The sequence below is a fragment of the Paramormyrops kingsleyae genome, chromosome 7 (assembly GCF_048594095.1).
Source record: "Paramormyrops kingsleyae isolate MSU_618 chromosome 7, PKINGS_0.4, whole genome shotgun sequence".
NCBI classification, from domain to species: domain Eukaryota; kingdom Metazoa; phylum Chordata; class Actinopteri; order Osteoglossiformes; family Mormyridae; genus Paramormyrops; species Paramormyrops kingsleyae.
This window is the reverse complement of record NC_132803.1, coordinates 13624055-13768233: the sequence shown is the minus strand read 5'-3', so window position 1 is coordinate 13768233 and position 144179 is coordinate 13624055. Positions and strand designations below refer to the sequence as shown.

General features: G+C 42.8%; 5 protein-coding genes and 4 long non-coding RNA genes across 11 annotated transcripts; 5 read left to right on the top strand and 4 right to left on the bottom strand.

The window, feature by feature from the left end:
* The first annotated feature begins 7149 nt into the window (after positions 1-7149).
* LOC140592040 (NXPE family member 2-like) lies at positions 7150-9180 on the top strand. Its single transcript, XM_072713870.1, has 4 exons — positions 7150-7775; positions 7896-7957; positions 8241-8459; positions 8639-9180. Exons 1-4 carry the CDS (start codon positions 7150-7152, stop codon positions 9178-9180), a joined length of 1449 nt encoding a protein of 482 aa, XP_072569971.1.
* A 4952-nt stretch (positions 9181-14132) lies between these two features.
* LOC111849764 (NXPE family member 4-like) lies at positions 14133-34348 on the top strand. The gene is made up of 5 exons (XM_072714350.1): positions 14133-14340; positions 31665-32350; positions 32470-32531; positions 33249-33467; positions 33786-34348. The coding sequence occupies exons 1-5, from the start codon at positions 14152-14154 to the stop codon at positions 34346-34348; spliced, it is 1719 nt and encodes a 572-aa protein (XP_072570451.1). The 5' UTR covers positions 14133-14151.
* LOC140592102 (uncharacterized) lies at positions 31994-33387 on the bottom strand. The gene is made up of 3 exons (XR_011992364.1): positions 33253-33387; positions 32792-32869; positions 31994-32113 (listed from the first exon to the last, which is right to left on the bottom strand). It is a non-coding gene; the product is annotated as an uncharacterized lncRNA (long non-coding RNA).
* A 6931-nt stretch (positions 34349-41279) lies between the features above and the next one.
* Positions 41280-52742, top strand: LOC111849763 (NXPE family member 4-like). 2 transcript variants are annotated; one of them, XM_072714349.1, is made up of 7 exons: positions 41280-41343; positions 44209-44268; positions 44491-44589; positions 50622-51307; positions 51433-51494; positions 51664-51882; positions 52060-52742. In XM_072714349.1, the coding sequence occupies exons 2-7, from the start codon at positions 44254-44256 to the stop codon at positions 52629-52631; spliced, it is 1653 nt and encodes a 550-aa protein (XP_072570450.1). In that variant the 5' UTR covers positions 41280-41343; positions 44209-44253; the 3' UTR covers positions 52632-52742. The 2 variants fall into 2 exon arrangements, with proteins under 2 accessions (XP_072570450.1, XP_023678699.2); XM_023822931.2 differs by lacking the exon at positions 41280-41343 and adding an exon at positions 44046-44096.
* A 16756-nt stretch (positions 52743-69498) lies between these two features.
* On the top strand, positions 69499-72209 carry LOC140592100 (NXPE family member 4-like). The gene is made up of 4 exons (XM_072714348.1): positions 69499-70154; positions 70279-70340; positions 71080-71298; positions 71636-72209. Exons 1-4 carry the CDS (start codon positions 69529-69531, stop codon positions 72196-72198), a joined length of 1470 nt encoding a protein of 489 aa, XP_072570449.1. The 5' UTR covers positions 69499-69528; the 3' UTR covers positions 72199-72209.
* On the bottom strand, positions 70633-71926 carry LOC140592101 (uncharacterized). The gene is made up of 3 exons (XR_011992363.1): positions 71854-71926; positions 71084-71219; positions 70633-70706 (listed from the first exon to the last, which is right to left on the bottom strand). It is a non-coding gene; the product is annotated as an uncharacterized lncRNA (long non-coding RNA).
* A 21073-nt stretch (positions 72210-93282) lies between the features above and the next one.
* On the top strand, positions 93283-117693 carry LOC111842250 (NXPE family member 1-like). 2 transcript variants are annotated; one of them, XM_072714346.1, is made up of 7 exons: positions 93283-93391; positions 93873-93973; positions 94218-94316; positions 112852-113444; positions 113568-113629; positions 116586-116804; positions 117103-117693. In XM_072714346.1, the coding sequence occupies exons 2-7, from the start codon at positions 93959-93961 to the stop codon at positions 117687-117689; spliced, it is 1575 nt and encodes a 524-aa protein (XP_072570447.1). In that variant the 5' UTR covers positions 93283-93391; positions 93873-93958; the 3' UTR covers positions 117690-117693. The 2 variants fall into 2 exon arrangements, with proteins under 2 accessions (XP_072570447.1, XP_072570448.1); XM_072714347.1 differs by lacking the exons at positions 93873-93973; positions 94218-94316 and having other exon boundaries at positions 93300-93391.
* A 20435-nt stretch (positions 117694-138128) lies between these two features.
* Positions 138129-139835, bottom strand: LOC140592017 (uncharacterized). The gene is made up of 5 exons (XR_011992236.1): positions 139748-139835; positions 139500-139605; positions 139317-139422; positions 139146-139201; positions 138129-138552 (listed from the first exon to the last, which is right to left on the bottom strand). It is a non-coding gene; the product is annotated as an uncharacterized lncRNA (long non-coding RNA).
* Positions 139836-140024: 189 nt separating this feature from the next.
* On the bottom strand, positions 140025-141040 carry LOC140592018 (uncharacterized). The gene is made up of 4 exons (XR_011992237.1): positions 140839-141040; positions 140596-140723; positions 140384-140509; positions 140025-140264 (listed from the first exon to the last, which is right to left on the bottom strand). It is a non-coding gene; the product is annotated as an uncharacterized lncRNA (long non-coding RNA).
* Positions 141041-144179: the final 3139 nt, after the last annotated feature.

Sequence of the window (144179 nt, the reverse complement as noted above, 5' to 3'; positions counted from 1 at the left end):
GGGTTGTTGTGGTTTTTTCCTTCCCTGCCAAATCAGAAGTCAGAAGCCGCTCATGTAGATCCAAATCCAGTCTTTATTGCAACAATGAGGTTAAAACCAAGGCCAGACACTTGCAAGTGTGTCTAATACTGTTTTACACCAATTTTTATACATTTTCTTATCATTTAACAAAATCTTGTAACTTAAGCATCATCATTCCTTCAACCATTAACAATCATTGTTTTCTCCCTTGATCCACACCCCTAGGTGATAAGTTTGTCAATCATTTCTTTTACTGTTTGGTCCCTCAGCCGAACATAATTGTGGCGCGACCATCTCTACTTGGTTTTTTGAAAATGCTCAGCCGTGAACTTTTGGCGAACTCAGGTAAATGCCTTCCCTTCAGCAGCAAACCTTGGCAGCTTCAGCTTGTTGCACATTGTCTAACTAAAGGGCTGATAATATATTTGTTCTTCAACATAGTGATAAGATATAACAAATAATAAAGGTGAATATTCATACATTCAGGGCTAACATAAAGTAGCTAACAGAAACTTCGAGGCTAACATAAAGTGCAAATACATACTGATTGATTACATTGTACATTGTGATGATTACATCATGAGTACTTGGCATGCTTTTTAATAAGTAAATAAAATTTAGTGCCAAATAATAATCCATAGGGTCAAAACAGAGGTAGGGAAGATTAGACCCCAAACATAGAGCTTAACAGGAGCACACACACGGGTCACAACAACAAAGACCAGACTGGGGAGCTCAAGACAGGGAGGCACTATATACACGACTGATGAGGGAGTAGATGAGAGGCACCTGGGGTGATCCACACAAGGACTGTAATGAGAGGAAGGGTTAAACAAGTACAGGAACGAGCCACACAACAGAGAGAACAAGGGGAAAGGAATGTAGGGTGTGACAGCAGTTTTATATTAACCACCATGAATATTCACCCAAACTGTTACCATAATTCTGTTGAAAATAAAAATTAAGTAATGAGTCAGATTGTTACGCCCAGCTCGTCCGATCCTCTTGTGTGCCACGCCCACCTCGTTACCTCGTGTTAATTCCCGATTGTCATCACCTGTTTCCTGTTCCTCTTGGCTTGTCCTGTGTATTTACTCCGCGTCTGAGTTAGTCTTCCGAGATTAGTCATTGTATTGTTTAATGTTCGTCGCCTGTCTGCCCCGAATAAACCCCGTATTCCGGTATTCACGGTTCTCTCGCCTACTTCCTTTCTCGCCCGCCCGCCGAATGCAACACAGATATCTTTATTTTATATGCTCAAAATGTTGTGTTCCCCCCCCACCCCCCAAATATATTGATATATATATAAAAAATCAAATATGCTATGCTCCAAAAAGCAATCAAGGTCAAGCTCTGTACAGTCTTTTTACTTCATTACTTTCAAATGTATTTAAAAAATGGAAAAGTATAGTGTAATATGAGTGTTATGAAAATGATTTTATGAATGGCTGATTATTTTCAGAATAATACATAACGATGTGTTAATATAATCCCAAGTATTTGCTCAAAAACAGCCCACACATTTTGAGCATATTCCACTCACTATCTTAAATGAGCTATGCATGAGATCTAATAATATTTTTATGAATCGGCAGAGATCTCTTTATTTGTTTTTAAAAAATGTAAAAACATATTGTTTTGGAATTACAAAGCTACAGTATTAAGTTCCTTCTTGAGCTTCGACATAATGTTCAAATAAAGCAGGCCAAGAAAGAACAACACAGTCATTTCAGTTAAAATTATTTTAATTTTACCTGCAAATTGACAGACGACAACTATTGTCTTTGGTGTGCCATAGTAACACCATGAATACATTTCAGGCAATACAAAGCTGTTCCGTTGCATATTTCATTGAAAAACACATTTTTAAATGAACTGATTATGTTGGATGGATGTGTGTTTTTGCACATTGGTGTCATCCGGTCATTTCTCTGCTGGTAGTACTGACAACCTCCTTCCTTTCTTTGTCTTTTTCTATTCCCTCTTCTCTATTTCTCCTTTCTCTGTCTGTCTTCCTGCCATTCTGTCTGCAATGCATAATTTTACAACAGATTTTCGATTTGCGTTTTCAGTTCCAGTGTATGTATTTCATTTTAGTTCATTTTTTTGCGTCTGGAGTACCAATCCTGCCACCAACCCCCAAAATTCCCTATAAATTGGAGGACCTCTTTGCTGGGTTGGATGTATATTAATGTCATACTGTCAAGCTCAGCGAGTGAGGAGCAGGTGAGAGAGGCGAGAGCAGCCAGGTTGAACTGAAGAACGGGGTTTTATTAAAGACAATCGACAGGACAGGTACACTCACGCAGTATCGACAATGACAGATCTCACTAGACGGAACTTAGACGCGGACTAAATACACATGACAAGCTGGCATTTACAAGAAACAGGTGAGAACAATCAGGTATTAACACGAGGTAAGACGGGGGCGTGGCACACACGAGGATTGGACGGAGCAGGACGTGACACATACTGTACCCACGCTGGACGAAGCAATTGCAGGTTAAGGGTCTTTCCCAAGGGCCAAACAATGTAGGATCACCCCTGGTATTCACCGGATTCAAACCAGCAACCTTCCAAATGCTGGGACAGAGCCTAGCCTCAGAGCCACTCTCCACCCACCCACAATGAATGGAATTAAAAAAAAAAAAAAAAAAAAAAAAAAAACAGATATAGAATACATTTTAATTGAGTATTTTGAGTTAACTGAAAACAATCACTAAAATGATGTTGTCATTTTAGTGATTTAGTGTACTTTGCTCTTTACCCAGAGGGATATAGCTACACGTAATACCTCACCGAAACAGTATGAGTATATTTATTTAGAATAAATTGCTTACATAAGTACATTTTCGGAGCTTCGTTTTACAAACAAAGTGTTTCCTAGGCTGAAATGAAACCGGTAAGAGCCTCGTTTTTCTTTTTTGTTGAAAATATGCGATCTATAGTCTGCACAGCGCGATTTTTCTTAGTACAAGCAAACATTTCCAGTTCAAAGTTTTGGCGCTTCGTGTTTAACGTGCAAGTTATAATATAGCTTATGAATTTTCCATTTTGCAGAGAATCATATATGGCGATATTTTCACCTGTTTTGTGAAATCGACTTCAAGCTCGAAGACATTTACATTTATTTGTGTCTGTGTCCTGGTGATCTTATTTAAGGTAATTAAAGCTACATAACTAAATTTACTTTTGTCAAATTGTGTCAGATTTGAACTATATTATATAATTTGATATTCATTTTATAAAAGGGTATCATTATTCTTTTAAATGTATCATTTATTTTGTTTCATGTCTAGCTGTTTCTTCATTAATTGACATACGCACACACATTATAAACCATCTTGAATGTTAGCTAACTTCAATTTTGATCTTCTTCTTCTTCTTCTTCTTCTTCTTATTATTATTATTATTATTATTATTATTTCTAATTATGTTTATTTGATGTCTAAAATCTATTTTTATAATCCCAGAACACAGTAAAATTGGCATGCCACAATTGCAGTGGTATTAACAGAAAAGAAGACAGTGTAAGACAAAATTCAATTTAAGAGCAGAATTAAAGTGCAGAAAGGGAATTAACCATGCTAATTATCCGCAGTTGAATTTCAAGCATAAATCCTTAACTAGCACTAAAAAGTTGATCATTTCTGGGTCACGTCCAGGGATTCAATCAGAATCGTTGACAAGCCGATTTGGTGGGAGGAGGTTGTCATGTGTCCTGAATATCCCTCGCAGGACATTAGCTAGCATATATATTTATTTATGATCGCATAATCTTAAAGATGCCGTACGTTCATTTGTTGTGTTGCCACTTTAAAACAATACAAAATAACCCAAAACAGTGACGAAAACGTTATTTTTATTTGACATTGGCATTATAGATATCGAGTAGTTAAGAACATGTACTGTAAATCAAACTTAAATATGCATCAAAATGGCGTATCGTTACAAGACATATTCTTAACTTTTTCGTATGCGATGTTTTCGTGAAAGTTCATTAATATATCAGCATGAAGCTACGCAAAGCCGCCACTACTGGAAGTAGTGACTTATTTTTGAACAGCAAAATGCTCAGAGATTTAGTAAAGAAGCATTTGCGTCCACATACGTTGAGAAATAAGCATTTTTCTGGTTATTGCTTTAAAATAAGTGACTGGAAAGAGAGACACGACATGTTTCACTATATAGAGAGGCACATTAACTTTTTAAATTCAGAGTCCCCTTTCGCTTAATTTTAAAATGCTGTTTTCAGGAATAAAACCTATCTGGGGCAGGATAGTTTCAGTGTTTTCTTACAGTGGCATACCTGCTGTTTACTAGGCACTTTGTATTTACCAAAATGGATAAAACCTCGAAACTCCATTTGGAAACCTGGCTTTCTATTCAAATCAATGCGCGTAAGTGCTCAACATGCCATATTGTCAGCTGTTTTTCAGGAATAAGACCTATCTGGGCCAAGCTAATTTCAGTGTTTCCTTAAAGTGCCATACCTGCTCTGCACTATGAATGACTTAGTAAATAACTTCAGCCTTCTTTCCTATTTGCATAAAATAGATCAGATTTTTTTTTTTATTGAAACTTACCCTGATATGTAAATAAATTATAATGTAATATGAAAAAGAAAAAAAAGTTATTATTGTAAGTTTTGGGGGGCTGATGTCTGTCATAATAGGAACCCAGACACCAGTTCCAGTAGTAAGAAGAGAAGTACAGAGGAGGGTAAAAATCCCTGAATGTTGTTCTTGCCTCGCCCCAAATATCAAGGATACATTAAGAAACACCCATCAGTTGCATCTTCACCAAACAAAACAATCTCATGGTTCATTGCGTTCCCAGTTTGTTTTTGGGAGGATAGCTAGCAAGTCTGCTCATATCAAGAACACAAGAACAATTTTTGCGTTCTTGCGTTCCTGAGGCCAATGCACTCTTCTAGTCTGCAAACTGAATGCTCTCTGGACTCACCCCCGGAGTGGATACCCCAAGAGGCAGTGAAGAGCTGGCGCCCGCTGGCTGAGGTGCAGGGAACTGTCGAGCATGAAGCTGCCTATCCACCTACTGGCACCATGCAGCTAGCTGCTGATCTGTCTGCTAGCTCCATAAAACTTCCTGCACTGGCTCCCCAAAGCCCGTGGCTACTCCACCCACCATCAACCTGAGGCTGCAAAGGGAGAACCGCAGCTGAACCCACACCTGGCTTTGTATCGCTGGACCCAGTTAAGTCAGTGCCTGACCCAGGTGAGATTGTTGTGGCTTCGCCCACATTTCTAGCTCCCAGCCCAGGAGAGGTCAACGCCACGCCTCCAATGCCAGGCCTAGGTGTGGTTACTGCCACACCCATGTGCTAGGTCCCAGCACCAGAACCAGGCCCAGGTGAAGTCACTGTCACATCCCCTGTGCCCGGCCTAGGAAAGACTGCTGCCATGCTTCCAAGCCTAGGTGAGGCCACCGCCACACCCGTCCCCAGAGAGGACTGCTACACCCATGCTACAGGGTCCCGGCCCATAGAGTGCTGCTTCACCCTGCACGCCTCCAAGTGACCCAGCTTCACCCGACGCTCCTCCAGGTGTCCTGGGCGTGCCCTGCTCCCCTCCAGGTGTCCTGACTGTGCCATACTAGTTTCTCGTTGTTGTCTCATTGGATCCGGCCCTGTCCCCTGATGTCCATCCGGCACCCACTTCACAGTCCTGTGATGTCCAGCTGGCACCAGCCTAGTCTTCTCCTGAAGTTCTATCAGTGCCTGTCTTGTCGTCTGTTGTCATTGCCCAGGCACCCACCTCGTCTTCTCCTGAGGTACCATCGGTGGATGTCTCATCTTCTCCTGAGGTCCTTTTGGTGCCCACTTTGTTGTCTCGTGTTGTTGCCCAGGCACCTGCCTCATCACCTCCAGAGGTCCAATCAGTGCCCACCTCATCGTCTCCTGTCACTTCCCAAGCATCCGCTACATTCCTGGCAGGCCATCGTCGGTCCTGCACCCAACTTCCTGACTGCCTCCGACCTGATGCCAACTTCCTGGCCACCACCGGCCCGATGTTCAACTTCCCTGCTACCGCCAACCCAGAAAGGAATAGACCTGTAGGGCACCATGCTTGAGGACTTGGAGTGGGATCCTCTGGATCTTGCCCTGAGTCCCACTCCCTGGGCCGCTACTTTTGTCTGAGGCTTGGGATGCCCCAGTCCTAGGTCCCGTGGTCTAAGTGTGGGTCTAAGCGAGGGGCTGGCCAAGTCTGTCTCCTGGAGGGGGAGATGGGGGCACACCATCTGTGGCTGCTGTTCCTCCATAGGTCTGCCTGTCGTGTTACCTCAGCAGCTGTCCCAGGGCCAATACTCAACCTTCCAGGATCTGGAAGACCCTCCTGTCAAGCCCCGTTCCTGTCTGTCAGGCCCCGATTTGCATTCTGTTGCCCGGACTCACCTTTAGTGTCCCTGGCCTGTGTCCCCTGTGGTTCTCTCCAGTGCCTGTCCCTATCCCTGTGGTTCCTCCATCTGTCTGTCTTGTGCTGATGGGTGTTGTGCTTGTTGTCTCCCTGGCTGTCGTTAGTCTGTTTGGTGCCCCTAATAGTGCCATGGTGTTGTTTCTTCCATGTGTTCTGTCATGCCCTGTCAGCTCTGGTGTCCCATCTATCGCCGTGTCGTTCAGTCCCTTTGGTCCCCTCCTCTGTAGGTCCTTCTTTGGGGGGAGGGGGGTGTACTGCCATGCCCTGCCCATCAGACCCTCCTGTTTCCTCCCTAGCATGGCCCAAATGAGCCCCATCCATTAATTGTTTATCTTGCCTGTGTCTTCTTCCCTGTTTTTGATCCCCTGCAAACCAGTTGCTTTCTTTTCTATTCCTGTTTCGTTTGCTTAATATGCCTCCCCTTAAGTCTTCTCTCATGCATTGAGTGACAGGTGCCTTCAAGTATAATGTTTACTTGATGTTTTACACAAGATAATTTAAATGAAGCAAATTAGACATGTTGTCATTATCACTAATATAGGAGAACAAATATTATATGGAAATGACATTTTTATTCACATTATTCATTGCTGCTGATCAATTTCAATTGCTTTGGTTGCAGAATTATTTGAATTTAAGCAGAAATAAACACTGGTTCCCACTAAACCTCACCAAAATTCCACATGGGGAGATGACTGTAGATGATGTGATGCTCTCCCTCAAGTGGGATCTCCCTCCAACATCTGTCTGGAAGTCTGTCCAGAACACCTCCAGTTCTGCTCAGAGCACAGCCAGTCTGGAGCATCCCCAAGCCCAGTACTGTATGGGAGACACCTTAGACGTGCGTGTGGACATGCGGGACCACAGTGGGAGGCCCAAGACTCATGGAGGAGACTTCATATTGGCCCGGATTCACTCCCCCAAACTACAGGCCTCCACCACAGGAGCCGTCACTGACCTCCGTAACGGCTCCTACCGTGTCCGCTTCACCCTGCTCTGGCCTGGGGAGGTGCAAGTCTCTGTGCTCCTCATGCACTCCTCTGAGGCGGTGCAGGCCCTGTGGAGGTCCAGGCAGCTCAACTACAAGAAGATCACACACAAAGGAACCTTTGTCAAAGGGAGCAAAACTGAGACGTCTGAGTGCGGCTTCCAGCTGAACACGAGTAAATCCTTGTGCGAGTACAAAGACAAGAGGGACGGAGAATCCTACGCCTGTTACACACCCCCAACCCTGCCCTGTCACTCGATTGACACCATGTCTTCATTCAACACTCCAGGATCTGCACTCACCAAGGAGGAAGCTTCTCTACTGACTGGGTAAAACAGACTCTGTGTTGACGTCAACAGAGCTACTGTTCTTGTGGCTTCCAGAGTAATTTGCTCCAAGGCTGACCATAATTCAGCTATTATTTATGGCTATTATGCATTTTTTTAAAGGATAAATATTGGGGTGAAGATGAAGAACAACTTTGGCAATGTGGATGTCAACAATTGTTCTGGTAAAACCTATTTGTTTAGTTCTCCTATCCTCCTATTTACCACATAAATCTTTTTCAAATTGTTGATATGCTGTTTACTAAATATATAAAGAAATTTGTAAAAGATTATTAATATCAGTCATGCTTAACAAACATGAAGACTGTTTTGTTAATATGTTAATGTTAAAGATACTTGGCTGAAATAAAATCTAAAATAGAAATTTGTTTTTAAAATCTATATTTGCAGCTTGGACCTATACTGTATCCAATGTCATCACCAATCATCACCTCTCTCTTTCTCTAGGTTCCCCCACAAAAGTAAGTAGGTATTGCATCCAGAGAATCAGTCCCAGCATACCGAGTGGTTACTATTGGAGAAACCAGTGGTCTTCCTTGTGCTGTAAAACTGGCAGCTTCTTCACTTCGGAGTCCATCAACAGCTGTCTGAAGGGAAAGACACTCTACTTTATGGGAGACTCTACTATGCGTCAGTGGATAGAGTTTATGAACAGCTTTCAAAAGGGTCAGTCCTCACAACCATTAAATAGAATACCTTAACCCTTTGTTGATTTTTATTAATAAATATCACGTCTTCTTTCTTCCCTGCTTATGTACACATTGCAAGTCTGCTAGGATAGGACAGTAATTGATGTTTTTCATCATAGTTGCTCTTAGAAATGTTTGTTAACCTTCAATTTGCAGATAAAAGCAAAGACTACCGTGGCTTTTCCCTCTTGAAGATTGTTAACATTATGAGCAACTACACCGTCTACTGGAAGAATCACGGTCATCCCAGGATTACAGTTAGTAAACTTAAACTCAGTGAAGCTTCTTACATTTCCCGGGATTTGGATGCTATCGGAGCAGAGGGAGAGGACACAGTGGTGGTGATCGGAGTGGGGCAGCACTTCCGGGCCTACCCCCTGGAGCTCTTTGTCCGCAGGTTGCTGAGCCTGCGGGGGGCCATCCAGAGGCTGCAGGCCCGCAGTCCCGGGACCCGCATCTTCATCAAGCTGGAGAACACCAGGGAGCTCTCCTCAGAACCAGAACGCTTCAGCGACTGGCACGGACACCTGCAGAACCTGGCTCAGAGGAAGGTGTTCGGGGACCTGGAGGTGGGGTTTGTGGATGCCTGGGAGATGACAGTGGCTGCCAACACCTTTGTCATCCACCCCAACCCAACCATCATTGCCAGTGAGGTGGCACTATTTCTGTCCTGTCTCTGTCATACTCCAAAGGCATGACCAATATCAGACCAGTGTCGTAGAATAACTTCTGCTAATCTTCTTTGGAGGCAAATTTTGAGTCTTAATCTGAATGACAAAAAAGTTGTTTTGTGGATTTTTAATGGAACAAAATGAGGAATTTGGTCAAAAACCATTCACAGAATCTGCTGACATCTATTCAGGGATTTTCATGCAAGTTGCAAGTGTTCATTAATTCTATGACACACTTCATGTTTTATATACTACAGTAAGGTGGACTGGCAAAGGAAATGAGTGAACAGGGGAAAATTCAAGCAAACTCCAATCGGTGGAATAAGAAAAATGCAAGTTGGATGCATTTGATGGTGTAAGAGAACAGAAAATGTTAACCAGGAACCGAAACCGCATGGTGCACGCTTTGTACTAAATGGACATAACAATGAACTCAGACTTGTAAACGCTTGGACCAAATTAATTTACGATACAAGTAGAAGTCCTTCACAGGTAGCAGGATGGGATCAAGAGAGAGAATAGAACAGAATCGTGAAGCTCACAGCAAAGGTCAGATCAGCTTCAGCCTGTTAGCAACACTTTCAATTCAATAAAATTTTTATTGCAATTAACATAATGAGCCGGTACGTGTATAAATGAAAAGAGAGTTGTACCTTCACCAGAATATACAGGACATATGAGGACAGGAGGGAGGGAATATGGATACATTGGACATACGTTACCTACATTACACATAAATTATAGATACATACATATATTAGACATACATTACCAACATTATACATAAGTATATAAATTCAATGTACAGACTAGATACAGATAAGCATATTAACATATAAATATACATATCAGCATGTGTCCATAGACGAGGTAGTGACTAACTGAGGTACTGACATGGAGCTGAGTAGTGTATGGTAAACACAGTAGACATAAGGTGCAGATAAAATTGTGCAAATAGTGATGGTTCAGTTTGGGGTTGGGTGTATAAGTGTGGTGAATGAGAAGAGTTTTTTTGCTCTATGCTGACAAACACACAGAGCTAATTTACATGGCAGGGCACCAAATATTATGTTTTGTTTATCAATGTATGAAACCAGGCCACCGCTGTTACACCCTGTGTTTTCTGTGTGTTATATGTCTCTCTGTTTTTTTTTCACTCCTGCTCCATTCAGTCACGCTCATCCGCTACGGCCTATTCCTGATTCCAGCCTGTGTTTCCATCTGGGCTCCCGTTTAGGTTTCCAGTTCCACCATCCGCCACCTGCAAGTCAACAGCTCTGCCCATTACTCGTGATTTGTATACTGCTTTGGTTTTGGTTATTCTGATATTTGACTTTCTGGTTGTAATTTGTTTTTCACTCTTTTGTGTGTTTTGGCCTGGGTCACTTCCAAGGTCTGTCACCAGTGTGATGTAAACGTTATATGTCCATTTCTTATTGTGTCTGTTCATTATATCCTTCAATGATAACACTGCTCCAAAACCACATTCCGTTGTCTGTGTTTGTCTTCCCTTAATCACATTCTGTACAGTCCAACCCGACTGGGTTGTAACAGAATTTGTGGGCTTGTCCACTATCTGTTTATCCTTGTATTGTGGTAGGGTTATTGTGTTTCTGTTGCAGGAATGGTGGTAGGAGTAAGGGCCAGTTTGATTTAATTTCATTCACCCTCATTCCCATTTTGGAGAAAGTTGATAGATGTCGTAGATTCTGGGGATTTCTTTAACATCTCTCTTCCGTGGTTTGCCCCAAATAAGGAAGCAAAACAAGTTATGTATTCAGAATTAGTGGCAAACAGAATTCTACCTGAGTGTGACAACTCCCCCAGCTGTTGCACCAAGGTTGGCCCGGATGCCAGATGTGGTGGAGGTCAGTGCGGCGTTTGAGCCAGAACCACACATGGATCTCAGGGTTAGAATATGATGTGAATACAGCTTCCTTCCTCAACTGCGGCCAATATGAGCCAGTGTGACATGTAAGGCAGTGCTGTAAGCTTCCATTGACTGGAAACTAAACCTGGGACTGAATTTATATGCCTACAATGAACAAATGAATGAGAACTGTGAGCGAGAGACACCCTCTGTTGACTTCAGTGTGTGGGTGAATAAGAGACTCAGGCTACTTCTTGGTCAACACTGAAGGAGAGACCTGCACCTCGGTCATGACTGAAATACACCATCTACTGGTGTAGTATATACCCTATATTTGCTGTGACTTCTCATGTGCTGCAGTTAGATTTAGGAGATGTAACATTTTCAAAATGTTAAATTATTTTAACCAAGATTTGTTAGTGTTTGTACTCATTAGCTAACTACGTGATGAGTTTTTTGTGTTTTTAACCAACAGGAGTAGGTAAGGTACAGTGCTGCCAAGACTTGAACTATAGTTCAATAACAAATATATTTTTTCTTACATGACTTATTGGTGGTATTTAGCTACTATTTAGCTTAAAAATAGCCATTTTTTTCCCACATACTGGAACACAACTGTCCTACGTATGGAGCAGTCAGAGAGCAGGGAAACAGGCAAAGGTAGTCGTGGAGTCGGGCAAATGAGGGATTTATTAGGGGTTGACACGATCAAGAACACACAGCGATGTCAATGACCGGACTGGGGACACATACTGTGTCATGGACTTAAATACACAGGATTAATTAGATACAACAAGAAGCAGCTGATAACACTGGGATTCCACACGAGGTAGATGAGGGGGCGTGGCACACAAGAGGATCGGCACAATCAAAGTCTTGAAAACGCGATCGGGGCATGACAGGTCCCACCCCCCCCAAAGGCATGCACTCCAGGCGCACCTACAGGGAGAAAAATGGACCAGACTGGGTACAGTATGAAACACAGGGCATGACTGGAAGACACCTGGGAAAACGAAAGCAACAACATCGACGATGCAATGGAAACAGCACAGACACACAGAACAGGCACAAAGACAGCAACCACGACATGAACTGACACACCACAGGAAATGCAGACACACACAGGGGCACCAAAGAGGAAAACACTGGACCTGGGGAAGCCCAAGGAAAAGACACAGGGGGAACACAACCAGGGGACAGACCAACCAAAGGAAGACAGGGACCAGGCAAAAACAAGGGGGAACCAAACAAACAGGGAGGAAACATGGGGAAACCACCCACAGGGGGAATCACACCAGGGTGCAAGGAGGCAAAGGGCGGGGGGAATCAGGGAGCTGGAGGGAACCCCAGTGAGCTGAAGGTGGGAGCAGCCAGGGCCACAGGCGACCGCAAAGCCGGAGGGACCCTCGGCCACCGTGAGGTAAGAGGCAGAGGGGACACCAAAGGGGGCAAGGAGGAAGGTGGAGGGACTGCTGGAGGAGGGAGGTGAAGGGGACACCAGAGGAGGCAAGGAGGGAGCAGAAGCTGTGGCAGGTGACAGCGAAGCCACAGCCGGCGAAGGCGTAGGTGACTGATGAGTCACCACAGGGGAAACCATAGGTGACCGTCGAGCAGGAGCCAGGGGGACTAGAGGTGACCACCGAGCAGGAGCTGGGGGAACCACAGGCAACTGCCAGGCCGAAGCAAGGGGGACTGATGGCGAATCAGGGGGCGGGGTGGCGGGACCCGACCCCAGCGCAGGTGTCCTCTCCCTCTGTGGGACACCAAAGACGGGGTCCTGTCCGGGATCTGTCGTGACGGGGTGGTGGTCGGGGTGACCCACTGGAGGGTGTCCCTGGGGAAGGTCTTAGGGTAAGCCCCAATGGATCACACTCCAGCTCCTCCTCCTCCGACAACTCAAGGGGAGCTGGAGCGGGACTTGGGGCTACGGGAACAGGAGCTGGGGAATCAGGAACTGGAGCCGGGGAATCAGGAACTAGAGCTGGGTCTCCGAGTGCGGGGAGATGCGCCTCTGATGCAGGTGCACACTTAGGTGAAGCAGCAGTGGCTTCAGGCACACACTCAGGTGAAGTGCCAGCAAGGAAATGAGCCTCGGGAGGCAGCGAAGCGCTGGGAACCGAAACTTGGCTCTGATGAGGCTGAGCAATGCCATTGGACCATCCGATCAGCAACCTCAACTCAACCCTCACTATGTGAGAAAGAGCCCATAGGCAGACCCTCTCTGGCTCGCTGATCATAAACCCATCCTGCCCTATCCCCCTCCCTTCCTGCTCCCCTGCCCCTGTTCCAGGTCCCAAATGGTCACACAAAAAGTCTAAATGGGAAAACATTGTCTGATGTTAATCCAACCAATGTACATATGTGATACCCACTAATGTGTGGTCACATACTGTATATGTGAATATGTGTGTAAGTGTAGTGTTTTTCTTTTTTGTAAAGACCCATTTTCCCTTAAGGTGAATAATTTGGTGTTTTGGGCCAAGACAATACATTTTTTCGACCGTAGGTGGCAGTGTGAGACTGTGGTTTACATCAGAAACATTGGTCTGTAACGTGCGCTTCCCTGTTTCCCTCATAATGGCGGAGAACTCAGCAAAAGACAGTCACGTCTCCCTATCTCATCAATTCTTTCCTGTATTACAGGATTAGTAAAACTGCTTATGAGTCCTGCAGCCCAGTACCTGTAACACATACTCATGCTTGGTCTCATTTGAGTGGTCTCAGTGCGATGGATATAATGGTCTAAGTATTAAACCAATATAAGTTTAACAATATAAGTTGCATAAGTTATACAACAATGAGCAATATCAATTATATATGTAAAATGTAAAGCATGCAGGTTTGATGTTTTTAATGTCATGTCTAGGTCTACTGTTTCATAAACTTAATTTATTCACTTGAGAAGTGAGTATTGGCTCTTGTATTTAGTGTCCATTTTTAATGTACTTTGCTGGTGTTCAGTTACATAGTTATTTCCTGTATAGCCCTAATCCCTATTGTTGGCTTCATTGATAATCATTCACACCTGTTTCTCATCTGCTCTTATAATTAGTTTGTATATAGGTGCCAACCTTTACCCTGTATATTTGGTCGTAGTAGGTGTAAGTGCTTGCTTTCCCCATTAGTGTATGTTTTCCTTTGCCTTACCTAGCCCATTGTTTACAATAGCCCTTCTCCTTCGTGTTTCTCAGCCCTCTGACACAGTGGTTTTTATTTGGCATATTCTATTTGTAGTAATGTTTCCGTCTTGTTGGAATGCCACTCCCTGGATCATATTTCATTCTCCCGGCCCCTTCGTGACACTCAAAATGAAATTGGTAAGAAATTTAGTTTTTCTTTTTTGCACAATATATGTGATTTGTAGGCTACATAGCGTGACTCTTTTCAGTACAAGCGAGTACCTTAACGTTTTTGCTTCTTTTTATACTGAACCAGCAAGTTAAAATATGAATCATATTTGGCGATACTTTTACCAAGCAGTCTAATTTTGTGACTTCAAGATTGAAGACGTTTGTAGTTATTTGTGTCTGTGTCCTGATGATCTTATTAAAGGTAATTACAGTTATTCAACTAAATTTACTACTGTCAATGGAAATTGCCACATTATAGCCATATAATAAAACAAAATTGACTACATTTACATTATAAATTATGATTTTCAGTTTCCTGTTTCACAACTGAAACTTTCTTGTCTGATTTCTAAAATCCATTTTTATAATCCCATGTGTTCAGAAGAACACTGTGAAATTATGGCACAATTGTAGAGGAGGGGACAGGACAAATGGTGCATTACAGGACAAAAAAAGTGTATTAACAGACAAGAAGCCAGTGTGAGATTGAGTGGAATACTAACAATGTTACTGACCCACAATAGAAGATCAATCATAAATCTAACAGCTGGCACTGTAAGTTTGATCATTTCTAAGTCACATCTAGGGTTGCATCAGGATCAGAGAAGAGGAAGGTACAGAGCTTGTGTGTGTATGTGTGTGGGGGAGTGATGATCCTGAATAACCACTCTCTCTACATTACTTTACTAGTTATATGTATTTATGATCACAATACTAAAGATGCAGTGCATTCATTGGCCAGCTTGTTGGCACTACAGTGCGAGCAATACAACATAAACAAAAGCAATGCAATTTTATTTTTATTTGATATGGGTATTATACCTATCACGTAATAAAACTGTACTTGATTACTTTAATACAACATGTAAATGAAATGAAAGAATGCATTAAAATGGATTACAAGGATCCCTTGTAATTTCCCCGTGAAAATTCATTGAAATTGGAGCTGGGTTCCACCATATGGGTGGGCGAAATTACTCTCTTCTCTTTTTTTGGGACACAGTTTGGTTGATTCAGTTCACCTAAAAGATTTGTTCTGATTCGTTCACCTGTATGCGAGGCTGAATTTGGTTACTTATTTGCCAGCTGCTTATTTGCATTCTTATGCAAATGGTTTTATACCCCTGACTGATAAGACTGCAAGACTGTGTTGGCTCTTTTATGACAAATTTGGATATTCAATATAATGGATCATTTGACATGATCATCCAAGTGTGTTTGCAACCAGAGCAAGGCAGAAAGAGCCTCTGCATCACTAATGAGAAGTGGACTTTCATCCCTCACTCAGGCGTTCCACAATTCTATATTCTGGGGGAAATCAAGAAAACTCAGATACGGTTGGAACAAACAGGTACACTATATTAACAGCAGCGAGATAATTTGACCATAGTTCCACCTTCAACAGGAAGCGTGAAAACGGTCTGTTTGCTTGATCGAAATCCTAGTATCAACTTTTTGTTTACGTGGTCTCAAGACGTTGCATTTCAAATTTTGTGTGAATCGGATGAACGGTCTAGGGCAAGTTCGAAAATAGATTTTTTTTCACGTTATGCAAATTAGCAGAAAATCTAGGTAGGCCGAGCTTCATAGTGCCATTTGCATTTTTACGATCATCTCATGGTTCCTGAGATATAGGCCAAAATGTAAAACATTGTGCTATAGCGCCACCCTCAGGCCGATGGGTATGGTTTTGATTGCCTGAGAAATGGGGGGGAATTTTGCACCACTCCATTATTTTGTTTTTTCATCTTTTTGAACACTGAATCTAATGATACCCATATTTAACTATTCAAAATGTGCACTGGTCAATCTGAGGTTACTTTATTTCATTTTTTCCAAGGTTTTTAAGTGGCAGATGGTTGTATTTTTCTAAATCCTCTTACCAAAACCTCAAGGGGCTCTTTATCAAATGGTTCTTTTGTGTTCTCCTCAATAAAGTGTGTATATTAAAGAAATGGTTGCATGTTCAAAAAATATATACTTGTGGTTAAAAAAACACTATATATAGATGTGCAAGTTTACTTCTCTTTAAGTAACAAGACAAAGTAACAGGCCTGAGTTTTATCATAAAATTAGGAAATTCATGAAAAATAGTGACATCATCAAAGCTAATATTATGATAACTGAGTACATTCAAATGTCTATCTATCAAGAAATTATTTGGATAACAGGACTGAGCGTTGAGTTTGACCACCTCAGGCATGCTTACAATATCATCAAAATACAGGAAAGAAAGTGAGAGAAGTTACTTTTGGTTTTCCTGTGGTCTTCAGGTGACTGATGATGCAATTTCCAGTTGAGTATGCTACTTGTGGAATATGCCATTTTTTTTAGGGGGAGAAATGCATTAGGGTAACAGGACTGAAAACCAGGGGCCCAGCTAAAATGTGTATTTTAACTAACATATTATTCATTTACTTGAGGACGGAAAATATATTTAAAGCATAAAATACCTCTTACACTCCTGTTTAAGACTCTAATAAAGAGTGTGTTCTATCCCAGCAAGCAAGCCTCCCCATCCTTCGCTATGCTGGTGATGCCTCAGTCGGCCTGACACTGCAGTATGTTAAATTTGCTATTAGGACATTGTGCATGTCATGCCCCGATCGTTCGCTCCTCTCATGTGCCACGCCCCCTCGTTAACCTCATGTGGATTTCCCGTGTTTATCAGCTGTTTCTGGTTACTGTCATTAGTGCAATGTATTTAGTCCGCGTTTCAGTTTGTTTCCCCAGTCCGGTCATTGTAATGTAACCCCGTGTTTTACCTGTCCTTATCTTTGCTGTTCCAATTAAAACCCCGAGTTCACCGCGACTTCCGGCTTCCTGAGCTTCTGTTCTCTGTGCGCCGTGAGGCGTAACAGTGGAGGACACTTTGCTTGATAATAACATCTATTCATTTGTATTTATACATATTATGTCCTGGGGACAAAAATGGCACAAATTCAGTGGAATACCCCAATTTGAATCAACAACTACTATTACTCTACTACACATACTAGTAAATTATTTGCTATGTAGAAATATAACTTCTACCAAAAACAGTGATTGAATCAACCCCAAGTTGAAGTTAGTTAACATGCAAGATGGTTTAGAAAGTGAGCGTGTGTGTGTGTGTGTATGCGTGCGTGTGAATGCGTGTGTGTGTGTGTCTGTCAGTTCAGCAGCTTAATGAGAAACTTAATGTTTATTAAAAATTGAGGAACAGCCATATGCTTCAATATTATATTTGAGTAAATTACCTCCAAAAAAACACATTTAGCCTTTTTCCCTTATTCCACAACATTGGATGAAATAGCTTCAAGACAATGGAATTTTACGCAGCGCTGACCACTCCTGAACATTACAGTATGAATTTTGCTGTGTGCTCATCCAGTGAAGTTGACATTAAAATAAAACGGCTAATTGCCTTTGCTTGGAGTCCCCACCGCAACAGAGGGTTAGAAGTCTGCCAAAAGGTTGAGACTGTCAAAGTATACATTTTTTTCAAATTGTTGATATGCTGTTTACTAAATATATAAATATATAAAGAAATTTGTAAAAGATTATTAATATCAGTCATGTTTAACAAACATGAAGACTGTTTGTTAATATGTTACTGTTAAAGATACTTGGCTGAAATAAAATCTAAAATAGAAATAGAAACCAGTGGTCTTCCTTGTGCTGTAAAACTGGCAGCTTCTTCACTTCGGAGTCCATCAACAGCTGTCTGAAGGGAAAGACACTCTACTTTATGGGAGACTCTACTATGCGCCAGTGGATAGAGTTTACGAACAGCTTTCAAAAGGGTCAGTCCTCACAACCATTAAACTTGTAGATATAGAATATTTTTTCCCCTTTGTTGATTTTTATTAATAAATATCACATCTTCATTCTTCCCTGAAGTACTTGGTACATCAGTACATATACAGTTGTGAATAAAGCTGAAAATCCTTATAATAGTTTTTATTTCCATACAAGCAAATGCATTGAGAACACTACAAATTCTATTCCAAATCAAAACAAGAAGAGAAATTCATCACATTTGTGTTATTCCTTTACAGAAAGTGAAGGAAAGGGAATATTAGGCTGTTCAAAAAAATAGCAGTATCCACATTCTTCTTTACAAACTCAAAGATTCACTGTATGAGCTGAAAAATGTTAAAGATTTTGCTTTCCTTTGAATCATTGAACTAATATTTAGTTGTATAACCACTGTTTCTGAGAAATGCTGCACATCTGTGTTGTATGGAGTTGAACAACTTCTGGCACCTGTGAACAGGTATTCCAGCCCAGGATGATTGGACTACATTCCACAGTTCTTCTGCACTTCTTGGTTTTGCCTCAAACAGCATTTTTGATGTTACCCCACAAGCATTCTATCGGATTAAGGTCCGGGAATTGGGCTGGCCATTCCATAACGTTAATCTTGTTGGTCTGGAACCAAGATGTTGCTTGTTTACTGGTGTGTTTGGGGTCATTGTTTTGTTGAAACGCCCATTTCAAGGGCATATCCTCTTCGCGACAAGGCAACATGACCTCTTCAAGTATTCTGAGGTATTCAAACTGATCCATGATCCCTGGTATGTGATAAATAGGCCCTCCACCGTAGTATGAGAAACATCCCCATAACATGATGCTTGCACCACCATGCTTCACTGTCTTCACAGTGTACTGTGGCTTGAATTCAGTGTTTGGGGGTCATTTGACATACTGTCTGTGGCCACTAGACACAAAAAGAACAATCTTGCTTTCATCAGTCCACAAAATGTTGCGCCGTTTCTCTTTAGGCCAGTCAATGTGTTCATTGGCAAACTGTAACCTCTTCAGCACATGTCTTTTTTTTCAGCAGTGGGACTTTGCGGGGGCTTCTTGCCAGTAGCTTGGCTTCACATAGGCGTCTTCTGATTGTAACAGTACTCACAGGTAACTTTAGACCTTGTTTGATCTTCCTGGAGCTGATCATTGCCTGAATCTTTGCCATCTTGGCTATTCTTCGATCCATTCAAATGGTAGTTTTTCGTTTTCTTCCACATCTTTTAGGTTTTGGTTGCCATTTTAAAGCATTTGCGATCATTTTAGCTGAGCAGCCTATCATTTTCTGCACTTCTTTATATGTTTTCCCCTCTCCAATCAACTTTTTAATCAAGGTACACTATTCTTCTGAACAATGTCTGGAACGACCCATTTTACTCAGAGAAATGCACTATAACCAGCATGTACAACATTTGCTGCCTTCCTTACTTAAATAAGGCCCACAATTGGCACTTGGTTTTTCACAGAACGAATGACCTCACTAATTGAACTTCACACTGCTATTATTTTGAACATGCCCCTTTCAATTAATGATTCGATTACACAGAATCAGCAGCATGCATGTTATAAGTGTTGGGTCTGTTGGTTTTCCATTACTCTACTACACATACTAGTAAATTATTTGCTATGTAGAAATATAACTTCTACCAAAAACGGTGATCGATTAGGTTAGTGATGTCGGACTGCTATTATTTTGAACACAACTGTAGTTCTTATAGTTTGTGTACACAAGTCTGCTAGGATATAAAGCTGATTAACATGGTGGATGGAGTGGTGGCCCTAAGGCTAGGGATCTGTGCTAGTAACTGGAAGGTTGCTGGTTCAAATTCCCTAAATGCCCAGAGTGATTCTACTCTGTTGGGTCCTTGAACAAGACCTGCAATTGCTTTGTCCTGGGTATGGCATTAATCTGTACATCTAGCTAGAAGGAGGTCTTCCAACTTAGTAGGAAAAACTTGGAGGTTGGTGGCAGGATTGGCACTCCAGCCACCAAATAAAACTCGGACTAGTGTGGTGCTGAGGTTTCACCTGCCACAAGGCTGCACTAAGGTTCTCTGGTTTGTCGTGTGGTGAGTGTGGCAACGCACCATAATCAGTGCATGCTCTTTACCTTTTTTAACATATGATTCTAGTGTATGGAAACGTTCCCGTCTGAATGTTTTGTGAAAGACACCCCACAGCTCGATGGCCTGCCTGTCCAAATTTGAAGCAATGGGTACAGCGGTCATTCCCCTGGGACACGCAGGACCTGCATCTGCCTTTGGTTGCAGCCGTAGCTGTTTTTGGTCTGGATGGGGTTTCAGGTGGCTGTTTTTGTACCACTCTTTCCACAGGTGTCATAATTCGTTCAAGGCTTTTGGATAAAGCAGAAACCTGGGCCGGAACGTCATGGATGACATCCTGATTTGCCTTCAATTCCGTTTGAATTGCATTGCTCTGTCCCTCACTAGCGTCACCTGGTGCTGCACTAACACTGGCTACTTTGGACTTAGCTGTACCCCCTAACCATTTGTCTCTCTCTGTCTATGTTAACAGATTTTGTAAAGAGCTCTAAAATGGCATTATCTGTAAGTTGTGGTTTTGAGAGTATGGTGCGAATGTCAGTGCATACAACTGAAGACTTTTCATTAAACCCCTGGAACAGTGAGTGGAGAAATACTCCCTGAACAAGCTTGCCATCGTATTGGAACTCTGACTCCATCTGCTGGGTAACAAGCAGGACTCTAGTCTAGTATTTCTCAGTTCTTGGAAAAGTTCTGCACTGCTTTGGTCCTTTAAGTGTGCTCGTGGAAAGTGTTTAAGTTCAGTTACACTCAGTGAATCTTTAGTGAGTAGCATTGTTTTGAATGTACCTGGCTTAATGATATAACAGCCCTAATCACCTCTGACTCAGTGAACCTTTGTGCAATACCCTTAGCTACGTGTTTACAAATGTGATTAAAACTGAGCTCTGAATCTGAGTCAGATAGCTGACCACCATGAATTTTAAACTCTCCGCGAAGTAGGAATGTAGCTACATCAGGGAACTTTACATAACCTGGTACCTTATCCGTGCCCACAGCAGCTGGTGCTGATGTAGGAGTCCTTGCTTGCATCACTGGTGCTGTGGTTACCGGAGGGATATTGTCCAGGTCCTCACCAATGGCTGCTTTCACTGCGCTGTTCTCACTCGCATTCTCTCAGAGGCAGGTTGCTGTAGTTAATCGATAAGGTCACATAGAGATAACAGGTGAGACAGTCCTTGGTCCTCCATGTTCTTCAGTGCATCACTCTCTACGAAGTCGATCACGAAGTCCAAAAGCTCCCCCCTCTGATACATCAACACCTGGCAAATCACCACCCTGAATGATGCTATAAAGTCACTAAAACTTTGATTTTGGAATGACACGAATCCTTATCTCATGCCAGTTACTACTTTATGTTAACAGTACATGGCCAGTACGTTTAAAATTACTGTGTGTGTGATCAATTTCTTTTACTTACTTAATTTAGGCTTATTTATTACTCTTTTAATTAATTAGTTTGTTTGTTTGTTTGTTTGTTTGTTTATTTATTTATTTATTTATTTATTTATTTATTTACTTAAGATAGGAGCCATATTTTCTTTATGTGGGTGCAAGGCAATTTAGTTGTATGTTTTTGTACAATGACAATTAAAGGAGTTTTATCCAGCTGAGGTTGTAGTGAATAAACAGAATATGATTTATTCAATATAATGCGTCGTGTGAGTCTTTCAGAGCGGAAACGAGGTATTGTGATATTTGAATGTGTATGTGGTAGAGCAGCCGACTACACAAGTATCATTTTAACGTCTTTCAGGTGGTTTTATTAATACAATGTATGTGAACAGCCTAGACAATAAATTTTAGGGCTGAATTCATGTGTTTTAACATATCGACGTCGTCGAAGAGCCAAGCGCTGTCTGACCTATTTGCACATGTCCCACCATGACGCACTGTCGTACTACAGCGGGTGGTTAATGTTTATTGTTGTATGTAGTGTGTGTTTGTAGGTGTGTATGTGTGCGTGCACCCACCGTGTGTATGAAGAGTAAACGGGGCGACGTGCACAGTGAGCAGTGCCGGTGTGTCGGTTGTAGTAGTGCGGGTGTAATAAACGCCATCTGATGATTAAACCCCGAACTATCCCTGCTGTTTAATTATTGCGAGCATGACTCAGTGACCATCCATCCATCCATCCATTTACTTCCACTTATCCGAGGTCAGGTTGCGGGGGCAGCAGTCTCAGCAGGGAAACCCAGACTTCCCTCTCCCCAGCCACTTCATCCAGCTCCTCTGGGGGGATCCCGAGGCGTTCCCAGGCCAGCCAAGAGACATAGTCCCTCCAACGTGTCCTGGGTCTTCCCCGGGGCCTCCTCCCAGTGGGACATGCCCAGAACACCTCACCAGGGAGGTGTCCAGGAGGCATCCTAAGCAGATACCTGAGCCACCTCACCTGGCTCTTCTCGATGCGGAGGAGCAGCGGCTCTACTCTGAGTCCCTCCCGAATGACCGAACTCCTCACCCTATCTCTAAGGGAGAATCCAGCCACCCTGCGGAGAAAAGTCATTTCGGCCGCTTGTACTCGCGATCTTGTTCTTTTGGTCACTACTCATAGTTCATGACCATAGGTGAGGGTAGGAACGTAGATCGACTGGTAAATTGAGAGCTTTGCCTTTTGTGTCAGCTCCTTCTTCACCATGATAGTCCAATGCTGCGCCCGCATCACTGCTGACGCCACACCGATCCGCCTGTCGATCTCCCGTTCCATCCTTCCATCACTCGTGAACAAGTGTCGATGCTGCACTGCTTTCCCGCCCTGAGCCGCCGGATAGTGGACCAGAATCTCCTCAAAGCCGGTCGGAAGTAATTTTCCATGGCCTCACCAAACTTCTCCCACATCGGAGTTTTTGCCTCGGCAACCGTCGAGGCTGCGTTCTGCTTGGCCCGCCAGTACCTGTCAGCTGCCTCTGGAGTCCCACAGGCCAAAAAGGCCCAATAGGACTCCTTCAGTTTGACGGCATCCCTCACCACCAGTGTCCACCAGCGGGTTCGGGGATTGCTGCCGCGACAGACACCGACCACCTTACAGCCACAGCTCCGGTCAGCCGCCTCCACAATGGAGGCATGGAACATAGCCCATTCGGACTAAATGTCCCCCGCCTCCCCTGGGACATGGGAGAAGCTCTGCCAGAGGTAGGAGTTGAAGCTCCTCCTGACAGGGGATTCTGCCAGACATTCCCAGCAGACCCTCACTATATGCTTGGGCCTGCCAGGCCTGGCTGTCTTCCTCCCCAACCAGCGGAGCCAACCCACCACCAGGTAGTGATCAGTTGACAGCTCCGCCCCTCTCCTCACCCGAGTGTCCAAGACATGCGGCCGCAAGTCCGATGACACGACTAAAAATTCGATCATCGAACTGTGGCCTAGGGTGTCCTGATGCCAAGTGCACATATGGACACCGTTACGCTTGAACATGGTGTTCATTATGGACAATCCGTGACAAGCACAGAAGTCCAATAACAAAACACTGCTTGGGTTCAGATTGGGGGGGCTGTTCCTCCTAATCACGCCACTCCAGGTCTCACTGTCTTTGCCCACATGAGCATTGAAGTCCCCCAGCAGAACAAGAGAGTCCCCAGGAGGAGTGCTCTCCAACACCCCTTCCAAGGACTCCAAAAAGGGTGGGTATTCTGAACTGCTGCTTGGCGCATAAGCGCAAACAACGGTCAGGACCCATTCCCCCACCCGAAGGCGAAGGGAGGCTACCCTCTCATCCACTGCGTTACAGGCAATGTACAGGCACCCAGCCTGGGGCAATAAGTATGCCCACCCCTGCTGGGCGCCTCTCCCCACGAGCAACTCCAGAGTGGAAGAAGGTCCAACCCCCCTCAAGGAGGCTGGTTCCAGAGCCCAAGCCATGCGTCGAGGTGAGCCCGACTATATCTAGTCGAAACTTCACAACCTCGCGCACCAGCTCAGGCTCCTTCCCCACCAGAGAGGTGACATTCCATGTCCCTAGAGCTAGCTTCTGCAGCTGAGGATCGGACCGCCAAGGTCCCCGTCTTCGGCCACTGCCCAACTCACACTGCACCCGACCTCTATGGCCCCTCCTACAGGTGGTGAGCCCATTGGAGGGGGGACCCACGTGCCTCCTTCAGGCTGTGCCCGACCAGGCCGCATGGGTGCAGGCCTGGCCACCAGGCGCTCGCCATCGAACCCCACCCCCAGGCCTGGCTCCAGGGGGCCTGGTGACCCGCGTCCGGGCAAGGGAAATTGTGGATCCATTGTTTTTCTCAACATAAGGGTCTTTGAAGTATAATTATCATATTGAACCAGTGTGTGTTTTGGCTAACTTAGGCATTAACAGGTGATGTTGCGGCCATGGAAGAGCTGCCCATCAGTGTATAGCTTATCCACTGGGGAAGGTGGCAATGGAGCAGAGGTCCGGACAGTGCTGACATCCAGACTTTTCTATTGGGGAGGGAAATCACAAAGTCAACCCAGTCAGTCTCCTTGGGCAGCTGAGGATTGTTATGATGGATGAACAGGTCGCTCTGCATTAAGGAATTCTAGCAGTCTTTTAGTCCAGGACCAGGACCAGAAAAATTTGAGAGGGTCCAGGCAGAGATGCAACACTGGGGTAGTAGCTTGGGTGGAGTACAAATTGTCCAGGTGCCCCTTCAGGCATGCCAGTGTGCTACAAAGCTGGATCCCATTATGAGGAATTCTGTCACACAGAAAACTCAGGGACCAGGGATTCAGATGCAGAGCAAACAATTACTGGGGATGAGAGACAGAAATCGTAGTCAGACTGGGGTTAATAAACCAATGGATCAGTTCTGGGGGTGCAGGGAAAAGCAGGCACATGTGTAGATGCAGGAATGCGGAGATACCCCCTCATTCTGAGAGAGGGGTTGAGAAACCAGGTAAACTGGTAGGAAAAAGCACACATGTATTCAACTACTTCAGAGAAATTGGAGTTAAAGACCACTGCTTAACTGCACATGAGTCAATTCCTCTCACTGAGTGAACCAGTTAGGTTGGTTATATAGAGCTATGTAGTCACTGAACAGGTGCAGGATTAACAATTGATGGTATTCTACGAGAGACCGTCAAAGGGGGTGTATCTTGTAGGTATAGTTTCGGTAGAGCGGACCCAAGCATGAAAACTGCTGTAAATTAATGAAATAATTTGTTACCTTCATAAAACTACGACAGCTAGTCTTGATTGTTTCAGCCCAAACATATTTTCCGACTAGCATCCTACAGCCGCTTACTAAGCATGAATCGATCACTGGTAAGTTCAGTTTCCCATTTGAGTTTGTAATGTTTGAAATGAAGGACGTTTGATGAGCGTAAGTTTTACTGACAGACCAGGGAAACTATTTTTTATAAATATACATCAATATATCTGTGAATATGTGGATATTTTCTGGTCATAAATGGGGGAGTTAATACACAACACAGCAAAACGTTTTAGTAATAGTATGCATTGAGAAAACAACTAAGAGATATAATTAACTGTCGTTTTACAGATCGCTACGTCTAATACCCGAAATCTGATACGGAGTGAAAGTCTGAAGTTTTTTATATTTGTCTGCATCGCTACAGTTGTTCTGATACTGACTAAGGTAATGACTAATTTGTTTAAGTCTTAGTTTCAAATGGAAAATTATTAGGCTATTATTATTATTATTATTATTATTATTGCTGTGCTTTCCAGGTAAGTGCAAGCTGACATCTTTTCTTCCCTAAATCTCGTTTTTTTCCCACTACTTTCATTACTACTGAAAACAGCATCATTATACTATTTCTATTTTCTAATTTCTACAACTTTTTGGTGTGTATCGAAAAGATGGTGTGCGCTATGCGGTTCATCACTGTAATTTCCAGTGATATTTTGGATTGTTCATTAGTAGCCTACTAACAAAATCATCGAAGAAATTTCGGTAACTAAAATTTAAATTCTCTTAAAAAGATTGTGGCAAAAGATGGTTAATGGGTCTAGCTGTAGTAAAGGAGAGGAGAGCTCTTGTATTAAAAAAATGAAAGTTCAGTCATGATTGACTGCCGCTGATAACTAGCAACGGTTAAAGACAAGATAGGCCTACTATTTATAACGTAAATGCATGGAGACGCACATTAAACCAGATTTGATACTGTTTGAATAGACAGCTTTGTATTTCCCGGACAGCCCTGTCATTTGATCCAGCCATTTAATCCATATTTATCCCTGTTTTAATACGAGAGGGGGATATAAGGCTCTTGAAGGAACAAACAGGCATGCTTCGGTCCGTTCAGGAATATTTTATTAAAAGTGAGACAAAATCATGAAATATAATAAGCAATAGTAAGTAGTTCCTTTAATGATTACAAAATTATGTAATATCATAAGGCAAAAAAATGCCACAAGTAGTCCAAACCGATACAAAATTAGGAGATATCATAAGCATTGGTAAGTAGTCCTTCTAATGATTAAAATGCAAATTCAGCTGCAAAGCTATTCACACTCGGAGTGCCATCATCACCCGCCTTCACACACGGACTGGGGAGCCCCTTTCAGTCCTGGCAGGAGACCAACACGTGAGTCCCAGGATACGCGCTCTATCCCACGGTCGAGCTCCGGTCAGCACTGATAGATACGCGTGCGGGCAGGAGGCGAGCTGGCCATGGTAAAGTGGTATGGCGAGTGGCTCACCCCTCCCCTCAGGCAATGCGCTCTTCGTTCTCAAATTTCTGTCCAGGTGAGGCTGTTTGCGCTTGTGGTTACGAAGCATTTTGGGCAACGCTTTATTTTTTCCCCTGACAGAGACAAGATAGGCGTCCCTTTCCCCACCCAGATAGCACACATAAGCTATGTGGAAATGACATTGATTCCATATCGGAGAAATAGGTGGAAACAACGTTGATTTTCAATGCTTCACTTTTTACCAAAATTGAATCAAGGCTTTGCCACCATCAATTTTTCAATAGGCCTATTGTAAATCAATTCAGACTAAAAATCAATTGAGTTTCAACACTGATAATTTACCACTGACCATAATTCAACGCATTTAACTATAATTCAACGTTTAAACAATAGCATGGTGCTATCTGGGAAGAAAAAGACAAGATAGGCGTCATAGCTCTTTCTGTGAGAAACAAATTATTCGCGAGAAACAAGTTATATAAGTGTCCAGTGAAAAATATGTTTGTACAGTTAGCCCGTGGCACAATAATATTATGGGTGAATCATGGACGATGTATTTGAATCTCGGGATGATTAGTCCATACACGATCAGAATCAATCAATACCTCAATCGCCTCATATGTATGTCTGCTAGGTGAAGTTGAACAATTACAACATCTCAGAATATTACAGTAACAGGAGGACAGTGAACAACTCTTATTTATTCTATGCGACGAAATATCGTCCGCGAGTTCGTCCTAATACAGTCCCACACTTACTAACTTCAGAAATGCTGTTATTCACTAAGCTTTTAGCCGCGTTTATGTTTTATGTAGCAGTCGAAACCTTTCGTGACGCTGTGTAATATAGGCAGTTCATAGCTCATATGGCGTTCGCCATAATATTGTCAGCTCGGATACTGCTGTTTATTGCAGTTTATTCCGTAGCTTTATCTATATCCTTCTGAGACCCAAGGAAAAAGTGTCCTTCAATTTTAGTTTTTTTGTCTTTGGAGGAAATAAGACATCTTACAATTTAGGTTTTTTCAAATTTATTTTTATTTCTAATTTCACAGCATGTTCTCTTTAGTGTACGAGAGGAATACATATGTTTCCTTACATCAGTGAAAAGATAGATGCAAAAACAAAATGTCCACTAGAGTGCGGGTTGGTGTTTTTTTTTGCAGAAGCGGTTGAGGCTGGCTGCAGCGAGTGCTGCCATAGGATTTAGAATACGTCAAAAAGAAAACTTGCTAAACTTGATTTTACAGCTTATGTGGTGTAAGAAGATTTTTTAAAATTAACCAAAGGAAAAGGAAGATGGAAGAAATGTTTTAAACCATGATAAATTGGTTTTTCCCTGCGCTACATTGACACTTCCGAAGATTTGGAACGGATATTCCTGCATGTGCTTCGCCGAACGGGGACCCACCGAACAGAGTTCATAGCAGGATGGCAAGCTAGACCCATGGAGCAACTGTGAAGGATGAGTAGAGGGAACTTTGAATTTCTCACAACGTGTGCAGTTAGGATATGATGGACTGAATTGAACTGTATATTAACCTTTGGACATTGTTATGCCTGAATTGAACGGTATAATACACGTGCACTGTTTTCACGTATTATTTAGTGTGTTAGTATGTATGGGCGTGGCCTATATTTCACGCGGTGAAAAATAGCAGAAAATACTACTTCGGAATTGCATATTGTGTTTTGATTAAAAGATCCAGCTGCTTCAGTAATAATTTATATTTTATAAAGGAACTACTGACTGCTTGTTTTTGTTTTATAATTACATGCATTGTTCAGTCATTAATTGCAAAGGACAATTACTGCAAATTCTGGCAAAGGCTTAAGGTCATAACTGGATATTTCACTAATGAAGAAAAGTAGAAGCACTTTATTTTAAAAGGAAGAACTAATTTGATATAAATAAACATGTTGATTATTAATTATTAAAAGTGTTTTCTTATTAAATATCGTGATAAGTATCGTATCATGGGACCTTTTATCGCAATATTATCGTACCGTGAGTTTTTGGTATCATTACATCTCTACTAATAACAGTAAATTATTTTAATTCTATTTACACTGTTTTAACGTAATAGGCCTAATTTTAGAATCAAGGATCCAGTATTACTTTCCATTTGGCATTTGAAGGCTCATATCAATCCCATTACCAGTTTGGTGGGAATGGTAACAAAATTGAATATAACATTCACAGTTCAGTGATTCAAATATTTGCTATGGACAAGCATAGTGAATGGAATTACAGTATCAAAATGCTAATCATCCTTTCCTCAACGAGTGCACAGTTATTGTGGCTAATCACCGCGGTAGGCACTCCATACAAAATCCACATAATCCAAAGAGGGAAAAAGTTGCAGTTTAAGTGAGTCCACTCTTAACGCGATAAAGGAGTCCACTTGCATCAAAATTATCAAAACTTATTCAGTCCAACCTCAGTTTTGCAGAGGAAAAGTTTGCGCCCTCTGAGATGCGGGAGAATCCTGTCGATACAGCGACAGTCCAGAGTGGTTTTCTTCAGTGAGGGTGGCTCGTCATCTTTTGTCTCGACACTCGAATTTTCCTCTTTTATTGGGCTCGCTTTTTTTCCACAAAACTCTGTCATCTGTTTTTTCAACTGGACGAGCTACATCTACACTGATTGGCTGACACAACTATAACCACTTAAAGTAAAAGGGTGCTCATTTTAAATGGAAAGAGTAACAGAATGGTTTACTAATAAAACTAAAATAATCATTTTAAATCTTGTAAATCATCAATTTATCTGATTTTATCACTGATTTTACAATTAACATTATGAAACCTAAAATAATTAAATCTGCTCAAAAATGTTTCTTTTTTATTATTAATTATTCAGCTACCTATTTATTAATAGCTATTTTCACCTGGGTTACACCTGCCTATAATGTGTCTGCAAAGTTTGAAAAAGATTCATTAAACAGTTTTTGAGTTATGGGATCAAGTATAAAAGATGGTGGTTTGGTTTCAGTAAGTGGCAGTCTTTCAATTTTGGGGCAATCTGTCTTCAAATTTAAGCATTTGTAGATGCTGACCCAAAAAAATTGTTTGAAAATGATCTGTCCTGCAGCGGAGACCAGTGTTGTCACTGTTCACAGGAGTGTCCTCATCCTCAGCTGTTGCAAGGACACAAGATTGGGGCTGGAGTTAGTATGGTGCCCTGTGCAGGACCACAGCCTTCCATTGCTTAGGCAGCTGCAGGTGATAGACGATGTTGGAGAGGTGGTTCAGGATCTCCCCCAGGCCCCTCCAGTGACTGTCCAAGCTTAGGTGACCAGCCCTTCTTGTAGATGAATCCCCAACACCAAAGTCCTGCCCATGCCTTTGTGCATTGTACTGTAGGTACGCTTCACTTGGGCAGTCACTGTGCCTTGGTGCTATCAGGTCAGCTCATGTACCCCGGTCAGACGGTCCCAGAGGCAGCACAGGTATTCCATACCTGGCTCCTTCAGTACCTCAAACTCTGGTGACCCAAAAACCAAGAGTGTTAGCGTGCACTGCTCCATCCCAAACATAAGACCAGCCAGCATGCACTGGATGCTCTTTGGCATTGCTGCCTGGTATGCCCACAATATCTGGGGCAGGTGTGGTCCCAGTCATACTGGGTGACCAGGAATAGTGAGCTGCACAGTGAGTGTGAGACTACTCAACTCTACCAGCCCATCATTTTGGGGGTGAAAGGCATGGTGCTGGTCTTCACAATGCTCAGCCACTTACTGACCTTGCCAAACATCTATGCCTTGAAGTTCCATCCCTGGACACTCTGTAGCTTTTCTGGCACACTGAAGGAGCAGAACTCCTCCTCAATGAGCGTCTCAACTGTGGTCACTGTGCTGTGGTCAAAAACCACATTATCCTTGGGCCACTTCCATTGGCACCCCCACCTGGCTGCACCGATGTTCAGGACTGGCGGCTTTGACCTGGCTGGGTGTTGCATGCATGATAGGAGTGCATGAATGGTTCTGTGTCCTGCAGTGCAGTTTCCTCAAAGGCAAAATGATCGGTTCCTGGGGTCCCCGTCTGGTTTGCTGTTGCTTCTTGAAATTCTGGCTGATCGAAATCGTTGGATTAGGTCATTGGTTTATTAAATTATTTATTAACCAATTACGTGGTTAAATTACACGATTAACACATACTAGTGGGGCAGTGCAAAGTGTACTAGTAGCAGAATAACTAGCCCATCTGACTGGACACTTGCTGTCACAGCATAATTAATCTAAAATTTTGCATTCAGATCTAGAGAGACATTAGTATGATGCCGTTATGTGTTAAGTCCGCAAATTACAGGTGCAGCACAGTGGGCTTTCTGCAATGGTCATGTGTTCAATGACATGGAAAAAAAGCTTGTCTGATGCTTAGCTTTCCAGCTGAGCTCAATCTGCAATATATAGTGCAGTGAAACTCATTTTTCTGTCACACCTTTGGAAAGAAGAGCATTGCCATTGCTTATTACCCTTGTCAAACTGCGAATAAACTGTTTATTATTAATAAAAGAATAACTGACGAGTACAATATTCATATACTGTCTATACACTCAGGGACGTTGCTAAAGATTTTGGGCCCCATGAGAGCAGATCATATTCAGCCCCCCAGTCCAGACCAATCCAGTTATTTCCAAATATTTTAGGGCCCCCGTCCTTAGAATCATCCTAAACCTCCCCCCCACACACCCACCTTTACAGCACTGTATACACTTATCTTGTACTGTGATACATAAATTGGTAATGAAAGGCTGGAACATGAAACAGAGAGACAATTGATTTTCTATTATTTTTCCAAATGTAGAGACACTTATCAAGCAGCATCCACCGACTGCCAAGCATCGCAAGTGTTCCACATCCGGAGATGACTGTAGATGATGTGATGCTCTCCCTCCAGGGGGATCTCCCTCCAACATCTGTCTGGGAGTCTGTCCAGAACACCTCCAGTCCTGCTCAGAGCACAGCCAGTCTGGAGCATCCCCAAGCCCAGTACTGTATGGGAGACACCTTAGACGTGCGTGTGGACATGCGGGACCACAGTGGGAGGCCCAAGACTCATGGAGGAGACTTCATATTGGCCCGGATTCACTCCCCCAAACTACAGGCCTCCGCCGCAGGAGCCGTCACTGACCTCCGCAACGGCTCCTACCGTGTCCGCTTCATCCTGCTCTGGCCTGGGGAGGTGCAAGTCTCTGTGCTCCTCATGCACTCCTCTGAGGCGGTGCAGGCCCTGTGGAGGTCCAGGCAGCTCAACTACAACAAGATCACACACAAAGGAACCTTTGTCAATGGGAGCAAAACTGAGACGTCTGAGTGCGGCTTCCAGCTGAACACGAGTAAATCCCTGTGCGAGTACAAAGACGAGAGGGACGGAGAATCCTACGCCTGTTACATACCCCCAACCCTGCCATGTCACTCGATTGACACCATGTCTTCATTCAACACTCCAGGATCTCCACTCACCAAGGAGGAAGCTTCTCTACTGACCCGGTAAAACAGACTCTGTGTTGACGTCAGCTGAGCGTTCTTGTTGCTTCCAGACTAATTTGTTCCAAGGCTGACCATACTTCAGCCTTCAGTTCATGGCTATTGTACTTTTTTTTTTTAAGGAACCACATTGGGGTGAAGATAAAGAACAAATTTGGTGACGTGGATGTCAGAACCTGTTCTGGTAAATCCCAGTTTCAGTTAACTGTAGTTTTCTTTCTACGCTGTTTTCTACATTAATCGTTTGTTTTTTCTTTTGGGTGCATTTTGTCACGCCCTGTTCGTCCAGTCCTCCTGCCACACCCCCTCATTAACCTCGTGTGAAATCCCGATTGTTATCAGCTGTCTCTTATTTACATTAAGTCTTGTGTATTTCAGTCCGTCTTCGAGTATGTTTCCCCAGTTCTGTCATTGAAGTCTATTGAAGTTTTTACTGTGTTGTACCTCGTAAACCCCTTGTTCCCGACTCTCCGTCTCCCTGCTCCTGCTTCCCCGCATGCGATCGTGACGTTGTAGTGATTACTGAACATATAAAGGAAATTTTATAGAATTATTAAAATATTTTTTTTCTTAAAGAAAATTGTTTTCCTCAAAGGGTAATTTGATAGTATGAATACTTATATTTGGCTGAAATCTGCTAGACTCAGAGATTAAAAGGACAGTTCACCTCAAAACTGAAAAAAAAATATGTTTTAGCAGGGATTTAGTGCTATGTATTCATCTAACTTGTTCTGCTGTGAGTTGCCTAGTTTTAGGGTGAACTTCCCCTTTAAGAAATGGTGTCGCTAGTTGGTTTGTACATTCTAACAAAGTCATAGTTTCAAGAGTTGAAAATTTAAATTGACATCCTGAAATTATATGCAGTGTTATCTGTATTCTCTCTCTCTCTCTCTGTCTATAGTTACCCCCAGCAGCACAGGTAGGGATTGTGCTCAGAGAATCAGTCCCAACATCCCAAGTGGTTATTACTGGAGAAACCAGTGGTCTTCCTTGTGCTGTGAAACTGGAAGCTTCTTCACTTTGGAGTCCATCAACAGCTGTCTGAAGGGAAAGACACTCTACTTTATGGGAGACTCTACTATGCGTCAGTGGATACAATTTATGAACAGCTTTCAAAACGGTCAGTCCTCACAACCATTAAATATTGCAATGATTTTTCCTTTTATTAATACATTCCACACCTTCACTGATGTACATGGTACATTAGTACATGTTTTTATCTCTGCTTCTTAATGCTCTATAGTCCTTATGCCTGTTATAGCCTGTGTACACATTGCAAGTCTGCTAGGCAGATTAACACATGATTCTAGTGCATGGAAACTTTACTGTCAGTTAAGGAAAACAACTAAATGTTTGACGTGCATACTGGTAAATCATAGTAATTGATGTTTTTCATCATAGTTGCTCTTAGAAATGTTTGTTAACCTTCAATTAGCAGATAAAAGCAAAGACTACCGTGGCTTTTCCCTCTTGAAGATTCTTAACATTAAGAGCAACTACACCGTCTACTGGAGAAATCACGGTCATCCCAGGATTACAGCTAGCGAAATTAAAGTCATCGAGGCTCCCTATATTTCCCGGGATTTGGATGCTATCGGAGCAGAGGGAGAGGACACAGTGGTGGTGATTGGAGTGGGGCAGCACTTCCGGGCCTACCCCCTGGAGCTCTTTGTCCGCAGGTTGCTGAGCCTGTGGGGGGCCATCCAGAGGCTGCAGGCCCGCAGTCCCGGGACCCGCATCTTCATCAAGCTGGATAACACCAGGGAGCTCTCCTCAGAACCAGAACGCTTCAGCGACTGGCACGGACACCTGCAGAACCTGGCTCAGAGGAAGGTGTTCGGCGACCTGGAGGTGGGGTTTGTGGATGCCTGGGAGATGACAGTGGCTGCCAACACCTTTGTCATCCACCCCAACCCAACCATCATTGCCAGTGAGGTGGCACTATTTCTGTCCCAACTCTGTCATACTCAACATGGTACCAGTGCCAGGCCGAAGTCATAGAACAACTTCCGCTAATCTTGTTTGGAGGCTAATTTTGGGGTTTAATCTGAATGAGAGAAAAGTTTTTAAGGACTGTCAGCTCAACGAGGACTTTGGTTAAAAACCATTCACAGAATTTATTCAAGGATTTTCATGCAAGTGTTCATTAACTCTATGACACGTTTTATATACTACAATAAGGTGGACTGGCAAAGGTAAATAAGAGTGTGTGTGTGTGTGTATTTTATTTTTTTTCTTAGCTTTGTTATCGATTGGGTAGGTGGTTCTAATGGGCGGCTAGAGCTATCTGATGATGGGACCAAATCATTGCATGCTTGTGTATTTAAGTATTTAGTGTTGCCTACGTGCGTGTGCCTTTTTGGAGTGTGCATGTGTGTGGTTTGAAGTGGATTATTGCACCGACGTCGCACCATCGAGTGTGTGCACGAGTAGTGTGACTATGGGGGTACACCATCAGCTAGTCTGTCTCCCCTTTTTAAAGGTAGCCATACCTAGTCGTAACTGATTCCTTTGATTTTCCTGTGGCGTTATTTTTTTTGTTTGTTTTGGTGGTCTGTGTAATTTTAGTATATTTAAGATTATTCTGGTTGTTTACAAAATTGTAATAGATATGTATTTAGTTAATTTGAGTTTAGATCTCTTGTTATTAATTTTCCTCTGATTTGTGTAATAAAATTCGTCCAAGAGAATCCATGTCCGCTGTATAGTGTATTGGACTTCTGTGGGTGATCAACTGGAAGTAGTCATATTGTACTTATCCCGGGGGGTTGGGGGCGGTTATTCTAACTGTCCTATTGGGTGGCGTAGTCGGGCTATTTGTTGCTTTGCCACACTTTAAAAAAATAAAATACAATTCTGGCCTCATGAATGTGCATGTGGTCACACTCTGGAGCCCTGTCTGGTTTCATAACCATTTAAATCCTATGCAAGCAGCAAGGCTGTGCTTTTTCACATGTCTTATCCATTTTGGTTTTGTGTTTTTTTAAATTAATGAATGGTGGAATCTGTTTTTGTGCACTTGTATTAGGTGAGACCCATCTCTTCACCTCAAAATAGAAACGCTTTTTTTTGTTGTTTTTGTGTTGTGTGTGTGTGTGTGTGTTTTTTTTTTTTTAGCCTTTGAATCCTAGGTAACCTTTTCTTTTGGAGGTTAAATTTTAATGTTCTTGTCTTCTCTCTCTCTCCCACCCCACCCCTCCTTGATGCACCAAGGATCCAGTGGACTACTGCCAGTTTGGAAGAGGATAACACTTCCTGGGGCACAATGCACTGTCACCTTTCTCGGTTTCACTGTATGTTTGGTCAAGAGGGCTTGCAACATTATTTATTTATTTATTTTAGTGCAAGCTACACCTCTGCAACATTGTCCCGGATTTGTATTACATTTTGGTGGTCCAACTGACAGGGAGGTGAGAAGCAAACCTTAAACTTGTACTTTGAACAATGTTGCAGGAGGCATTTGCAGTGGACCCACCAGTTTAAAAATAGGTCTATACCAGGGGTCACCAACCTTTTTGAAACAGAGCTACTTCACGGGTACTGAGCCATATGAAGGGCTACCAGTTTGATACACTCTTCTTCAAACATGTATAATAAACATGTTTTAAATGCTCTTGTTTAGTTACTGACATTTTCAAATCTATATAAATGCAAATGTGATTGAAGAATAGCAACAGGATAAAATTGAATTTTAGACGCTGTTCACTGGTGAGTTGTGCTATTTTTAGAACATGTCCGTGGGCAACTCATGTGGTCCTTGTCTATGGTACTAAAAACAATGCAGAGATTCAGTTTTGTAGAATTAGGCCTACTGTATAATACTAAACTGAAAAACTACATTTAGTACTGTATAGATCAGGGGTCACCAACATGGTGCCATAGACATACTTATATTGCACTGTTATTCTTTATCGTTTTATCAGTTTTGTCTTCTTTTTATTTTTTTTACCCCTGTAGTGTCCAGCAGTTTAGCAGCAGGATGTTAGTCTGGGTGCTTTATTGTGCCAACACTTTTATTTTGCCAAGTGGAGCTTCGGATTAAGCTCCTCTTGTTACTTGAGATTTACTCTTTATTAACCGTTTTAGATTATTGCGCTATTAAGCCGGAGTAGACAGGAAAAGTTTACTGAAATAGGAGAGATAAAGCGAGGAAGAGAGGAGGGACAGAAAGAGGAGAGGGGAAAAGAGAGAAAGAGAAGAGAGAAAGAAGAAAAAAAAAGGGGGAGGGGGTCAGATAGGGAGAGAAAAACAGGGAAAGAAAAATAACTTAAGAAAAAGTAGAGCAAAAGGAAAGAATAACAAATGGACAGCTTCTGCATCTTAGTGCTGGACATTGTATCATCACACCAGCTGCTGTATCTGAAAAACAAGATCCAGGTGCATAAAAAGTATACAAAGAAACCAATGGTACCATTATGACAGGGAATACGCTTGTGCCAGTATCTGCTTCTGGAATGAAATACATTAATACCAAAGAAAAAAATACATAAGCAGACCAACAGGAACACAGTCTGGTTATCGCCGCACCAGTATCTGCATCTGAGAAGGAAGGATGGAAGCCACACACACACACACACACACAAACAGACAAGAAGGAGAGAGAGGGATAACATAGGGCAAGAAAGCCCTGGGCTATCTTGTATGTGCGTGTGTGTGCGCGTTCTATGTGTGTGCATGTGCATATGTACGTGTGTGTGCGCATGTGTGTATGTTTGTGTGCTGTGAGTGTATGTATGAGTGTGCAGGTTAACATGGAATGATTCCCAATGGGTGTGCAAGGCCACAACAATGCCAGCGATCATGGACCCAGCCGCCACACAGGGGCCAGGCACCCGGGCCCCCCGCCACCGGAGGGCTGCGCGTCCACCCAAGGAGGCAGAGGGGGGAGGCACCGGGCACCCCACACCGGCGAGCACGAGCCAGGGGCCCCACGGTGATAGCGCCACAGGGCAGCGGGCATCAGGCAAGGCACGCCCGGACACGCGGTGCCAACACCCAGGGGGGCGCCGACACCCCCCGCCACAGCACCCCCTGCCCCAATCCGAGGAGGTGTCTGGGGCCTCATCTGCGCTGGCATCGCCGACGAGCCATTCATACCCAGATACCCACATTCACCAAACACTCACACCCCACCACACCCGCACCACCCCATCACCGAGGTGCTCCACCGTCCCAGGCCATACATTCAGACATACAGAACATGCAGACTCACCAGATACACACACAGACACGCACGCACACACTCACCAGATACACACACAGACACGCACGCACACACTCACCAGATACACACACAGACACGCACGCACACACTCACCAGATACACACACAGACACGCACGCACACACTCACCAGATACACACACAGACACGCACGCCCACACGCACACACTCACCAGATACACACACAGACACGCACGCACACACTCACCAGATACACACACAGACACGCACGCCCACACGCACACACTCACCAGATACACACACAGACACGCACGCACACACTCACCAGATACACACACAGACACGCACGCACACACTCACCAGATACACACACAGACACGCACGCACACACTCACCAGATACACACACAGACACGCACGCACACACTCACCAGATACACACACAGACACGCACGCCCACACGCACACACTGACCAGATACACACACAGACACGCACGCACACACTCACCAGATACACACACAGACACGCACGCACACACTCACCAGATACACACACAGACACGCACGCCCACACGCACACACTCACCAGATACACACACAGACACGCACGCACACACTCACCAGATACACACACAGACACGCACGCACACACTCACCAGATACACACACAGACACGCACGCACACACTCACCAGATACACACACAGACACGCACGCACACACTCACCAGATACACACACAGACACGCACGCCCACACTCACCAGATACACACACAGACACGCACGCACACACTCACCAGATACACACACAGACACGCACGCACACACTCACCAGATACACACACAGACACGCACGCACACACTCACCAGATACACACACAGACACGCACGCACACACTCACCAGATACACACACAGACACGCACGCCCACACGCACACACTCATCTCGAGGCCCGGCAGCAGATGCCCTGGAATTGTCCAGTGGGCGGCTCCAGAGGATGTTCCCCCACCCCCCAGGTCGCAGGCTAGTGGCCCCCCGCCGTCGATGCCGCCGCCCCGCACCCAGGCCTGCCAACCAACACCCGCCGCTCCTGCCATGTTTTTATAAAGCAAATATTTTTGCACTTCATTTGAAATAAAAATCTCACTTTTACGGTCTTTGTTTGGCCGCCACTGCTTTCGGTCATTGTACCTTTTTTTCGTTTTTACGACGTAGCACAACATGAGTGCCAACAGTGTTTTGTTGCTCGGTTTTTCTCTTTCACAAGACATTCATACCTTTCTACCTTTAAATCCCTCCTTAACATACCTTTTTAAACTCGCTTATTCTCTGTAATTTCTTAATTCAATCTTGTATTAATACTGGCTTTATTGTAACTAATATTTTATTGCTATTTATTAATAACACTATTTTTAAATGATTTTTATGTTGTGATTGTATGGTGTCCTTTAGTGTCTTGAAAGGCAGGTATAAATAAAACGTATTATACAACTTAAATTTATAAATTGATCTGTATACTTCATTTAATTGTGGGGTTTTCAATGTTTTTTTTTTGGATTCTGTTACATGAGTTTCTTGTAAGAGGCATATGTCTGCTTGTAATTTGATTTCTAATTTTTTTTTCCTTCTGAAATAAATCGCACAAATTTTACAGGTTACGAATTTAACTGTAATCATTGATATATTGCATTACTGGTTGAGGTGATAATAATGACTACCTTCACCATAATCATCCCCATTTTACGTGTTTCCCCCTACAGACATTAAGCTAACAAACAAACAGACAAATTCAGAGATGGATATTAAAACGTTAATGCAGCTCATTGTCATGATCGGACGGTAGGCGAGCCGTGGAAGTAGGCGAGAGCAGCCAGGAAGTCAGGTAACGGGGACGGACAGGCACGGACATCTAACGTGACACTACAATGACGGATCTGGGGAAACTAACTGAGACACGGACTAAATACAAAAGACTAGCCAGACATAACAGGACACAGGTGATCACAATCAGGGCTGAACACGAGGTAACGAGGTGGGCGTGACACACATTAGGATCGGACGGAGCGGGGCGTGACACTCATCTTCTCTTCTCCCAAAATTGTTTCAGAATCAGAAGTTTTCTTTTCTCTACTATTTTTTTTTTGGAACCAATTGTTCAGTCTGTAATTAGTCCTTTTCAGTTCCGTTCCTTTACTTTTAATAATTCCTTTTTGTTTGTAAGGTTAAAATTTTGCAATAATTGTGTTCAGTCTTTCCATGTTGGTGTCAAATTTTGGTTGATGCAACAAAATTTTGGCAACTGAAAAACATTTACTGAAAAGCCAAAAATCTAATTTTCGGTTTCAACCAAAACACTTTTTGAAACACTTTTTGAGGTCACAAAAACACGACTGGATTGATTTGAACATTTTTGTAACAGGCTGGGCCACAGCCTGCGTAGTAGGGGTTTAGGCTACCCAACCCTCCGGATGGAGAAGATACAGCAGGATCTGGGTCCCTGTACCCTCACCAACCACCCCCTGAGTCTGCTACATGCACTACGTGAGCAGATCGGCTAAGGCTCCAGGATTTTCCTATCAGCGTCACAGTGCAAACCTGGAGTGTGGTACTGTTGGGAATGGCGTGATGTTTAAGTACCCGCCCTGTACCCCCCTCCACCGAGGTACTCAGCAGTAGCAGGTGAGGCGCCCCTACTCCGGAGAGAGCCTAACTGATAGAAGCAGGATAGCCACTGTACACCAGGATAAGGTAAATTGAACACACAGGCAGTTAATTCCCTGTGGGATATTAATCAAGTTATTAAATGTAAGGAACCAAAACTCACATACAAAAGAGGACTGCAATTACCAAACTGAGTTTCACCAACAACCTGACTCCCCTCTATTAATGAAACCCCAGCCCCTGTCACCCTACTGAGCGCTCAGTGTCTAACGGTAGAGGCCTCAATTAAGAACCCCCATTTACCTCCCTCCTCCTTACTCTGACGGGTTACTTTTCACCCTTCATACAACACAACACATTCGTAGTAATTTTCAGGACACATTCATATAACACATTCACAATAACAACCTCATAACAGAAATTAACCATATTCATTTAGCGCTTTATAACACTGTCACATTATAATAATCAGTCCAATAACATCAACACTCCCCTGCGAAAGTCTGCTCAGTATGTCTACTTCCACAATGTCCGCCAGAGAAATCGGGCATCCGGGCGTACAGTTAGAACATGGCGGGTCTGCCAGGTTGTAGCGTACGCAGCAAATGGGGTGTGCAGCAGCGATCTCTTAAAACTCCGCTTACTGTCTGTCCGGTTAGCGGATGTCTTCTACTTGTTGGCCAAGTTGCTGATCACTCTGACTTGCATTCGCCAAAATAAATTATTATTAAATATCACCTGCGCCGTCCTTGGTGCGTGAAGTTGAAGAGTCGTCTCCATATAGCAGGGAGACTACTGCGATCCCTCCAACCTCCGATTCCCTCTGTGCGGCACCGGGAGTAGCTCTCCGACGATGCCCGTCTGTCGTTCTGGTCGCTGACAGCAATTTTCCTCTCCGGAGCACCAACGTGGCTCGAACCTGCCTTCGAACTAACTCGGTCCTGTGCACCGGTTAAGTAGACTAAGAGATACTCCTTACTCACTCTACACCACCCGTTCCCCCTCGAACACCCCAAAAAAAACTACTTCCTCTCTCTCTCTTCTTCCCGCCTCCCGCGCTGCCCCGCTATACGCAGCAGCATTACGTCGTGACGCACCGTCACATTTTCAAATGAATTCCAAAGTGGACTCTGTGGACTACTGCTGCAAAAGGTCAGATAGTTGTGGTTTATGGTATAATGGCACTGTTGTTCAGGTGCTGGGTCTGATAAATATGAAATTAAGTTCTTTGTCCTTTAGGTGTCATCCATTGCACATGCCATTTCCCATATTTTGTTCTGGGTAAGAAATTCAAAACTCAGGTCAATTTCCGATGTGAATTTAGGCATCAGTTAATTTCTTCTGGAAATAAAAAATACCAACACAATTCTGTTGGTATTTTTGCAATAGTGCAAATACTTGTCAAAGTGTCATGTCAAAATAAAAACTGCATTGCCAACCTGCCGAGCACCATTGAACATGACAAAAAATGCCATACCACTACACAGGTGGTAAATCTACCAATAAGTCATACCTGTTGCTGTCTTTGTACCTATATATTTAAATTTATACTTGTGTTATAATTGGTAAAATTGTGCAGACACAGGAAAGCAGAGAAACCCTCTCATTCTGAGAGAGGGGTTGGGAAACACGGTAAACTGGAAGGGACAAGCACACATGTATTCAGCCACTTTGGAGAAAAGGGGGCTAAAGCAACAGTGGCCAATCTTATCCGCAAAGGGCCGGTGTGTATGCGGGTTTTCGCTGCAACTCCCTAATTTGATTACTAATTAGAAAATGTTCTCACCGACATTTTCAACATCTCTCTGAGCAGCGCTGTTGTTCCCACGTGCTTCAAGGCCACTACCATCGTCCCCGTGCCCAAGAAGTCTACTGTGTCCTGTCTCAATGACTACCGTCCCGTTGCACTTACACCCATCATCATGAAGTGCTTCGAGCGGCTCGTCATGAGACACATCAAGAGCCTGCTGCCCCCCTCACTGGACCCACTGCAATTTGCGTACCGTCCTAACCGCTCAACGGACGACGCCATCTCCACTACACTCCATCTTGCCCTTACACACTTGGACAAGAAGGACACTTACGTTCGAATGCTGTACATAGATTTCAGCTCAGCATTCAACACTATCATCCCCCAACAACTGATCGGGAAGCTGAGCCTGTTGGGCCTGAACACCTCCCTCGGCAACTGGATCCTGGACTTTCTGTCCGGAAGGCCTCAGTCAGTACGGATCGGGAACTGCACCTCCAGCACCACCACACTGAGCACTGGGGCCCCACAAGGCTGTGTGCTCAGTCCCTTGCTGTTCACACTACTGACTCATGACTGTGTAGCAACACACAGTTCGAATCACATCATTAAGTTCGCTGATGACACGACCGTGGTGGGTCTCATTAGCAAGAACGACGAGTCAGCGTACAGGGAGGAAGTGCAGAGGCTAACGGACTGGTGTAAAGACAACAACCTGTCTCTGAATGTTGACAAGACAAAGGAGATGGTTGTTGACTTTAGGAGGTCACGAGGCGACCATTCTCCGCTGAGCATCAACGGCTCCTCTGTGGAGATCGTCGAGAGCACCAAATTCCTGGGTGTCCACCTGGAGAAGGACCTCAGCTGGTCTCTCAACACCAGCTCCCTACACAAGAAAGCCCAACAGCGTCTCTTCTTTCTGAGAAGACTGAGGAGGGCCCAGCTTCCACCACCAATCCTGACCACCTTCTATAGAGGAACTATCGAGAGCATCCTGAGTGGCAGCATCACTGTCTGGTTTGGGAATTGTGCCATATCGGACCGCAAGACCCTACAGCGGATAGTGAGGACAGCAGAGAAGATCATCGGGGTCTCTCTCCCCTCTATTGGAGACATCTACACCACACGCTGCATCCGCAAAGCCACCAGCATTGTGGCTGATCGGACACACCCCTCTCACACACACTTCACACTCCTGCCATCTGGAAAAAGGTACCGAAGCATTCGGGCACACACATCCAGACTGTGTAACAGTTTTTTTCCACAAGCCATCCGTCTTCTCAACAAAAACAGACTGGACTGATAATTGCGCGCACATACACACACACACACACACACACACACACAAACATTATCACTCAGCTCACCTCATCTACCTCAAAACATTGGGACTGGACTGACTAATCAACACAAGTGCAAACACACTGACCTACACTACCAAACTATCGTACACACCAACCTGTAAATGCTCTTTAGCACAATATTCAATACTGGATTACTTTTTGCACTAATTCCTAAATTCTTGCTGCTATGTTAAGGAACGTCTACTGTTTCTCCACTACCTCAACTCATCACCTCAACACCATATTATTATGTTATGTTATGTCTTGTTTATCGCACTTTTGTTGTTGCTCTTGTTTGCACATTCGCACGTGCACTTTATTCTATGTTGTAAAATTATGTTGCCAATCTGTCTTGTCTCTGCTAGCCAGCTAACTAGGCCTCTTAGTTAGCTAGTTTTAGTTTTTCTGTTAATTTATGTTGTAAATCTATGTTGCATGTAGCACCTTGGTCCTGGAGGAACGTTGTTTCGTTTCACTGTGTACTACCTGTATATGGTTGAAGTGACAATAAAGCCTACTTGACTTGACTTGACTTGACTTGACTGATTGGATGAAAAGTCCTCACACCTGGGTTTGAACAGCTGACCTACTGTACAGCTTATCCCAAAAACCTGCATACACACCGGCCCTTTGCAGATAAGATTGCGCACCCCTGGGCTAAAGAGTAGCCTACTACTTAACAATTGCACTTCCTTGTACTGAGTAAACCAGTTAGATCGGTTATATAGAGCTGCGCAGTCACGGAACTGGTGCAGGATTAACGTCAGTTTTATTATGGGGAGAGATACCGTAAAAGGTGGTGTGTCTTGCAGGTACCAATTCGTCAGAGCGGACCCAAGCCTGAAAGCTACTATAAATTACTAAATAAAATCATTTATATTCATAAATTAATAAAACTATCCTATCTGATCTTGATTGTTTCAGCCCAATCATATATTCCAACTAGCATCCAACGGCCGCTTACTAGGCATGAATCGATCACTGGTAAGTTCAATTTCCCATTTGAATTTGTAATGTTTGAAATGAAGGACATTTGCTGTAAGTTTGACTGACATATGTACAAATGAACATACATTTTCTGTGAGTATGTGGATATTTTCTGGTCATAAATGGGGGCAGATAATAGACAATTGCAACATTGCAAAACGTTTTAGTAATACTATGCCTTGAGGAAACTAAGAGACACAATTAACTTTCATTTTACAGATCGCTACATATAATACCCGAAATCTGACACAGTGTGAAAATGCGAAGAAGTTTTTTATATTTGTCTGCATCGCTACAGTTGGTCTGATACTGACTAAGGTAATGACAGTTTTATTATAAGAGGACTGATTTAGTTTGAAATGGAAAATTATTAGGCTATTATTATTATTATTATTATTATTATTATTATTATTATTATTGCTGTGCTTTCCAGGGGGGTATTCCAGAAAGCTTGGTTAACTTACCATTTGGTAAATCTTAACCTCTGGGTTGATATACCCCAAACCCGCATACCATGAGTATGTCGGTTCCAAAACACCTGAGAAGAGTAAGTTCAATCAACCTCCTATCGGTTACCCAGAGTTAATGCGCGTGCACCGTGCATACATAAAGACGTTTTCAATAGATCGCCGATTTCACGAGTCAGAATGGAAAATCAAAGTGAAAAAAAGAGAGCGGCATACTTCACAGAGGCGGAGTTGGAAGTTTTAATGCACGCATATGAGGAATTCAAGCCAATAATAATGAAAAAAAGCAATACGGCTGCATCGGCTAAAGAAAGAGTTGGCTTAGCAAAAAATAACGGACAGAGTAAATGCGTGTGTATTAAATTGCAAATTTGACATCGCCTCCCCTTTTATTATAATGCAAAATAATTAAACACATAACCCTTCCGCATCCTTTTTACTGTTAAATCACTATGAAAGCATTTACTTTTCCTGCCATTCATTTCTTTAGGTTAAAATAACAATGTGTATCGACTAGGAATATATGGTTTCTTATTTAATAAGGTGTAATCCTTCTGGAGACAGAAGAACTTTGAGCCAAGTCAAAATGAAACACAAAAACATTCTGCAAAAAGGTAATTGATTACACGATCACTGAACTATTTATTAAACACGATTTAGTATATTCTTTCTGTCATGTAGCTAATAGAAAAAAGGCTGAAGCCCGTCTAACTGGCGGGGGCCCACCACCACCTCCCCTCACCCCATCTGAGGGCAACCAGTGGTAACCAGCATTGTACTGTCCTGTAATGATTACCTATAGTTAGTGGAAAAAAGTAATGAGTTTGATGATTTTAACAAGGCAAAAAATTAAGGATACAAAATCAAGTTACCTGCACATTGATACTATGAATAGATTTTCTCCACTATCTTGCTGTACTTGTATAGTGACAATAAAGACATCTATCTATCTATCTATCTATCTATCTATCTATCAATCTATCTATCTATCAATCAATCAATCAATCAATCAATCAACATAGTCTCCCTCATTTATTGAAGGAGCTTTAATAGGAATGTAGGTGCCATCAATGCACCCAATTATGAATGAATGAATGCCTTTTATTGTCACTATACATGTATTACATGTATTCCAAATTACATTTGGAAACCCTGAAATAGAAAGTCATATATGGAAGTATCAAGTGTGTGTGTGTGCAAGATGAATACATGTAGGCTATAGATATAAATAGTATGACTATATATTAAATATGCATCATAGATTTTACTACAAAGGACAAACCTACCACTCTGTGGAATTCCTCTTTAATAACATGCAGAGCTTTATGGACAGGGAACTGTACAAACGTGTGTAAGAAGCGTTAAGTACCAGACATACTGTGCGAACGGCTCTACACACAGTTGCCTTTCCTATATGCTCTGCGTTGCCCATATTGTACAAAAAATGCCCTGACGCAAAACACCGAAGTGCTATGCACAGAATGTTTTCTGTGCTAAGCGCAGACCCGCGGTTTGGGTTTGTGACATTTGCAATATGTGATTTCAAGAGATGTTAAGTAAATGGACGATTCTTTTGAAAACTGATAACGCTTTTTCAAATAATCATTAGGAAATGAAAATATATGAATACGCGGTCTTATAACTCTCTCCCGGCGAAAAAAACCTCGTATAATTTATGCCTCCACGTCCACAGGATCGTCATCAAAAGGGCACGCCATGCTCAGTAACCTTCTGCAACAAACTTACCCTGGAACATAACCTGCTACTGAGCAGGTTATCTTCAGAGAGTAAGCTGCTATGGTTACGTACATACCCAGAAAGTTAATCTCCGTTTTTGGAACCGAAAGTTGAGGTTATCCACTAACTTACCGTTAAACTTACCCAGGTATGTCACATAACCTGCTTTCTGGAATACCCCCCAGGAACACGCCGTTTAATGGCAGCACAAAGCACGCAACGTCACAACATCAATGACCGGACTGGGGAAACAAACGGAAACGCGGACTAAATACTATGAACTAATGACAACAATCATAAACAGCTGTAAAACACTGGGATTCCACATGAGGTTAACGAGGCGGCGTGGCACATGAGAGGAGCGGACGATCGGGGCATGACAGAACCCCCCCCCCCCCCAAAGGCACGCACACCGGGCGCGCCCCAGGGGAGGCGACGGACGCGACGAGACTGGGGACATGGGACCTGGAGAGACAAAAACAAGAGCAAAACACATCAACGAAGCACAGGAAACAGGACAGACACACAAAACAGACACAGGGACAGCAACTCAGACAACCACCGACAAACCACGGGAAAAGCAAACAGACACAGGGGCAACAACGGAGACCCAGGGGAAACACCAACGGGAGGAACGAAGGGGCCAGGAGTGAACGAAGGAGAAACAGGAGGACAAGGAGCAGACACAGGGGGCACAAAGGCAAAGGGCGGGGGGAAACAGGGAGCTGGAGGGAACCCCAGCAGGCGAGGGGCGGAAGCCGCAGGGGCCACAGGTGCCCGCGAGGAGGGAGCAGGAGGGAAGGCCGAAGGCGAGGAGGAGGAAGGCGAAGGGAGCAACGGAGGAGTCGAGGAGGAAGACGAAGGGGACACAGGCGGAGAGAAGGGGGGAGCAGCAGCCGCGGCAGGCGAAGACGCAGCCGCCGCCGGCCAAGGCGTAGGCGACCGACGAGTCGGAGGCAAGGGAACCCGCAGTCGACCGACGAGGCGTTGGAGGCGGGACCACAGCCGGCCGACGAGGCGCCGGAGGCGGGACCGGAGGCGACCACCGAACCGAAGCCAGGGGAGCTGCAGGCGACCGCTGAGCCGCAGCCAGGGGGACCACAAGCGAGCCAGGGGGTAGGGTGGGCGGGACCCGGCCCCGGCGCAGGTGTCCCCTCCCCTTCCGGGAGACCGAGAGGCGGGGACCCGGCCGGGGTCTGTCACACTGGGGTGACGGTGGCAGAGTCACAGGGGAAGTCACGGGGGCAGTCACAGGGGAAGCCACGGGGGCAGTCACAGGGGAAGCCACGGGGAAAACCAAGGCAATCCCCAAGGGGTCCCACTCAAGCTCCCCCTCTGACTCCACTATGGAGGGAGGAGCATCAGAACAGCAGTCAGGGACCTCCTCGGGGACAGGAGCATTGGGAGTCGTGGGGGGCTGAGCTGAGAGCTCAGGGGCCGTGGGGAGCTCAGGAGTCAGGGCCTCAGGCGAGGTAGCCGGGCAGAGCGGCGGCATCAGGCGGGGCCGCGGGCAGAGCGGCGGCATCAGGCGGGGCCGCGGGCAGAGCGGCGGCATCAGGCGGGGCCGCGGGCAGAGCGGCGGCATCAGGCGGAGCCTCAGCAGGCGTGCGGCCAGCTGCAGGCACGGGAGGCACTGGGGGCGCAGCTGCAGCAGCAGGGGACCGAGCTGGTAGCTCAGGCATTGGAGTCACAGGGAGCACGGGAGTCACTGGGAGCACGAGAGTCACTGGGGGCACCGCAGGAGCAGGAGATGACACGGGTGCCTCTGGGGGCGCCGCAGGAGCCTCTGGAGGAGCCAGCTCTGAACGCAATCGGAGCAGCTCTCTCAGGGTCTCCTCTGCCTGAATCAGCTGCTGGAGGGGGGACTCAGGGGTCATTGCTGCGAACTCCCTCCGCAGCTGCTCCAGGAGCGCAATTGCCTCCAGGGAGCCCCTTAGGGCGGGTTCACCCACCACCCGCCAGTATAGACCCTGGAGGGTAAGAAACCTCTTCGCGGTCTCCAGGCGGGGCCGTGGCTCAGGAAACTCGGGGGGCGCTGCAGCCTCTGGAACCACGGGGGGCGCTGCCCGCTTCCGAAAACGCGGAACCCGCGGGAGAGCGTCCTTAATGGACCTGGCCCCTTTAAGGGCCAGGCGCGTCCCGAAGAAGGGGCAGGCTGCTGGCTCAGGCAGAGAAGCGGCGGGCAGACGGGCCTCAGGCGTCCGCCTAGGCAAAGCGGCGGTGACATCACCCGCGAACACCACTGGGTCGAGAATCGGGCGAGGAGTCTCCCTACGCGCAGCAGGGCAAGCGGCGGAAAGGTAGACGGCCCCCAGACAGACCTCCTGCGTGTCCTCCTGTCTCCTGCCTCTCCGTTTTTTCCTCCATGTTGGGGGAAGCGGAGGCGGCGGCGCATCGTGCTGGAAGCCGTCTGGTAGTCCGCCGTCATAGGCAACCCGTCGAATCATGGACTCGGCGGCTCCCTCCCGAAGCCTCCGCACGTTGTCGCGCACCTCCCCCGCAAGGTGTGCGTCTCCGGGCAGAGACATCTCTTCTAAGACGTCCCTGCTCCGGCTGGCTATAGCCCGAAGCAGGGGATCCTTCCGGACTTCGGGCTGAGCAAGTCAATATAAAACCTCGTCGGTGAGGTCGAGGAATTCTGCCTCACCGATCTAGGGTGTCTTGTGGAGTCCGGTCATTCTGTTATGGAACGTACACGCCCGGAGCGCAGACAAACAAGGCAGGAATTCAGGGATCAGGAACACGCCGTTTAATGGCAGCACAAAGCACGCAACGTTACAACATCAATGACCGGACTGGGGAAACAAACGGAAACGCGGACTAAATACAATGAACTAATGACAACAATCAGAAACAGCTGTAAAACACTGGGATTCCACATGAGGTTAACGAGGGGGCGTGGCACATGAGAGGAGCGGACGATCGGGGCATGACAGAGGTGCCCCTGAGGAGAGGTTTGGGAACTGAAGCGGTGTTCATCTAGCCATCCAACTAGATATCAGTAACTGTTTAGAAAACAGAAGAAATTATTACTAGTTTTTATTGTGTTTCTCTTAATTTGCACATGTTCTAATGTTAAATTGTGTTTTTTGTTCTAAGCCAAAGTACACTTGCTACCCAGATAAACAGCTTTAAACATTTCTTTGGATTGCCTAAGACTTTTGTACAGTACTGTATGTAGCAGTCCATACCTTACGTTCCTGGGATCCCTGTCTGGTTTGCAGTTGCTTCTTGAAATTGTCTCATCAAAATTGTTGGATTAGGTCATTGGTTTCACCTGTTAAATTACACGATTAACACATACTAGTGGTGCAGTGCAAGGCATGCTAGTAGCAGAATAACTATAGCCTACCTGACTGGCCACTTGCCGTCACAGTATAATTTAAAATAAAATTTTGTATTGATATCTAGAGAAACATTAGTATGATGGTGTTATCTTTAAGTCCGCAAATTACAAGTGCAGCACAGTGGGCTTACTGCAATGGTCATGTGTTCAATGACATGGAAAAAAAGCTTGTCTGATGCTTAGCTTTCCAGCTGAGCTCAATCTGTAATATATAGTGCAGTGAAACTTATTTTTCAGTCACACCTTTGGAAAGAAGAGCATTACCATTGCTTATTACCCTTGTCAAACAGCGAATAATTAGTTTATTCTTAATAAAAGAATAACTGACGAGTACAATATTCATATACTGTCTATACACTCAGGGACGTTGCTAAAGATTTTGGGCCCCATGAGAGCAGATCATATTCGGCCCCCCAGTCCAGACCAATCCAGTTATTTCCAAATATTTTAGGGCCCCCGTCCTTAGAATCATCCTAAACCAGGGGTCTCCAACTCCGGTCCTGGAGAGCTACTATCCAGTAGGTTTTCTGTCCCACTTGGCTTCTGATGAGCCACAACTGTTCCTGGTATTTACCAGAGAACAGGTGTGGCTCATCAGAAGCCGGGTAGGATAGAAAACCTACTGGACAGTAGCTCTCCAGGACCGGAGTTGGAGACCCCTGTCCTAAACCTCTCCCCCACACACCCACCTTTACAGCACTGTATACACTTATCTTGTACTGTGATACATAAATTGGTAATGAAAGGCTGGAACATGAAACGGAGAGACAATTGATTTTCTATTATTTTTCCAAATGTAGAGACACTTAAGAAGCAGCATCCACCGACTGCCAAGCATCGCAAGTGTTCCACATCCGGAGATGACTGTAGATGATGTGATGCTCTCCCTCCAGGGGGATCTCCCTCCAACATCTGTCTGGGAGTCTGTCCAGAACACCTCCAGTCCTGCTCAGAGCACAGCCAGTCTGGAGCATCTCCAAGCCCAGTACTGTATGGGAGACACCTTAGACGTGCGTGTGGACATGCGGGACCACAGTGGGAGGCCCAAGACTCATGGAGGAGACTTCATATTGGCCCGGATTCACTCCCCCAAACTACAGGCCTCCGCCACAGGAGCCGTCACTGACCTCCGTAACGGCTCCTACCGTGTCCGCTTCACCCTGCTCTGGCCTGGGGAGGTGCAAGTCTCTGTGCTCCTCATGCACTCGTCTGAGGCGGTGCAGGCCCTGTGGAGGTCCAGGCAGCTCAACTACAACAAGATCACACACAAAGGAAACTTTGTCAATGGGAGCAAAACTGAGACAACTGAGTGCGGCTTCCAGCTGAACGCGAGTAAATCCCAGTGCGAGTACAAAGACGAGAGGGACGGAGAATCCTACGCCTGTTACACACCCCCAACCCTGCCCTGTCACTCGATTGACACCATGTCTTCATTCAACACGCCAGGATCTGCACTCACCAAGGAGGAAGCTTCTCTACTGACTGGGTAAAACAGACTCTGTGTAGATGTCAACAGAGCTGCTGTTCTTGTGGTTTCCAGAGTAGTTTGCTCCAAGGCTGAATGTATTTTTTCCTTCAATTCATGGCTATTATACATTTTTTTTCTTTAAGGAATAACATTGGAGTGAAGATAAAGAACAAATTTGGCAACGTGGATGTCAGAAAGTGTTCTGGTAAATCTCAGCTTTAGTTAACTGCAGTTTTCTTGTTTTAAGAAATTTGGTGTTGGTAGTTGGTTTGAACAAACTCAAAGTCAAATAAGTTTCAAAAGAAATTTAAAATCTAAAATCCCATCTTGGAAGTGTATCCAGTGATATCTTCATTGTTTCTCTCTGTCTCTAGTTATCCCCTACAACAAATGGAGGGATTGTGTTGAGAGAATCAATCCCAGCATCTCGAGTGGTTATTTCTGGAGAAACCAGTGGTCTTCCTTGTGCTGTAAAACCGGCAGCTTCTTCACTTTGGAGTCCATCAAAAGCTGTTTGAAGGGAAAGAAAATATTCTTTATGGGAGACTCTACAGTTCGGCAGTGGATTGAGTATTTGATTAATATACAAAAAGGTAACAAGTTACAACTGTCATCATCATCATTGATTCTCTTATAAATGTTGCTGCTGTCTCTGAATATTATTATCTGTGACAATTACATTGCCCCTTGTAAATATCTATCAGAGACTCATGTTCAGTTTTTTTGTCATGATGCTGTTGCAAATGTGTTTTTTCCCCTTTAATTTATAGAGTTTCACTCAGTTTTAAACTCAGTTAAAGGCATTTCCTCCATTAAGTTTGTGAACCCTAAGGGAGAGTACAGCATCCAGTGGAAAGTACACAACTATCCTTGGATAACTGCCCATAAAAGCAAACTCAGTGAATCTTCCTATATTTCCCGGGATTTGGATACTATCGGAGCAGAGGGAGAGGACACAGTGGTGGTGATCGGAGTGGGGCAGCACTTCCGGGCCTACCCCCTGGAGCTCTTTGTCCGCAGGTTGCTGAGCCTGCGGAGGGCCATCCAGAGGCTGCAGGCCCGCAGTCCCGGGACCCGCATCTTCATCAAGCTGGAGAACACCAGGGAGCTCTCCTCAGAACCAGAACGCTTCAGCGACTGGCACGGACACCTGCAGAACCTGGCTCAGAGGAAGGTGTTCGGGGACCTGGAGGTGGGGTTTGTGGATGCCTGGGAGATGACAGTGGCTGCCAACACCTTTGTCACCCACCCCAACCCAACATTCATTGCCAGTGAGGTGGCAGAGTTTCTGTCCCGTCTCTGTCATACTCCACAGGATACCAGTGCCAGACCAGTATCATAGAACAACTTCTGTTTAAGCTATATAACACAAATTTTGTTCCTGGATAGTATTTGTTATTTCATAATTGCTTATGTTCTAAATGTGAAGAAAATGGCCATTATTCCCTTTACTTTTGTGATTGGATAATGAAATTTAGAAATGAACCTATTTTCTATGTAAAAATGGGCAAATATGCACATTTTCAATTCTGTAAGATCTGAATAAAACAACATTTGAATCAAGATTCAAGATTTATTATTTGTCACATACATAGTTATACCCTGAACAACCCTTAGACTGTGCAAATCAAAAATAGAATTAATAAGTCAACAAGTTAAAAAATAATCTAAGAATGAAATATATACATGATACAGAGAAATATAGAATTTGTTCTAATATAGATAAATTCTTATGGTTTTAACTGTACGTGTGCATATGATGTAGGAACTTTGTATTTAAAGTGCAATGTGTCTTGTTGCAGGTGAGAAGTATAAGCAAAGATGGATATGCAATTTACACATTGTTAAAATAGCCGGGTGGTGACAAGTAGGAAGAGTTTACATGAGTTGTGTATATTAAGGGTGTAGTGGTGGCATGTCCTGATTAAGGCGTCTTATGGCGTGAGGATAGAAGCTCCTCCTGAATCTCTGTGTTGTACCATAATACTCCTAAAGCGCCTGCCTGATTTCAGCAGCTCAAACAGACAGTTACTGGGATGAGATGAGTCTCTGTTGGCCCTGATTGCTCTGCTCCAACATCTCCTGGTATAAATGTCCTGTAGATGGTAGAGAGGATCTGGTACAGCGCTCTGCTGCCAGAATCACTCTCTACCGTCCCTTAATAATCCTGTGTAATCCTGTACACAGCTGTTTCTGTACCAGGATGTGATGTTCTGGGTCAGGACATTTTCCACAGCACCGGAGTAAACAAGTCCTAAGAATCGCTGGAGAAACCCAACACTTCCTCAGCTGTCTCAGGTGGTAAAGATGCTGCCTCGCCTTGCTGGACTGGGCTTGGATGTGTTCTGTCCATGTCTGATCCTCAGTGATGCGTACTCCTAGATATTTGAAGCTGCTCACTCTCTCCACTGCAGTCCCATTGATGTAGAGGGGGAGTAGGAGCGCTCCTTACTCCTCCTGAAGTCCACCACCAGCTCCTTGGTCTTGCTGACGTTAAGTTGGAGGCAGTTCTCCTGGCACCACACTGTCAGGTTATCCACCTCCTCCTTGTAGGCTGTGTCATTGGAGATGAGACCCAGCACCACTGTGTCGTCAGCGAACTTGATGATGTAGTTGGAGCTGTGTGTGGCCACACAGACTGTAATGTAGAGTATGTAGAGCAGAGGGCTGAGCACGCATCCTTGAGGAGCCCCTGTGTTGAGACACAGCCACCTACTCTCATCACCTGTGGTCTGCCTGTGAGGAAGTTGAAGACCCAGGCACACAGGCGGCTGTTCAGTCCTAGCTTCCTCAGCTTGGTGTACAGTAGTGTTGTAGTCAATACCGCCTAAACCGAGACCAAGACATTGCCGAGACCGGAGGGTATCAAGACCAAGACACTGCTGAGACTTGAGGGTACCAAGACCAAGACCAAGTCCAAGACCAAGACCAAGACACACTAAGGCGAGACCAAGACCAAGATTGGTCGAGACCAAGACCAAGACCAAGACCGAAAACAGACTAGGGCTAGAATCGACATCACATTACCCAGATCAACTGTAGAGAAAAAAGGCATTGCTGTAAAGTGTCATTACTCGTTAAATCAAATTCATGTTATCTTTTCAATTATATTGTCCGTATGTCCATATGTCTCTCATTTAAAATCTCCCAGATTTGTCACAGTTACGAGACCTGATGGAAAATAATATTCTCAGCAATACTCTCCTATAACCATTTTATCAGACCTCGTCAAGGGAAAGAGATGGGATGTACCAGAAAGATGTTCATATTAAGTCTCTTATACCAGGGACAGAGGCCTCGGGTAAGCTATGAATACAGCTATGTAATGATCCTTTGCTTTGAATTGAAGAGAATGAGCCTCCAGATTGACTTGCACCTCCAAGACCGTGCTTTCTAATCAATGTAAAATACCTAATTTATTTGAATTATAACTATGCTATAGACTTCGCGGACATTTTCGGACATTTTTTTGCCGATGTATGATACGATGTGTATGATGTTTGTGGACTGTGAAGCACTGGCAGTGTCCGTGGAGAAAATGTATAAAATGTAACGTTTTTGAAATGGATGCATCTGACTGGTTGCATTTGAATTGAGGCGCGTAATAAATAATGATACTGTTCTGTGAGGATGTGCAGTTTTCTCTTTTTTTCCCCATCCCATCGAGACCGCTATGTCCGAGACCAAGACAAGACCGAGACCAAATAGAGTCGAGACCAAGACAAGACCGAGACCAAATAGAGTCGAGACCAAGACAAGACCGAGACCACAAAATTGGTCTCGAGACCGGTCTCGAGAACTACAACACTAGTGTACAGTCTGTGGGAGATTATTGTTTTAAATGCAGAACTGTAGTCGATGAAAAGCAGTCTCACATAGTTCCCTTGCTTCTTGTCCATGCGGCTGAGGGTGGTATGCAGAACGTGGGAGATGGCATCTTCTGTATATCTGTTGGAGCGGTAGGCGAACTGGAGTGGGTCTGGAGAGCTCGGGATGGAGGATATCATGAAGTGATACATCCTAGATGGCAATGCCTGGTTTAGTATCTTGGACCAGGGAAAAGCCTACCATCTGGGCTTCGTCACAGAGGGTTCCCACCACCTCACTGCCTTCATTACTCCATGGGGTCTCTACGAATGGGTATGTATACCATTTGGACTCACAAATGCCCCTGCAACATTTTATACGAGTATGGAGGAAATGCTAGGCACCCTCAGAGATCAATGCTGCACCCCATCACTAGATGATGTGCTTTGTTATGCAAAAACATTTGATAAGCATTTTGAGAATCTTCGTAAAGTTCTTCAGGCTCTTCAGCAACATGGAGTAAAGCTGAGACCTGGAAAATGTGAACTTTTCAGATAGGAATTCAGGTACGTAGGTTGCATTGTTTCAGCTGATGGAATTAAAATAGACCTACAGGATCTTGAAGCTGTACGAACAGCAACAAGTAAGACACCACAGACAGTTGATGATGTAAGGAAACTGACTGGATTCCTATGCTATTACCTCTCATACATCCAGGATTTTTCTCGGATAGCAAAACCAACTAATGGACTGCTTCAAGCCAAGCTGGGGAAAGCCCAATCTAACACACACGGGAGAAGAACCAAGCACCCACAACTACCTTCCCGAGAACTTGTCAACTGGACTGTTGAACATCAGAGAGCCCTAGCTTGTTACCCTGCTAAAACATCCATCTGTATTAGCATACCCTGATTTTAACCCTCTGGGGTCTAAGGGTAGGAACACACTTTCACTGACTGGGGCATGATCACACATTTCTTTAAATATCATAAACTTAATTCATGGCAAATAAATTATTTCTTATGTATATTTGTTAGGCATGACTGATTTTATTACTAAATCCCAGCTATAAACTTGTACTGATATTTTCCATTGTACATTGCTCTTTGCCCAGAGGAACATCACAACCTCGAATGCCTCACCAAAACAAGATTAGTTTCATTATTTAGATAGATAGACTTTATTGTCTTGAGAAGTTTGGATATCCGGGAGGGCCTCAGAGTAGAACCGCTGCTTCTTCACGTCGAAAGGAGCCAGTTGAGGTGGTTTGGACATCTGGTGCGGATGCCTCCTGGGCGGCTACCCGGAGAGGTTTTCCGTGCATGTCCTACAGGGAGGAGGCCCCGGGGCAGGCCCAGGTCTCGCTGGAGGGATTATATCTCTCGGCTGGCCTGGGAACGCCTCGGCATCCCCCCCGAGGAGCTGGTAGAGGTAGCTGGGGAGAGGGAGGTCTGGGTGCCTCTCCTGAAGCTGCTACCCCTGCGACCCGAACCCCGGACAAGCTGCAGATGATGGATGGATGGGTGGATGGATGGACTTTATTGTCATTGTACCGAAGTCCAACGAATTTTTTTTCTATGCCAAGCCTGAATTTAAAAGTAATATATACACGTACACACATATACACACATACATACCTACACACGTAATAAATACATGTATAAAAACCAACATCTAAAACAATAATGAGAATAAAAGCGTCTCCTAAATATTATTGCACGAATTGTCCCATTATTGCATATTTACTTTAGCTGAATGTAACACAGTGGGGGGGGGGGGGGGGCAGTGTTTAAATTTATTCAGCTCAGTTATGGCCCTTGGAAAAAACCTGTCCTTAAATCTAGAGGTGCAGACTTTGAGAGCTCTATAGCGCCTCACAGAAGATAAGATAAGAGAGTAAACAGATGATGACAGGGGTGGGTTGTATCTTCCGCGATGTTAATAGCTCTACGGAGGTGTTGGGTTCTGAAAATGTCCTCTAGAGAGGGCAGGGTGAGTCTGATGATCCTTTCCGAGGTTCTTATAACCCGCTGGAGACTTTTCCGATCTGATTCTGTGCAGTTTGGATACCATGATGTCAGGCAGTATGTTAAAACACTCTTGATGGAGTAGAAAGAAAAGGCTCTGAGCAGCTCTGCAGACAGATTGTTTTTTTTCAGTGTCTGTAAGAAATACAGCCACTGCTGAGCCTTTTTTTACCAGAGCAGATGTGTTGATTGACCATGTGAGGTCCTTGCTGATGTAAATCCCCAAGAGCTTGAAGCTGGTGACCTTCTGCACTTCCTCACCCTTGACCATGTGAGGTCCTTGCTGATGTAAATCCCCAAGAGCTTGAAGCTGGTGACCTTCTGCACTTCCTCACCCTTGACCATGTGAGGTCCTTGCTGATGTAAATCCCCAAGAGCTTGAAGCTGGTGACCTTCTGCACTTCCTCACCCTTGACCATGTGAGGTCCTTGCTGATGTAAATCCCCAAGAGCTTGAAGCTGGTGACCTTCTGCACTTCCTCACCCTTGACCATGTGAGGTCCTTGCTGATGTAAATCCCCAAGAGCTTGAAGCTGGTGACCTTCTGCACTTCCTCACCCTTGACCATGTGAGGTCCTTGCTGATGTAAATCCCCAAGAGCTTGAAGCTGGTGACCTTCTGCACTTCCTCACCCTTGACCATGTGAGGTCCTTGCTGATGTAAATCCCCAAGAGCTTGAAGCTGGTGACCTTCTGCACTTCCTCACCCTTGACCATGTGACGTCCTTGCTGATATAAATCCCCAGGAGCTTGAAGCTGGTGACCATCTCCACTTCCTCACCCCTGACAATTAAGGGAGTGTGATCCACACATTGTTTCCTAAAATCGACAATGATTTCTTTGGTCTTTATGGTATTTAATGTGAGGTTCTCGTCCTCACACCACTCCATCAGTCTATCTATTTCCTCTCTATATTGTGTTTCGTTATTGTCTGAAATCAGTCCAACTACTGTTGTATCATCTGCAAATTTAATTATTGTATTTGTGTGGGGTACAGGAGTACAGTCAGCTGTGTAAATTGAATACAGCATGGGGCTCAGAATGCAACCTTGTGACGCCCCAATGCTGAGAGTCAGACTAGGAGAAAGATGTGTGCCGAGTCTGAATGTCTGTGGATGTGTAGAAAGAAAGTCTTTAATCCACATATACAAAGTAATACTGAAACCCAGGCCATGCATTTTGTTAACCAGCCTACTAGGGACAATATGATTGAATACCAAGCTGTAATCAATAAAAAGTATTCTCACATACGTCCGCTGCTGGTCCAGGTGTGCAAGAGCTGTGTGCAGAGCAGTAGCAATAGCATCTTCAGTGGATCAATGAGCTCTACAGGCATACTGATGTTGATCAGAGTTAATGTGGAGGTTGGATTTGATGTGTTGTAAAACCAGTTTCTCAAAGCATTTTGTAATAATGGGGGTGAGTGCTCCCGGTCTGTACTCATTTAAGCAAGTGACATTATTATTTTTATGGACTGGTATGATTATGACGGTTTTACCTTTGCCCTGTTGTCTTTCAGTCATAGTAGGTGTAAGTGCTGTATTCGGTTCTGCTTGTGAAGTACTTGCTTTCCCCATTAATGTTTCTCTTCGCCTTACCTGACCCACTGTTTACCTTCGTGTTTCTCAGCCCTCTGACACAGTATGTTTTTTTTTATGGTCTATTCTACTTGTAATAAAGTTTCCGCCTTGTTGGAATGCCACTCCCTGATCTCCCGGCCCCTTCGTCACACTCAAAATGAAATTGGTAAGAAGTTAGCTTTTCTTTTTTGCAAAATATATGTGATTTGTAGGCTACATAGTGTGACTTTTTTCAGTACAAGCGAGTACCTTAAACGTAACATTATTGACACTTCTGTGAATTTTCTGATTTGCAGAGAATCATATTTGGCGATACTTTTACCAAGCAGTCTAATTTTGTGACTTCAAGATTGAAGATGTATATATGTATTTGTGTCTGTGTCCTGATGATCTTATTAAAGGTAATTACAGCTACTCAACTAAATTTACTTCTGTCAATGGAAATTGTGTCACATTATAGCTAGATAATTTATTATTCAATTTCTTTGTTGTTTTATGTAGCTAACGCAAAACCAAATTGAGTACATTTACATTATAAATTACAATTTTCAGTTGTCTGTTTCTTGACACACACATGCACACGCTCATTATTTACTGTTTTGTATGTTAGCTAATTTTGATAATTTCTTGTGTTTAATTGATTTCTAAAATGAATTTTTATAATCCCATGTGTTCAGAAGCACACTGTGAAATTATGCCATAATTGTAGAGGAGGGGACAGGACAATCGGCGCAATAGAGGACAAAAAGCAGTGCATTAAAAGACAAGAATCCAGTGTAAGACAGAGTGCAATGTAAGAGCAGAAGTAAAATATTAACAATATTATTGACCCACAATTGAAGATCAGTCATGAATCGAACATCGTCATTGGGCACTATAAGTTTAATAATTTCTAGGTCGCATCCAGGGGTTACATCAGGATCAGAGAAGAGGAAGATACAGAGCTTGTGTTTGTGTGGGGGTGATGATCCTGAATAACCCACTCTGTACATTACTTTATTAGTTATCATATATTAATAGTGGGTTGCTGAGCCATGCTTGCAATATTTATCCAGCAGAGTCAGTTCGGGTTCAGTCACCAGATGGTGTTTATTACACTCGTACCACCCAGACAACACACACTGGCACTGTCCACCGTGCTCATCGCCCCACTTACTCCTAATACACACGGTGGGTGCACGCACACACACATACACACACAGCACAATTATACAATTTATAATTTGGTGTTTCTACACCTTACAGTCTCTGCTCCCCATGTTGTTTTACTCCAGAAGAATAATAATAGGTTGATTCTACTGAGTCGGTGCCATTTGCATGTTATATATCCTCATAATTAAATTTCAATTTTTCATCTTTTTGAACATTGAATCTTATAATACCTATATTTATTCAAAATGTGCACTGGTCAATCTGAGGTTACTTTATTTCAATTTTTTCAAGGTTTGTAAGTGGAAGATGGTTGTATTTTTCTCAGTCATCTTACCAAAACCTCAAGGAACTCTTTAAATATCACTTGAAAATCATATCAAATAGTTCTTTTGTGTTCCCTTCAATAAAGTGTGTATCTTAAAGAAATGGTTACATGTTCAAAAAATATACATTTGTGGTTAAAAAAATACAGTACTATATGTGTGTGTAAGTTTACTTCTCTTTATTTGAGTAACAAGACAAAGTAACAGAACTGAGTTTTATCATAAAATTAAGAAACTTATGAACCATAGTGACATCATCAAACCTAATAGTACAATAACTTAGTACATTCAAATAAGTTACCAAAAGTGTGTTTTTAGATAGATAGATAGATAGATAGATAGACAGACAGATAGATAGATAGATAGATAGATAGATAGATAGATAGATAGATAGATAGATAGATAGATAGATAGAGATAGATGCTTACTATATCATCAAAATACAGGAAAGAAAGTGAGACTTACTTTTGGTTTTCCTGTGGTCTTCAGGTGGCTGTGATGATGCAATTTCCAGTTGAGTATGCTACTTGTGGAATGTGCCAAATTTTTTAAGGGGACTGAGGACTGAAACTGTAACATGACTGAAAACCAGGGGCTCAGCTAAAATGTGTATTTTAACTAACATATTATTCATTTACTTAAGGAAGGAAAATATAAAGCCTAAAATGCCTGTTACATTCCTGTTCAAGACTCTAATAAAGAGCGTATTCTGTCCCAGAAAGGAAGTTTCCCCGTCCTTCGATGCCTCAGTCGGCCAGACGCTGTACTATGTTAAATTTGCAATGAGGACATTGTGGAAGACACTTTGCTTGATAATAACATGTGTTATATAGCTTCTTTTCATGCATATTTACAGATATGTGCTGGGGACAAAAATGGCACCAATTTGGTGGAATAGCCCAGTAATAGTAATAAAAGAAAATTTTTGCAAATACAATATGGTTCCAGCACTGCGTGTTTGGACCCGTGATCCAAAAAAATATCAAAGTTGAAATTAGTTAACATGCAAGATGGTTTAGAAATTGTGTGTGTGTGTGTGTGTGTGTGTGTTGAGCAGCTTAATGGGAAACTTGATTAAAAATTAAGGACCAGTCATATGCTTCAATGCTATATTTTAGTAAATTACCTCCCATCATCCTTCGAAAAAGAAAAACACATTTAGCCTTTTTCCCCAATTCCACAACATTGGATGAAATAGCTTTACAGTTTCTCAATTGCTTAAACATTTCTTGAAACTATGCCTCGTATTCTCAATACAGTAAACACAATTCCATAATGTCTCACCCAATTTCCCCAAACATCGTATTTTCAGGTCAGAATGAATCTCTTCACTCAAACCCATTCACTGTTGCTGAAAAACCAAACTTTGCCCACAGATATCACACACAAGGCCTCAAAAACACACACACTACAACATAGTCTTACACATTGGTGCAATAAATTAAAAACTGGCAAGTTATGTTGCTTGTGGTCCTTCCCCTCAAAAACCTTTTCACATGATGAAGACAAGACGCAACCAATGTATATACAGTGGCACATTTTTATTCATGTACTATACAGTACAACACACACCAAAAACATTATTCCACCTCAGCATCCTGTCTTTGGTCTGGGTCAGGCCAGAGAATCTCATCCAGATCACAGGCTATATCAGCCCTAGCCAGGTAGCAGGGATAAAATCCTCTTGCATGCCTGATCCACCCCTGGCATGCATCTGATATGTCTAGGCAGGCTTCTTCCATGGCCTGGAGGAGGTGAACACGGACATAAGGTTCTGTCGTACACTTTCCACCGCCATGTGTAAAATAACTCCTCTATCGGGTTTAGAAAGGGAGAGTATGCAGGCAGAAAGATGTTAGAAAACCTTGGGTTATCGGTAAACCAGTCATGAATCAGAGCAGCGCGATGGAAGCTGACGTTATCCCAAACAACAACGTAGTGAGGCTGCTCTGGCTATGCTGGTTCCCTGTAGTCCAGCTGGAACATATGTTGTCTTAGACCATCAAGAAAAGCAAGGAGAAGCATAGTGTTATAGGGTCCTAGAATGGCATGGTGGTGGAGTCCCCCTCACATAGTGACATTCCCTCCACGCTGACCAGGGACATTTACAATAGCCCGATGGCCAATTATGTTCCTCCCCCTTCTCCTCCTATTGGTCAGATTAAAACCTGCCTCATCCACAAAGATAATTTCATGGGGAACAGGCCGTCCTTCAATCTCAAAGATTCTCTGCAAAACACATAACACAGTAGAGTAAATCGCTACCCTGAACCACAGTTCAAAACTGCACAAATGGCAGCATAAACTGCCATGCTGTGATGGAACAAGATACTTCATACAGTATCAAAACTCATACCTGAACATATTCTACTCATTGGTTTTTCACTCTGTCAGAGTTTCGTTCAAAAGGGACGCAGTATGCCTGTTTCATCCGGAATTGGTTCTTTTGGAGGATGTGGTCAATTGTGGAGAGGCTGATGGCATTTATCCCTCGAAAGTGATGATGATCCTCAATCACTCTCCTTTAAATCTCTCGCAGGCGGATTACATTATTGGCAATCACCATGTTTACAAGCTCCCTCTCTTGCTCCTCCGACAAAAGCCTTAACCTGCCTCCACCAAGTGGTCGTCTCTGTGTCCTACAAAAATAGAAGCACTCATTACTGTAAATGTCACACATCCTTTTTACAGGAAAAAAATGGAAACACTGAAACTCAAGAAACTTGAGTTCAGTAACTCAAAAGTTACTGTACAGAGCAGTCTTACTGCAAGTACACCTACCTGTTTTCCTCCCTGAAGGTTCTGATGATGGAGGCAACAGTGAAGCAACTCAAATTTGGCTGCACTCGCTGCCCAGCCTCCCTCATGGTCATACCATGGACAAGGTGAACTAAAGTGGCTCGAATTTCATCCGAGACCGCTTGTCTCCTTGCCCTTGCTCTTCCCCTTCTTTGTCACCGCCGTCCTCCTCCTCCTCCTCTCTGGTGTCCTAGACCACCTCCTCCTCCTCGACCTCTTCCTTTGCATCTCTTTGGATCCATTGTTTCAAACGTGAATGAGCTGACTTTGGCCCTTTTATCTATTCATCAAAGTTTCTGACTGGTGTGTGATAAATTTTGACTCCTAGTGTTTCCACTTGGTTAATTGTGTGCTAACTGAGCTCAAGCTGTGCTGACTTAAGTTAACATTATTGAATGCTAGTGCTTTCTAAATGACCACATGGTGTAAGCACTGAAAAATGTAGGGATTTGTGTGTAGAGTTTTGCAGTAACAGTTCACCAAATCTGACTCATGTGTTAAAGCAGGGGAATAGTGTTTATAGTTCAGGGAAATGGGTGTGCTTTTTGAAAAATAGCATTATGGTTTTGAAAATCCTTATCTGAAGGTGTGGTACCTTCTGATTGGAAGCATGCCAACATAACGCCCGTTTTCAAAAAAGCGGATAGAAGTAATTTGTCAAAATCAGTCTAACTTGTAAATCAGTCTAACTTGAATAACTGGTAAAGTTATGGAGGCTATAATCAAAGAGAAAGTGGTAGATTACCTGGACTCAAATAACATGTTGAGGGATAGCCAGCATGGATTTAGGAGAGGTGGATCCTGTTTAACAAATCTGTTGGAGTTTTTTGAGGAAGCTACTCAGGAAGTTGATGATAAGAAGGCCTATGATGTCATCTACTTAGATTTCCAAAAGGCTTTTGATGTTGTCCCCCACAAGAGGCTCTTACTTAAATTCAAAGTGACAGGTATTTTAGGAACTGTAGCAACCTGGATTGATGACTGGTTAACATATAGGAAGCAGCGAGTAGTTATAAGAGGCACAATGTCACAGTGGACCTGCATTCATAGTGGGGTACCGCAGGGTTCAATTTTAGGACCACTATTGTTCCTAATTTACATAAATGATATAGACACCAATATATACAGTAAACTGGTGAAATTTGCAGATGACACGAAGGTGGGTGGTGTAGCAGATACTGAACTAGCGGCTCAGCAGCTACAGCAGGATCTTGATTTAATTAGTGACTGGGCCGATACCTGGCAGATGAAATTTAACATAGACAAATGTAAGGTACTCCATGTAGGGAGCAGAAATATAAAGTACAGGTATTTTATGGGACCTACTGAATTAAAGGTAGCTGATTATGAGAAAGACCTTGGTGTGTATGTTGATGCTTCCATGTCTCATTCTCGCCAGTGCGGGGAAGCAATAAAAAAGGCCAATAGGATGTTGGGGTATATCTCCAGGTGTGTGGAGTTTAAGTCAAGGGAGGTAATGCTAAGATTATACAATTCCTTGGTGAGACCTCACCTAGAATATTGTGTGCAGGTTTGGTCACCATATCTTAAAAAGGACATTGCGGCCTTAGAAAAGGTGCAGCGTAGGGCCACAAGAATGATTCCTGGTCTTAGAGGAATGTCATACGAGGAAAGGTTAGTTGAGCTAAATCTGTTCAGCCTCAAGCAAAGGAGACTGAGGGGGGACATGATCCAGGTCTGTAAGATTCTAACAGGTTTGGATGCTGTTCAACCGAATAGTTACTTCAGCATTAGTTCAAATACAAGAACTCGTGGCCATAGGTGGAAATTAGCGGCAGAACATTTCAAACTGGATTTAAGGAAGCACTTCTTTACACAGCATGTAGTCAGAGTATGGAATAGTCTTCCTGATAATGTAGTGCAAGCTGAATCCTTGGGTTCCTTTAAATCAGAGCTAGATAAGATTTTAACAACTCTGAGCAATTAGTTAAGTTCTCCCCAAGCGAGCTCGATGGGCCGAATGGCCTCCTCTCGTTTGTATAGTTCTTATGTTCTTATAACAGGGCCCATAAAAGAGGTCAACAAAAACAAACAAAACTTAAAATTACAAAGCAAAGTATTAACTGAAACAAACTGATCTTCCTGTAAGGAGATACGAGGGAATATATAGTGGTTTGGCCAAACCAATTAACACACAAAAGGGGTAAACCAAATGAACACTACATATAACTAAACAAAGCAAAACACAGCTAAACCCCACCTCCCCCCTCTTGCCATGGCAGCACATGGGTCACTCCTGCTCCAGGGGTTGTCCTTTTAAGAAACAACAAACAAACAAATATATTTTTGTATAGCGCAATATCACATTACATCGTCTCAAAGCGCTTCACAGCATCCCCACCCAAAGCCCCCAGTGAGTAAGCCATAGGCGACAGTGGCAAGGAAAAACTCCCTTGAAGGAAGAAACCTTGGGAGGGACCAGACTCAAAGGGGGAGCCCATCCTCCAGGGGCCGGCAGGGAGAGTCAAATACAGTAAATTTTGAGACACAAACGGGGAGCAGGGGGGAGATGACAAGCCGGTGCCAACGCTCCCTCCAATCGCCAGGCAACCAGAAGGCAGGCAGCGGGTCATACAAGGAAGATGACACAGGCAGAACGGCGAGCTGGATGCACGGACGTCATTGGTAGTGGCGACGTCACATGTTGCAGGGTGTGCTGGACATCTTGATAGATTGAGGGCTCCAGGCATCACCCCCCAGGTGGAGTAGGGGAAATAAAATATGCAATTAGTCAAAGTAGGGGAGACTATAGGCAGTGCTAAAAGTTAGATGAGTGCAATATGAAGTGCAATGTGCAAGCTCAGGCAGATAAGGCTGTGGCAGCATAAGTAGGAGGGAGAGGCAGGTGGGAATGCAGGCATGGGGAGTCCCTGAAACGTCAGCACTCCAATCCCACAAGCGATTGTGAAGCTAGAGTGACAGCACTGTCAATTCAGTTTATCCAAAGGCAATGGCACCGAACCCCACCCAGCTCTACACCTCACACTATAGGTCTAACTGGGAGTGAGGAGTTAGCTAGAGCTAGAGCTAGATTAGTCCCTATAAGCTAAACTAAGCAGGTGTGTTTTTAGTCTAGACTTGAATATTGAGAGTGAGCCTGAAACCCGCACATCCGGTGGAAGACCATTCCACAGCTGAGGAGCTCTATAGGAGAAAGCTCTGCAGCCTGCCGTAGCTCTTTCTACCCTAGGTACTAACAGATATCCCGAGCCTTGAGAACAAAGCAAGCGCGGGGGATTGTATGAGGTCAGCAGATCACAAAGGTATTCTGGTGCAAGGCCATTCAGTGCTTTATCGGTTAATAGTAGTATTTTATAGTCAATCCGAGACTTAACTGGTAACCAATGAAGGGAGGATAAGACTGGTGTAATGTGATAAAATTTTTTAGTGTTTGTGAGAACTCTGGCTGCTGCATTCTGTAACAGCTGAAGTTTATGTAAGGATCCAGATGGGCAATAAGAAAGGAGGGCATTACAGTAGTCCAGTCTGGAAGTTACAAAGGCATGTTTTAATTTTTCTGCATCACGAAGTGAGAGCATCTTACGAAGCTTGGCTATGTTCCGTAGATGATAAAATGCTGTTCTATAATACTTCTTATGTGAGCATCAAAACATAGATCTGAATCAACTAGAAGAGCAAGATTTTTAATCACCGTGTTAGGTTGTGTAGGAAGGCCACTAATGCTGAGGTGGTGAAACTAATTTCTTGCAGCCTTGGGACCAATTACCAGTACTTCTGTTTTTTCTGTGTTTAACATTAGGAAATTTTTTGCCATCCAGCACCGGATATCTAACAGTCTTCTAAACGAGATAGGAGTGATGTATCATCAGGGTTAAAAGATATATATAACTGTGTATCATCTGCATTACAATGAAACCCAACACCATGATTTCTAATAATGTTACCAAGAGGTAGCATGTATAGGGTAAACAGTAGTGGGCCCAGTACTGATCCCTGTGGGACACCGTATGTGACTTTGGTGGCCTTGGATGATTCGTTGTTCACATGGGCATACTGATAGCGATCAGTTAAATATGAGCGGAACCAAGAGAGTGCTGTCCCCGTAATGCCAACTACACCTTCTAACTGGTCCAAGAGGATATTATGGTCCACAGTATCGAATACTGCAGTTAAATCTAGTAATACCAACAGCGATATATAGCCACGGTCAAGAGTTTTGAGTGTTTAATAGGAATTAAAGATTCAAAAGTCTCATTATTGATAGGCACAAGACTAGCAGGAGGCTGGCAGCCGTAGGTAGCTAAGGACGTGCACTGGATGGTCTGTCTAATCTTAGTTATTTTAGCATTAAAAAATGTAATAAAGTCATCACTCTTAAGAGCTTGTGGGACTTGCAAGTTTAATTGAGAATTCTGTGTTAACCTAGCCACGGATCCAAATAAGAATTTTGGATTGGTTTTGTTCCCATCTATTAATCTGGAGAGATACACAGACCTAGCAGTCACTAGTGCTTGTCTGTATTTAGACAGGCTCTCTTTCCATGCAGATTTGAAAACTTCTAGTTTAGTTGAGCGCCATTTGCGCTCTAGCTTGCGTGATGCTTGTTTGAGTTCACATGTATGATCAGAGTACCAGGGGGCAGGTTTCTTCTCTCTATGCTTTATCTTCTTAAGTGGAGCTACAAGATCTAGTGTGCTACGAAGGGATTTTTCCATGTTTGCAGTTGCCTGTTCAAGTTCATTTATACACGATGCTTCAGATGTAAGGCTGAAGGACTGTGGAAGTTGTTTCATAAATGTTGTTGTAGTTAGTGAGGCAATGGAATGTCTGATTCTGTACTTTGGAGCTGTGGTCGACGGGAGGCTATATTGGATTTCAGACGTTAACAAGTAATGATCTGAGAGCAGAGGACTCTGAGGCATAATAGATACATGTTCCACCAGGATGCCATGACTAATAATCAAATCAAGGGTATGGTTACAGGCATGAGTAGGCCCGACTACATTCTGACATACACCTAGAGAGTCAAGAATAGCTGCAAACGCTATTTTCAAAGGATCACTATCTTTCTCCATATGAATGTTAAAATCACCCACAATAACAGCTTTGTCAGTACTGACCACCAGGTTTGTTAAAAAATCAGCAAACTCCTTAAGAAAATTACTGTATGGCCCAGGTGGTCTATACACAATAACAATGATGATTTGGGGTGAAGAGCTAGAAAGAGATGAGCCAGCAAGACTAAGAACAAGAGTGTGCTTCAAATGTGCTGAAACTCAAACCACATTTCTCAGACACTCCTAGGCTGGACTGAAAAATTGCAGCAACACCACCACCTTTGCGATTTGGTCGAGGGTTATGCTTATAACTGTATTCAGCTGGAGTAGATTCATTTAGTGCCATGAATTCATTCGGTTTAAGTCAGGTCTCTGTGAGGCATATAGGGCACCAGGACTAAAATCAGTAATTATTTCATTTATTAATAGTGCCTTAGGAGCCAGTAATCCTACATTCAGAAGTCCAAGTTTAAGTTTAAGCCTTGCATCACAGCTGTTTTCTAGTAACGGATTCATTGTAATATTTATTAAGTTATTATGGCACACACTACGGTGGAATAGGCTTCCATGATTAAAAACGCGGGGAACAGACACAGTCTCAATAAAATGAACCCTAGGTGACGACTCTAAGCGACTAGCAGGTGGTCGGTTATGCCGATTTGCCTTTTAAGAGTCCTCCACCCTCAGCCACACCTTTATTCTGACTAGGAAATATCATCCCCCACAACCAAAGTAACTGCAAAATCAAAGGATTAATTAGGCAAACACTGCACACAACCATACAATATCAAAATATGTACACTACACCTAACACAAGAGGCAAAGGACATCAACCAAGAACTATGAATTGTTATTGTAAATAAAGCAGTTTGATTAGAAAAAGCATACAAGTAATGAACTAAAAATGTGAGAATTTTTAAGGTCTTACTGTGTGGCTGTAGCTTTCACAGATGTGACGCCACTTTCTCTCTACGTAGGTCTAACCACTCCTGAATATTACAGTGTGACTTATGCTGTGTGCTCATCCAGTAAAGTTGATATTAAAATAAAACTGCTAATCGACTTTGCTTGGAGTCTGATAAACCACAGCAGCAGAGGGTTAGAAGTCTACAAAAAGGTCAAGACTGTCAAAGTATTACAAATTGTGCAATGCTACAAATATAGGTATACATTTTGTGTAGAGTTTTTTAACTTGTCAGGTGAGTAAGAATAGCGGAGAGGCACTGAAAATATGCAACTGGCTATTTGAGTGTTGTTGATTACAGGTGCCTTAACATAAAGTTTATTCATTATTTTACACAAGCAAATTTAAATAAAATAAAAGAAATTAGACATGCCATCATTAACACTAGGATGGAAGAACAATTAATTTTTTTAAGATGGAAGAAATTAAATTTTTATCATGATTAACTGCTAGTAATTGATTTCAATGGCTCTTCTTACAGAATTATATGAATTTAAGGCAAATAGTAGACTGGTTCCCACTAAGCCTCACCAACATTCCACATGGGGAGATGACTGTAGAGGATGTGATGCTCTCCCTCCAGTGGGATCTCCCTCCAACGTCTGTCTGGAAGTCTGTCCAGAACACCTCCAGTCCTGCTCAGAGCACAGCCAGTCTGGAGCATCTCCAAGTCCAGTACTGTATGGGAGACACCTTAGACGTGCGTGTGGACATGCGGGACCACAGTGGGAGGCCCAAGACTCATGGAGGAGACTTCATATTGGCCCGGATTCACTCCCCCAAACTACAGGCCTCCGCCGCAGGAGCCGTCACTGACCTCCGCAACGGCTCCTACCGTGTCCGCTTCACCCTGCTCTGGCCTGGGGAGGTGCAAGTCTCTGTGCTCCTCATGCACTCCTCTGAGGCGGTGCAGGCCCTGTGGAGGTCCAGGCAGCTCAACTACAACAAGATCACACACAAAGGAAACTTTGTCAATGGGAGCAAAACTGAGACATCTGAGTGCGGCTTCCAGCTGAACGCGAGTAAATCCCTGTGCGAGTACAAAGACGAGAGGGATGGAGAATCCTACGCCTGTTACACACCCCCAACCCTGCCATGTCACTCGATTGACACCATGTCTTCATTCAACACTCCAGGATCTGCACTCACCAAGGAGGAAGCTTCTCTACTGACCCGGTAAAACAGACTCTGTTTTCATGTCAGCCGAGCGTTCTTGTTGCTTCCAGAGTAACTTGTTCCAAGGCTGACCATACTTCAGTCTTCAGTTCATGGCTATTATACTTTTTTTTTTTTTTTAAAGGAACCACATTGGGGTGAAGATAAAGAACAAATTTGGTGACGTGGATGTCAGAAACTGTTCTGGTAAATCCCAGTTTCAGTTAACTGTAGTTTTCTGTCTATGCTGTTTTCTACATTAATCGTTTGTTTTTTCTTTTGGGTGCATTTTGTCACGCCCTGTTCGTCCGATCCTCCTGTGTGCCACACCCCCTCATTAACCTCTTGTGAAATCCCAATTGTTATCAGCTGTCTTTTGTTATTTACATTAAGTCTTGTGTATATCAGTCCGTGTTCGAGTATGTTTCCCCAGTCCTGTCATTGAAGTCTATTGAAGTTTTTACTGTGTTGTACCTCGTCCTGCTGTTTTGTTGAATAAACCCCTTGTTCCCGACTCTCCGTCTCCCTGCTCCTGCTTCCCCGCATGCGATCGTGACGTTGATGTAGTGATTACTGAACATGAAGGAATTTGTATATGATTCTTAAAATAATTTTTTTCCTAAAGAAAATTGTTTTCCTCAAAGGGTAATTTGATAGTATGAATACTTATATTTGGCTGAAATCTGCTAGCCTCAGAGATTAAAGGACAGTTCACCTCAAAACTGATAAAATATATGTTTTAGCAGGGATTTAGTGCTATGTATTCATCTACCTTGTTCTGATATGAGTTGCCTAGTTTTAGGGTGAACTTCCCCTTTAAGAAATGGTGTCGCTAGTTGGTTTGTACATTCTAACAAAGTCTTAGTTTCAAGAGTTGAAAATTTAAATTGACATCCTGAAATTATATGCAGTGTTATCTGTATTCTCTCTCTCTCTCTGTCTATAGTTACCCCCAGCAGCACAGGTAGGGATTGTGCTCAGAGAATCAGTCCCAACATCCCGAGTGGTTATTACTGGAGAAACCAGTGGTCTTCCTTGTGCTGTCAAACTGGCAGCTTCTTCACTTCGGAGTCCATCAACAGCTGTCTGAAGGGAAAGACACTCTACCTTATTGGAGACTCTACTATGCGTCAGTGGATACAATTCATGAACAGCTTTCAAAATGGTCAGTCCTCACAATCATTAAATATTGCAATGATTTTTTCCCACTTTTTTACTTTTATTAATAAATTCCACATCTTCCTTCTTCACTGATGTACATGGTACATTAGTACATGTTTTTATCCCTGCTTGTTAATGCTCTATAGTCCTTATGCCTGTTATAGCCTGTGTACACATTGCAAGTCTGCTAGGCAGATTAACACATGATTCTAGTGCATGGAAACTTTACTGTCAATTAAGGAAAACAACTAAATGTTTGACATGCATACTGGTAAATTATAGTAATTGATGTTTTTCATCATAGTTGCTCTTAGAAATGTTTGTTAACCTTCAATTTGCAGATAAAAGCAAAGACTACCGTGGCTTTTCCCTCTTGAAGATTGTTAACATTATGAGCAACTACACTGTCTACTGGAGAAATCACGGTCATCCCAGGATTACAGCTAGTAAAATTAAACTCAGTGAATCTTCCTACATTTCCCGTAATTTGGATGCTATCAAAGCAGAGGGAGAGGACACAGTGGCGGTGATCGGATTGGGCCAGCACTTCCGGGCCTACCCCCTGGAGCTCTTTGTCCGCAGGTTGCTGAGCCTGCGGGGGGCCATCCAGAGGCTGCAGGCCCGCAGTCCCGGGACCCGCATCTTCATCAAGATGGAGAACACCAGGGAGCTCTCCTCAGAACCAGAACGCTTCAGCGACTGGCACGGACACCTGCAGAACCTGGCTCAGAGGAAGGTGTTCGGGGACCTGGAGGTGGGGTTTGTGGATGCCTGGGAGATGACAGTGGCTGCCAACACCTTTGTCATCCACCCCAACCCAACCATCATTGCCAGTGAGGTGGCGGAGTTTCTGTCCCGTCTCTGTCATATTGCCCAGGGTACCAGTGTCAGACCAGTATCATAGAACAACTTCTGTTTACGCTATATAACACAAATTTTGTTCCTGGATAGTATTTGTTATTTCATAATTGCTTACAGTATGTTCTAAATGTGAAGAAAATGGTCATTATTCCCTTTACTTTTGTGATTGGATAATGAAATTTAGAAATGAACCTATTTTCTATGCACATTTTCAATTCTGTAAGATCTGAATAAAACAACATTTGAATCAAGATTCAAGATTTATTATTTGTCACATACATAGTTATACCCTGAACAACCCTTAGACTGTGCAAATCAAAAATAGAATTAATAAGTCAACAAGTTAAAAAAAAATCTAAGAATGAAATATATACATGATACAGAGAAATGTAGAATTTGTTCTAATATAGAAAAATTCTTAAGGTTTAAACTGTACATGCGCATATGATGTAAAAACTATGTATTTAAAGTGCAGTGTACCTTGTTGCAGGTGACATAAGTATAAATATAAGCAAAGATGGATATGCAATTTACACATTGTTAAAATAGCCGGGTGGTGACAAGTAGGAAGAGTTTACATGAGTTGTGCATATTAAGGGTGTAGTGGTGGCATGTCCTGATTAAGGCGTCTTATGGCGTGAGGATAGAAGCTCCTCCTGAATCTCTGTGTTGTACCATAATACTCCTAATGCGCCTGCCTGATTTCAGCAGCTCAAACAGACAGTTACTGGGATGAGATGAGTCTCTGTTGGCCCTGATTGCTCTGCTCCAACATCTCCTGGTATAAATGTCCTGTAGATGGTAGAGAGGATCTGGTACAGCGCTCTGCTGCCAGAATCACTCTCTACCGTCCCTTAATGTCCTGTACACAGCTGTTTCTGTACCAGGATGTGATGTTCTGGGTCAGGACATTTTCCACAGCGCTGGAGTAAAAAGTCCTAAGAATCGCTGGAGAAACCCAGCACTTCCTCAGCTGTCTCAGGTGGTAAAGATGCTGCCTCGCCTTGCTGGACTGGGCTTGGATGTGTTCTGTCCATGTCTGATCCTCAGTGATGCGTACTCCTAGATATTTTAAGTTGCTCACTCTCTCCACTGCAGTCCCATTGATGTAGAGGGGGAGTAGGAGTGCTCCTTACTCCTCCTGAAGTCCACCACCAGCTCCTTGGTCTTGCTGACGTTAAGTTGGAGGCAGTTCTCCTGGCACCACACTGTCAGGTTATCCACCTCCTCCTTGTAGGCTGTCTCATCGTCATTGGAGATGAGACCCAGCACCACTGTGTCGTCAGCGAACTTGATGATGTAGTTGGAGCTGTGTGTGGCCACACAGTCTCTAGTGTAGAGTGTGTAGAGCAGAGGGCTGAGCACGCATCCTTGAGGAGCCCCTGTGTTGAGACTCAGCCACCTACTCTCACCACCTGTGGTCTGCCTGTGAGGAAGTTGAAGACCCAGGCACACAGGCAGCTGTTCAGTCCTAGCTCCCTCAGCTTGGTGTACAGTCTGTGGGAGATTATTGTTTTAAATGCAGAACTGTAGTCGATGAAAAGCAGTCTCACATAGTTCCCTTGCTTCTTGGCCACGTGGCTGAGGGTGGTATACAGAACGTGGAAGATGGCATCCTCTGTATATCTGTTGGGGCGCTAGGCGAACTGGAGTGGTCTGGAGAGCTCGGGATGGAGGATATCATAAAGTCTTTAATGAATCTCTCAAAAACCTTCATGACCACCAAATGTGAGTAGTTTTTCAAGATTTGTGACTGAAATGTAATTGTTACGACCCCTTGCGCCTCCTGCAGTCAATGTAGTGGCCATGTAGTGGCTGCATGTTGCAGTGGGGGTGTTAATTGCCCACACCTGGCGCCGTTGTGTGTGAATATTTTCTGGACAGCTTCCGCTCCTCTCTCATTATTTTCTGACACTCATGCACCCCTGCATTTTATTCCTGCATTTCACATTTTAACCAGGCGTAGATAAACACTTACCTAAAGGTTTTCTCCCTTGTGTTTTGATTTAATAAATTGAGTTTTCCTAAATTATTATCTTGTTGTTTGTCTCCCTTTTTTATGTTGCGGACTTACACGAGTCGGCCATGACATAAAAAAAATTGGGGGCTCGTCCGTGATGCTTGGTGGTGCAGGTGTTCAGGTGGGTAAGAACTTGCTGTGTGTCGCGTTGCGAATAGGGTACACTCCTGTAGGTAGAGCGCTCCAGTTTAGTCGGTTCTGACTTTTCCATGAGTGCTTTTTCTTTTTTTTCCTCTGTTGTGTTTGTGGCTAACTGCTGAAGGCACGCTTCACATTGGATCTTGTTTAAAAAAGGGCTTGTTTGCCTCTTGAAGTAGTAATATTACTATAATAATGTTATGTAATATAGTAATATTACTTGTAATATTATAGGGTATGGTATGATTTACATAGCTATTTTATATACTGGACATTGTTAAATGTTTCTTGTTATCATCAATAATGTTTATTTGAGATCCTGTTTATATGAGAGTATTTTAAATATGAGTGCACCTGTGTGGGGATCTATTGAGAGATGTCAGATGGATATACAGTGGTACCTCAGAACTCGAACTTAATCCGTTCAGAACTCCGGATCGAATCCTAAAAAGTTTGAGTTCTGATCAAATTTTCCCCATAAGAAATCATGGAAAACCAATTAATTGGTTCCCAACCCCAAAAAATGACACCTAAATATGTTTTTTTTTTTTTAGCATTTAAACACAAAATGAACCGGATAAAACAAGAGCACATACTGTACTAAACACATCTAAGCACATTTATCAAAACAGTAATATGTAAAGTAAGAAAATAAATGTATCCAAACAATGTGTCTTGCCCCGACCGTCCGCTCCTTCCGTGTGCCACGCCCCCTCATTAACCCCATGTGGAATCCCCGTGTGATCAGCTGTTTCTGGTTCTTGTCATTAGTCCTCTGTATTTAGTCCGCATTTCAGTTTGTTTCCACAGTCCAGTCATTGTATTGTCCATCTGCGTTTTGCCTGCCTTACCTGTAATTAAATTTTACACTTCCATACATGTTTTACAGTTAAGATAATTGCATTACATGAAGCCTACATTCCAAAAACACGATTAGGCTGGATTTCTTTACAAAATAATAAAGTTGGATGAAGTGTTCATCCTCAAAGCAGGCAAAAATAATTACACCTCTCCACCACCTCTTGGTGGCGCTGTGATGTTCACGTTTCTGATTTGCATATACAAAACGTATACACATTTTTTTCACGCTCAGATTCTCAATAGAGTCTGGCTGCAGATCCACTGAGAGGCACATCCACTGACAGGCAGGAAATTACATCACAGATCCACTGAGAGGCACAGCCATAGATATCTTCTATGATACATACAATGACAGGCAGGAAGTCCACTGTTGGTCTGGAAATGACGTCACAGATCCACTCTGAAGCACACATTACTGTGCGTACATTGGAGAAGATGGCGCTGGTCTGAGGTAGTCGCTCGTGCGTGTTCTGTCAGAAAGTCTGGGAGTTTTTGATACTCCGACAGAACTTTGAGGACTCAAATTGTGGAAATGATAATTTAAAAGTGTAAAGAACACAATTAACTATGGTGGAAGCTGTGTATGAAGACAATAACTGGAGAAATATTTAAAATGTACTTTTGTTAACAGTTATTGTTAATGCTACAGACGGCTGTGCTATTTGTTATTAAAATCGAACGCTAAGTCTGAGGAGAATGGAGTTGAGCCTTCCTGACTGTTCTGCTGAAATTTGTATGGAGAATTCGGATAAAGAAAATTCTGTGGTGGAGAGCCTGAATATGGAGGGAAAGGGCTCACCTCTCTCCGAAGCCGGCGACAAAGAAGAAGAAACGTGAACATAGCAACGGAGAGAACGGAGGGTTTTCTGACGTATTGGTGGCAATTCAGAAACTATCCAAAAAACAAGATGAGGCCTTTGGAAAGATTTTAAACATTGAAAAAACTACTTCTGCTACTTCCGATCGGCTGGAACAACTCTCCCTTACGGTGGAACAACTTCTTAGAGAGGTTGAGAAACATAAAGAATTTTTAAAGAATGCTAAATTAGAGATGGAAATTCTGAAAAAAGAAAATCTGTCCTTGAAGACTGAAATTGCGGAGTGTAGGTGTTATAGCCAGAGGTGGACTTTGAAATTACATGGGCTAAAGGAAGACGTGAATGAAGGTCTAAGAAAGGCTGTGACTAATGTTCTTGGTCAGATAGCGCCTGGCCTACAAGAATATCTAGAGGAAGGGGTGGACATAGTGCATCTCCTTGGCCCAAAGAGGGAGGATGGCTCTCATAGATCTGTAATAATTTTGTTTGCACTACGTAGAATTCGTGACAGCCTGTGGAAATATGCTAAAGGCTGTAAGTTTCTGCGAGACAACAGACTGCGGATCTCTGAGACTCTATCTCCGGAAGACAGATTGGCAAAGGAGAAGCTCTGGCCACTTGTGAAGAAAGCTAGAGAGGAAGGGAAGGCGGCATCTTTCATTGGCCCAGTTGCTTGGATCGACGGGAATAAATTAGATCACACCTCTTTCTTTTGATTCGTCGTTGGATAATTGGATAATAATGGATGTTTTGCCACGGTATTAGTCATACTTAGGCACAAGATTACAAAGCCCTGTTCTCTAAGGTAAAGGTTATACTTAATATAACAGTATTCCAGTGTATTTCGGGTGAATAATGGTATAGTTTCATGTCGCTCATACGTTGTAGTTTCATTGCTACATTCTTGGTTGATAACTTTTAAATTTTGAAACCTTAATTAATCATTATATGTTATCTGTTTTATTGACAGATAATCCAAAATGCACTTGGAATCTAGAGAGGTTTCATTTTCATGCTTTTCTGTAACAAGCAAGGCTAATGGATATTTACTTACACATTCCTTTAAAAGAGTCTAATACATTTTATAGCGTATATTATAATAATTCTTTTTTTGTGATTAGTTACTCTTGCTGAATTGGTTTTAGTTGGGGATCATTACTCCTTATCAAAAAAAAAAAAACACTTTTCACACTCTATATTATTCGTTTCTTTACCAGAGAGTATTCTGTGTTGATTGTTGTCTAGTTTGTTTAATTTAATGGATCTGCGCTCATGCTCCTTCTCGCTTTTGTCACTGAATGTTAGGGGTATACGGGATATGGTAAAGAGGAAAGCTGTTTTTCTTTTCTGTAAGAGTAGCAGTGCTGACTTAATTTTACTTCAGGAAACACACTCTTGCGAGATGGATGAAAAATTTTGGAAAGGGCAGTGGGGAAATAGTACTTATCTTAGTCATGGCGATAATCGTGTAGCGGGTGTTTCTGTATTCCTTCATAAATTTAAAGGGGATGTGCTGGAAGTGACAACATCAGATGATGGCAGATGGCTGATCCTTGCTCTTAGGTATGATCAGGGGCGTAGCACCAAATTCTGGGCCCTATGCACAAACAGTGCCCATGCCCCCCCTCCCAAAAAAAATAAATAAATAAAATAAACAGCCTAATCACACAAGACTTCACTGGAATTTGGTTTTATTTGTAGAATGATTAAAAGCTATAACAGGAAATGTCACCAAAGGTAGCCTAACATCATAGGCCTGCATGAAAACTGAACACTTTTGAAACGGTTTCACCACTGCGTTGGTCATCAAATTACCATGCGAATGCGATTTCAATACGCGGAAGTGCGGCTGTTTAGAATGTGAATAGCGATCTTCACGCGAAGGCGGTGTTCCGGGCAATTCGGTTTCCCTATGTTTCCCCTGTCTATCAGGGAATAACGTTTCTCCTAATATTTAGTCAAATATGTATGTTTGATGTCTGAAAATCACTCAGGTAGATTATTACATGTGAATACAGTAGATCGTCACGCATAATATAGTCTTATATAAGCAATACTATACCGTTTTCATCAAGAAATATCTCTATCCAGCGAATTAAATACTTTCATTTATTATCTGTAAAAACAAAAAACATCGAAAAGGCATGTGATGTTTTAAAATATATGGCTTGTTTACCTCAAGAGCTTCTTAAAAAGACATGAAAACAACAGTGAAACCGTGTACAAATCAGCGCGGGACAGGGGAAACATAGGGAAACTGAATTGTCCGGAACAGCTGTACTACACGCCCCCCATGCAGGTAAAACAAAGAAAGGTGATATGGTTTACTTTTTACCGATATAACCTAATTTTAAAAACTTGAAATACCTCCGACAATGGACGTTTTGAAAAGAAGACAGATTACAGATTTAGCCAGCGTTTTTTCCATGATTCTACACGAACATTTCAGCGAGATATAAACTGAAATAGACGAGAAAGATACGCGGCATCTAAGCAAGTGTTTAATGAAGTGTTTAATAATCACAGTTCATTTAATGTAGGCTATTTGCTTTCACATTTGGGCTCACCTTTCTTGGGAAAAAAAAGTTTGTAAGCAGTTGCTTTCCCTCATTTCTTTTTTTTTTTGTTTCTTTCCTGCCTCTCTTTTCTTTTTTGAAAACCGGATTTAGCTTTCTTTGGCATCATCTTCCAACACGGATTCAGCTGATTTAGCAGAATGACCGCTAAATTAAATGCGCCTAGTTAAAAAGCCCGGTGAAGACTAAACCATCGCAAGGGGTGATGGTGCATTTCCTCAGGCACGGTAAGCTAGGACACAATTCAATCCGTCAACCGATTTATTTTCCCACAAAAATTACATTTACATTAGTTAGCAACATTTATTGCGATCTTTGAATAATTTTAATATTTAAAGGAAAATAAAATTCCAGATTCCTTAGGGGCCCTCCCCCCACATGGGGCCCTGGTAACTCAGTCCCCTTTTTCCCCCCACTACGACGCCCCTGGGTATGATCAGTTCAGTTCAATTTTATTTATATAGCACATTTAACAACAACCGTGGTTGACCAAAGTGCTTAACAATATCTGACACTCACACATAAACTAGCCAAAAACAATTATTATAAGTCACGATATCTCAACTCAGCTCGAAATAAAAACTAAAGAATACAGATGGGTCTTAAGCAACGACTTAAATGTTCCAACAGTCTGAGCAGTTCTTATGTGTACAGGTAAACTATTCCACAAATTTGGTGCCACCACTGAAAAAGCTCGGTCACCTTTATTTTTTAACCTTGCTCTTGGAACATCAAGGAGCACCTGATTGGATGACCTCAGTGCTCTAGCTGGAGTATGAACATGTAAAAGCTCTGATAAATAAGCAGGTGCCAACCCATTTAAAATCTTATAAACAAACAATAGAACCTTAAAAACAATCCTATAACGGACAGGAAGCCAGTGAAGTGAAGCTAAGACTGGGGTAATATGCTCGTACTTTTTAGTCCCAGTTAAAAGACGAGCTGCTGCATTCTGGACTAACTGTAAACGTTGAATACATGACACATCCAAACCAACATATAAAGAGTTACAGTAGTCTAGTCTAGTTGTTATAAAAGCATGAATCACACTTTCAAATTCCTTACGTGGCAAGTATGGCTTGACTTTAGCAAGCAGTCTCAGTTGAAAGAAACTGGCTTTTACAACAGAACTAATCTGTTTTTCAAATTTAAGATCACTGTCAAAAATCACACCAAGATTCCTAATAAAAGGACGAACATACCAACTTAAATTACCAAGTCCATCTACACAACCAGTTGATAACTCTACCTTCTTGGTGTGTAATATTTATGGGCACGACTCACGATTTTTGAACAATCTGTTGTTTTCTTTAATTACCTCTAAATTAAATGAAATTACCAAAAATATTCCAACTAAATTTTGATTATGGGGGGTGATTTTAATGACTGTTTAGATGATTTAAAAGACAGATACCCTGCCAGACAATGGCAAAGCTCACACAAGAATAACCCCATTTTAAAATTGTGTTGCGACTTTTCATTAACGGATTCTTGGCGTTTTTAAACCCTGATCGTCAGGATTACACATGGTCTAATAAAGACCAGTCTAATAGATATAGAATTGATCTCTTCCTAATTTCCACACACTCCCTTCATCTTATCACCGAGGTAGTTTACTCCTTTGCTCCCTTATCTGATCATAAACAGATTGTGCTAAAGCTTGGTGGGTTAGAACGGACGGCAAAGGTGAGAGGGTTTTGGAAATTTAAAAACTCTCTTTTGCAGGACGATAATTTTAATGACAGCATTAAAGGGTTAAATTTTCTTAAATATTGAGTATAGTGATTATAAAGCAAAATGGGAATACAGTACTTTAAATATAGGGTAAGAGGGATGGCCATGGAAAGAAGTAAAGAACTGATGAATCTTAAATGGGCCAAAGAGCCTGCAGTATTTCATAGAATAAACCTCCTACTATCTAAGCCCACGCTGTCTTTTGAAGATAAGGGGGAGATGAAAGAGATACAACTAGAAATTGATCATATCTACACTGAGCTAGCCATAAAGGTGCGTTCATAAGGTCAAGGGCAGAATGGTTAGAGGACGGGGAGAAGGAATTAAAAATAGCACAGTTAGCAGATGATACCGCGCTTTTTCTCCAAGATCAACAGCAGTTGCCCAAAGCCATTAAACTTGTCTAACGACTTTCTTTAGCATCTGGCTTAAAACTAAACATTTCCAAATGTGAATTGTTCTAATTGAAGGACTGTGGGTGCTCATTCATAGAAGGTATTCCAGTTAAGAACAAGGTGAAATATTTATGTATTTATATAACAAAAGACTTGGCTAATAGACAAAATTTGAATATTCAGAGGCCAATACAATCCACGACGTGTAAATGTAATTTATGGTTACAAAGAGATTTGCCTTTATACGGAAGGGTTCTTTTATCCAAAACGGAGGGATTGTCACGTTTTGTATATCTGGCCCTCTCACTTTTTGTTAATGATCTTACAGCCAATACTCTTAATAAATTGTTCCTTAATTTTATTTGGAAAAACAAATCCCATAAACTTAAACATACAATACTGTCCAATGGTAGGGCGGAAGGAGGACTGGAGGTGCTTAATTTTGTGGATATAGTTCACACGTTTAGAGTCAGTTGGATAATTTTGATTAATCCAAATTCAATATGGTTCTTTATCCCAACTCATATTTTTGGAAAACTTGGTGGGCTATCTTTCCTTTTACAGTGTGATTACTGTAAAAAATGTGTTTTGTCCATAATTTTTCCCTTCGTAGAGCCTTTTTATGGAATAATATGTACATCACAATAAGGAATAGGTCTTTGTTTTATCCACAATGGTTCCAAATAAATATTAATGTCTTGTCTCTATTTGATGATCAAGGGTCTTTAATGACATATAACAACTTTATGACAGAGCACAGTTTTCTCATACCATTTAAGGAGTACAGTGCCCTTGTCGAAGCTATTCCACAGGGCCTGATTCAACTTATGAAAAATCATATAATTGTTAATGTAGGACAAGCATCTGCTGTCTATTCAAACCTTTATATAAATGGAATAGTGATATGATAATAAAAAAAATGTACGAATAAGCATATCCGCCAAACTTTACAGTATAGAAACAAAACTATCCCTAGAGGGAAATTTTTCTGGAATTCTCATTTGGGGGACATTAATTGGAGGAACGTCTGGCTTCTGCCTCATACATTTTGTATCTCCAATAAAGTAAAAGAAGTTCATTTTAAGATTTTACATAAAATTTATCCAGTTAACTTGTATATTGCCAAATTTGTAGACATAGACGGTGCCTGTACCTTCTGTGGCCTGGTGGATGAAACGCTTACCCACCTTTTCTTCCAGTGTGATGTGATTAGAACATTTTGGTCTGAGTTGTATTCTTATATATTTCAAGCTCCTCAATCTATTGATATATTTAACCTTAAAGATATAATTTGTTATTACTGTAATGACAGTGATAGGGCATTATGTGACATAGTTCATTTTTTTATTTTAATGGGAAAATTTTTCATTCACAAGCAGAAATTTACAGGTTCTTTGCCGTTATTTTCCATCTTCTTTACTGAGCTAAAAAATGTTGTCGTTTTCCTTGATAAAAAAAAAAAAAAAAAAAAAAAGAAAACCCAAAGATTTTAAAAATATTACAAGGACCGATTTGAGTAGGAGTCCTAAGAAATAGCCTTTATTTATTGTATTCTTATTTATTCATTTATTTATTCTTTTCATTTTGGCCCTGTGGTGGACTGGCGACCTGCCCAGGGTGTACCCTGCCACTCGCCCAGGGGTGTGGCTCCAGTTTCCCCGCGACCCAGATGGATTGAGTGGTATAGATGATGGATGGATATTCTTATTTATTTATGTATGTATGTATGTATGTATGTATGTATGTTCCTGGCTGTATATGTGGTGTAATATTTTATGATGAATTGCTATGTATTATGTATGTAGACCATACACTCACCTAAAGGATTATTAGGAACACCTGTTCAATTTCTCATTAATGCAATTATCTAATCAACCAATCACATGGCAGTTGCTTCAATGCATTTAGGGGTGTGTTCCTGGTCAAGACAATCTCCTGAACTCCAAACTGAATGTCAGAATGGGAAAGAAAGGTGATTTAAGCAATTTTGAGCGTGGCATGGTTGTTGGTGCCAGACGGGCCGGTCTGAGTATTTCACAATCTGCTCAGTTACTGGGATTTTCACGCACAACCATTTCTAGGGTTTACAAAGAATGGTGTGCAAAGGGAAAAACATCCAGTATGCGGCAGTCCTGTGGGCGAAAATGCCTTGTTGATGCTAGAGGTCAGAGGAGAATGGGCCGACTGATTCAAGCTGATAGAAGAGCAACTTTGATTGAAATAACCACTCGTTACAACTGAGGTATGCAGCAAAGCATTTGTGAAGCCACAACACGCACAACCTTGAGGCGGATGGGCTACAACAGCAGAAGACCCCACCGGGTACCACTCATCTCCACTACAAATAGGAAAAAGAGGCTACAATTTGCACAAGCTCACCAAAATTGGACAGTTGAAGACTGGAAAAATGTTGCCTGGTCTGATGAGTCTCGATTTCTGTTGAGACATTCAAATGGTAGAGTCAGAATTTGGCGTAAACAGAATGAGAACATGGATCCATCATGCCTTGTTACCACTGTGCAGGCTGGTGGTGGTGGTGTAATGGTGTGGGGGATGTTTTCTTGGCACACTTTAGGCCCCTTAGTGCCAATTGGGCATCATTTAAATGCCACGGCCTACCTGAGCATTGTTTCTGACCATATCCATCCCTTTATGACCACCATGTACCCATCCTCTGATGGGTACTTCCAGCAGGATAATGCACCATGTCACAAAGCTCGAATAATTTCAAATTGGTTTCTTGAACATGACAATGAGTTCACTGTACTAAAATGGCCCCCACAGTCACCAGATCTCAACCCAATAGAGCATCTTTGGGATGTGGTGGAATGGGAGCTTCGTGCCCTGGATGTGCATCCCACAAATCTCCATCAACTGCAAGATGCTATCCTATCAATATGGGCCAACATGTCTAAAGAATGCTTTCAGCACCTTGTTGAATCAATGCCACGTAGAATTAAGGCAGTTCTGAAGGCAAAAGGGGGTCAAACACCGTATTAGTATGGTGTTCCTAATAATCCTTTAGGTGAGTGTATATAGTACATGTAACTGTGTCTGTTTTCCTGATGAAACACTGCCCATAATCCTTCTAATTACCATAAACCAATCTGATAATCTCTCAGCAAAGTAGTAATACCTGTTACAACTGTCTTTACAATGTTCTACATTTGTATAACGTAGGGTTCTTTATCACTTTGTCTGCAGAAATAAGGAAAAAGGTTGGATAAACCATATATTATTTGATCTTTTCCACCAATACCCTCCTTCCAAATATTGCTGCGGTGTGTGGTTTAGGTGCCTTAAATAAACCTGTACTTTCTAATGAAACGTGTGCCACCCCAAACATGATCACCGATCCATTCGGGCCACCCCAATGAAAATTGGCTCCGCCACTGCTCAAAGGCTTTCGGTAGCAGTGTAATGTCCGTAAGGACGGAACTTAGGTTTGTTATGCATGGAGTCTCCTCTCGTGTTTTTATTACGATTACACTATCATTTTCCACAATATATTTCGGAAAAATCGTAGAAATGTAATTCTAGTTACTGAAATTTATAATCTGTTTATAATCCTTTTCCTTCGTTGACTCGGTTAATATCTTTGAACAATCTAAGACATCACTAGAAATTACAGAAAGAAACTGCACTAGCGAACTCTGGCTTCTCGATAACCACCGAAAAGTTGTTTTAATGGGATTAATTAGAAATGGTAATAGTTATTTTCAGTGAAAAACAGTTTCAAAGAACAAAAGCGCGCGCTCAGATATAAAGCTCAGATATTCGTATTGTTTTGCTTGCACGCTTTGTTCCTTGTTGGCTATATACAGCAATAGCAGTAACAACAGTAATAATAATAAAGATAACTGCAAGCAGTGACAATCGGGTCCAAAGCTAATGGAAAGAAGCAATGAAGAGGAATGAAGTGAATGGCATAAAATTAGAAGTTCACTAATTATTGGAAATGAAGTACAGACTGTAATTGATGAGCAATGCATTTAAATTGGCAGAAAATAGGAAATGCTTCTATGAGATGATACCTAACATTTTGAACATTACCATGGAAATGTTTATCAAGGTACGATGAAGGGAAACCGGTAGATGAGAAACGGAAGGGAAATGTGGTGACTAGCTGTTGGAGAAATATTGCAATTGCTGCAGTGTACACAGGCTGAAGTAACATTGAAGTTTGATAGATTTCTAAAAGTCAAATGGCAGTAACATATAAGCAGATTAAAAATATGGACTTAGATGAAGGGAAAGGTGATTAATATTTAAATGTTTAAATAAACAATAAGGAGATGTCAGCTGCATTAACCAAGGTTGTTGTTAGACATATTAGGACAGTGGCTAAATTGTAAATGAAGTATAGACTGTAACTGATGGCCAATGCATTTAAATAGTCAGAAAATAAGAAATGCTACTATGAGATGATAGCTAACATTTAAACATTATTGTGGAAATGTTTATCAAGGTATGATAAAGGAAAATGGTAGATGAGAAACGGAAGGGAAATGTGGTGACTAGCTGTTGGAGAAATATTGCAATTGCTGCAGTGTACACAGGCTGAAGTAACATTGAAGTTTGATAGATTTCTAAAAGTCAAATAGCAGGAATTTATAAGCAGATTAAAAATATGGACTTTGAAGAAGGGAAAGGTGAATAATATTTAAATGTTTAAATAAACAATAAGGAGATGTCAGCTGCATTAACCAAGGTTGATTTTAGACATATTTGGACAGTGGCTAAATTTGAAATGAAGTACAGACTGTAACTGATGGCCAATGCATTTAAATAGTCAGAAAAAGTAGGAAATGCTTCTATGATAAGATAATACCTGACATTTTGAACATTGACTTTGATATGTTGATTAAGGTACGATAAAGGGAAGAGGGTAGATCAGAAACAGAAGGGACATGTGGTGACTAGCTATTGGAAGAAATTGCAATTGTTGCACTGTACACAGCCTGAAGTATCTCTGAACTTTGATACATTTCTAAAAGTGAAATTAAATGAAAATGTCAATAATCTTTGAAGGTTTGATGAAAAATAAAGAAATTTCAGCTGCATTAACTATAAGTATATTTTGACAGTGGCAGAAGCGCCCCCGTTTAACCGAATGTCACCAAAGTTAGATGGTCTATTCATAGTCCAGTGCTACAGAAGTGAGTCAAATTTTGTGAGAATTCGATGAAGTATGAATGAGGTTTAGCAGACTTAATGAATTCGGTATGGAAATAGTGAGGCCAGCAGGTGGAGTTAGCGCTACATTTGATAATTGGTATCATGCAGTCCCTGGTGTGGCAGTTTGACTACTGCCATTAGCAGAAGCAGCCTTAGTACAACAATATAAGATACAATATATAACCATTTGCTGAAGTGCCTCAGCCCAAAAGAATTTGTTTTTTGTGTCAGATGGTCTAAGTAGACGGTAGAAATAGGCACCTGCATACCTAATATTTTAAGTCTAGATCATACAAGTTAAGCTTACTTTATAGTACCTCAGTGAACACATGCTGTCTTGTATATTAAAAAAAACAACAGTGGCTTACTGCATTTGTAAAGTATTCTTCTAGACATAAGAAGCCCTGAAAGAATTTAATGCCATTAATGAAATACAGGACGAACTGCACCTGCTGGCTAATGTATAAAAAAAAAAAAAAAAACTGCAATATAAATAGAGCACCATCTCCACCTACTGGCCAATTTAATACAAAAAAGCGAAAAATCTGCAATATATACTGCCTGGCTTATAAATAAAATCTGATAATTTTCTATAAGTCAAATAGCATAAAAATGAAAGGAGCTTAAAAATATGGACTGAGGTGAAGGGAAAGTTAATTCCTTGAAAGTATTATGAAAGATATTTCAGCTGAATTAGCCAAGGTAGGTATTAGACATACTAGGACAGTGGCTGTACCGCTCCAGATCGACTGATCGCCACCAAACTTGGAAGATCTGTCTGTAGTCCAGTCATACAGAAGTGAATCAAATTTTGTAAGGATCAGATGAAGCATGCCTGAGATTTAGCTGTTTGAATGAAATGGGAATGGAAATGTTGTGGCCATCAGGTGGAGTCAGCGCTCCATTTTAGAAATGATATTAAATGCTTTCTGACCTTCTCATTTGTAAATGAAGTCTGATAATGTTGTATAAGGCAAATTGGTGAAAAATGAAAGGAAATTAAAAATATGGACTCAGCTGAAGGGAAAGGTAACAATTATTTGAAGGTTTCATGAGGAATAAGGACATTTCAGCTGAATCTGCTAAGGTGGGTCTTACACATATATGGACAGTGGCTGTCACGCCCCCATTTGACCGATCAACACCAAATTTGGAAGGTCTGTTTGAGGTCCAGTGCTACATTAGTGGGTCAAATTTGGTGATGATCAGACGAAGTCTGCCTCAGATTTAGCTGTTTGATTGAAATGAGCATGGAAATGGTGCAGGTTTGGTGTAGTTGGTGGCCATAGCACTCAGATAGGTCAAGTTATTTTTATAAATTATCCATAAGGCCCGTGTTGTGATTGATCTAATACCAGAATGACCGACTTGGGCTGGACATTGTAGTAGTTATAGCAATATGTTATTTATTAAGTTTTTAAATATCACAAGGGAATGCAAATGACAATCATTAGGCATTGCATATATCTTGATTTGGCATGACTAACAGAACTTGCAATACAAAAGATTTCAACCAGTCATATGTCACTGGAACAGAAATGAGAAAAATGTAAGTTAAACTGATTTTGCAGGTTTATACAGACATGTTATATAGCTGTAGCGCCCCCGTTTGACCAATCGGCACAAAATTTGGAGGGCCCTTCCCCCGTAATGTCCTACAGTATATATTAAAGTTTGGTGATGATTGGCTGAGGCACACCTGAGATATAGCTGTCTGATTGAAATGGGTGTGGCACCAGTATGGTTCCGGTGTGGCTGGTGGCCGTACCTCATGGAAAGTTTATGATTTTTTTAATAATTTTATATAGTGACTGTCTCCTGATTTAAATGTTACCAGATTTATGTAGATATGGTGAAAATCATAGGAGGTTAAAGAAAAGTCTTGTTATAAAATAGGCAAAAAGGGCAATAGTTATAATGAAGTTCTTTATACCATTAAATTTGGCATGAGCTAGTGAATAGGATTAGCAACAATTATCAATTTAATCTTTAACAGGTCAGGCGAAATAGGCAGAAATGCAAAACTTATTGCTGTAGCGCCCCCATCTGGCTGATTGTGGTGTCCTTAACACGGTATGCTAAGGGTTGAGAATCAAATGTGACAGCTTGTTTTGGTTGAGATTCAGAATTGTTTAGCCTGTCAAATGGCTGCTTCATTTCGAGTGACTGATGATGACCATGATATTATGATCAATGACTGCTATGATATATGTCTGATCTCAGAATTGGTTGTAGTACATATCTGCCAAATTTCAATTAGATTGGTCAATGCAATCAGGAGATATTGGCAGTTTTTAGTTGTAGCGCCCCCTATTGACGAAATGGGGCCAGCTTTATATCTACTCCCCAGAATGGCGCTGGGAGGTAGCATTGCAAATTTGGTTAAGATCGGCTAAAGCAGGGCCAAGTTATATTATTCAGACTAAAACTGGCCAAATTTAGGTGGAGTTTGGGCGTGGCTGAAGGCCATATGATACAGAAATTTTAGGATTTTTTAAATAAGTCTTGATCAGCTCAAAGAACTGATTGGTTTGACACCTCATATGTCTGATTTGGACAGACGTGGTAGGACTTGAGGGCAGAAGTAGGATTTGCAAATTATGCAAATTAGCAAAAAATCTAAGTAGGCGGAGCTTCATAGTCCAAATGGGAAGTTAATAGGGAATGGCTGTCTGTATCTGCAGAAAAAAGAATTTCAAATGTAGGACTAATAGGACAGGAGATATGGACTGAAACGTGTTGGGGGGCACTACAGCGCCCCCATCTGGCTGACAGGACTGGGTCAGAGAATCTGAGTAGCGGGTAGGAATTGACATCATCTGACCCAGTTTGGTTGGTCTAGCTCTTACGGTTTAGGCTGTACATTCAGTTTTAGGGCGGAAAAATAATAATAATAAAAGAGAAAAATCCTAAGAAAAACAATAATGGTCCATAAGCATTTCATGCTTTGGACCCTTAATAAGAATTTTACATTTGAAACGAAGGCTGTAATTAAACAGATTAGTCCTCTTATAATAAAACCGGCATTACCTTAGCCAGTATTACAACTGTAATGATGCAGATGAATATAAAAAACATCTTCAGACTTTCACTCCGTCTCCGATTCGCGCTATCCGATGTAATGGTCTGTAAAACGGCACAACCAAAGTTAATTGTATCTCTTAGATTTCACAATTCATGGTATTCCTTAAACGTTTTGGTATATATTCTATTATCTGCCCCTATTGATGACCAGAAAATATCCACACATTAACAGGCAAATTTGTGTACATTTATAGATAACAATGTATTTCTTATTCTGTCAGTAAAACCTACGCTCAGCAATATACTTCATTACAAACGTTACAAAATTAAATGAGATAGAGAACTTACCAGACACTGAGTCATGCTTAATAAGCAGCTGTTGGATACGTGTCGCAACATATTTTTGGTCTGAAACCAAGACGATTTTTCTGAATGCATATTCTGACAGGTGTGATAGTTTGATGAACATAGTAAATGATGTAATTTATTAATTTAAAGTAGTTTTAAACTTCTTCTCTTACATTTGTTGACTGATGTTAAGATAACTTACGCCTATAATTCTGTGTGAGTTTCACGCTACTCGTGCAATCGTTACGGTTAAACAGCTATCGCTCCGGCCCACTAAGATTTAGTCCAGGCCCAACCACCAGCCACCTTTCTGTATCCGCCCCAGTTTCTCCAGATTTCCTGCAATTGTTTGCTCTGAGTCTGCATCCCTGATCACCGACGTTTCTGTGTTACAACGGTTTACTACATTTTGAAAGATCTGACCACAGCAAAACAAAAACTCACACATTCCTGAATGTATTAAATAAGTAAAGTAACCAGTGCTTGAAGTGGGAAAAAATAAGTGCAGGAACTCAAATTTTCTTGGGCCACTGTCGCTGCGTCGGATCAGTTTCAGTAAGTACCGGAACGCAGAAAAAAGTGGCGGAACCCAAAAGACGAAAATACAGAAGTTCCGGAACTGCGTTCCGGCCCACTTCAAGCACTGAAAGTAACAAACAACTGAGGAGAAATTACACGCGTGGAATTACTGCAGGTGTCTCCGTTTGCACCTTATCAGTGTCCTGGAGATTAGCACCTTGTTTCAACTAGGGTGACCAGATAATCCATGTCAGGGAGGACACTTTGAGCTACTTCGGGTTTTACAAACTACTTTCAAATTGAAAGGCTCCTGTGCTTGCCGAAATAGTTCAGCTTTTCTTGTGCTTTGACTAGTTTGTTTCCTTGACTGAAAGACTCATCCAGCTGTTTCACATTAGTATTAGTGACATATGCATGATTATAGGAGACTGACCAATCAGCACACAGCAAGAACTCAGTGCTCAAGTGAAATCCAGGCCCGTTTAATTGAAATGGTAATTTACAATTCCTGTCCTAGCTCAGAGTGTCCTCCCTTACATGGATTATCTGGTCATCCTAGTTTCCACCCTACCTGTGGCCTGGAGATTAGCACATTGGCAGAAACATTCATATACAATTAGAAATGGCAAATTATCTTCTGTTCTGTAAGTAAAAATTAAGCTCAGTTAAAGTCCTTTATTTCAAGCATTACACACTCAAATGTGAAAGGGAACTTAGCAGTGACTGATTTGTGCTTAATAAGCGGCCGTTGGCTACATGTCAGAATATAGTTTTGGGCTGAAAGAATCAATTTATGTTGTTAAACCGGTTATGGAAGTCAGTTGCATTCCAAAATATTTTATTCAATATTGTGGGAGAAATTCATTTGTGTGGTTTACAGTAATTTTCCAAAAAATGTAGGGGAGACCGGGGATGGTTGTCACACTGTTTTCTTAAATGTAATTTCTTCCAAAACAGTGTATGGTAAGAATTCCCTTTCTGTACACAATTAATGCTTAATGTGTCAGGTACAGATGGATTAGGGTGACCAGATAATCCATGTCAGGGAGGACACTTTGAGCTACTTCGGGTTTTACAAACTACTTTCAAATTGAAAGGCTCCTGTGCTCGGCTAAATAGTTCAGCTCTTCTTGTGCTTTGACTGGTTTGTTTCGTTGACTGAAAGACTCATCCAGCTGTTTCACATTAGCATTAGTGACACATGCATGATTATAGGAGACTGACCAATCAGCACAAAGCAAGAGCTCAGTGCTCAAGTGAAATTCGGGTCCTTTTAATTGAAATGGTAATTTACAATTCCTGTCCTAGCTCAGAGTGTCCTCCCTGACATGGATTATCTGGTCACCCTAAGATGGATAATCCTTGCTCTGGTAGAATCCATTCTCTTCAAAACATATGGGCTGTCAAAGGCACCTTGCGCAGATGTGACAACCAACCCCATAGCGGGGTAGGTTGTTACACCCTATGGGGTTCTTTGTCCCTGTGTTATTCTAATGGGGAAAAATGAAAAAAGTTTGAAAAAATGTATTTTCAATGAAATATCAAACCAAACACATCTCATGTGTATAAAAACATCAAATAAGTTTCATTGGTTCCTTTTTAGACTCTTTAGATTCAAAAATGTAAATGTAAAATGCATGAATGTAAAACACCACAGGCTATAAATGTAAAACACCACAGGCTATAAATGTAAAACACCACAGGCTATAAATGTAAAACACCACAGGCTATAAATGTAAAACACCACAGGCTATGAAAACTATACTACTACCACTATGAATAGGTATGTCACTATCACCAGCTCTGCGCCATAGGGGCTTTGGCAGGCAGCCTCGTTTTCAATTTGGTCGCCATTCCCCAGAGCACCAGGGTATCCCAATAGTTTTTGCCTTTTTGTTGTGTTATTTTTGTGTCTATTAGGGTAACCCGTTCTGATAACGTAAAACACACCTTCATCTGGGGATTTCCATTCAAAACACGGTAATCTGACTTTCTGATAACTTCGAAATTTCCTCCCGATCTTACCGAAAATTTCACTCGTTAAAACCTTCGTTGGGACAATAAAGGTAAGCAGAATTATTCTTCAAATTATGATAATTATATTTCTTAGTTAGTTTATTGTATTTAGGCGTATTTTGAGCAAAATGTATCGATCAGCAGTTCACTTTTTTGGATCCGCCGCGAGAGCCGGTCATGTTTTGTGGTGAACAGTGCAGCAAGAGCCGAAAATAGCATGATTTTCAGCATGGAATTTACAGCTTTAAAATGATGTGAAGGCTTTTAAATGAGGTTATATGTGTTTATGAATATATATTCTTGTAATAAAATGGAGTAGATACCCATTGCTTGCTTTTGTAACACAGATGATTGATAATTTTGAATGGGTTGGAAAGGCTAGAAATAGTTGCATATTGTCTTTGCAGTTACCTTTAACATGAAGAGAGAACGTAATCCTCCACAACCAGCACGGGCTGGCATAGCAAGGCAGCATCTCAAAGACTTCTTTTCTTCAACTCCCGGAGATCAGACAGTTCTTTACGGGCACATGCTGCATATTTACCTGTACCTTTTGATACTTTACTATGGACAATGCTTTTCAAATGTATTATTATTGAATGGATTATAATGATAACACAAAGTACTTTTTAATTTGATGCTGTGGACTCTTTGAAAAGACATTCTTTGTATTATTCACTACATACATTCTCCGGTGAGTATTAATTGACAGACAAATAAATTAAATAATTATTTGTTTTATTTTCAGTGTATCTGAGACTGTTAGGCAAGGAATAAGCTTTCTAATGATACCTAGTTTATTAAAATCTGATAAACAATAACAGAGTTATGCTCATTTTTCTGAACACCATAAACAGGTCACAAAGTCAAGTATGGTTCTCCATTGTTTTATCTCTTACTAAGTGGACGTTAATAAGCCTTAATTGGCGTTACAAAATATCCTATAACTTTCTTGCCATTCATCACAGAAAGAATTGGAAAGGTCTTATCAAGCCCTTTCTTTTGGTGCTATTTTTGTAAAAATCCAACAACTTTGAAATTTTTTGTGACATACCTACTATGAAATCTGAAGAAACTAACAACATTCTTAGTCATTGAACAACAGCAAAAAAAGTTTTATATTTTAAAATTGGTCCATTGAAAATCCTTATACGTCATTGACCCATATACCAACCACAAAAAAAATGTGACAACCTACCCCAACTGACATTTTTAGCTCTTTTGGAGGCTAGTCCCCACATGTGTTAGCCTAGCTAAGAAAAAAACCTAACTCAATTGTAGCTCTCTCTTTATGCTTTAAAATGTTAATAATTATTTTACTGTCAATGAGTTAGAAGAAAAACATGAGATGCCTCAAAATTTACTTTTGCATATGAAAAACAAATAAAGTTGTCTCACCCAAAGGTTATGCTGCTTTCACCTCCATTGTAACGTAGATGACCTCTGACACTAATTACAAACATTTCTGTGTCGACGGTTTTGATCAGCGCCCTTTAGTGGCTGAGATATGATGACTGTGACAACCTACCCGCGAGACAACAAACCCCGCTTTTCCCTATTGAATTGCTGTAAACTTATGGTTGGATATTTCTGGGAAATTCCACTTGTAGTAAGTCATTCATCACCTCTGGCAATTACTACAACCGTTGTAGTCAGAGAAATTCATTTGTGTGGTTTTCAGTAATTTTTCAAAAAACAATTGTCACAAGTTGGTTTACTATGTATGTGCAATTATTGTATCTCCTTTGGGATTTAATTTGTTATATTTTAAAAGGCAGCTGAAATCGTTTGTTCTTCTTCCTAGTGTCTTTTTGGAAGAACTTCACAGATTTATTTTTTTTTGTTAGAAAATCTTAGCAGAAATGCTCCAGTAGTAATTCGTGGTTCCCCTAATCCTACTGAATGCACTTTGTAGACGGTCCCTAGCAAAATGCTGTACTATACTTCCTGCGCTCCCTTTTTTGTTTCGTGGAAAATGTTTCAAAACTACAATAATTAATGAATATATCAGTCACTATACAATGTTGTAGTACAATCTGTATATTCTTCCGAAAAAGAAAATCTGAGTTTTTGGTGGTGTCGTTTCAAAGATATAGGGCAGGCAAATCCGAATATCAAACAATATCGAATATGAAACCAACGTTACCATGCACGTTAGCTGCTACGCTTACTAAACATGAAAAAATTACTGGTAAGTTCAATTTCCCATTTGTGTTTGTAAAGTTTGTACTAAAGGACATTTTAAGTTACTGACAGAACAGGAAATACATTGTTATTTATAAATGCACATAAATTTGTCTGTTAAGGTGTGGCTATTTTCTGGTCATAAATAGTAATAATAATAATAATAATAATAGGCAACATAGCAAAATGTTTTAGCAATATTATGAATTGAGAAATCTAAGAGATGCAACTTTGGTTGTGCCGTTTTACAGACAATTACATCGAATAGCCCTAATCTGAGACGGAGTGAAAGTCTGAAGATATTTTTTATATTCATCTGCATCATAACAGTTGTTGTGATACTGGCTAAGGTAATAATGATTTTATTATAAGAAAATTAATCTTTTTAATTAAGTCTTATTTTCAAATGGAAAATTATTAGGCTATTATTATTGCTACTGTTACCACTATTGCTGTGAAGATCATACAAGGAACGAAGCATACAATAAAAACGATTTAAAAAAAAAATCTAGTATAGCTATAGCTATTAGGCTATTAACTAAATTTAACTCCGTCATGTTGGTTTTCTAATTTTAATCCTGTTTCTGTTATCCGCCATTTACCGCGAGCGGAAAAAAAGTTTCAGAATTCAGAAACGGTTTACAAATGTCTGTTTTCGTGCCAAGTGAGTGCAGGCTCTAAGCTGTTCAGTACAAACAAACAACAAACTAATTTATTTTTGTATTGCGCATTATCACAACATTACATCGTCTCAAAGCGCTTCACAGCATCCCCACACAAAGCCCCCAGTGAGTAAGCCATAGGCGACAGTGGCAAGGAAAAACTCCCTAGAAGGAAGAAACCTTGGGAGGGACCAGACTGAAAGGGGGAGCCCATCCTCCAGGGGCCGGCAGGGAGAGTCAAATACAGTAAATTTTGAGACACAAACGGGGAGCAGGGGTAAGATGACAAGCCGGTGCCAACGCTCCCTCTAATCGCCAGGCAACCAGAAGGCAGGGAGCGGGTCATACCAAGAGGGTCCAGCTGCAGACGCCTGTAGAGTGTAGAGTGGAGCTCCACCGGAAATACGTCACCTCCACAGGAAACACGTGATCTTTAAGGACGTAAAGTGGAGCTCCGGTTAGGGTTAGGGTTAAGGTTAGGGTTTATTCGCTGTGACACAGAGTTGAGGCCACGTGTTTCCTGTGGAGGTGACATATTTCCGGTGGAGCTCCACTCTACAGGCGTCTGCAGCTGGACCTTTCTCGGTCATACAAGGAAGATGACACAGGCAGAACGGCGAGCTGGATGCGCGGACGTCATTGGTAGAGGCGACGTCACATGTAGCAGGGTGTGCTGGACATCTTGATAGATTGAAGGCTCCAGGCAGCACCCCCCAGGAGAAGTAGGGGAAATAAAATATGCAATTAGTCAAAGTAGGGGAGACTATAGGCAGTGCTAAAAGTTAGATGAGTGCAATATGAAGTGCAATGTGCAAGCTCCGGCAGATATGGCTATGGCAGCATAAGTAGGACCCACAATTGACACGATTTTTTTCCTCATTACAGGTTATGTACAGGTATATGATAAAATATTCTTCATTGTGAAATGTGCAGCAGTAACCTGTTTTTTCCTTGTTCCTTCCTCCTTTGAAGTGTTTAATACCCGTGAATACCGTAAATATTACTAAGTGGCCCATGGATGTAAAATTTCTCTTAAATAACTAGATATGTATCCAGTAGTGTTTGTCCTGGATCATCTTCCTGGGCATCATAGTTTGTTATGGGCAGTAATTTTCGGGTACCTACATATGGTAAAGTTTAATATACAGTGGTACCTCAGTTCTAGAACTCATTATAACTCAAATTTCTTAAAAGTCGAACCAACCAGTTCGAAAAAAAATTACCTAGAACCCGATCTGAATCTCAGAAGTCAAACCGTGAACGCCGACCTAAGATAACTTGTACGCGCTGGGAAATGAGTCACGCGGCACGTCTCTCAGTGGAAACAAAGGGTAAAGCTTCAGTCTTAGCCTCGCATTCGCTGTGATAGCATCCTGCATGTTTACACTAGCTGAATACACATACCTAGTCAGTAAAAATACATTTAGACAATGATAGACAGTAACAGTAATTATTATATAATACATTTAAAAATAAAGATTTCTTATTTTTCTAATATCATTAATAATAAACCATTAATACATTTAATTATAATAATATTGTCATGCCCAGCGGACTGATCGGAGACAAAGGCGCAGACGTCAGGGTATCGGGGAATACGGGGTCTAATTACAGGTAAGGCAGGAAAAACGCAGACGGACAATACAATGACCGGACTGGGGAAACAAACTGAAATGCAGACTAAATACAGAGGACTAATGACAACAACCAGAAACAGCTGATCACATGGGGATCCCACACGAGGTTAACAAGGGGGCGTGGCACAAGGAAGGAGCGGACGATCGGGGCAGGACACACTGTTTGGATACATTTATTTTCTTACTTAAAAAAATACTGTTTTGATAAATGTACTTAGGTGTGTTTAGTACAGTATATGCTCTTCTTGTTTTATCCAGTTCATTTTTTGTTTAAATGCTAAAAAAAAAAATATATTTCGATGTAATTTTTTGGGGCCGGGAACCAATTAATTGGTTTCCTATTATTTCTTATGCCGAAAATTAGATCAGAACTCGAACTTTTTAGGATTTGATCCGGACTTCTGAACGGATTAAGTTCGAGTTCTGAGGTACCACTGTATACATTACACAAACTAAGGCCTTACCAACATTAAGTACCATAATAATAAAGTATATTGTACATTATTATACAGCACTGTATACTCGAATGAAAGGGATTCTGATGAATTACCCTAATTGTCAAGATATGATATAGCAATAAAAAATATTATCAAGAGATGACTAAAAATGATGAATTGGTCATCATGAAAATCATACTTGTTATACCCCTCAAAGGACAAAGGAACAATGAAAACATATTGCACACACATCTGTAGAGATACATAAGCATTGATAAGGGGGGACTGCTGTATTTTAGTTTGATTTTGAAAAATATTTCATTTAAGTTTGAATGCGACTGACTTTTAAGGGCTATACCACCAAGTCAGTTTTTAATCAAGACCTTTGGTGTCCACTGACAGATTCATATCATTTTTGCATTTCAAGCCCTTTTGCTCTATGTGCTACGTCTTGCTCATAGTGACTGAAAAGGAGGCAGGGCTGTGTATGCTCGCCTCTCTGACTAAACTTGACTTCTTTTACTGGTATGGGAAAGATTAGCCCACCACAGGTGATCTATCAGAATCACGTGGGGTCCCAGGGTCCGGTTTGAACTCTTTAATGAACAGTAAGCATTCCAAACAAGCTTCCAGTTGCTAGTTCAGTACTCCTCATACAAACTTTACTTTGGGTGTGGTTTTCCTATAAAGCAATATTCAATAGTAACAGAAATAAACCAAGGTAGTTGAAACTATTACAATATAAATACAGAGGCATGTTATTCTATAACATACTCCTTAACATATCCTTTAGGCAATATTAAGCCCCTGAGCATCAGGCCTTTATAGCCTTCTAACTAACTATGTGGTTATCTAACTACTCCACATGTCCATAATTTAGTAAACATTATTATACCAGATTAAACATAAACGCGTTATGGAAGGTATAGATGATTTAGACATAAACAGGGTAAACTTTCTATATTGCTTAACAGCTTCATTATTACCTCTCTTTAGATCGTTAGGCTAACAGAATATGAGCATGGGCAAATTAGCATGGTAACCGCGAGGAAGCGCACTTACTAAACAACCATTAACTTTAGCAAGCGAATAACTCGTTCGTAACTAAAGGGAGTGATATCAATAATAGCCAGCAGGTTATATTATACACTCACCTAAAGGTTTATTAGGAACACCTGTTCAATTTCTCATTAATGCAATTATCTAATCAACCAATCACATGGCAGTTGCTTCAATGCATTTAGGGGTGTGGTCCTGGTCAAGACAATCTCCTGAACTCCAAACTGAATGTCAGAATGGGAAAGAAAGGTGATTTAAGCAATTTTGAGTGTGGCATGGTTGTGGGTGCCAGACGGGCTGGTCTGAGTATTTCACAATCTGCTCAGTTATTGGGATTTTCACGCACAACCATTTCTAGGGTTTACAAAGAATGGTGTGCAAAGGGAAAAACATCCAGTATGCGGCAGTCCTGTGGGCGAAAATGCCTTGTTGATGCTAGAGGTCAGAGGAGAATGGGCTGACTGATTCAAGCTGATAGAAGAGCAACTTTGACTGAAATAACCACTCGTTACAACCGAGGTATGCAGCAAAGCATTTGTGAAGCCACAACACGCACAACCTTGAGGCGGATGGGCTACAACAGCAGAAGACCCCACCGGGTACCACTCATCTCCACTACAAATAGGAAAAAGAGGCTACAATTTGCACAAGCTCACCAAAATTGGACAGTTGAAGATTGGAAAAATGTTGCCTGGTCTGATGAGTCTCGATTTTTGTTGAGACATTCAAATGGTAGTCAGAATTTGGCGTAAACAGAATGAGAACATGGATCCATCATGCCTTGTTACCACTGTGCAGGCTGGTGGTGGTGGTGTAATGGTGTGGGGGATTGTGAAAAGGGTACTTTTTTTTTTCCTTTTCACTGGATTCAATTCCCTTATTTATATGGTTTGTTTATGAAATATAATTGTTTTGTATTTTCTTTATCTAGGGGAGTTTGCTGTGTATGTGGTGGTTGGTTGTGCTGCTGCTGGGAAGGCAGGGAAGTCAGCTGCTCATTAGGGAGAGTGAAGACAGGTTTGGGTGCTGCTTACTTGAGTTATACTAGGGGGGGGGGGAGAATATCAAAGATTACCAGTTAGTAATTATGTAGCCCTTATGAGACTGCAGCCAAATGCAGAGGCATGGTGGGAGGTCAAACATAGCTGCCATGGCTTGTTTGGTTTGGTATGAGTTAATTTTGTGTTTTATCTTTGCACAGCTCACCCCATGCTTACCTGAACAGGTGGTAGGTTCCAGTTAGGTGAGGTGGTAAAGGTGAAGGCCAGGAGAGAGAAGGGAGGGGGGCAGCTTGCTGTGAGGCTGTGATTTTAAACCTGTGTTTGGTTTTCTTTAGTGTAGATGGTTTTCCCGGGAGACTGTTTTTTTTTGGGCTATTGTTTCATTATTATTTTTGTTAATAAACCTTACAACCTTCTGCACCTATTCCTGCTAATTGGACTATTTTTTCCCCAACATCCTTTTTAACGGGGTTGGTGTGCCAAAACCATCCCATTTCCCTTTAGTTCCCTTCCTTTAATGGAGGGCCGGCGGACATTTGGTGGCAGTGGTGGGATGTGACGCCTCAAGAGAGACTGGAGGCCAAGAAGCAACTAAGGTATTATAACACCAGGAGTGTGCAGAAGGCCATGCAGAGTGAGCAGGCCAGCAGTTTACAGCTTGATCCAGGGGCTCCACTAGGTGGCCGGGGTGCCCCAATGGAAGGTGATATGGCTGCAGCGGCTGGGGAAGATCATCAGATGCTCGATCAGGCTGCCTTTGACCAACTGTATGCTCTCATCAAGAGGCAGATGGAAATTCAGGGGAGAGAGGCCCACAAACAGGAGCAACGATGGCGAGGGGTCCAGGTGCAGCTGAACCAGTTCCGGGATGAGATGGAAGCAGACCGACAGGACGTAGACAGGAGGAGAGTGGAGCACAGTAGACCAGAGGAAAGGGGTTCTCACTCAGAGTCTCCACCGGAGAGGTCAGAGGTCAGCCTGCAGGTGCCATCACATTCCAGAGCGTGGAGTGGAGCAACCATCCCAAAATTTGAAGAAGGAGATGATGTTGAGCAATATTTGGTGACTTTTGAGCGATTAGCCACTGCCTACAGATGGCATAAAGAAGACTGGGCTGTTCATCTGGTCCCATATTTGTCTGGTAAGGCACGGAGTGCATATGTTGCTATGGACTTTAGTGAAGCAATGCATTATGACAGTGTGAGAGGTGCCATTTTGGCAAAGTATGAAATCAATGAAGAAATGTACCGACAACGGTTTCGGGAGCCAGATGTGCGGCCAGGAGAGACTCCTCGTGAGCTGTATAATCGTCTAAAAGATCTGTATAAGAAGTGGGTGAAACCAGCTGCAAAGACAGTGGAAGAAGTAGGAGAAATAATGGTACTGGAACAGTACCTTCGCATTTTGTCCCCTGAAGTGAAGGTGTGGGTGAAGGAACATAACCCCCGGTCAGGACAGAGAGCGGCAGAGCTGGTGGAGGCCTTTATAGCGGCTAGACGTGGACCAAAGGCCTTCAGATATGAGAAGAGCACCCACCCGCCTACAGCCAGGGGTAAGTCTGCTGGGTTTGGTGGGGGTGGTCCTACTGCTAGTGAAAGAGGAAGGATAGAGGAGAGAATGCTTACAGCAAAATCTACTGGGAACATGGGAGATAGGAGAGAGAGAGGGTCACCAGTGTGTTATTTTTGTGGGAAGGAAGGCCATATTAAGCCACAGTGCCCGGCTTTTAGAGTCAAAGGTGCGGATACCATGTGTTGTGTGCCTAGACCCCCCCCTCCAAAGGTAGATATCCAGGAAGTACAGGGAAAGATGCAGATAGTACCGGTATCAGTCAATGGAACTCCAACCACAGCCCTTCTAGATTCAGCAAGTACCCAAACATTAGTTCTGCCGTTTTTGGTTCAGACCCAGCAGTTTGGGAATGGAATGGTAGAGGTTTGGTGTGTTCATGGGGACAAACGCCAATATCCTACAGCTCACATTTATCTAGAGGTGCAAGGGCAGGAATACTTTTTGGAGGTGGGAGTGGTGCCCGATTTAAGTTATCCAGTTTTGTTGGGTCAGGATGTGCCAGTGCTGACCAAACTGCTACAGGATAGTAAACCCGTTAACATGGTGGTAACCCGGGCGAGGGCAGAAAAGGGAGCTGAGGAGCTCCCTGTCCAAACCTCTCATGCAACCTGGTTAGGCCAGCTTCCATTTAGTCAGTCAGACCTCCCTGAAGGGAGTAATGACAAAGTTAGGAAGAGTAAAAGACAGAGAAGAAGGGAAAAGCTAATGGGGACAGTCAGAAAGGAGCAGCCGCAGTTACCACGGCCGAGTCAGTTAGCTGAAGATAGTTGGTGGGAAATACCAGCAGGATTAGGGCAGCTACAGAGGGAGGATCCAACCCTGAAGATCGCTTTTGGTAAAGTAGTTGAGAGAGATGGAGTGTCAACAGGGACGGCTTCTTCTCTAACGGGGGAAAGCTATGTTCTTTGTGGGGGGCTGTTATATCACCGACCAGAAGGGGACGCAGGTGAGCAGGTAGTCGTCCCACGTAGTTTGCGAGAGAGAGTGTTGACCCTGGGCCATAGTATCCCTTGGGCGGGGCATCTTGGCAGTGTAAAAACACTGGAGCGCATTGCTAACAAATTTTACTGGCCAGGTTTGTATATGGATGTCCAGAGGTTTTGTGGATCCTGTTCAGAATGTCAGCTGGCTAGTAATAGGAAAGTCAGGCAATTTCCACTTCAGCCAATGCCAATTATTGAGGTGCCCTTTTTAAGGATAGCAATGGACATCATAGGGCCCTTGGAAAGGACGCATTCTGGATATAGGTACATATTGGTTGTGTGTGATTATGCTACCCGTTATCCCGAGGCGTTCCCACTCAGGCGCATTACTGCGCAGTCAATTGCCCAGGCATTGTTACAGCTAATTTCTAGGGTGGGAATTCCCAAAGAGATAGTGACAGATCAAGGTACAGCTTTTTTGTCCCAAACATTACAACAGGTGTATAGGTTACTGGGAATTAAGGGAATACGGACCACTCCTTACCATCCCCAGACAGACGGCCTGGTAGAAAGATACAACCAAACCCTGAAGTCTATGCTTAAGAAGTTTGTGGCCGAAGATGGGAAGGACTGGGACCGTTGGTTGCCTTATCTGATGTTTTCTTACAGAGAAGTACCTCAAGCATCTACAGGTTATTCTCCTTTTGAGTTACTGTATGGGAGGCAGGTGAGAGGACCTCTGGATGTGTTGCGAGATGCTTGGGAGCAGGCGAGTGAGCCTCAGCCAGTGCCTGTACTCCAGTATGTTCTGCAAATGAGGAAGAAAATGGAGCAGATGGCTAAGCTGGTGCATGTCAATATGGAGAAAGCACAGGTGAGGCAAAAACATGGTTTTGATAAGAAGGCAAAAGCAAGAGTTTTCCGGCCAGGACAAGAAGTGTTGTTGCTCTTGCCGACTTCAGATAATAAACTGTTAGCGCGTTGGCAGGGTCCCTTTAGGGTGTTAAGGAAGATGGGTCCTGCCACATATGAAATCAGTATGCCTCAGCATAGAAGGAAGAAACAGACATTTCATGTTAATTTACTCAAAGAGTGGCATTCTAAAGGTGATGGTGTTAGCCAGCAGTTGCTGGTGAGGTCGGTGAAGGGGGAGGAGGATTACACGGACCAGTTTCTCCCTCCAAAGACAGAGGGAACTCCAATTCACTTGGACTTGTCTCATTTGTCCCCAGAAAAGCAGCAGCAGCTACGTGCTATTGTTCCTACAGATTTGTTTGTGGATAGACCCGGCTACACCTCCTTGGTGGAACACAACATCATCCTGAAGGAGCTGGCCCCGGCGCGTCAGCGAATGTACAGAGTTCCTGAACGTCTTCTTCCTTCTTTGAAAGAGGAGTTGGAATTGATGAAGTCACTGGGGGTCATAGAAAGGTCACAGAGTGAGTGGAGCAGTCCAATAGTCCTAGTTTTGAAAAAAGATGGCTCCATTAGGTTTTGTATTGATTTTCGAAAGCTAAATGCTCAATCGAATTTTGATGCATATCCGACCCCTAGGTTGGATGACCTCGTAGAGCGTATAGGCCCAGCCCAGTACATTAGCACTTTAGATCTTTGTAGGGGATATTGGCAGGTGCCTTTAGCTCCAGAGGCCAGGCAATACACGGCCTTTAGGACACCGCAGGGCCTGTTTCAGTTTACGGTTATGCCATTTGGCCTCCAGGGGGCGCCGGCCACGTTTCAAAGATTAATGGATCAAGTGTTGGCTGGTGCAGAGTCTTTTTCAGCTGCTTACCTAGATGACATTGTGGTCTATAGTCTTACGTGGGAAGACCATGTGCAGCATCTTAGAGAGGTTCTACTACGGCTGCATCAAGCTGGTTTGACTGTGCAGCCTAAGAAGTGCGCTATAGCAAAACGGGAGGTCAAGTATCTAGGCTATTTATTAGGTCATGGACTAATACGGCCCCAGAAGGATAAGGTTGAGGCGGTGAGGAACTGCCCGCGTCCGCGCACAAAGTCTGAACTTAAGTCTTTTCTTGGTTTAGCCGGTTGGTACAGAAGATTTGTTCCACATTTTGCCACACAGGCAGTCCCTTTGACAGATCTGACTCGCAAGTCCAGCCCGGTTCAGTTGCCATGGGAGGAGAAGCATGAACAGGCCTTTCTGGCGTTGAAGGAGGCGCTATGTAAGGACCCGGTGTTGCAGAGCCCAGATTTTAATCAGACTTTTGTTGTTCAGACGGATGCCTCAGCAGTGGGCCTGGGGGCAGTTCTGCTTCAAGGTGAGGGTGAGGACCGGAAGCCAGTGGCTTATGTCAGCCGCAAGTTATGGCCACGTGAGACCCGGTATTCAGCTATCGAGCTGGAATGCTTGGCCATCAAATGGGCCTTGGAGACTTTTAAATATTATCTTCTTGGAAGAGACTTCATTCTTCAGACGGATCACCAAGGCCTGCAGTGGCTGCATCGAATGAAGGACTCCAACAATCGCATTGCCAGATGGGTGATGGAGATGCAACCCTACCGGTTCCAAGTTCAATACCAGCCGGGGAAATCCAATGTGGTGGCTGATTTTTTGTCTCGCCATCCTGAGGGCGAGCTCCCAGGGGAGGGGGAAATGTGAAAAGGGTACTTTTTTTTTTCCTTTTCACTGGATTCAATTCCCTTATTTATATGGTTTGTTTATGAAATATAATTGTTTTGTATTTTCTTTATCTAGGGGAGTTTGCTGTGTATGTGGTGGTTGGTTGTGCTGCTGCTGGGAAGGCAGGGAAGTCAGCTGCTCATTAGGGAGAGTGAAGACAGGTTTGGGTGCTGCTTACTTGAGTTATACTAGGGGGGGGGAAGAATATCAAAGATTACCAGTTAGTAATTATGTAGCCCTTATGAGACTGCAGCCAAATGCAGAGGCATGGTGGGAGGTCAAACATAGCTGCCATGGCTTGTTTGGTTTGGTATGAGTTAATTTTGTGTTTTATCTTTGCACAGCTCACCCCATGCTTACCTGAACAGGTGGTAGGTTCCAGTTAGGTGAGGTGGTAAAGGTGAAGGCCAGGAGAGAGAAGGGAGGGGGGCAGCTTGCTGTGAGGCTGTGATTTTAAACCTGTGTTTGGTTTTCTTTAGTGTAGATGGTTTTCCCGGGAGACTGTTTTTTTTTGGGCTATTGTTTCATTATTATTTTTGTTAATAAACCTTACAACCTTCTGCACCTATTCCTGCTAATTGGACTATTTTTTCCCCAACATCCTTTTTAACGGGGTTGGTGTGCCAAAACCATCCCATTTCCCTTTAGTTCCCTTCCTTTAATGGAGGGCCGGCGGACAGGGATGTTTTCTTGGCACACTTTAGGCCCCTTAGTGCCAATTGGGCATCGTTTAAATGCCACGGCCTACCTGAGCATTGTTTCTGACCATGTCCATCCCTTTATGACCACCATGTACCCATCCTCTGATGGCTACTTCCAGCAGGATAATGCACCATGTCACAAAGCTCGAATCATTTCAAATTGGTTTCTTGAACATGACAATGAGTTCACTGTACTAAAATGGCCCCCACAGTCATCAGATCTCAACCCAATAGAGCATCTTTGGGATGTGGTAGAACGGGAGCTTCGTGTCCTGGATGTGCATCCCACAAATCTCCATCAACTGCTAGATGCTATCCTATCAATATGGGCCAACATTTCTAAAGAATGCTTTCAGCACCTTGTTGAATCAATGCCACGTAGAATTAAGGCAGTTCTGAAGGCGAAAGTGGGTCAAACACCGTATTAGTATGGTGTTCCTAATAATCCTTTAGGTGAGTGTACAGCACTTACATTGTATTTACGCACACCGATGGCGAAGGACAGATTATCCCGCGAGGCGATTGTGGGAGCACCCACTCCAGGCACAATGCAACAAGGAAGTTTGTCCGTGCCGCGCTGCACGCACAACTCCGCAATGGTCCAAACCAACATATAATGAAAAAGGGGGGTAGCCTTTTAAACAGCCGCCCCCAGATTTCTGAAGGAAATCTGAATAAACATAAAAGGCTATTACCATAACTGCGCCTTCAGCCCTATACAACTACTCAGGCAGGGCTGGCAGACGTATGAGGCGGGCCACAGGATGGGTATAGGAGCGATCCCCCACCTTGACCTGAACAGTCCTGACTTTACCATCTGCTCCTGGAAGAGTCTGGGTAACTTTTCCCACAGGCCACAATGCCCGAGGTAACTGGGAGTCAATGATCATCACTGTGGCACCAATCTCGATGTTTGGTGTGTCTGAATACCACTTCTGTCGAGCTTGAAGACCAGGTAGGTAAAACCGAATGAAGTGCTTCCAGAAGTGGTCTGCAAGCAGCTGACTGTGTCTCCATCTTCTTCTGCTGAGAAGCTCTGCTTGCGGGTATACCACCTGCGGTAGAGATGCGTCGAGCCGCCCCATAAGCAAGATATTTGGAGTGATAGGGTTTGGATCTGCGACATCAGACTAACGGTTTAGAATTGAGGATCTCCTCAACTTCGATGAGCACAGTCATCAGGACCTCCTCAGTAACTGTTTGGGCTCCAAGTGTGACCTCAAGTGCTCGCTTAAGGGACCTTATCTCCCTCTCCCAGCAGCCGCCAAAGTGGGGTGCATTTGGTGGATTGAAGGCAAATTTGATCTGTTGGGGGGCAAGCTGAGTTTGAAGCTCTGGTTGAAGAGAGACAAAGGCTTCCTTCAATTCTCGTTCTCCTCCTCGGAAGTTGGTGCCTTGGTCCGACAAAAGCTCACATGGCTTGCCCCTGCGAGCCACAAATCTCCTCAGGGCCATGAGAAAGGAGTCTGTGTCCATACTGGAGAGAAGGTCGAGATGTACAGCTCTTGTTGTCAAACATTTAAATATTACCCCCCATCTCTTCTCGTTTCTCCGGCCTACCCTGACGGTATAGGGGCCAAAGCAGTCAACCCCCGTAGAATAGAAGGCTGGTTTGTGTAGGCGTAACCTGGCAGAAGGCAGGTCAGCCATCGCTGGGATCTCTGGTTTACCCCGCCACTTCCTACAGTCAGTGCACTGTCGTTGATGATGCTTAATAGCCTCTCTCCCCCGAAGTATCCAATATTTGCGTCTCATTTCAGCAAATACACGCTCTGCACCCGAATGGTGTAATTGCTCATCGAAGGCTCGTATGATTAGCTGTGTGGTTGGGTGTTTGGGGTCAAGGACAACCGGGTGAATGGTCTCTGCTTCCAGTGAAGGACTGTGACGTAGGCGGCCACCAACACATATTAGCTGTGTAAGACTGTCTAGCAATGGAGACAGAGTTCGGAGACGACTGTTGCTTGGTACTGGCTTACCCTCTTTTAGCCGTTGGAGGTCTGCAGGAAAACTGTCCTGCTGTGCTCGTTGTAGGATGAGATTCTCTGCTGCTCTGTAATCCTCTGCTGTGGGGGATGTAGTTCCAGCTCCATATAGAGATTTAACCGTGACTTCCATAAGGTCTCTGTAATCTTTAGACTGGCTTGCATCAGGAACTGATGGACCTGAAGGTACAACTGTGAGGCCACAAAGAGCTGCCTTCCTTAATTCCTCACTGTTGGTAGGGGTAGGTAGTGTGAGAGGTGGTTCTGGCCACTGAACTGGGGTCTTCTGAAGAAAAGGAGGCCCTTGACCCCAACGGCTCCGTACCGTTAGCTCTGAGAGTGGCTTCCCACGTGTGATATCATCGGCGGGATTATGGGCTGACTCCACATAACGCCATGACTCCCCATCAGTAAGGTCCTGTATTTCAGCTACTCGGGTGCCTACAAACACTTTGAAGTGGCAGGATTCTGATCGTAGCCAACTGAGCACAGTGGTGGAATCTGTCCAGAATGTAAAGTCCTTAATGGGAAGAGTTAACTCCTCTTGCAATACCTTTGCCAATTGGGCCCCTGTCAATGCCGCACACAACTCTAGGCGAGGGATTGATTGTTGTTTCCTTGGGGCTACACGAGAACGGGCAGTGATAAAGGAGACCTCTACCTCGCCATTGGGACTCTCTGTGCGGAGGTATGCCACTGAGCCATATGCACGCTCAGAGGCATCGCAAAATACATGGACTGCCCTCTTATTCCTAGGGGAGTCCAGATCTGGATTAGTGTAACATCTGGGTATGGTGATACCCTTCAAGGCTGGGAGCTCATTCTCCCACTCTTTCCATGAGTGGAGTAAATCTTCTGGCAGGGATGGATCATCCCAGTCTCTCTTTTTATCCCACAGCATTTGCACTACCACCTTCGCTCTAGTAGTGTAGGGCACCAGAAACCCGAGAGGATCATACTGGCTAGCAAGAACTCTGTAAATGGTACGCATGGTGACCTTAGGATAATCCAGAGGACGGTACTTGTAGGACAGCACATCCGACTTGCAATGCCACTGAAGTCCAAGGGCGGATTCTTGGTTGTCGGGTTGGCCTTGTCCAATCCACAGCTCTATGCTATCCGCTCGAGCCTCTGATGGTAAATGAGAGATTACTGTAGGCCGGTTACTCGCCCACTGCCGAAGCTCAAAACCTCCTTCTGCCAGGATCTGCCGCAGTTGGTCGACGAGGGTTCTCGCCTCCTCTGCTGAGACTAAGCTAAGTAAACAGTTATCCACATAGAAGCCTTTCAGAACGGCCTCCCTGGTCGTGTCACCTGGCTGACTATGGCTTGTGATGTGCTTCTGCAGGGCATAGGTAGCGCAGCAGGGGCTACTGGTCGTACCAAAGGGGATTACCCTCCATTCATACACATTGGGCGGCTCATCTCGTTTCAAGTCTCTCCACAGAAAGCGGAGGAGGGGTCGGTCTTCCGGAATCAGTCTCACCTGATGGAACATGCCGCGGATGTCACTGCTAATAGCCACAGCATGTTCTCTGAATCTCAGCAGCACAGCAAGTAAAGAGGGTCCTAATTTTGGTCCAGGGAGCAGGTGTTGATTCAGACTTCCGCCTTTAAATTGGAAAGAACAATTGAAGACCACACGGTTCTTCCCATTATGCTGGACCATGTGGTGTGGAATGTACCAGCTTGTTGGTGTGTCTTCAGCGCCGGGTCCTACCCGAGCAACATAACTTGCATCTTCTAGTCTTTGCATCTCTGCAACATAGGCTGCTGCCTGCTCGGGATCCTTAGCGAGCCTCTTCTCCATATTGCGCAACTGAGGGAGTACAGCCTCCTTGGGTGCCTGTAGCCGAGGCATGTTCGGTGCCCGTAGGAGGGGTGTAGCATAGCGATGGACTCCATCCACCTTCACTCTTCTGGTTTGAGCATCAAGAAGGTGTATGGCATCATTATCTTGCCGTGAACGAGTACTGGCTTTCTCACTTTGCCAAGGCAGTACATCCATTTGCCACAGTCGCTCTACCTGTTGATAGAGGTCCGCTGGTGAGGGCAGAGTAGTGATGAAATAGCACTGCTGCTCAGTGAGACGTTGCCTCAAACCATGGGCTGGGCCTTGAAGTGTCCAGCCAAGGCGTGTCCTAATGGCTGCTGGGCCTCCGGGTGGCCCTAGGCGTACTGGTTCTACTGGGGTGATTAAGTGGGGATGGTCTGAACCAATAAGTAGTGCTGGTCGTGCCTCTTTAAAGGGAAGTAGTGGCAGGTCACGTAGGTGGTGGTATCTCCGTTGAAGAGCTTCCACTGGATGGGTGTGCTCAGCTAGGCCTAGCTGTTTGGCTGTGAAGGCTCTCTTGACAGAAAACAGCTTCTGTGGTTCAGCTGCCAAGGAGACGGTGAAGGAGACCATGGCTCCCTGGAGGATTTGAGGCTCTTGTCTAACTGTTCTGATGGGCAAGTGATCCGGTTCGCCCTGTAGGCCCAGCTGCTGAGCTGCTGGATGGAGAAGAATAGTACGTTCCGAGCCATCATCCAAAATAGCGAATGTTTCTATGGCTCTATCCCCATTCCTCAGTATCACCTTGCAGATCTTCAGTAACACATTGCGCCCTTCTGGAGGTCTGTCAATGTACAAGACCTCCTCTGCTGTACTGAGTAGGAAAGCCTTAGAGGGCTCCGCTTTGGATGTCTGCTGTTGCAGTTCACCCTTCGCTGTCTTCCCTTGGGCTCTCTCATTTACATCATGAAGAACAAGCAAGTGTCTACTCTTACATGTTCTGCAGCCCATCTTCAGGTCACATTCTGCTGCTTTGTGTCCTCTCCCACAGCGCCAGCATCGATTGTTCATTTTGATCCAAGTCTGTTTCTGTGTTGGACTAAGTAATTTGAAGTTAGAACAGTTATTCAGTGAATGGTTATTATTGTCACAAAAGGGACAATATTTCTTCACTGTTTGGGTGAAAACCAGAGCTGTAGCCTGTTCCTGGGGAGGTGAACTGGAGGAAGTCTCTGTACTGAACAGGACAGTGGAGGGCTTTGTTGATGTCCAGCTTTTCCGCAGCTCCTTCGGTTTAAACTCTCTCCGAGCCCTACTGTCGATCTGTGAATTATCTTCTTGAACCTGGATCTCATATTCCAACCAGTCAGCTAAATCAAGAAGAGTTGGTATAGGCACTCTGTGGGGGTGAATGAATCGGCGGAAGTTAGAGCGTAAGTCGTGAGGCAGTTTGCTGAGCAATCTGGACACATGAGAACCACACTCCAGTTCCACCTTGCCTTTTCTTCCCAGTTGATCCAGCATACTCACTAGGGAGCGCACACGCAAGGCAAACATTCGGAAGGCTTTCCCATCACCACTAGCGACACTAGGACCATCCATCAGCTCTGCAATACGCTGTAGTGCCAGCTGGTGTGGCTGTCCATATTGCTGATTGAGTGCTGCCATTGTATCAGTAAAGGGATAACGTGAGTGACTGTAGGAATCAGCAATTAACAGTGCTTCTTCCGATTTAAGATGATCAACAAGAATCTGATACCTGAACCTCTCTGAGGCATCACTGGGAAGAAGATTCTCTAGGGCAATTCGAAGGCGAGTAGACTCCCGAGGGGAAGAGTGAGCCATAACTGGAATAGTAGGGGTGGGCCCCCGATAGATCTGCTCCCGTCCACCGATTGGACTTGGTGTTTGATGTTGGAAGTAACGGTGCTCAGGAGTGATGCCACGCCTTGTATGGTCACGCCTTTCTGCTGTGTTGTCCTCTTCTGCAGAGTAATGCCCTACTGATACGCAATCATCACTCCTTCCTATTACTCTCTCCTGCTCTAGTCGCAGGGCTAGGTCCGATGGCGTGGGATGGGAAGATGACCTGACCTTCTGCAGCTCTTGTAACGCAGCTCCTAGGTGCTCTACCTGCCGCCGCAACTGCTCCGTCTCAAAAACACTCTGGCGACTGAGTTGCTCTAACTTGAACTCATTCTGCCTACTCTGCAGACGAAGTGACTCATTCTGATGCTGCAGCCCTTCCATAGATTTGAGCAGGGCCTCTTGATCCTCTCTCAGTTGTTCATTCTCCTTGAGCAATGCACTTCCTGTGGGCGGCTTGTGTCCCCGTGCAGACCACTGAGTAAGGTATTCACCTTCTTGGCTGATCGGGGATGCTGAACGTCCGCAGGCTGTCCCTACGTCATCATCTTCCCCATCTTCTGTGCATAGTGGAACGGATCGCCCTGTAGATGGTGGAACAATGTCCCTCTTTCTGTACCCAGTAAGGTCGTAGTCGTTGAAGTGTGGTGGGAGGCATGACTGCCTCCTGACACGCACACTGGGTTCTTCTTCCATCCTCTGGGACATAGGTGGTCTGTAGTGAGCTCCTATCCGGCTCGAAGGACCATGAAAAGGAGGCAGGGCTGTGTATGCTCGCCTCTCTGACTAAACTTGACTTCTTTTACTGGTATGGGAAAGATTAGCCCACCACAGGTGATCTATCAGAATCACGCGGGGTCCCAGGGTCCGGTTTGAACTCTTTAATGAACAGTAAGCATTCCAAACAAGCTTCCAGTTGCTAGTTCAGTACTCCTCATACAAACTTTACTTTGGGTGTGGTTTTCCTATAAAGCAATATTCAATAGTAACAGAAATAAACCAAGGTAGTTGAAACTATTACAATATAAATACAGAGGCATGTTATTCTATAACATACTCCTTAACATATCCTTTAGGCAATATTAAGCCCCTGAGCATCAGGCCTTTATAGCCTTCTAACTAACTATGTGGTTATCTAACTACTCCACATGTCCATAATTTAGTAAACATTATTATACCAGATTAAACATAAACGCGTTATGGAAGGTTTAGATGGTTTAGACATAAACAGGGTAAACTTTCTATATTGCTTAACAGCTTCATTATTACCTCTCTTTAGATCGTTAGGCTAACAGAATATGAGCATGGGCAAATTAGCATGGTAACCGCGAGGAAGCGCACTTACTAAACAACCATTAACTTTAGCAAGCGAATAACTCGTTCGTAACTAAAGGGAGTGATATCAATAATAGCCAGCAGGTTATATTATACAGCACTTACATTGTATTTACGCACACCGATGGCGAAGGACAGATTATCCCGCGAGGCGATTGTGGGAGCACCCACTCCAGGCACAATGCAACAAGGAAGTTTGTCCGTGCCGCGCTGCACGCACAACTCCGCGATGGTCCAAACCAACATATAATGAAAAAGGGGGGTAGCCTTTTAAACAGTGACAAAAAGATGTAATATCTGCTGAAGCAAGATATTGGTTCAGCATTTTGAGTTGGCAGGGTGGTGCAGTGATTAGTGTCGGTGTGTGGTTCAAAGCCTGTGTGCCTATAATCAATCACAAGGTTGAAACCCAGCCTCAGAACATATGTGGGTCCTTGAGCAAAGCTGTTAACCCCCAGCTCCCTGGGTGCCGCTATGGGTGGCTGCCCTTCACTTACTCTGCAAACAGCAAGTTGAGGGAGGCGTAAATGACAATTTCCCCATGGGGATCAATGAAGTATTGATTATTATTTCATACCTCTGGGACCAGGGTTTGAGTCTCTGCTACTGTATGTCTCTGCAGATGTGGAATTTGTGTGTTCTCCCAGTGTCATGGTGGGGTTATTTCTGGGTTTTCCAGTTTCCGCCCACAGTCCAAAAGCATGCCGAGGCTGCCTGGAGTTACCAAAGTGTGGGTGTGGTGTGATGACACCCAATCCTGGGTTGTTCCCTGCTTTTCACCCATAGCTCTTTGGATAGAATCTGGATCCCCTGTGAGTCGCTTGAGTTGCATAAACAGTTACTGAAGTATAGTGTCTGTGTGCTGGGTAGGAATTTTCAAATCACTGTGGGGAGTCCGATTAGAACTCTGTAAGTACAAACAGGGTTCAGATTGCCAATACTTCTTCCAGTAAAGAGTCCTTTATTTGTCCAATATGAGAATATACTGCATCTTCTGTCCTAGAGTATTATGTTGAGAATAGTGCGTGATCTGTAAACATAAACAGAACAACACAATGCAATGTACACAACATAACAAGTACAAATTGCACACTGTAAATATCACTCCAGCTCTTATCTGATTCATGGATCCAGTTATCAACATTTTGCAACATTTCTGAAAAGGTTGTTTATATTTGTTGTGAAGATCTGTCAAATACTTAACAATCAGCTTCTTCAAGTGATTCTCAAGCATTGCAACTGTTCCACATGGGGATATGGCCATTGATGATGTGATGCTCTCCCTCCAGTGGGATCTCCCTTCAATGTTTGTCTGGGAGTCTGTCCAGAACAGCTCCAGTCCTGTTCAGAGCACAGCCAGTCTAGAGCATCTCCAAGCCCAGTACTGTATGGGAGACACCTTAGACGTGCGTGTGGACATGCGGGACCACAGTGGGAGGCCCAAGACTCATGGAGGAGACTTCATATTGGCCCGGATTCACTCCCCCAAACTACAGGCCTCCGCCGCAGGAGCCGTCACTGACCTCCGCAACGGCTCCTACCGTGTCCGCTTCACCCTGCTCTGGCCTGGGGAGGTGCAAGTCTCTGTGCTCCTCATGCACTCCTCTGAGGCGGTGCAGGCCCTGTGGAGGTCCAGGCAGCTCAACTACAAGAAGATCACACACAAAGGAACCTTTGTCAAAGGGAGCAAAACTGAGACGTCTGAGTGCGGCTTCCAGCTGAACGCGAGTAAATCCCTGTGCGAGTACAAAGACGAGAGGGACGGAGAATCCTATGCCTGTTACACACCCCCAACCCTGCCATGTCACTCGATTGACACCATGTCTTCATTCAACACTCCAGGATCTGCACTCACCAAGGAGGAAGCTTCTCTACTGACCGGGTAAAACAGACTCTGCGTTGACGTCAACAGAGCTACTGTTCTTGTTGCTTCCAGAGTAATTTGCTCCAAGGTTGATTGTATTTTTGCCTACAATTCATGGCTGTTATGCATTTTTTCTTTAAGGAATCACATCGGGGTGAAGATAAAGAACAAATTTGGTAACGTGGATGTCAAAAATTGCTGTGGTAAATGCCAGTTTTTGTTATCTTTACTTCTGCTCATGCTGTTATATAATATATATATACATGATACGAACTGTCCAAGCAGTGCACTTCACACCTGCGCTTAATGTTTCCCATTCCTTTTGAAGGTCACTTGATGTCATCCTATGATTCATGAAAAACTGTCGGATAAGTTGTTGGTCATCGCTTCCATTAGAAAGTCACTTCCTCACTTTACCTGACTGGTTTCTGGTTGTTCCCAGTGTCTCCTGCTTCAACTTTATTCTTGTGTACTGCTGTACACACACACACACACACACACACTATATTGCCAAAAAAATTTGTGATACCCCTCCAAATCATTGAATTCAGGTGTTACAATCACTTCCATTGCCACAGGTGTATAAAGGCAAGCACCTAGGCATGCAGACTGCTTCTACAAACATTTGCAAAAGAATGGGTCACTCTCAGTAGCTCAGTGAATTCAAGCGTGGTACCGTGATAGGATGCCACCTGTTCAATAAGTTCATTTGTGAACTAACACTCAACTGTAACTGGTATTATAACAAAGTGGAAGCATTTGGGAACAACAGCAACTCAGCCACAAAGGTGCAGGCCACGGATAATCACTGAGCGGGGACAATGCATGCTGAGGCACACAGTGTTTAGAAGTCACCAACTGTCTGCAGAGTCAATAGCTACAGACCTCCAAACTTTGTGTGGCCTTCAAATTAGCTCAAAAACAGTACATAGAGAACTTCATGGATTGGGTTTCCATGGCCGAGCAACTGCATCCAAGCCTTACATCACCAAGAGCAATGCAAAGTGTCAGATGCATTGATGTAAAGCACACTGCTACTGGACTCTAGAGCAGTGGAGACATGTTCTCTGGATTGACAAATCATGCTTCTCTGTCTGGTAATTTGATGGATGTGTCTGGGTTTGGCTGTTGCCAGGAGAACAGTATTTGCCTGACTGCATTGTGCCAAGTGTAAAGTTTGGTGGAGGGGGGATTATGGTGTGGGGTTGTTTTTCAGAGGTTGGGCTTGGCCCCTTAGTTCCAGTGAAAGGAATTCTTAATGCTGTAGCATTCAAAGCCATTTTGGAGAATTCCAAGCTCCCAACTTTGTGGGAAGTTTGGGGATGGCCCCTTCCTGGTCCAACATGACTGCGTACCAGTGCACAAAGCAAGGTGCATAAGGACATGGATGAGCAGACCTGGTATGGCCTGTACAGAACACTGACCTCAACATCTTTGGGATAAATTAAAGTGGAGACTGTGAGCCAGGCCTTCTCGTCCAACATCAGTGCCTGACCTCACAAATGCTCTCCCGGAAGAATGGTCAGAAATTCCCGTAAACACACTCCTAAGCCTTGTGGACAGGTAGTTGAAGCTGTTTTAGCTGCAAAGGGTGGACCAACTACATATTAAAGCCTACGTATTAAGAATGGGATGTCATTAAAGTTCATGTGTGTGTAAAGGCAGGTGTCCCAATACTTTTGGCAATATTGTGTATATACACTCACCTAAAGGATTATTAGGAACACCATACTAATACGGTGTTCGACCCCCTTTCGCCTTCAGAACTGCCTTAATTCTACCTGGCATTGATTCAACAAGGTGCTGAAAGCATTCTTTAGAAATGTTGGCCCATATTGATAGGATAGCATCTTGCAGTTGATGGAGATTTGTGGGATGCACATCCAGGGCACGAAGCTCCCGTTCCACCACATCCCAAAGATGCTCTATTGGGTTGAGATCTGGTGACTGTGGGGGCCATTTTAGTACAGTGAACTCATTGTCATGTTCAAGAAACCAATTTGAAATGATTCGAGCTTTGTGACATGGTGCATTATCCTGCTGGAAGTAGCCATCAGAGGATGGGTACATGGTGGTCATAAAGGGATGGACATGGTCAGAAACAATGCTCAGGTAGGCCGTGGCATTTAAACGATGCCCAATTGGCACTAAGGAGCCTAAAGTGTGCAAAGAAAACATCCCCCACACCATTACACCACCACCACCAGCCTGCACAGTGGTAACAAGGCATGATGGATCCATGTTCTCATTCTGTTTACGCCAAATTCTGACTCTACCATTTGAATGTCTCAACAGAAATCGAGACTCATCAGACCAGGCAACATTTTTCCAGTCTTCAACTGTCCAATTTTGGTCAGCTGGTGCAAATTGTAGCCTCTTTTTCCTATTTGTAGTGGAGATGAGTGGTACCCGGTGGGGTCTTCTGCTGTTGTAGCCCATCCGCCTCAAGGTTGTGCGTGTTGTGGCTTCACAAATGCTTTGCTGCATACCTCGGTTGTAACGAGTGGTTATTTCAGTCAAAGTTGCTCTTCTATCAGCTTGAATCAGTCGGCCCATTCTCCTCTGACCTCTAGCATCAACACAGCATTTTCGCCCACAGGACTGCCGCATACTGGATGTTTTTCCCTTTGCACACCATTCTTTGTAAACCCTAGAAATGGTTGTGCGTGAATATCCCAGTAACTGAGCAGATTGTGAAATACTCAGACCGGCCCGTCTGGCACCAACAAACACGCCACGCTCAAAATTGCTTAAATCACCTTTCTTTCCCATTCTGACATTCAGTTTGGAGTTCAGGAGATTGTATTGTCGCATTGAAGCAACTGCCATGTGATTGGTTGATTAGATTAATGAGAAATTGAACAGGTGTTCCTAATAATCCTTTAGGTGAGTGTAGTTGATGTAGTTTTTGCAGTTGATGTAATAAATGTATAAAGGAAATTGTAAAGGATTTTCAATAACATTTTTGCTTCATGAAAATTGTTTTCCTCAAATGGTAATTTTATAGTATAAATACTTATACTTGCCTGAAATATTATTTAGCCTCAAGGATTAAGAAATTGCTGTTGCTAATTGGTTTACACAAACTGACAAAGCCATAGTTTGACAACCTGAAACTGTATCAAGTGTTATCTGCATTCTCTCTCACCCTGTCTCTAGTTATTCCCAACAGCAGAGGTAGGGATTGCATCCAGAGAATCAATCCCAGCATCCCAAATGGGTATTTCTGGAGAAACCAGTGGTCTTCCTTGTACTATCAAACTGGCAGCTTCTATACTTTGAAGTCCATCAACAGCTGCCTGAAGGGAAAGACACTGTACCTTATGGGAGACTCTACAGTTCGCCAATGGATTGAGTATTTGATTACAATACAGAAAGGTAAGAAATTGTGGATGTTCTCCCTGTATCATTGTGGGGTTTCTTCTGGATATTCTGGTTTTTCCCCACAGTCCAAAAATATGCTGAAGTTAATTGGTGTTACCTAATTGTCTGTAGGTGTGCATGCATGAGTGAATGGTATGTGAGTGTGCCCTGAAAAAAAACTTAAAAATGCTGCTGCTATCTCTGAGTATCTCTGACAATTACATTGTATCTTGTAAATATCTATCAGAGACTCATGTTCAGTTTTTTTGTCATGATGCTGTTGCAAATGTGTTTTTTCTCCTTTAATTTATAGAGTTTCACTCAGATTTAAACTCAGTTAAAGGCATTTCCTCCATTAAGTTTGTGAACCCTAAGGGAGAGTACAGCATCCAGTGGAAAGTAGACAACTATCCTTGGATAACTACCCATAAAAGCAAACTCAGTGAATCTTCCTACATTTCCCGGGATTTGGATACTATCGGAGCAGAGGGAGAGGACACAGTGGTGGTGATTGGAGTGGGGCAGCACTTCCGGGCCTACCCCCTGGAGCTCTTTGTCCGCAGGTTGCTGAGTCTGCGGGGGGCCATCCAGAGGCTGCAGGCCCGCAGTCCCGGGACCCGCATCTTCATCAAGCTGGAGAACACCAGGGAGCTCTCCTCAGAACCAGAACGCTTCAGTGACTGGCACGGACACCTGCAGAACCTGGTTCAGAGGAAGGTGTTCGGGGACCTGGAGGTGGGGTTTGTGGATGCCTGGGAGATGACAGTGGCTGCCAACACCTTTGTCGTCCACCCCAACCCAACATTCATTGCCAGCGAGGTGGCGGAGTTTCTGTCCCGTCTCTGTCCTACTCCACAGGATACCAGTGCTAGATCAGTGTCATGCAATAAATTTTCTTAATCAATCTTTGTAGACAAATTTTGTGTCTTACTTTGGATACTGAGTCTGTGCTGCAGTGATAAAGGCAAAGGGTGGTTATTTTGATGAAAGTCATACTTAAGCACTTGCATTCATTAAATTGCACTTACAATGCACAGTAAATTGTTACATTACACTTCAAAACCAATCAGTTATATTTCTATGAAGTATTTCTCATAGTTTCTTGTTTGAAAAAGCAGTGCATCGTTTATTTTTTTCTGGCCTATACTGTATATTCAGGTCTTTTTGTTCATTAGTCAAATGACACACTTCCCCTTTTATGGTACACTACCATAAGGTGGACTGGCAAAGGGAAATGAGTGAAAAGGGGAAAATTCCAGCAAACTCCAAGGGGTAAAACAGAAAAAAAGCAAGTTGGGCACATTTGCCCAGGGCTGGCCTGCTGTATAAACAACACCGACGATCACCTAGGGCACTATTTGATTACGGCGCACAAAGGGGTGAGTGAAAAAATCTGAATAAATACCCGCTTCCATAATATTACAGGTATCTGAACTAGTTTTCATATTTCAGTACTTTTCTTTTGAACTAGGTGGAAGCTGGCTAATTACCAGCTAGACACGCAATGCTACTAAAATGGAATGAAACAGGATGTGTTATTCCTACGTTGTGTGAAGACTAAACCTGTGGCATATCTCTGGATTAGATTAAACAGCTCTCTGAATAAGAACCTTTGGGAGGTACTGACCTTGCTCCCAGTTAAACTGTCAGAGCTCTGTGCTTTACTTTGACTGCCACTGGTTTCCAGAATGTTCTGTGTCTATTGATGCTGCTTGTTGACTGTGATTTGGATGTGCTAAATGAATGGATCTGGATTGACAGTTCTCAAATTGTGATTTGCAGCTGTTGCTCCAGCGTACAATTCATTTAACCTGGTTGCCTACACTTGTATCTCAGACCTCTTTAATTATAGACTGGTGTGTGGGTACTCTATAGCAGAGATTAAAAGAAGAGCATTTATTACCAAAGGGTCAGCAAGACTGGCAACAACAGATCAGAAACACAAACAGAAGAATGTTCATAGATGTATAGCAGATGTGTAGCTCTCACAATTATTTCTTACATGCATACACCTAAACGTATAAGCATTAAGTTATTGTTTACTGCTGTGTATCAGCAAAGCATAAGTCGTCTTGCTCGCAAGGTTTTTGTACCATGTGACATGGTGACGCGTGACGACGTTTTGCAGCGCCGGACAAAAACATTTAACCATATAATGAAAAACGAGGTTTAAAATTTTCTACATGAAGTGCAGGGAGACTATCAATTAATGGGTATGATTTAGTGTTGTTTTGTGCTATAGTATAGGCTGAAACCTGCGGTTATCATTAAAAACAAAATGCGGTAATCATAAGACGAACTTTAATTTGTGTACGCCAATGAATATTAACAGGAACATAATTTCAAACTTATGCTGGACTTTTATTTTTAATTGATTGCTCTTTTTTCTCCCACAGTGGTGAAATTGCACCATTTGTATTTTGTAATTGCATTTGTATCGCTCAATTAGAAACGGGAGTTGTATTTCAAGTGTAGTTTGAATGGGGGGCTCAATATGTTCCTATGTAGAAAAGGGGGCCCCGCAGAGAAAGTTTGGGAACCACTGCACTAGCTGAATACATATATTTAGACAGTAAAAATACATTGACAATGATGGACAGTAACAGTGAATATTATTATATAATAAAATACATTTAAAAATAAAGATTTCTTATTCATTATTTTAATATTAATAATACACCATTAATACATTTAATTATAATAATATTGTCGTGCGGAGTGGAGACGGAATGGAGACAAAGGCGCAGACGTCAACGTATCGGGGAATACTGGGTTTAATTACAGGTAAGGCAGGCAAAACGCAGACGGAAAATACAATGACCGGACTGGGGAAACAAACTGACTAAATACAGAGTACTAATGACAACAACCAGAAACAGCTGATCACGCGGGGATTCCACACGGGGTTAAGGAGAGGGCGTGGCACACGGAAGGAGCGGACGATCGGGCAGGACACATTGGGTTTTTTTTAACTTTACATATTGTTTGGATACATTTATTTTCTTACTTTACAAATTACTGTTTTGATAAATGTGCTTAGATGTGTTTAGTACAGTATATGCTCTTCTTGTTTTATCCGGTTCATTTTGTGTTTAAATGCTAAAAAAAAACATATTTAGATGTAATTTTTGGGGGCCAGGAATAAATTAATTGGTTTTCCATTATTTCTTATGCGGATAATTCGACCACAACTCGAACTTTTTCGGATTCGATCCGGAGTTTTGAACGGATTAAATTCGAGTTCTGAGGTACCACTGTTTTAGAAAAAGTTTATTTACAGTAATAGCCTCTATAGTAATTATACTGTATATATACTGCTCAAAAAAAATAAAGGAACACTTTGGAAACGCATCAGATCTCAATGGGAAAGAAAGTCATGCTAGATATCTATACTGATATGGACTGGGTAATGTGTTAGGAACAAAAAGATGTCACATCGTTTGATCGAAATGAAAATTATCAACCTACAGAGGCCTGAATTCAAAGACACCCCAAAAATCAAAGTGAAAGCAGGCTTTTCCATTTTGCAGCAACTCCAAATCGTACTCAGTAGTTTGTATGGCCCCCACATGCTTCTATGCATGCCTGACAATGTCGGGACATGCTCCTAATGAGATGATGGATGGTGTCCTGGGGCATCTCCTTCCCTATCTGGACTAGGGCATCACTGAGCTCCTGGACAGTCTGAGGTGAAACCTGGTGGTGTCGGATGGACAGAAATAATGTCCCAGAGGTGTCCTATTGGATTTAGGTCAGGCGACTGTGGGGACCAATCAATGGTATCAATTCCTTCATCCTCCAGGATCTGACTGCATACTCTCGCACCATGACGCCGGAAAATTGTCTTGCACCCGGAGGAACCCAGGACCCACTGCACCAGCATAGGGTCTGACAATCGGTCTAAGATTTCATCCCGATACCTAATGGCAGTCATGGTAGCATAGTCTAGCCTGTAGAGGTCTGTGCGTCCCTCCATGGATATGCCTCCCCAGACCATCACTGACCCACCACCAAACCAGTCATGCTGAATAATGTTACAGGCAGCTTAATGTTCTCCACAGGTTCTCCAGACCCTTTCACGTCTGTCACATGTGCTCAGCGTGAACCTGCTCTCATCTGTGAAAAGCACAGGGCACCAGTGGTGGACCTGCCAATTCTGGTATTCTATGGCAAATGCCCATCAAGCTCCACGGTCCTGGGCAGTGAGCACAGGGCCCACTTGAGGACATCGGGCCCTCAGGCCACCCTCATGAAGTCTGTTTCTGATTGTTTGGTCAGAGACATTCACACCAGTGGCCAACTGGAGGTGATTTCGTAGGGCTCTGGCAGTGCTCATCCTGTTACTTCTTGAACAATAATGGCTGATACCAGTCCTGCTGATGGGTTAAAGACCTTCTACAGCCCTACAGACCTTCTACAGTTTGCTGGGCACACAGCAAACCTTCTGGCAATGGCATGTATTGATGCACCATCCTGGAGGAGTTGGACTGTGCTGTGCAACCTCTGTAGGGTGCAGGTATCGCCTCATGCTACCAGTAGTGACACTGACTGTAGCCAAATGGAAAACTAGTGAAAAAACAGTCAGAAGAGGTGAGGACAGAAAAACGTCAGTGGCCCCCACCTGTTAAACCAGGGGTCATCAACTATATTTGTCAGAGGGCCAGAGTTTTACCAGACAGTCTCCTTGGGGGCCGGACCAATAAATGCTTAACGCCGCATAGTCTGTCTGAGTCTGTCCTCATTTCGGAGTGTAGCCTAAATATAGTCATAAATGGTGCTTATTCTGACAGGAGACTCAGTTGTTGTTATTTTTAGTTGCTTTAATAGTGTGGACCACTATTTTCTTTTTGATCCTCACAATTTTGGAATCCAGTTGCGGGCCAGATTGAACGGCTCAGCGGGCCGGGTTCGGCCCGCGGGCCGCCAGTTGATGATCAGTGTGTTAAACCATTCCTGTTTTGGGGGTCGTCTCATTGTTGCCCCTCTAGTGGGATATCCAAGAAGTTTAGTTTACTTGATGCTATACTCTGATTAATAAGCGTTCTTTTTTGAGCATTGTGTGTATATATATATATAATTTGATTGCTATCATTGTTTTAAAGTAAATGTTTGTTTCAACTTCAAATTTGTCATGTGGATTTTGGATCACAACCTACATTGGATCATAACCTAAAATAAAATGTAATGCCGAGAGTATTTTACCGAGATGAGGTTGCATATTTATTTTGAGGAGGGACGTCCAGTATAACTCCACTTTTGGTTAAACTTCACTTCCTGTAAAACTTCACTTCCTGTAAAACTTCACTTCCTGTAAAACTTCACGCTCCACAGCAGCTGCAGCCAGACTCTCTTGTCTGTCATCGATGTTGATTGGAGATTTTGCGCGGGTGTCTTCTGGCTAATTGCAGGCACAATAAAAGAGTTGTTGGTTCGAGATTTCTTATTGGACCGTTACCTCCGGCCATCATAGTTAGTATTCTGCGGAGAGATACCGTCAAAAGGGGCGTTGCCTTGCGGATGCAGGCGACAGAGCGGACCCAAGCCCTAAAACTGCTGTAAATTAATAAATAAAATAATTTATTATCTTCACCAAACTATCACATCTGGTATGACGTACAACATTCAGAAAAAAATCTTTCGTAAAAATAAACACACATGCCTATTGTCAGTTTTGGGCAAGCTACTTGTAAAGTGTAGTGAGCTAAGCTATCAGTTACTCTACAATACATTAAGCTTCACTGCACAAAAGCTACCACCCATAGAAATATAGCAAGCTAAGATACACAAATATGGCAAAAGTAGTTTACTACATCAGAAGCTACTTCACGTTGTACCAACCTAATACCAGATCAGTGCAAAATGACAGTCAGATACACATGTAAGACATTTATTAAAGAACAACCCATGATTTAACACAGTGTAGACATTGCATTATGTGAAGCATAAATAAATAAATAAAAGCTTTGTGTTTAAGACATGTGTTAAAACTGTGTTTATGGACGACATGCAACGCCATGATTAATAAGCATGGCTCAGAGAGTGATCACTGGGACAATAGCATATGAACTGGTCCAAACTGAAATGAGAATCAAAGTGCTGAATTACATGTTTTAGTGCTGGGGGATGGGATGGAAGGGGAGGGGCGGGCAAGGGGGAGAGGGGTAATGGTGCATGGGTGAGCTCTTATTGTTCTAACAAGTGTTTGTTTACACGGCACAAGAAAAGCTTTTCAAAAGTGGCATCAGAAAGGCGGTTTCTCTTTGGTCTGAAAATATCCTTTCCTACACTAAACAGTCTTTCACAGGCTGCACTTGCTGGGACCCCTGTGTTGTATCTATACTTTTTAATAATTAACCTGGATGCATCATCAAATTGATAAAGCTGGATTCATTTTCATTACTTTTAAGTGTTTTGTGTTTTTTTATTTATTAATTAGTTAAAACCCAGGACAGAATTTGGGCAAAGTCTATAAGTAAATAAATACTGTAGCATGGAGGTACCGGCGGGCAGCGCGGCATGTTGGACTGATTCCAGCTTGTAAATAGTTCTCAGTAATCGCTTGTGTCATTATAAATGTGCTGTGTGTTATGTCATGTATAAAATTAAAAAATACAAGTAAGAAAATATGAATAATAAATACAATATACAAGTAAGGGCACGTGGCAGAGAGTGCAAATCAGACATAAAATACAACTAGAGCTTGTAAGTATGATAAGTGATAAAGAGCAGCCTTGAACAGACAGAGTCATTATGAGGTAGACTATGAGTAGGATGAGGTAATTATAGCAGACCAATGCTACACAAAGTGACTGGTGCAGGTCAGTGAGTGTGTGTGTGGGTGTGAGAGTGTGTATACTGTATAAGAGTTTCAGAAAGTCCGTGGGGCAGAAGAGGGGAGTGAGGGGAGTGGGGGCAGAGCTGGGAGAGAGTTGAGCTTCCTGACAGCCTGATGGATGAAGCTGTCCTTCAGTCTGCTGGTCCTGGCCTGGAGACACCGCAGTCTCCTCCCTGATGGCAGCAGGCTGAAGAAGCTTTTCATTGGGTGGGTGGGATCGGCTGCTATGCAGAGAGCTTTCTTGGTGAGACGGGTACTGTAGATGGTCTGGAGGGAGGGGAGAGGGACACCAATGATCCTCTCAGCTGCTCTCACTAAGCGTTGGAGGGTTTTATGGCAGGACGCATTGCAGGCTCCAAACCACACAGTGATGCAGCCTGTCAGGATGCTCTGAATGGTGCCTCTGTAGAAGGTGAACATGATGGGGGCTGGTGCTCTTGCTCTTCTCAGTTTGCGAAGGAAGTAGAGACGCTGTTGTGATTTCTTGGCTATTGCAGTGGTGTTGTTCGTCCAGGAGAGATCCTCAGTGATGTGTACACCCAGGAACTTGGTACTGCGCACTCTCTCCACAGACACACCATTGATGGTCAGAGGGGCGTGCTGAGTGTGCACTCTCCTGAAGTCAATAACAATCTCCTTCGTCTTCTCCACATTCAGAGAGAGATTGTTGACTCCGCACCATTCGGCCAGGCGGCTCACCTCGCTTCTGTAATCGGTCTCATCCCTATTGCTAATGAGACCCACCACAGTCGTGTCGTCCGCAAACTTAATGAAGAGGTTGGAGCTGTGTGACGGTGTGCAGTCGTGGGTCAGCAGAGTAAAGAGGAGGGGGCTCAACACACATCCCTGAGGGGTCCCCGTGTTAAGAATAATGGTACTGATGTGTTATATCTAAAATTTTAAATTATACTGTACTAAAATTTGTTTAAAAAATTCTTAAAGCAAGAATCCCAATGTAGTTATCAGTGCGTTTACTTTTTAGTGTACGTTGGCCTAACTAATATACAGTCGAACCCGGTTATGTCGCCGGACTAGGGGGTTGCCAAAAAGCGTCGAGATAACCGATGATCGAGATAACCGAAAACCAATATGGCGGCAATATACTGTATTAAGATATGCTTGAAATGTATTTATGTGCGTTAATAAATTAGAATGTACATGCACGGGTTTTTGGCGTTGCCGTGATTTGTTTGATGACGCGATCGGCATGCTATAAAAATGCACATACATGTCGGCTAACAACAAAAGGCATACTGTATGTGCACCAACTAAAAGCGGAGATTTACCAGTATACAATAAAAACCACCGTCGATTCTCGATACAAACCTTTAATTATATTATCCAACACTGCAAACACAAAGATCGCTCACAAAATCACAAAAAAACCTGCGAGGTGTAATTCGTTGTTACAAAAAGCAAATCTGCAGTGTCAAAATTACATTCACAAGTCATTTCGCTCTGACAGCTCTGAAATGTATCGTACACGCAGTTAATATGGTTTCTTTACAAAGTCTAAAATGCTTAGTTGCTTTTTGCCTTTAACAGTCTGCTTGAAAACAAATGCTTGGATATTATTTATGCTGTCTAAAACAGTCCATCCCCTACAAAAGAACCATACTGTCAAATTTTTTGTAGCATTTCTATCACCTCACCGGCAGAGGGAATTGGTTCCAAATCTTCGTCCGCATCTTCTTCATCTTCGTTGTCATTGCCGCATGCAGATATGCTTGGCTTTGATTTTGATGGGGATTTACCTAGATCGCGTTTCACCTGCGTTGTTCAGCGAATTACCATGCGAATGCGATTTGAATACGCGCTGTTTAGCACTTGTGATACATTTTAAAAAGCCGGCGATTAGTTACGGGGATCGAGATAACCGATGTTAAGTGGCGATTTTGGCCCTCTTTCGTGCTCGAGATATTAGGGTTCGGCGACATAAAAGAATCGACATAACCGATGAGAAATGCTATTGCAATAAGGGAATTTGGCGGTTCCACTTCAAAAACGTCGACTTAATAGGGTTGGCGGGTTAGCTGAGGTCGAGATAAGTGGGTTCGACTGTATATTATACAGTCCTCACTCATGGTGCTTTGATTACATTTGAAATATCTAAGACTAAAATTGAAATACAAGCAACTATAAGGGTAATGTAGAGTATATCTGTGCACATATGTACATTTCCACACTTCATAAATAGTCATATTTTAACAATTTACAAAAAGTCCCATGAGTCTTTGCTTATATTGTTGCTACTGTTGTTGTGTTGCTGTTGGACATGCACTCTTTGACATTTTGCACTACATGTGATTACAAAAGTTTAGACGTGCTCTAAATGCCTATATATGACTTATTTGTCATATTTTGTTTAATGTTATTTACACAGAAAGGAAGGTTAGATAACAGTTTGATAAATAAAAGTAGCTTACTTTACTATTAGTGTTTGTATTTTGTGTAAAATATTACATTTGGCCCGCGGTCCTCCGATAGATTTTCATTTTGGCCCACTAAGGGAAAATGTTTGGGAACCGTTAGATTCTAACGGGTTCACTCAATACAAGGAATTGACTCACGCGCCATTATTGTAAGTAGTAGGCTACTCCTCCCTTTTTTGTTTTTGTTCCGATTTCATTCAATTACATTGCGTGAGAATTGCGGCTTCAGGCGGAAGAGCGAACCATGTAAACTTTAAAAGTGTTATACACAATTTATTACATTCATCAAACTATCGCATCTGGTCTTGATTCAAATACTGTTGTATGTGAAATTATTGCAATTTCACAGATGATTGCATTAGAAAATCTTAGCAGATCAATGCTCCGGTAGCAATGCTTGGTCCCCTGAATGCACTTTGTAGACGGTCCCTAGCAAAAGGCGACACTTCCATCGCCGGCTTATTTGTTTCGCGGAAAATGCCTCATCACTTCAATAATTAATGAGTATATCAGTCACTATACAATGTTGTAGTACAATTTGTATATTATTCCGAAAAAGAAAATCTGACTTTTGTGATTTTTGGTGGTGTCGTTTCAAAGATATAGGGGAGGCAAATCCGAATATCAAACGAATATCGAATATGAAACCAACTTTACCACGTTAGCTGAAACGTTTAATAAACATGAAAATATTACTGGTAAGTTCCCTTTTCCATTTGTGTTTGTAATGTTTGTAATAAAGGACATTTACGGAGCGTAAGTTTTACTGACAGAATAGGAAATACATTGTTATTTATAAATGCACATGAATTTGTCTGTTAAGGTGTGGCTATTTTCTGGTCATAAAGAGTAATAATAATAATAGGTAGCATAGCAAAATGTTTTAGCAATACTATGAATTGAGAAATCTAAGAGATGCAACTTTGGTTGTGCCATTTTACAGACAATTACATCGAATAGCCCTAATCTGAGACGGAGTGAAAGTCTGAAGATATTTTTTATATTCATCTGCATCATAACAGTTGTTGTGATACTGACTAAGGTAATAACGATTTTATTATAAGAAAATTAATCTTTTTAATTAAGTCTTATTTTCAAATGGAAAATTATTAGGCTATTATTATTGCTACTGTTACCACTATCGCTGTGAAGATCATACAAGGAACGAAGCACACAATAAAAACGATTTTAAAAAAAAATCTAGTATAGCTAGCTATTAGGCTATTAACTAAATTTAACTCCGTCATGTTGGTTTTCTAATTTTAATCCTGTTTCTGTTATCCGCCATTTACCGCGAGCGGAAAAAAAGTTTCAGAATTCAGAAACGGTTTACAAATGTCTGTTTTCGTGCCAAGTGAGTGCAGGCTCTAAGCTGTTCAGTACAAACAAACAACAAACTAATTTATTTTTGTATAGCGCATTATCACAACATTACATCGTCTCAAAGCGCTTCACAGCATCCCCACACAAAGCCCCCAGTGAGTAAGCCATAGGCGACAGTGGCAAGGAAAAACTCCCTAGAAGGAAGAAACCTTGGGAGGGACCAGACTGAAAGGGGGAGCCCATCCTCCAGGGGCCGGCAGGGAGAGTCAAATACAGTAAATTTTGAGACACAAACGGGGAGCAGGGGGGAGATGACAAGCCGGTGCCAACGCTCCCTCTAATCGCCAGGCAACCAGAAGGCAGGGAGCGGGTCATACCAAGAGGGTCTAGCTGCAGACGCCTGTAGAGTGTAGAGTGGAGCTCCACCGGAAATACGTCACCTCCACAGGAAACACGTGATCTTTAAGGACGTAAAGTGGAGCTCCGGTTAGGGTTAGGGTTAAGGTTAAGGTTAGGGTTTATTCGCTGTGACACAGAGTTGAGGCCACGTGTTTCCTTTGGAGGTGACGTATTTCTGGTGGAGCTCCACTCTTCAGGCGTCTGCAGCTGGACCCTTCTCGGTCATACAAGGAAGATGACACAGGCAGAACGGCGAGCTGGATGCGCAGACGTCATTGGTAGAGGCGACGTCACATGTAGCAGGGTGTGCTGGACATCTTGATAGATTGAGGGCTCCAGGCAGCACCCCCCAGGAGAAGTAGGGGAAATAAAATATGCAATTAGTCAAAGTAGGGGAGACTATAGGCAGTGCTAAAAGTTAGATGAGTGCAATATGAAGTGCAATGCTCCAGCAGATATGGCTATGGCAGTAGGACCCACAATTGACACTATTTTTTTCCTCATTACAGGTTATGTACAGGTATATGATAAAATATTCTTCATTGTGAAATGTGCAGCAGTAACCTGTTTTTTCCTTGTTCCTTCCTCCTTTGAAGTGTTTAATACCCGTGAATACCGTAAATATTACTAAGTGGCCCATGGATGTAAAATTTCTCTTAAATAACTAGATATGTATCCAGCAGTGTTTGTGCTGGATCATCATCATACAGTAGTTTGTTATGGGCAGTATTTTTCGGGTACTTACATATGGTAAAGTTTAATATACAGTGGTACCTCAGTTCTAGAACTCATTATAACTCGAATTTCTTAAACGTCGAACCAACCAATTAAAAAAAAAATTACCTAGAACCCGATCTGAATCTCAGAAGTCAAACCGTGAACGCCGACCTAAGATAACTTGTACGCGCTGGGAAATGAGTCACGCGGCACGTCTCTCAGTGGAAACAAAGGGTAAAGCTTCAGTCTTAGCCTCGCATTTGCTGTGATAGCATCCTGCATGTTTACACTAGCTGAATACACATACCTAGTCAGTAAAAATACATTTAGACAATGATAGACAGTAACAGTAATTATTATATAATAAAATACATTTAAAAATAAAGATTTCTTATTATTTTAATATCATTAATAATAAACCATTAATACATTTAATTATAATAATATTGTCATGCCCAGCGGACTGATCGGAGACAAAGGCGCAGACGTCAGGGTATTGGGGAATACGGGGTTTAATTACAGGTAAGGCAGGCAAAACGCAGACGGACAATACAATGACCGGACTGGGGAAACAAACTGAAACGCGGACGAAATACAGAGTACTAATGACAACAAGCAGAAACAGCTGATCACACGGGGATCCCACACGAGGTTAACAAGGGGGCATGGCACACGGAAGGAGTGGACGATCGGGGCAGGACACACTGTTTGGATACATTTATTTTCTTGCTTAAAAAAATACTGTTTTGATACTTAGATGTGTTTAGTACAGTATATGCTCTTCTTGTTTTATCCAGTTCATTTTGTGTTTAAATGCTAAAAAAAATATATATTTCGGTGTAATTTTTTGGGGCCGGGAACCAATTAATTGGTTTCCTATTATTTCTTATGGCGAAAATTCGATCAGAACTCAAACTTTTTAGGATTTGATCCGGAGTTCTGAACGGATTAAGTTCGAAGTATCAAGTATCAAGATGCGGTTTCTTTAACAGTGGTTGTACTAAGACATTTTTAAAGTAGGCTGGGACAATACTGGAGGTCAGGCTACTGTTGATCATTGTCTGAATACAAGGACCTAAAACCTCAAACGTATCTTTAATGAGACGGGGAGGAACAACATTTATAGGACCAGCTGTTAGTTTCATAGTACAAATCACTTCCTCAATGGTGGACAAAGACACTGGCTGAAATAAGGTGGACTGGCAAAGGGAAATGAGTGAAAAGGGGAAAATTCCAGTAAACTCCAAGGGGTAAAACAGAAAAAAAGCAAGTTGGGCACATTTGCCCAGGGCTGGCCTGCTGTATAGACAACATCGACTGTCATACGACGTAGGACAGAGACCGGGGAAACAGGCGAAGGAAGGCAGGAACGGGGTTAAATAAAAGGATTTAATTGGAGAACGAAGGGGCATAAGGAAAAAACAACAACACGGAACTACACGACTATAACAATGCAATGCACGACACTGCAATGACAGAACTAGGGAAACAAACTCTGACGTGGACTTAAATACATCGAACTAATACAGACAATTGAAAACAGCTGTGAAACACTGGGAATCGACATGAGGTTAACGAGGGGGGCGTGGCACAGGAGGATCAGCACAATCGGGGTGTGACACCGACGATCACCTAGGGCACTATTTGATTACGGGGCACAAAGGGGTGAGTGAAAAAATCTGAAGAAATACCCGCTTCCATAATATTACAGGTATTTAAACTAGTTTTCATATTTCAATACTTTTCTTTTGAAATAGATGCAAGCTGGCTAGTTACCAGCTAGACACTCAGTGCTACTGAAATGGAATGAAACAGGATGTGTTATTCCTACCTCAAGTCACCTTGTGTGAAGACTAAACAAACCTGTGACATATCATTAACCATTAGGTTAAACAGCTCTCTGAATAAGAACCTTTGGGAGGTACTGACTAGGGTTGCAAAGGGGCGGAAAATTTCCGGTAAATTTCCGGAAAGTTTCCGGTAAATTTCCATGGTAAGTTAAGCTTGGGAATTTTGGAAATATTCCATATTGGAAACTTTCCATGGAAATAATGGGAATTATGGAAATTAATGGGAATTTAGGAGAACTAACTGGGAATATATTATTTCCAAGCATGAGCATTTCCAAGCTGAACAACAAAGTGTTATCATTAATTCATTTTAATACAAAAAAATTAAACCCTAACCCTAGCAGAATCAGAACCACTTTATTTTTATGAGCAATTTCTATATATATGTTTAAATACATCCATCCATACATATATATATATGCAAGATACTCTTCTCACGCGAGTCAGTCCGCGTCAGTCGTGCTCTTTAACCAATCAGATGTGACCTCGCCATTTCAACCAATCATAACCCGCCAGGAGCGCAGCCTAAACCCTGTTTACATGAAATAAGCCTGCTCCCGAGCAGGTTTAAGCTTGCGCACCTGTTGCTATGACAGCAAGTCCAGGATGAGCTTCGAAGAACCAAACAATCCAAGATCATGCCAAATCGTCAACAATCAAATCCAGCTAACTGAGTTAGCGACGTACGAAGAACGAGCCCCTGGAATGATCTTCAACACAAAACAGCCAAATGAGGAAGCTAGCATCTTCTTTATGTTATACTAGCTATGGCTTATTTAGCATCTAACAGATGCTAGCATTTTATTTAGCATCTTATCAGATTGCTATCTACCAGATTAATACATTTTATGTGATATTCACAATTTAAACATTTAATGAATATATATTCCCATAATATCATCAAAACTTACCTCACTTGTTAAGTCCACAGGCTCAAATGTGTGCCTTCAATACTCTGTCCTTCAGGCTCAAAAGTGTGGTCCATGTGTACATGTGATGGAGGCATGCACAGTGCCAGTAGGTGGTCTCAATAGCCATGCAGCAAGCATGTGCTCTGTACATGTGATTAAGGAATGGCATGGATATTCAAGTGTATTTGAATTGCATTTGTTTGTTTTTGTCAATATTATGCTAAAATATACTTTGCTCAACTATATTTAAGTTCCCTAAGAAGAGCCAACCTTCAATTTTGAAAATTCCCAGTTTATTCCCATAAATTCCCGTTTATTCCCATTAATTCCCGTTAATTCCCATGGAAAGTTTCCATCTTTGAAAATTCCGGGAATTTTGCAACCCTAGTACTGACCTTGCTCCCAGTTAAACTGTCACAGCTCTGTGCTTTACTTTGACTGCCACTGGTTTCCAGAATGTTCTGTGTCTATTGATGCTGCTTGTTGACTGTGATTTGGATGTGGTAAATGTATCAGTCTGGATTGACAGTTCTCAAATTGTGATTTGCAGCTGTTGCTCCAGAGTACAATTCATTTAACCTGGTTGCCTACACTTGGATGTCAGACCTCTTTAATTATAGACTGGTGTGTGGGTACTCTATAGCAGAGATTAAAAGAAGAGCATTTATTACCAAAGGGTCAGCAAGACTGGCAACAACAGATCAGAAACACAAACAGAAGAATGTTCATAGATGTGTAGCTCTGACTGATGTGTAGCTCTCACAGATGTGTAGCTCACAATTATTTCTTAAGAGGTGTTAATGCTTATACATTTCAGTGTATGCATGCAAGTTACTGTTTACTGGTGTGTATCAGCAAAGCATTGTTTTGACACTAATGCACCAGAATGCTCACAGCTAATCTCCCCTCTGGGCTGCATACTGTCTCCCCTCCCATATTCACTGTACAGTAATGAATGTTTCACATTGTGTTTAAATGTGGTGATGACACAACAATGGGAGGGCTGATCTCATGTGACAATGAATCAGCTGACAGAAATTAGATTTTTTTCTGATTGACTGGTACAAACTGTCATTTTCTCAATAGCACTTACTGCAGAACTATCAGATTTTGAAATGGCTCCCAAAATCTACAACAGCACTTTACAACTTGATTATAATTGAATTTGTATTCCAAAGAACTTTATTATTGGGGAACCTAATCTCCCACATACCACTTCTCCTGGTCAGCTGACAAATGGACAGACGCAAGCAGACCTGTCATGCCACAGAGAGGTAATCAAGCACAACAATCTCTCCCAGTTTTCCTTCTCTCTCAAACTCCTTTATCCACTCAGAAAACTGAGCAGTGCAATGCAATCTTTCAGGCTGTTCTTGTCCTTCTGGGACACAGTCTCTCAGGACTGTGTCATCCACGAGCCACCAAGCAGAAAGGTTTTCTTTCTCCAATAAGCAAAACAGTCCCAAAGCCTCAGAGGTCACTGCGAAACCGTCTTCCCCCGCTTCCACCTTCATCCCCAACTTCCCCATTAAGTAACTTCCCAGCAGGTTGACAGGACAATGAACTGACCCTCTTCATCACCCGTCCCCACAGTCTCCTATTGGGCAGAAGTGGTGGGCCACCCAGGGCTTTGTTCACCCCGGTTGGGACACTGGCTGGCAATATGTCCCTGCTGGTGGCAGGCAGAGCACACCACAGGCCCTGGTCTTCCTGCCCCTCTTCCTCTTCCAGCTTGGTTCCCCTGCACAGCCTGAAGCTGAGAGCAGTTCCTGGAGGAATGATTAGGATCTTCACAGTTCCAGCATTTCCTGTCTCCTCTCTGTCCTCCAAGTGCACCACCCCATCCTCTTCCTCGGGATTAGGGCTGCAATGAGTCAGAGTAACTCGAATAACTCAATTACCAAAATGTCTTGTCTTGTCTTGTCTTACTCCTCACCCCCACGACACTCAATAGCCAAATTAGCACAACGTCAATGATTCAACATCTCCACAGGAAGCACCCATGTAGTCTATGCATCCACTCCACAAAGCGGAACAAATACAAAGTAAGCGCGAGCGTTTCACTCACGTTTGCAGCTAAAAAGACCTGGGGTACAGACGTTGTTATGGGCATGTGTGTGAATAAATAAATAAATAGTATAACAAGATTCAGCCCAAGTAGTCCCTATTTTTCCTCAGCGAAAACACTGATAATGCAACAGCAGTGAAAATTATGCTGTCGTAGTTTAACATGGAGCTGGAGCCTGTCTACACACTAACAGCAAAGAGCAGAGATGGTGAACTCAATGATGGAAAACAGCAGCAAAGCTTGTAATCGCTATGAAACCTTTACTGGTAAAGAGCTGGCGAGAGTCCTTAATCAAACCAGCTGTTCATCAAGCTGAAAGGTTGTAAGGTTGAAAGGTGAAGAAAAGCAGTGTTTTCATGCAGCTGCTCCCATCCACCGCCATTTGTCTTCTACAGCAGCAAGCTACAGTAAAGCTATACAAGTTAAAATAGAAGCTGTTTGTATGCAGATAAACTGTTAGCTTAGTTTGACACAATATTTAGATTTGGTAACTTGCAGCAGGCTGACAGCAGCTGTCACACTTTGTCACAGTGATACCTGCAGCATGCAGAGGTGAGTCTAAAGGGGAGCGTGGGGTGTACTCAACTAGATCTATTTCAAGGCTTTAGTAATATTATTTTACAGATTTAGATTAATAATAATAATAATATAATTATAATAATATATGTGGCAGGAGTGGTAAGGAGAAAGGCCAGAGCAAACCACAGTAGCCCGACTACGCCACCCCAGGTCCTACTGCCCAGGGACACCGACTAAATCGTCACTGGGGGAAAAAGATGGACAGTCTCCCCTGCACAGGTCCAAGTAGAACAGGCGATGTGAATTCCATAAAAAAGTGCCCGGGGGTCCAAGAGAACAACCCACAGCTGACCGCAAGCGGCCGGAAAAATTCAAAAGAATTGCACTTTTGTTCAACTCATAACAGCCTCAGCAAGAAGCTAGAAACGGTAAACATAGTGACAATAACCGAACAACAATTACATATTGAATCAATACAAACACAGCCCCCGAACATCACACAGCCTAGCGTTTACAATAGAACAAAACAATCACAACAAAAAGAAGAAAACCCAAACCAAAACAACGAAAATCACTTTAAAGCACTGCAAAACTAATAAAAAAAAAAACAAACCAAAAGAACCTAAAACAAGACCCATCCCATAAACAAACGCAGGCCACGCAATCGCTAGGACCCGGGGCTTACTCACACGTACAAACTCTAATCAAATCAAAAATAAAAGAAAAACAAAAGAAACACTAACTATTATAATTTAAAGACAGACAAGACAGCAGCCCGACCCACTGCGAGCCACGAAAGGGGGAGGCTACCTAGAAATAAAACAAAATCCAAAAAGACAAACAATCAAACCTGCTGTCATAGCTCAAATTCATTAAAACTCCGGTCGATCGTATACCTACCGGAACTTGTAGCTACCGCTTAGCCATCCATAACGAAACCAGTGGCCTGTACTACGAAGGGGGTTTAACCAAATCAGACTTAACCCCGAGGTAATTTGCGAACGCGAGGTTAACAAAATCATGTTGACTCCATCGGGGCCAATCAGTACTACGACGCCAGTTAAGAAGTTGATTTGTTAAATCGGTGTTAACTGCATTGGAATTTGTGCGCGTTCACATATATGGAGCACGTTCGGCAACGCAAGGCACCGTTTGACTCATAGCGCGATCTCCATATGTTTCACGGAGGAAGACTGCATGCTAATTATGCAGCGTTATGAGGAGTTTAAATCAACCCTTTAAAGAAAGTCCAATACCACTGCAGGTAACAAAAGCAGGCAGGCTTGTTGGCAACGTATTGACGACAAAGAAAATGCATACGTACATTTTCACGGTCATAAAACGTGGTCTAAAATATCCCGAGTATTAGACAATGTAGTGTTTTCTGAAAATAATTGAAATACTGTTAATAAATACAGAGGCTAACAGATGCGACACAATTCAGAAGTCACCTATTATATGCTGCTAAGTAATATAATGCTCCCTGAAGTTCCATTACTATATGTTACTCATAATGAAACCTAATGTTAACAATAACTGATCCGATTTCAAATGCAATAGTAGTGGAAAGCGTTCGTCGCAGCAAGTCAAGATGAAATATAGAAACATCATGTCAAGTGGTAGGGCTATGTATTTATATTTCTACTCATTATGAAAGATTTGTTGTGTCTAGCCTCCACTAATAGCGTGTTTCTATGTTTTACAGCTAATAATAAAAGGTTTCTGTTAATATGACACTTAATAGAAGGCGAGCCACTGTTTAACAAACAATTAAATGATTTACAACAGGACAAAACGAAAAAAAGAAGCATAGGTGTAGTGAGAAAACGACTTGGAACCTGTCACCGCGGTTAAGTTAGCCTCATATTCGATATTCAGTTTTCTGGCTTTAATATCTTTGCGGAATTAAGTAAGGTGGCCGTTTTTAATGACAGAATTGTGATGTCCAGTACACAGACATCGATGCACACCGATTATTTTTCCGCTTCAAAACATTTTGTGATTTGTGCCAAATCATGTTAATCGCTAATATAATATAGGTCCTTTCAGTTGTAATGATATATGGTGGTTTAGTATTTTGGGCTCATGGCGACTGCTGCACACCCCTTTGTTTCCCAGATTGCTTTACATGCAAATTTTAATTAATTTTTGTATCCGTATACTGTGCAGTCGACAATACATGAATGGGTTAATATCTTTAAAACTAGACAAGACAGGCACATCTAGTGAAGTGTGCTTTGATCAGTGGACAACAGGGAACAATGCACACCCCTTGGGTTTTCAGAATAACTTTCTCTGTAACAGTTATTAATGAATACATTGAATGCATATTATTTGCCATTGCTCCATTTCATACATATTAACAGAGAGAGCCCCTCATGATTCGCGCGCCAATGTGGTACGGATCATCCAGGTAAACAGGTGTTACGGAAAATTCAGTTTCCCCATGTTCCCCCTATCGCGCGCTGATCTGAAATCACGACGTCACCCGCTGCTTCGTAGTTATACGGTTTCGCTGTCGTCTTAATGTCTTACTTTATTTCTTACATATCTTTCTTAATGTCTTTAGTGTGCTGCGGGAAACAAACTATTTATGCAAAAACATCGACTGTCTTTTCGATATTTGTGTATTTAAAGAACTGAAACTATTTCAATCGCTGGTAATACTTCTTTGCGTAATACTGTTTATTCTAATTATGGCGTAATTGTACGCAACTTACGCGTTACATTTAACTACTGCTGACAGCGCTGTACATGGAAATGCATGGCTGAATCACTTTTCATGAAACCATCAATACGTTTGCGTATAGATACGAAAGGGGAACACTATTAGCGTAAGGCTGGAATATATGGTTCCCCTCGATAAAGCAGACACACAGCAAGTCTGGACCTCGATACTGATAATACAACTTCATTATTACATTATGCAGTTATGTGCCTGAATGACTTTCAGCCATCTCACGTGGTTCTTCGCACAAATATGAAAGGGAAACACTATTTCCAAAAATCCAGGATATTCAGTTCCCCCTGCTAAAACAGGCATGCAGCAACTCTGGGCCTCAGTACTGATAGCAATAGTTTATAAGTATTTAATCATATCTAAATGACTTCTAGCCACCCCTCATACTTCCACAGACAGTAAGATGGGGGGAACGGATTTTCCCAGTGCCCGGGAAAATCTGTTCCCCCTACTTAAATCACAAAGACAGTGTTTCTAAAACATGCTGCTCTTTGTGTTAACTCTGCTATAGGTACACATGTCATTGAATAACTTTCAGCCACCCCTCATACTCCCACAGCCAGTAAGGCAGGGGGAACGGATTTTCCCAGTGCCCGGGAAAAACTGTTCCCCCTACTTAAATCACAAAGACAGTGTTTCTAAAACATGCTGCTCTTTGTGTTAACTCTGCTATAGGTACACATGTCATTGAATAACTTTCAGCCACCCCTCATACTCCCACAGCCAGTAAGGCAGGGGGAACGGATTTTCCCAGTGCCCGGGAAAAACTGTTCCCCCTACTTAAATCACAAAGACAGTGTTTCTAAAACATGCTGCTCTTTGTGTTAACTCTGCTATAGGTACACATGTCATTGAATAACTTTCAGCCACCCCTCATACTCCCACAGCCAGTAAGGCAGGGGGAACGGATTTTCCCAGTGCCCGGGAAAAACTGTTCCCCCTACTTAAATCACAAAGACAGTGTTTCTAAAACATGCTGCTCTTTGTGTTAACTCTGCTATAGGTACACATGTCATTGAATAACTTTCAGCCACCCCTCATACTCCCACAGCCAGTAAGGCAGGGGGAACGGATTTTCCCAGTGCCCGGGAAAAACTGTTCCCCCTACTTAAATCACAAAGACAGTGTTTCTAAAACATGCTGCTCTTTATGTTAACTCTGCTATAGGTACACGTCTTTGAATAACTTTCAGCCACCCCTCATACTCCCACAGCCAGTAAGGCAGGGGGAACGGATTTTCCCAGTGCCCGGGAAAATCTGTTCCCCCTACTTAAATCACAAAGACAGTGTTTCTAAAACATGCTGCTCTTTATGTTAACTCTGCTATAGGTACACATGTCATTGAATAACTTTCAGCCACCCCTCATACTCCCACAGCCAGTAAGGCGGGGGGAACGGATTTTCCCAGTGCCCGGGGAAAATGTAAACATATGAATTTAGTTGTTTGTTTTTTTTTTTTAAGAAGAATAAGCTTAGGTATTTTATACATTATTTTAATAAATCTTTTGAAGTTAACAACATCAAATAAATTAAATAGCTGTTTAACAGATATAACCAGTTAAATAATTGCAAACTTCAGTTAAAAGTGCAAAAGAACCATTCAGAAAATGCTAACATGCATAAGTTGAAAACTCGCTTAACGAGTTTTTGGTATCTTTCCGAAAACTTAACAATAAAAAATGTTAAAATATAATTACAAAATAATTAACATAAATACAGAAAAACAACCAAACTTAACAACAAAAAAACAAAACGTCACATGTAAATAAATAAATAAATAAGGCAGAAGTTTCAAAGATTCCAAACTACTTCTTATTAAAAGTGCAAATGCCAAAATAATTCACTATTCATTAAAAAATTAAGCAGTCTTATGTGTAATTAGACATTCTGCACAAAATAAGTCCACATCTGTGGCTGGGTTTCCACTGCAAGACAAATGGAACCACCTGTCACATCCATTGCAGGCAATCTGAAAAAATAACAAAAATAACCACAACATTATTTCTAATAAATATCAAATCTCAATAAAAATATGACATGTAGTTTTATAGTAACTGCAAGTGTTTATTAGTGTAGCATTGAGACTGCCGACTAATTTTGATTATTTAAAAAATATAACGATAAACAAGTCTCCTATAGGAAATCAGCACTATGTGAAATTTCTCATTAAGCAAATGTTATATGGAGTACAATACTAAACCAAATGAAGCAGATTAAAATAGAAGATTCCAATCATTTTGTTAAGCGCAGTGGCTGTGAAGGCAGTATGCTTGTCTCTTAGCACTAGGTTTGCAACTTTCTATACAGTCATTTCAGTGGGGGTTTCTTCGGGGTACTCTGGTTTTATCTCAAAAACATAGACAGTAGCTGAGCTGAGTGTTAAAGTATCCAAGTGGAGAGTGAATGTGATTGTGTGTTTTGTGTATGTGTCCTATAGTGAACTCTCACTTTATCCAGGCAGTACTCATGCAATACAGCGGGTCACCACATTTTTAGATAAAATAAGTTTTAAAAAGTCAGTGTGCATATGTGACTGCCTGCATTTATTGATTGCTCCTTTACCCATGAGTTGTCCGTTTCAACTTCTCCACAGATTGAACAGACGTCAGTGATGTCATCTGTTAAACATAAAATGTATGCAGAAGAAAACCCTTTATTAAGGAAGATATGACAAAGTGCATATTTGCTGATACAACAAAACAAACAGAGTTGTAGATCCTTTATGTTACTTACCTGACTCCTGGAGAAGTCTTATGGCCATTTCCTTTCTGAACTGGTCAATCGTCTGTGGATTATTAGAGAACCACACAGGCTGGTCTTCCAGTATTTTCTCTGCAAACTACAAATATTTAAAATGTCAGAAAGAAATGCAAAACCTCAAATAGAATACAAAAAAACTTTGTATTTATTGCATACCTTGCACACGAATACCCCACATGATACCACATCTCTCTGCCGTGTATGTGGGAGAGTCTCACATCTCCATCTGGATACATTGCATCCTTTACTCCTCATAAATGCTCTGTAATTTAATTGAATATTTATTTTGTCATATATATTATTTTGTTATACAGTTCATACGTGTGTGTGTATGTGTGTGCGTGCATGCATGCGTGTGTGTCTTTCATTTGTCAAATGGGACAGACAATATCTGTAATTGGTACCTTGTGCTGCCAAGGCATTTGTGGATCTTCTCTTTTGATTCCCCCAGTGGATCCAAAAAAACAGTTTTCTTTATAGATGGGTATATAACAAATACCACGGTGCAAAAAAATTATAGTCAGAAATAAACACTAAATGACATGTACTTGCAACATAAAAATACATTTATGCAAATAAAGCTACAGAATGACTGCAGCCAAAAAAGTCAAAAGCCAAAAACTGAAACAAATGAGGTAGATAATTTGACAGGAAATCTATGTAAAAAAAAACAGCAGATAAATTAATGATTACAAATTGGTTGTGTGTGGAGAAGTGAAGAAGAGACAGAAATGATCTCTCAACTAGAGCAGGTACTTACATTATCCCAGCACTACATAACATAATAAGTGCAAGGGTATGGAAATGTTGTATTATATATTATTTAATGTGTCATAATTGTGTATATCTACTTACAGCAAGAGTCCAGTGTCCATGCTCCCCAATAACACCAAGAAACAACTTGAACTCATTTGGGTCCACCTAAATTATGCAGACCATAACAGCACTGTCTCAACTGAAAATTTCATACAATACAATACAATACAATACTCATTCACAGCTTTCATTATGAAAGACTGTCAGTTACTTTGATACTGCACCTTTCTAAGGATTCTGTAGGATCCCCGCCACACCTTAGTCATGGCATATGAATCAATAAGAAATGCCTTTTCAGCTCTCTCCTGGTTATGCTGCCTTATCAGTGCAAATAAGTATCCATTTATAACCTTTGGAAAGACAGACAACATTTTTAATGACACTGATATATTTTCATGTAGAGTCATATTGTCTGAATCATGTGTGACTGGCCTACCTCACTCTCAAGTTCTCTCCCAGGTGCAATCCGTACTATATCCCAGTTAAATATTTTATAGGAACCAATCTTAGAGAGCAGTAACGTTTTCTTTTCCTCAGCTTTGCCTGACCAAGCTGCATTGACACCTGCCAAAGTTTTGACACACAATGTTAAGAGCCACTTAAAAACCTTTAAACCTTTTACAATTAAATAACTTAAAATGAAAATAATACAGCATTATACAATAAATGTATCACCTACTTTTCTCAACTTTGGAAAACGTGGTCGGTGCAGGGGACTGTGGGTCCTTAGGGGTCAGTGCAGGAGAATGTGGGTCCCGAGGGGTCAGTGCAGGGGACTGTGGGTCCCGAGGGGTCAGTGCAGGAGACTGTGGGTCCTTAGGGGTCAGTGCAGGAGACTGTGGGTCCTTAGGGGTCAGTGCAGGAGACTGTGGGTCCTGAGGGGTCAGTGCAGGAGACTGTGGGTCCTTAGGGGTCAGTGCAGGAGACTGTGGGTCCTTAGGGGTCAGTGCAGGAGACTGTGGGTCCTTAGGGGTCAGTGCAGGAGACTGTGGGTCCTGAGGGGTCAGTGCAGGAGACTGTGGGTCCTTAGGGGTCAGTGCAGGAGACTGTGGGTCCTGAGGGGTCAGTGCAGGGGACTGTGGGTCCTGAAGGGTCGGTGCAGGAGACTGTGGGTCCTGAGGGGTCAGTGCAGGGGACTGTGGGTCCTGAAGGGTCGGTGCAGGAGACTGTGGGTCCTTAGGGGTCAGTGCAGGAGACTGTGGGTCCTGAGGGGTCAGTGCAGGGGACTGTGGGTCCTGAAGGGTCGGTGCAGGAGACTGTGGGTCCTTAGGGGTCAGTGCAGGAGACTGTGGGTCCTGAGGGGTCAGTGCAGGAGACTGTGGGTCCTTAGGGGTGGGTGCTGGAGGTTGTGAGAAACTTTTTTGAAGTCTGTGAGTGTTACGTGCTGCTGTTTTTACCCCGCCTCCACGTACGAAACAGAGTTCATCAGAGAAATAAAACCAGGGAATACAAACGGCTGGAAGGAGGGTTCAACAGAGTTAGGTGACATCGGAACATCAGAAACAGGAACACAATCCGTAACAAGTACCTTTTTCACATTCGAACGAGCGTTCTTGCGTCGTAACGCAGGACAAACAGAGATGAGGTGACCAACTTCATGACAATAAAAACATCCTCTAGTTTCTACCGGTGGGGCCATCGGGGCAACCTTCGCAGGAGGCGGCACCGGTCTGGGATGGAGCTTACGAGGCAAAGGAGTAGGGACAAACACAGTTCTGTGGGTTAATACAAACTCATCGGCGAGGGTAGCGGCTTCCGCAAGAGACATAGCTTTCTGTTCATTCAAATAAATAACCACACGATCAGGCAAACAATTTTTAAACTCCTCTAACAAAAGCAGTTCCTTGAGCTGATCGAAGTTAGTCACACCACTAGCGGTACACCATTTATCAAAGAGGAGTGACTTTTCCCGAGCGAATTCCACGTGGGTTTGCGAGGCGGATTTACAAAGCTTCCTGAAATTCTGCCGATATGCTTCAGGCACTAGTTCGTAAGCTCTCAAAACTGTAGCCTTCACAATGTCATAGTCGAGACTTTGCTCCAAACCAAGGGCTGAACAGACCTCTTGAGCCTTCCCCACAAGCTTGCACTGCAGTAGCAACGACCAAAGATGCCGGGGCCAATTCAAGGTGGTCGCAATGCGTTCGAAGATGGGGAAGTAAGCGTCTACCTCATTTTCCCTAAAAATGGGCACAAGTCCAATGTGACGGCTTACATCAAAGCCAGTAGTTTCCCTTTCAGGGGATCGAGTAGGAACCGGGGGAGATGGAGCATTAGGACGCACACTCTCGTCCAGTGAACCTACACCGGCACGACCGGTGGAGCGGTCGGCATCAAGGGGCGAGCTTACCTTACGAGGGTGAGGAACAGGCGGTTTTGGACCTGCCCTCGCCCTTTGCATGTTAGCATCCCGTTCTGCCTCCAACTCCAAAGCCCTAATTCGTAAGATTTGGGCTTGGCAGTCCTGTTTCTTAATCTCCAGTTCGGTTCAGGCAGGTCAAAGGTAGCCATACTGCAATCCCAAGTACACCAACTATCCCCACTACAATCAATCCGCCAAGCAAAACCGAAAGTACACAGAAGGACAACACAGAGGAACGAAGATATCCCAGACAGGAATATCCCGGACGAGCCCCCAATTCTGTTACGACCCTGTCTAGGGGTTAGGGTGTAACAGAGGAAGGGAATGGGGAAAGGGGAACGAGGGGAACACAGGGTGTGGTGTACAAGGGAACACACGTGGACAAAGGGGATATTTTTATAGTTTTTTATATTTTATTCACGCAAGACAGACACAGAACAAATGGTTTAGTGCAGAAAGACTCAGGAGTGATTATCGCCAAAATAAGAAACAAAACCCCACTTGTCCAACACAACCCAATTCTAGCTTAACTAAGTGTAAAACCAAACAACAAGTGATACTCCTAACTCCCTATCCAAAAAACAGTCACAAAAACTTCCAAACAAAACCGGCAATCACTCCCTAAGCACCAAACAATCACACAAAACATACACACAGTAAAGCGTCAAAGTGAGAGGGGCGCGCGAAGACGTAAACCAAAAGCAAGCAAAAGATCGATAACCAGAAAATCAAGCAGACCGGGCGAAAGTACAGAAAGGGGTAAGGCAAAGAATCGGTAGTCAAGGAAATCAAAAGTCATACACAAATAATCAAACCAAAAGGAACTGTCACCAAAATTTCACCACTCATTCTAAACCCCGTGTGTACATTACAGCTAACAAGTCGTATTGCAAATCGTCCATCCATAAGGAAAGGACTCGGGGGGGGGGGGCATTTTATAGCAGGCCACCCTGCCACAGAATGCCCCCCCGTCTAACTCTGGCTGGGAAACTGCTACATGCACCAAACTTGCACCAGTCACTCATATATATCCCTTATTTATGCTGTATGAATTGCTTTGGGCTGGGTCATAAGGAAAAGATTCTAGCTGGGGGGGCATTTTATAGCAGGCCACCCTGCCACAGAATGCCCCCCCGTCTAACTCTGGCTGGGACACTGCTACATGCACCAAACTTGCAACAGTTACTCATATATATCCCTTATATATGCTGTATGAATTACTTTGGGCTGAGCCATAAGGAAAAGATTCTAGCTGGGGGGGCATTTTATAGCAGGCCACCCTGCCACAGAATGCCCCCCCCCCCGTCTAACTCTGGCTGGGAAACTGCTACATGCACCAAACTTGCACCAGTCACTCATATGTATCCCTTATTTATGCTGTATGAATTACTTTGGGCTGGGCCATAAGGAAAAGATTCTAGCTGGGGGGGCATTTTATAGCAGGCCACCCTGCCACAGAATGCCCCCCCCGTCTAACTCTGTCTGGGACACTGCTACATGCACCAAACTTGCAACAGTTACTCATATGTATCCCTTATATATGCTGTATGAATTACTTTGGGCTGGGTCATAAGGAAAAGATTCTAGCTGGGGGGGCATTTTATAGCAGGCCACCCTGCCACAGAATGCCCCCCCGTCTAACTCTGGCTGGGACACTG

Bases quoted from the DNA above. Each gene is read 5' to 3' on its own strand.
- LOC111849764 (XM_072714350.1), top strand. From the start codon at position 14,152: ATGTTTTCCTTTGCCTTACCTAGCCCATTGTTTACAATAGCCCTTCTC. The intron at 32,351-32,469 runs GTAAAACAGACT...TTTTTTTTTAAG, and splicing joins GAAGCTTCTCTACTGACCCG to GAACCACATTGGGGTGAAGA. The intron at 33,468-33,785 runs GTCAGTCCTCAC...TTCAATTAGCAG, and splicing joins TATGAACAGCTTTCAAAACG to ATAAAAGCAAAGACTACCGT.
- LOC140592040 (XM_072713870.1), top strand. From the start codon at position 7,150: ATGACTGTAGATGATGTGATGCTCTCCCTCAAGTGGGATCTCCCTCCA. The intron at 7,776-7,895 runs GTAAAACAGACT...ATTTTTTTAAAG, and splicing joins GAAGCTTCTCTACTGACTGG to GATAAATATTGGGGTGAAGA. The intron at 8,460-8,638 runs GTCAGTCCTCAC...TTCAATTTGCAG, and splicing joins TATGAACAGCTTTCAAAAGG to ATAAAAGCAAAGACTACCGT.
- LOC140592100 (XM_072714348.1), top strand. From the start codon at position 69,529: ATGACTGTAGAGGATGTGATGCTCTCCCTCCAGTGGGATCTCCCTCCA. The intron at 70,341-71,079 runs GTAAATCCCAGT...CTCTGTCTATAG, and splicing joins GGATGTCAGAAACTGTTCTG to TTACCCCCAGCAGCACAGGT. The intron at 71,299-71,635 runs GTCAGTCCTCAC...TTCAATTTGCAG, and splicing joins CATGAACAGCTTTCAAAATG to ATAAAAGCAAAGACTACCGT.
- LOC111842250 (XM_072714346.1), top strand. The intron at 113,445-113,567 runs GTAAAACAGACT...TTTTTCTTTAAG, and splicing joins GAAGCTTCTCTACTGACCGG to GAATCACATCGGGGTGAAGA. The intron at 116,805-117,102 runs GTAAGAAATTGT...TTTAATTTATAG, and splicing joins TTTGATTACAATACAGAAAG to AGTTTCACTCAGATTTAAAC.
- LOC111849763 (XM_072714349.1), top strand. The intron at 51,308-51,432 runs GTAAAACAGACT...TTTTTCTTTAAG, and splicing joins GAAGCTTCTCTACTGACTGG to GAATAACATTGGAGTGAAGA. The intron at 51,883-52,059 runs GTAACAAGTTAC...TTTAATTTATAG, and splicing joins TTTGATTAATATACAAAAAG to AGTTTCACTCAGTTTTAAAC.